Source organism: Rattus norvegicus, chromosome 3, assembly GCF_036323735.1.
Source record: "Rattus norvegicus strain BN/NHsdMcwi chromosome 3, GRCr8, whole genome shotgun sequence".
Taxonomy (NCBI): Eukaryota; Metazoa; Chordata; class Mammalia; order Rodentia; family Muridae; genus Rattus; species Rattus norvegicus.
Window position 1 is genome coordinate 166,496,706 of NC_086021.1, and position 141,143 is coordinate 166,637,848.

Here is a 141,143-nt window from a genome sequence, read left to right on the forward strand (position 1 = left end):
TGTTCTGCTTCCCAAATCAGAGGCTGACTGAGGCCATTAGCAAAGGGCTGAGGAGCTTAGGCACCAGGGCTGTCGAACCACACACCAAAACCCTTTCCTCCCAGACCGCCTTCTAGAACTAGGGGTGTGACTTTCAGTTGTTTCTTGCTTGCTTGTTTGTTTGTTTTAATTTGGAGGTCAGGGGATGGGGGTGGGGATAGGATTTCTCTGTGTAGCCCAGGCTGTTCTGGAACGCACTCTGTAGACCAGGCTGGCCTTGAACTCAGAGATCCACCTGCCTCTGCCTCCCAAGTGCTGGGATTAAAGGTGTGAGCCACCACTGCCCAGCTCTTAACTTTCAGTTTTCAGGGCCAGGAGGTGACAGACAATCACAACAGATTGGGGCAGGGCTGGAGAGATGGCTCAGCATTTCATAATGCTCTTTCCCAGCACCCACACTAAGTAGCTCATGACTGCCTGTGACTGCAGTTCTGCGGGAATCACATGCCTTGGGCACCTGTACTCGTATGCACACACATGTACACACATACCCACACATATACACAGAATGTGGGATCGTTTCTTTGCTGACGATTGATGTGGGAGGCTGCCCCTGGATAGATAGTCTTGGAGTGTATAAGAAAATTAACTGGGGCTGGGGATTTAGCTCAGTGGTAGAGTGCTTACCTAGGAAGCGCAAGGCCCTGGGTTCGGTCCCCAGCTTCGAAAAAAAGAACCAAAAAAAAAAAAAAAAAAAAAAAGAAAAAAGAAAATTAACCAAGGGCTGGAGAGATGGCTCAGTGGTTAAGAGCACTGACTGCTCTTCCAGAGGTCCTGAGTTCAATTCCCAGCAAACACATGGTGGCTCACAACCATCTCAATTGGGATCCCTCTTCTGGTGTGTCTGAAGACAGCTACAGTGTGCTCATATAATAATAAATAAATCTTTTAAAAAAAAAAAAAGAAATTAACTGAGCAAGCCAGGAGGGGGACAAGCCAATAATCCTGAAGTGGAGGTGGCACAGACGTAGGCTGCCCAGCTGGAGGGTTGAAGTTCAGTAGCCAGGAGACTCTGTCATTCTGACATATGTGTCCTTATCTCTGAGTCCTCAGAGGCAACATGGCTCTACCATGGAGACTCTGGGCTCTGACCAGGTCCCTGAGAGCCTAGTACCTAGAAGAATGAAGCCCACTTGTTCCCTCCACCCTTCTGTTCCCATCCCACCAGCATCCGTAGGTCTAGCCTGTCTTCTGGATACTTATTGGACATCTTCCCTGAACTGGTACTTTTTACAGGTTCCTCCCAGAGGCCAGTGAGATAGGAGAGCCCGGTGGGTGCTGTCTGGCTTTCTCACACTACTCACGGTATCGCATTCTGGCCTGTTTCCTCCTCAGGGGAATGGAGCCAAGAGCAGTACCTTTCCCTAAGGGCAAATACCCATAAAGCACGTGGTACAACGTGTTCAGTATTAGCTTTTTTCAGTGTCCAGTAGGTTTGACCTTTAGAGTTTGGTCCAAACCTGACTCTGACTCTTCCCTTACAAGAAGAGGGAGTCCTACTCAGGCCCCCCACCTCAGCAATTGGCAGCTTCCTCCAATCCCCCCGAAGCCTGAGGATCGGTCTCAAGCCTTCCTCTCTGAACACCCACTCTCCTGATCCACCAGCCAGCACGGGGGGGGTGGGGGAGGTGTGCTTCTTCTGAATGCACTCGAATCACTCTCTCTTCCTCCTCCTCTGCCACTGATGAGCCTCTGTCACCCACTACCGGAAGACTTCCCAGCCTTTCTGCTGGCCTCCCTGCCTCCACCCCCTCCATCTGGCTGTCATTGGGATTTTTCAGAAACAGACCCTGGGACATGTGACCACAGACTGCCTCTTCATTTACCATCCCCAGGGACTCAGCACTCTGTCCCTTCCCACAGCCAAGGCCCTCCCTCCGGTCTTGCTAAGGGCTCCAGCTTCATCTCCTACTGTTCTCCCTCCGCCACCATCTAGGAAACCAGTGCAAAAAGGCCTGAAGGCCTCCCTCTTCTCAGATCACCACGTGACCCTGGTTCTCATCCCTCAAGCTTCCCAAAGTTGTGATCCTGAGGCTTCTCCCTGACCTGTCCTCAGAGCCTCTCTCCCACCACCATTTCAAACACCAACCTGTAGCCTCCCCAGGAAAGGAGAAAGTCCAGTGTTTAGCTAGTGTGTGCCCAAACTAAAGTCTACTTTAGACTACTCCCAAGCCTTTGGCCTAAGGGCCAGAGCCAGACTTGCTTCATCCTCTCTGACATGGAATTTGCAGTGCCTGGCAGGTAGAGGGGCCTGGCTGGTGTAGCATCTGGTCTGAGGTGGAGCTGCCCAGGCTTGCCCTCTTCTTTCTCCTGGGGGCGAGAGTCTCCCTGTTGAGACAGAGGGCTCCACAGAATTTGAGGAGTCAAACAGTCCTGCCCTATGGCCTTGTAGGCCTGCATGCTTCAGAAATGGGAAGGCAAGGATGAGCCTTCTCAAGGGCCAGGGAGCTAATTGGACTATCGGATGGTTTCACAAGGCCTAGTTATTGGGGTTGCAATGGAAAGTTGAGCACAGGCCACAACCTGGCTTAAGTTTGGGGTTTGGAGAGGACCCTCCCTGCTGGTTCTGGGGCATCTAAATGCAGCATCCATCGTCAGAGCCGTGGCCCTAGTTTTCTGTAGACAGATCTGGCCTTCCTCCAGCCTCCTCAGGGATTCCCACCCTGCGGCTACTCCCTGAGCTGGCAGAGGCTGTGGAGAAGGTGAGGTGAGATACAGGGCGTGGCCCAGGACGTAGTGGCTGGCTGGGTTCCCACTCTGAGAGCCAGAGCTGATACATAGCCTCAGGTCAGGGCTGAGCTTGCCTGGCACCGTTCCTGCCGTCCAGGGGAATCTAGGGTCAGATTCTTGTTCCAACAAGTCTGGTCTGTGTCTGGATGTGGTGTGAGGAGTGTTGGAGCTCAAAGCTAATCAGGGCCCAACCTCTACCCTGGCATTCCTGACATGCTGGAACAACAAGATGGGTCACCATTCATTCCTTGAGAGATGCAGATGTGGTCCACAGGCTGGGACTCAGCCTTGGGGACCCAGAAAGGGCCCAAGAGCCATCAGGAGCTAAGCAGGGAGCAGATTGGCAGAGGAAAAGCAGGGAACCATACACATGTGAAACAGCCGGTGAAGGTGGAACCAGGCTGACCAGGCCCTGTGGGCATCTTATATAGGCCTGACTTTGGGGAAGCACAGAGACACACTGGAGGAAAAGGGCTTCGGAAGGGGACCTGGGGCATAGCTGCTTGAGGGTTCTGCAAGGGACCAAGAGGCTGAAGTAAAGTACATCTTGGCCATGTCAAGCCTGATCCAGAGAGGATGGAGTAGCTATCCTTGGTGAGGCCAGAGTGAGGAGAAGGGGCTGGAGGCTGCTTCTCCTCCAGAGCTTCAGAGGGACAGTGCCCTGGAGGCAGGGTGAGGTGTAAGAAATGAAAGTTGGGGTCGGCTCTGAAGTTAAGAACACTTGCTGCCCTTAAAGAAAACGCTGTTTGGGGCTGGAGAGATGGCTCAGCGGTTAAGAGCACTGACTGCTCTTCCAGAGGTCCTGAGTTCAATTCCCAGCAACTATATGGTGGCTCACAACCATCTGTAATGGGGTCTGGTGTGTCTGAAGACAGCTACAATGTGCTCATATTCATTAAATAAATAAATATTAAAAAAAAATAAAAGAAAACGCTGTTTGGACTCCCAGTACCCACAAGGTGGCTCACCAGCATCCATACCTCCAATGCGAAGGGACCTGACATGATACACTCTTCTGACTTCCCAGGCGCCTTGCGCAGATGTGACACACAGGCATGCAGGCAGGCCAAACACTCACGCACAACAAATAAATAATTCTAAATTTTTTTCTAAAGTAAATATGATGGATGGTTCATTTTCAAAAATACCTCGGGTCAGCTTAGATCAAGCTATAAATGGAACGAAAACATTGGTTTCTGATAATGCCTGTTTGCCTAGCTAGCTATCCATCTCCACTCAAATTCTGCCAGGAAGCCCTCCCACACCCCCGTCTCAAATGAGAAGCTTATTAGAAAAAAATAACCAAGAGCTGAATTGGCCCGCAAGGTTATGCGTCTGATAATCTTTAAAATAAACTAGGTGCAAAACAGAGGGGACCCCCCCCACACCCTAACACACATACAGTCTGTTGGTAAAATGACAACTGTAAGCTACGGAGGGAGAGGCTGGACCTCCAGGACTCTAGATTGTGCCCTCGTGCGCACTCAATAGAAGAAAGGAGAGGAAGGATCACCTGTCAGGGTCTATGACCTGTTCTCTGCACTCAGTCAGTGTGCCTGCCATTCTAAGCTGACACCTCAGCCTTGCCAAGTCTCTACTTATTATGAAGCGAGGACTGTAGACACTAGCTGGCTGGTTCTTGAAATCTCACCTTCTCTCATGGTCTTTCCTCCCCTTACCTGTTTTTCTTCTCTGCTGGGCCACCTAAACCCCATTAGTCTCTTCTTTAGCTCATGAGAAATTGGACTAAAATCCAGAGAACTCATGGTACAGGGGGGCCTCCCCAGGCCAACAATAACAATGTCTTTGCCCCAACATGGGGCCAGGGCCAAGGATACTACGACTCAGAACTTGTTCCTTCCCAGAAAGTTTGTGGATGATGACAGGGTGTCCAGGGACATGGGGACGGAGTAGAGCCAGATCCTAAGACCTCACAGAAAACCGAGCAGAAGAAAACCGAGCAGCCCCAAGGATTTCCTGTCTTCAGCAGGTGGATTGAGACTTAGAGCAAGAGAACTACATTTCTCTCCTAGGTATAACTGAGGGACCTGACCAAGGGAAGTAGGGGGTGGAGTGGGTGGTTTGGGTGGTGGAGGACACTGGAGGACTATGGCCCCTAGGAAGGTAGGGCTATGGAACTGTGAGCATGCCATGTGTTTGGGCACACTAACCAACTGGGTTCAGGCAGTTTATTTTTATTTTTAGGTTTTTTTAGACAAGAGCCTCACTACGTATACCAGGCTGGCCCAGAATATACAGAGATCCTCCTGCCTCTGTCTAGTAGGTGCTGAGATGGGAGATGTATACAACATCTCCTAATTTACATCTTTATCATTAATTTTTGCAGTGCTGGGATAGCATTTAGGGCCTTGAACATATGAGTTTTCCCGCTGAGCCACGTCCCTGGGCCCCCTGAAGCTTCGCAAACAACATTGTTTTCTATGGTGCAAAAACTTAAGCTCAACATAGAGAGCTTTATTTATTTTTTTTTAAGATTTATTTATTTATTTTATGTATGTGAGTACACTGTAGCCGTCTTCAGACACACCAGAAGACAGTATTGGATTCCATGACAGATGGTTGTGAGCCACCATGTGGTTGCTGGGAATCGAACTCAGTACCTCTGGAAGAGCAGTCAGTGCTCTTAACTGCTGAGCCATCTCTCCAGCCCGAGAGCTTTAAAAACACATAAAGAGCTTTCGTTCTCCATTCACATTCTGTCTTAGTGAGGTGCTGGGGGCACAGCCTGTGACAGGTACAGGCCAGAGGATCAGCAGTTCAAGACCATCCTTGTGTGAGGCCAGCCGGAGAAGCCAAATTCCGGTGGCTAGAGAGATGGCTCGGGGCTTAAGAGCACGGGCTGCTTCTCTAGAGGAGACGGGTTCAATTCCCGTACCCACCCACATGGCAGCTCACAACCATTTGTAACTCCAGTTCCAAGCATCCATGACCCATGGTACACACCTATATGCATGCAGGCAAACATCCACACACGTGAAATAAAACGAATCTTAGAGGGGTTGGGGATTTAGCTCAGTGGTAGAGCGCTTGCCTAGGAAGCGCAAGGCCCTGGGTTCGGTCCCCAGCTCCGGAAAAAAAAAAAAAAAAACGAATCTTAGAAAACAAAACCAAAACAAGGCAAAAAGCTCAACACAAGAGAAGCGAGTTACTAGGCTCACCTCAGGCGCCTGCCCTCCCTCCAGGACAGCAATTAGGAATACTGTGTTTATGCCTTCTATTTTCCCCTTGGCCACATTTTAAAAACACACGAATGGAGTTATATACAAGATTTTAAATTCAGGTCTACTATCCCAGGACTGAGACATGGGGATGGCCATGAGATACCTAGGCTAGCCTGAGATACCTAGGCTAGCCTGAGATACCTAGGCTAGCCTGAGATACCTGAGAGCCCATCTCAGGCAACTGGCACAGAGGCCAGATGGCTCAGTGGGTAAAGGTGCTTGCCACCAGGCCTGCCCACCTGAGTTTGATAGAACAAGATAAGTGATGGGTGTCCTTCGTGTTTGGTTTTTCCTGGAACTCGTTATGTGGGTCAGGCTGGGCTCAAACTCACAGAGATCCCCCTGACTCTGCCTCCCAAGTGCTGGGTGGGATTAAAGGTGTGTTTTTACCATGCTTGATCAAAAAGCCGTCTTCTGAATCCTTCAAGAACAGGAATGCATACACCCATATAATTACAGAAAGTAGATAAAATGTAATAATAATAGTAATAATAATAATATTAAACCATTAATCATCCTCAGTAAGCAAAGGAGAGAAGCCAGGGTCAGGCAGGATTCAAACCTAATTTCCAAAACTGCTCTCTCTCTCTCTCTTTTTTTGGTATAAAATTAAGTTTATTGGGGGATGAGAAAGGGTGTGTGGGAAAGAAAGGGGAAAGAAAGGGACAGAAAGAAGAGAAAGAAGGGAAGAGGCCTTCCAGGAACACGGGGTTGGGGGCAGAGAGCTCCAAAGTTGTTTTTAACCACACCGTTCAACCACCTGTTGGCCCCACTTCGTGGAAACCCGCATGGGAGCCCGTGTGCATTTTTACTGCTTCTTCATGGGAGAACTTTGATGGGGTGGGGTTAAGCCGGTGTGAGTCAGAGCAGGGTGGAATGGTCTTCCTTATCTGGCCCAACAGATACATCTAGGATCCCCGGATGGGGACCTTTTTCCCTGACCTCTGGAGTCAATACTTGCCTGAGAGGGTAAGGGGCCCATTAAGGCCACCCTGTGAACAGGTTACAGAAGTCTGTGGTCCTCAAACACACAGGATGTAGTTTGGTCAACTGCTGCCATCTGTCCCATATGGGGTCCAACGAGCAAGTCGTATGGGTAGACATGGAGGAGCCTCTGTGGAAGACTTTCAGGAGGGGCCCAGGGCAACCTTAGACCAGCAGAGGCAACGTGGGAAGTGGAAGGGACCTACAACACACACTCAGTATTTTGTTTGTTTGTTTTGAGACAGGGTTGCTCTGTGCAGCTCTAGATTGTAGATGTTCTGGAACTTTCTTTGTAGACCAGGTTGGACTCAGAGATCCCCCTGCCTCTGCCTCCCAAGTGCTGGGATTAAAGGCGTGTGCACCACCACTGCACAGCTACGCTTGTTTTTGAGACAGGCTGTCACTATGTAGCCCTGGCTGGCCTTGAACTACTGAGATCCACCTGCTTCTGCCTCCTGAACACTGGGATTAAAGATGGGCTACCACTGACCTTTAAGGGAGGAAGGCTGAGCGTATCGGAGGATAGAAATGAGACCGTGGCAAACTTCGTCAGCAATGGGCCAAGGGTAGCTGGAGAAGGGCGGGAGGCTCTAGGCTCAGCCTCTGGTGCCCCGCCCCCAGCCTACCTGCTAAGCCCTGAGCTAGAGCAGAAGGAGGAAGCTGGACTCCCACTCAGCTGGTGAGTGGGAGTCAGGGCTCAGCTTTCCTTCCTAACAGGCCCCGAGTTTCTTCAGCCCTGGTGCCTGCCCCCAGCTCCATCCAACGTCTTCCATCTTGTCCATTGACTTAGGCAGTGGAGAACCCAAGATCCTGGAGAAAGCTGAGGCCGTGAGGACCAGTCCTGGAGAATCCTAGGGTCAGTGACTTGCTGTGTTTCCTTGTTTTGGGAGCCATATTGTGGCTGGGCTAGGGATGCAACCATCAGGTCTTCATGGGGGCACATTCCTTTCCATTCTCCAAGACCCTGCCCAAAAGTCTCTTATTGGGAGGCTCTCTAGAAATTGCTACCACAGTCACAGGAAAAGCGGTCCTTCACCGTGCTCCGGCAGTCCCCCAAACACACTGGAAGAGCCCCTGACCACTGAGCACCCATTATGAGTGAGGCCTTAGCAGTGTCCCACAGTAGGGCTCCTCACAGCATTGTCCGGAAGTGATGCTACCAAAACCTCCTTCCTGAGTCTTTCGCCCAGCTGCCTGGAGCTCTGAAAGTCACATGATGCACAGATGGCGAAGCCAGGCCTCCGGGACACTGAACCCTCTGTTCAGTGTTTCCTCTTTCATGCTCGGAAATCCCCCAGAAGTCAGGCCTATATCCTTGGAGAGCTCGTTCAGACCCTTCCCACTGTGTTCACTACCATGAGACCCTGGGTTGGTTTTGATAGGAAAAAATCTGAGCTAGCGAGGGGTACCTTTGGCAGGCCTGCACCAAGGTATACACCTAAGGAACTCCACCACGAAACAGATCTGGAGTAAGAGGCTTGTTGGGAAGTGGAGAAGGGTGGGGGCATGGGGGAGAGACAGAGGCAGACAAGCGGACAGACAGGGTGACGGGGAGAACAGAGAGAAGGGAAATGGAGAGAAGTAAATGGGAAAGGCAAACATCTATGTGCGCGCGCGCGCGCACACACACACACACACACACACACACACACACACACACACACACACACACACACACACAAGGTCAGAGAGGGATCTGGGGTGGCTGCAGGCATTTTTATCCCCAGCACACACCTGGCAGAGGCGCCTGACGGCTTAGGTCCCTGAGAGCAGACCAGTGGAATCGCCTGTGTACTAAAAGGTCTCTTGTATACAGTAGGCAGCTAATAAGTTCTTGTGACATCGATCCTAAGTTCTAGTCTAGATTCTATTTTGAACTTGCAATATGATCTCGGGCAAGTCAGTTTTCCAGTCCTCAGTTTCCCCAACTGTAGAAGGAATGTTTAGAGACAGCTTCCGCTGGCTAGTTTGGTGTCAACTTGACACAAGTTAGAGTCATTTTGGGAGAGAGGACCTCAACTGGAAAAATGCTCCCACCAGAGTGGAAAGCATTGGTGCATCTTCTTAATCAGTGATTAATTAGTGCCCTTACCTCAGCACCAGCTCCTGCTTCAAGGTTCCTGCCCTGGCTTCCCTCGCTGACTGAAACCTGTCTCCTCTTTTGCTCAAGAGTCTTAAGTCCAGAAGTGAGGAGATGCCATTCCTTGTGGAACCACGCCAGGAACACAAGTTAATTAGCAAGGTGCATTGGGAACACTGACCTGGGTCACCTGACCTGAGCATGTCCGGTATGTCCACTGCCCAGCTAATGCTCTCCCAGATCTCTTTGGGATGCAGGGCGGGTAGGATCTCTCGCCCTCCCTCATGGGGAAAGTAGAGAGAACCTATGGAGGTGCAGACACAGGCTGGAGGGAGGGCGGTCCTAGGTGGGTTTCTCCTTCAGGTGTGATGGGAGGGAGGCCCAGAGGCTCCCAGCAAGAGGACTCTATGGCTACAGAGTTTTGGGCATGCCTGACTTCTGCACTCCCTCACGGTGTCACCAGCCCTGGCTAGAGCCTCTTTTCTCATCCTTTCCAGGGAAAGACAGTTATCTCCCCTTTCCTAGAGAAGAACAAAGGACTGTTCTGAGACTCCACACACGTAGGCACTATCACTGAGCGCATTGTCTTGGTAATTATCTCCCCGCCCCCACCCGGAATCCCCCCACCCCCTGTGCCCTTTCAGGTTTCTAAACTGCTCTCACTTGGGGGGTGGGGGGGATCTCAGCTCTTGCAGCGGACTTCCGGTCTGCCCTCTGCCCTCCTATCAGGCCTGAGGTGGGGGAGGGGATCAAGGGCCTGACTTCTTTCACGTTTCTTCCCACATTCTAGAGGAAGGAGGCCTGGGCCAGAGATCTCCACCCCTCTGCTCTGGGTGACCTTGGGGAGCTGTCTGACCCTCTCTGGGCTTCTCCTAGGGCTTTAGGGAGTGATAGGATAAACAATTATGTTTCTTGGTACTTGGCCTTCATGAGGGCCTGGTGGGATGGGGCATCTCCCTACTTTCCCACGAGCAAATCTAACCCCCCCTTAATACTGGGGACCCTCATGCACACTAAATAACCAGGCTGCTAATGAGCTACAGTGAAGTCATGTTTTAAAATTTATTTTTACTTATTCGCTTTACGTCACGCTCACTGCCCCCCTCCTGATCACCCCCTCCCACAATCCTTCCCCTCCCCTTCTTTTCTGAGAGTGTGGGGGCTAGATGCATCCTCTCCACTGAGGCCAGACAAGGCAGCCCATACATATCCCCCATACAGTCAACAGCTTTTAGGAGAGCCCCCGTTCAGGATCCACATGAAGACCAAGCTGCATTTCTGCTACGTATGTGCAGTGAAGCCTATGTCCACCCTGTGTATGCTCTGTGGTGGGTGGTTCAGTCTCTGAGAGCCCCAAGAGTCCAGGTTAGTTGAGTCTGGTGGTCTTCTCGTGGAGTTCCTATCCCCTTAGGGGCTGCAATCCTTCCTCCTCTTCTTCCATAAGAATCCTCAAGCTCCATCCACTGTTTGGCTGTGGGTGTATGACTCTGAGTCAGTTGGTGGGTGGAGCTGCTCAGAGGACAGCCATGCTAGACTCCTGTCTGCAAGCATAACAGAGTAGCATTAATAGTGTCAGCGATTGGTGCTTGCCCTTGGGCTGGGTCTTAAGTTGGGCTGGTTATTGGTTGGCCGTTCCCTCAGTTTCTGCTTTATCACCAATCCTTGCACTCCTTGTAGACAGGTTAAGTTTTGGGTTGGAAGTTCTACTTTTCAATTTGAGGCAGGCTCTCACTAGGCTGCTCAGGCCGAGCCTTGTCCTCGTAGCCGAGGCAGGCATTGAAGTGTGAGTCTTCTGCCTTGGCTTCCTGCATAGCTAGGTTTTGATCCCAGTTTGCTCCTTGGTTAGTGAGTAGATGGAGGCGTGACCTGCCGGTGGCCCATGCTTCTCGGTGTCAGCCTCTGAAGAAATGATGGTCAAGACTGGCTGTTTTCTGACTCACAAGAGGTTGGCCTCATTTCCTACATCTCTTCCATGGCTGTGCTCTCGGGTGCGTGTGCTCACAAACATACTCTGCATCTGCCTCACCTGTGTTCCTGCTCTCTGGACAGACCCGCCATCGGAATAAGGGTCCCTCTACCCCTCCCTGCCTTTCTATCTGTCCCATCTACATTTCTCTGCCTCTCTGCTCACCCTCTGAGCTTCCACTTCTATTGGGAGGAACGTCTCTGGAGCGTCTTGGCTTCTCCCTGGGTCACAGGAAGGGCCCAAAGATTCTTGGGACTCACCCCAGGCTCATCTTAACTATTCTCCTAGCAGGTATCTCCTACACTCCGCACTGTTCTGTGCTCCACTGGCACCGTCCTACTAATGTTTGCAGTTGTGAGAGTTTGTGCAGCCCCGATCCTCCACACTCCACACGACCCCTCTGCCTGCATATTCGCCATGTCCTACTTTCACGGGTAACCAACTCTTGAGACTGCACAGGCTGGGTTAGCCCCACCACACAACCTTTAGCCCCCTACGCTTGCCCTGCCCCTTACTTTGGGCTCTTCTAGCTCAGTAGGCCAGGCTCATTCACTGTTCTATCCCAGACCCAGACCCTGGTATCTTCTAGAAGCTCAGTAAGTACAGTGGAAGAGAGGACGGGGGTTGGGGGGTGGGAGTGGGGAGCACTGTAAAGCCTTTGACCAGGTGGAAGGAAGGCCAACCTCATCTAAGAGCCTCAGGGTAGAGCCTGCAGCCTGCCCATCTCTCCACCTTATCCCGTAGTTTCTATCCTGGTGGCTTCATGTAGCTGATTCATAGAGGCCATGAAGGTTATGGTGGGACTGGGTCAGAATTCCTTGGGAAGGCTTTGAGCGGTCTGGTTTCCTAGTCATTACTGGGAGGGTGAGCTAGGCTCAGGCTGGGCTCTGCAGATTAGCAAAACAAAACTCCTAGTAAGGATGAGCATTGTCCCTGATCCCTTGAAAGGGACAGCCTTGATCTGGGTTCACTGGAAGGTAGGGCCTTCAGGATCTACAGTGCCTCCATCTTGTACCCTGCCTTTAGGCTTTTACTTCTGTGGAGGAAGGAAGGGCCTGAAACAGAGCACTGAATACAACCAGTGCTTTAAAAAACAATGTCTGGGGCTGGAGAGATGGCTCAGTGGTTAAGACCACTGACTGCTCTTCCAGAGGTCCTGAGTTCAATTCCCGGCACCCACATGGTGGCTCACAACCATATGTAATGGGATCTGATGCCCTCTTATATGTCTGAGGACAGTGACCAACAATGTACTCATATACATAAAATAAATAAAATCTTAAAAAAAAAACCCAAAAAACCCCAATGTCTACGTCATGTGTGCACGTGTGTGGGTAAGTGCACATGTGTATGCACACAAGGAGGCCACAGCAGGCTGTCCGGTGCCTTCTCTGGTTGTTCCTCTTTATTCCCTTGAGGCAGGGACTGCCACTGAACCGGAATCTCACTTTTTGAGCTAGATCTTCTGGCCAGGGAGCTCTCGGGATTTGCCCGTCTCCACCCTCTACTCTGGGGTTTCAGGTGTGTGGCCGTGCCTGGCTGGAGATCCAGACTCAGATACTCACGTTTGCACAGCAAGTGCTCTGACGCACTGGCACACCCTCCACGTCTAGATGTGTTTACTGTCCTTTTTGACAACATCCACACACGTGGAGTCTGCCAAAGCTAGGCAAGAGGGCTTCTGCCTGTCTGTGTCTTCGCATCTGGCAGCCTGAGATTGTCAACAGTTTGAGTGAGGCCAGTGTGAGCTACAGAGGGAGACTTACCTGGGGCTTGGGGGTGAAATGTTAGTGTTGCTGCTGGGATCTTCCGAGTCTGGCCCCATATGTTTCATAACACCGATGCACAGACACGAAGCAGTAAGTGGCTGTCTTACTAACACAGAGCACAATAAGGTACCCCATTCATTGTCTGCCGGGCCAGACCAGCAACCCTCCCTTAGTAGTCTGCAACGGGATGAACGTTCCCATTTGACTGGTGAGTAAGGAAGGCCCGAAGAAGGAGAGTCATAGTCAGTGGCAGAACATTGGAACTTGTACTCTCAGAGTCCGTGGATGCCACGTCAGTGTGTTTTCCACCGCCAGCTGGCTAGTGACCACTCTATGTTGGGCATAGGCCAGGCCATGGCTCCTGCCTTCAGGGTACAGACACACCCAGAATGGACTTGGGTTGTGTCTCTATCAGGGGTGTGTCTAGAAGCATGTCCTGGAGGACATGGCCCTTACCCAGGATCCTGAAGGCCTGGGAGGATGGGGAGGCTGGTGGCAGGAGTGGGCATGCCTGGTGGGGGTTACAGTCTGAAGCCGGGAGGGATGGTTAAGAACAAAGGGTACTCCAAAAGCTCGACAAAGAAACCATTGTGCTGGGTGTTTCCTCTTAGAGTCTCTGATGTGATGTTACCCTACGCTCAAAGCTAGAGGCAGCCCAGTTGTGAGGCTGTGTCAGCAGCAGAGCCAACACCAATCTTCCATGAAAGGTTGCGAGAACTTATCGGTGCAGAGGTACCTCACCTGTCTGTCTCCCCCTGGGAACCTTAGCCGCTGTGCAGGCTTTTGGTGTACTGAGGCTCAGGGGGAAAAACAGCATACTCTAGGTCATGCATATATTTGCAAAATGGTAGAGCAGAGGCTTCAACCTTAGCCCCTCGGTCCAAAGGGGCTTCGAAGCTTTCTATTTTCTTCGTTCTAGAAACCCCCAGACCTTTCTGTTGAACTTCTGGAGAAAGAACCAGCTCTCTGGAAGAAAAAAAAAACAAAAACAAACTATTGAATTACTTGTCAAATTCCCCCATTTCCAAGGAGAATGTACTTCCTCTGAGGCTGACACCAGGTGACCAGTCTGACATCACCAAGTGTGGCACAGGGAAGGACACCTACCGCTCACTCTCTAGAGTCAGCCCCTGAGCCTCACAGGAAGAGTATCCACCCTCCCCCTCAGACCAGAGTGGCTAGTAAAGGCCATTAGACAAGACTTAGGCATGGAGGAGGGAGGAGAAACCTGCTCCTCCAGCCAGAGCCTGCCCAGGGGAGTCCTGGGAAACTGCCGTTAATCTTTAAGCAATGCTTGTGAACGGGAGTGACTAGTTTGCCTGCTGTTCATGAGGAATCCTGGGCAGTCCCATACCCTTTTCTGGCCATACTCGCTCTCATCTTAGCGGCCCTCAGATCTTCGGTCTTGCCCACTCCTGCTTCATAACAGAGGGGGCCGGAACAGGAAGCTAATGGACGGAACACACCCCGAGGCACCTGGCCTAGATGTGAACTCAGATCAGTCTGACTCAAAGCTTTGCCCTTTCCTGGTCTCCTGGGAGACATAGCTGTACCCTGAGGCTCAAGCCTCTCACATTCTCGGATGACAGGGGATTTGCCCTTCAGGAGGGATCTTTGTCAGAAGCCCAGGCCTATGCCACATGAACCTGGTTGGGTCTCAGTTTCCTGTCTGTGAGATGGAACTACTTTCAAGGAAGGAACATGGAGGTGGTGGATAGCTGGTCAGGCCCATCTTTTCAGAGAGAATGGGAGGAGTCAAAGATGCTCCCAATGGGCAACCCTGGAACCTGGTGGTCTTTGAGACCAGCCTGAAGCCACATCCCATCCCGCTTGCCCCATTTTTCTTCTCCTGCCATCATCAGTGGTTGGCAAGACGCACTGCCCAGCAGATGTACACGGTCTCCTTATGCACTGAAAGTGAATTTAGGCTTGGCCTAATTGAACAGGGCCTGCAAGTTCCTGCCCTGCATAGGCAGAGGCTGGAGGCTCCGCAAGTTCAAGGCCAGTCAGCCACATAGTGAGCCAATGTTTCGCCTTTTGATACATTTTAATAATACCGCCTCTCCCCCTCACTCTTTCCCTGTTCTTTGGTCCCAGTCTCGGGCTAGAAACACTCAGGTCAAGGCTGATGTGGCCAGTGCCTCAGTTTCCGCGTCTGCGGGCAGTGCTAGCCACCGGTGCTTAGCTCAGGTAGCTAGGGTGGAACCCTAACGTGGTCCCGGGAGGCCAAGCCCCACTCGTGGCTTGGGGGGGGGTGCCCCCGCGGGCGGAGCTGCGGGGTGGGGGGGGCTGGGTGCGGGAGGCGCGGGCCCGGCTCGCGCAGCAGGTCCCCCGGGTCGCCGGCGTGGCCCGGGTCCGCGCTTCCTCCTTTCTCCGGCTCGCCGCGGCCGCGGCCCCTCCTCCCGCGCGCTCCCTCCCCCTCGCCGCCGCCGCCACCGCCGCCGCCGCCTCCTCCCTTTCTCTCGGTCTGTCTCTCCCGGCCCGGAATCCAGCCGGCCGCCCCGCCGGAGCGGCCAGGCCGCCGCCCGCCAGCGCCGCGCGCCCCGCTGGGGTCCGCCCGGGCGCGTCCGGAGCTCGCGGTCGCCGCGCAGGTGAGCGCCCCCGCCCCGCCGGCCCCGCGCCCTGCTGCGGGCTCCCGCCCTGCCCACTCTCCGGCGCGGCCCGTGAGCTGCCCGCCGCGGCCTTTTGTTGGGATGCGCGGGGGAGGCCGGGCGGGGTGCGGGGGGCACCGGAGCGCGGGGACCCTCGGTCGCAGAGTCCCAGGCTCAGTTAGGCCACATCTGAAAACCCGGCCGATCGGCGCCGCCCGCGATCGCGGCTGCCGGGCCCGGCGCCCCCGGGCCCGGCGCCCCCAGCCCCGAGTGGGCGGTGGGGGTGGGGTGGGCGTCGGGGACTGGGCGCCTGGCGGGCCACAAGACCTCCTTAGGTCTCATTGGGGCCTCGGGTAGGGCCTGGTGCTGCTGGCCTAGAAGAGACAGGGCCACCCTTTCCCCCCCAACCCCCAGCCCCCAGTCTCGCCCCTGCGCAGGCCCAGCGGCCGATGGGCTCAGAAGTTGGCAAAAGTTTTGAGGTTTCACTACCGCCACCAGGTCCGCTTGCCCACCCAGGCAGGTACTGAAGGTGAGTTTGTGCCCCGTACTAGGACCACCACTTGTCATGCTGTGTGTCTTGGGGACAGCTGCCTAAGCTCTCTGAGCCAGGGCCTTCCTCAGTGGTATGTGGATCTGACGGGGACTGCTGGGCTGGTGTGAACAGAGGGGACTCACTCTGAGTATCCCTTAAATCTTTGGGGCATGCAGATTAGAAAGGTGGACAGAGATGTGTGAGGCTTATAGGGCCCTGAACACGGTTTTCCCAGCCTTACAGACTGTCCAGTAAAAGCAGTGGTGGTGGGATCATCTGGGCAGAGGTCAGATTCAGTTACTAAAGTGGATGTTGGGGTGGGTAGGGTTCTCTTCCCAACCTTATGGAGTCCAGGTATCTAGGTTTCTCGTTTTCCTGAGTGATCTGAGCCAGGTACTAACTATCCTTAGACTCTTCACATCAGCCCTCAGGTGACTGTCCCCCTGCACTTGGGCAGCTCAGGACTAGGCATGTATGGGGGTGGGTTGGGGTCGGTAAATGAGCCCCATCCTGGGGCTTGGAGCTTGCACAAGATGGTTGAGGTACCTGTGGCACAGTTGCCTGCAGAAGTGGGTAACTCCATGCTTCAGAGGCTGCCCTAAAGCCCCTCCAGAAGACTGAATGTAGTCAGGACAAGAGTGAATGACAGTCAGTCCTGTCAGAGAGGATCGATCAGTTGGGTTGTGATAGGTACCTCAGTGGTAGAGCACATGCTTAGCCTGTCCGAGGCCTTGGCTAGCTGAGGAACCACTGAAAGGTAGATAAATCAGTAAAGAAAACGGAACAGTAATGACCAGAGCTGCTGATATCCAGCAAAGTCCTGGGGCTAGCTTTCCTGAAGAGCTGTCTGTCTGCCCTTTAACCTGCAGTGACTTTTAGGTCAGTCCCAAGGCATTGTTGGAAAAGGCTCCCTCCATGTCTTCTGCACCTGCAGAGACATAAGGCCCTACTGGAGACGGGGTGTGTCTTGGTGAGGTAGCCTTTCCACAAGAGAAGTGATTTACAGTGTGTCACCTCTCAGCTGACCTCCTGTCTACATCCTGGGGTACAGGCTGAGAATGAGTGCTAGGAGTGCCGTGCTCCACCCCACCCCCAAACTCATGTTCTTCCTCCTTCGTCCCAGCCTTAGGGCAACCCTATCTCTCCCACCCCATCTTCTCCTGTCTCCCATGTCCTCCCTACTTGCCTACCCCCAGCCTCCAGCACATTGGCTGGCTCCTGTTTGGGGTTCTTCCCTGATGGTCATCTGAGGGTCAGGGTGGGGATGGGGCGTGTCTCGATCCTCTAAGCCCCCAGGATCTAGGAAGGACATCGTTAAATAACTTTTGTTCTTGCTGTCCATCTGGTCCTCTGCTGGCTTTGATCTCGCATTGAGCACATACTATGTATCGGGGCCTGGGAACTTGGTTGAGCAGCTTTGTGGTAGGAGGAGCAGACAGCTTCCTGGAGGAGGTGCTTGAGCTGGGGGAAGCAGTGGTCAACCAGCCGAGAATGCAGCTGGCCCAGTGTTCTTCCTTTCCATTCAGAAGGTCATCAGCCTGGGGACTTGCTGGAAAACTGTGAACAGATCCCTGGCTCTTAGAAACTGGAGTCTGGGGGATAGGCCGTGTATCAAGCAAGTGGCCAGATAAATGAATATGTAATCGTGGTTGTGATAAGGGCATGGCCTGGGGAATGGAGAAATCCTGAAGGAGGAGTGGAGGAGGTGTCTGGGCGTGAAGCTAGGGGAAGGTGTGCCAGGCAAAGAGAGGTGTATATGTGCAAAGGCCCTGAGGTGGGGGGAATGTATAATTGTAGAGAACCAAATGAGATGGGATGATCTAACAGGGCCTGCTATCAATAGGGCTGCTCCCTCTGAGGGCCCCTGGAAGCCTTCAGAAGGATCTTGGCTTCCCTTTTTTACATAGGGAGCTGACAGGTATCCTCTGTGTGAACCAGATTAGCTGGAGGCCAAGGCACAGAGCTAATGGAATAGATGTGTAGTCTGGACTCCCATATTCTGTGGGAGCCCTGATCGGGTCTCAGGAAGGGAAGGTGTATGAGTCTAGGTTTTGAAGGTACAGTAGGAGTTCAACCCAGAAAGCCAGAAGCATGAGAGCCCAGGAAGCACAGTTTGGGGGTGGGGATGGGGGTGGGGAGCAGGGCTGGTCAGCCAGGAAACCAGAGATCATACTCATGCATCTGACAGGCCTGAGTTCAATTCTGGCCGTTGACCATCCTGTTTGCTGTGTGTCTTTGGGTCTTTCATTGTATCTTTCTGAGACTCGGTTTCTTCTTTACAGAAAGACCAAGCAAGCATTCCTCCTTTTCCAGGTAGGGTTAAGAGAAGCCTCTGCGCCCGGCATTAGTTAATGTTCAGAAAATGGGTCCTGTTTGCTGTGTGTGGCATTGGAAGCCTGTTATTATCTCTGGGCTCAGCCTTGCCATCTGTGTGGCCATGGCCTCGAGTGGGAGTTGACATGGGTCTGCAGGTCCCATTTGGGACAGGGCTTGCTAGAAGTGGATGTTCCTAGTAAACCGAAGTACTGTGTTGAGCCACCTTCTGAGGTCCAATGTTCGCTTCATGGGAAACAGTGCTGTGATAGATTGATAATGTCTGCTGTGGACAGAAGCTTAGCAAGCATTGTCTGTGTGCTATGAGTTTGTCATTCCTGATCTCTCCAGACTTTCTCTCTTCACCGTGTGTGTGTGTGTGTGTGTGTGTGTGTGTGTGTGTGTGTGTGTGTGTGTGTGTGCGCGCGCACACGCGCGCGCGTGCGCGCGCTGGGGCTAGGAAGAACATGCTAATGCCTTTTTAATGGAGGACTGTCCCCACCAGTTAGCCTGCCTGTGAGCATAGCATGGCCAGTTAGCTCTACTAGAAGGCTAGGCAATTAGGGAGAATCCCAGAGCAGGAAGCCAGAAGCCCCATGTTTCCATCCCTCGCTATGGGACTTTGGGCAAGTGACTTCCCCCTAGGACTACTCAGATGAGTTCTAGAAAGGAGAAGCTGGGAGCAAGGAGAAATGGAAAGATTGTGACTTGTTTCTTCCTGTTGGTCCTCAGAGTCCTTACCGTGGAACCTGAGACTGGGTCCTGCCTGGGGTTGGGTGGGGCAGGGGATGTCTGGGATGGCAACCAATAGCACCACTGAGTCTGACACTGGGGCCTGCAAACAGGGTTGGAGCAGCACCAGGAAGCATGGGGATCCTGCTGGGGCCTGATAGCTTCTTTCAGGCCATTCTGTCCAACTTGTGGCCTCCACTTGAGTTTATCTGATGCCACTATGTTCTCCAGAGCTGGACCACAGCAGAGTGACCCACTATTTCTGTTTCCTGTCCTGGAGTGAGTAGAACTTTTATTCCTGTTTTTATGGGAGAAGAACAGGAGCAGGAGTCTTCACTGCGACCAGTGTCTTTCTGCGGCAGAGTATGGGTTCCCTGACGTCCTGGTTTGTAATCATGGCTGGTGGGTATTGGATGGTCCAGTTACATGATCTCCTTGGTAGTAGTAGGGCCTAGGAAGACAATTGGCTCTGGGTTTGAATTCTGATGTGGCAGCCCTTTTGCTGCGTCTGATGGTGGGGAAGTCAACTGTTCTAAGCCTCAGTTTCCCCAATCTGAGTAGCCCTAGCATATCTCTGGGAAGGTGGCCTGACTCTCAGGTATGCTAGTGTGTGTCTAGTGCTTGGGCGCAGGGCTCATTCAGGGTGTTTTCATACTGTGAGGGAAGGTGATTCCGTGGTGAGCCAGAAAGGCAAATTGATCTGGGAACCCTCTGGGCTGGGACCAGCCACCTCGCCTGTGGTTGTCTTGTCCTGTGCATCTAGGAGGGATCCCATTGGTTGCAGCCTGCCAGCTCCATCTAGCTACTCCGAGGCCAGCTCCCATCTCTCCACGTCCCCCCTAGAACTTCATCACATGCCCATCCCGTGACTCGAAGTGCCCAAGAACCTCCTTACCGTGTGGGGTCCTCCCTGTGAGATATCTGCTCTCTGGGTAGTGGGTGCTTCTCATGCTGACCTGGGTACAAGCTGCACTTCCCTTGTTTCCGGTGGAGGCAAACGGAGGCTCAGAGAGGGTTGGGGCCTCTGCATGTCTCCTGGAGATGTCCCCAGTTCAGACAGAGTTCCTTCCTGAGACCCAGCCTCTCTCGTCTGTTGTGTCTCTGTTGTGGGTTACCCCGCAGGCGCTCTGAGCCACTGGCTGGTTTCCTGTCTGCTTTTGCCTGTACAGGTCCTGCATTCCTGTGAAGGTCCCCAATTCTTTTATTGGGGGTGTGTCTGACACAGGGCCTGGCTGTATAGCCTAGACTGAGCTGGAACTCATCTCTGGTCCAGCCTGGCAGGAAGGAGTGACTCTCCTACCTCTCTTTTCTGAGAGTTGCGGTTTCAGCATCCGCCATCTCTGCTGGCAGGTACCCCACTGTTGAGCAAGCCCTCCCACAGCAGAAGTATCCCTGGCTCTCCCCTCACCTTCTGTCTTCTCCCTGCGCCTCCTCTACCCTTTCTCTATCACCCTCAAGGCTCCATCTCTGGCAGATAGCACCTCTAGGCTGGTTTTCTCTGCTTCTAAGGGAGAGTGTGGTAATTACCACTCCTGAGGGCACAGCACTTTATAGTTTGCAAAGCACTTCTATGTAGTTACCTGCACACCCCAGCAGGGCTGCGATGGAGACTGAACCCAGTGATCACCTTCATCACAGATGAGGAAGCTGGACTCAGGTTGGGCGCCTGCTGGGTGCTCTCCCTGCTTAGGCAGTTAGGATAACCCTATTCTCCTGAGTCTTGGGTCTGTCTTTTCCTATGAGTGCCTAGATGGATCAGAGAGGTTAAGTGACTTGCTTGGGGTCACATAGCCTTGAAGGGGTGAAACTTGGAGGTTCCTTCTGAGGATTCGGTGAGAGGCAGATCACACCCCCTTCCCACCCTTCTGAAGAAACCCACGCAGCTGGGTTGGTGGATGGTGTGACAGACAACATCTCACTGAGGTGGCTGCTCCTGGGCAGGGTAGGACCCCTGTACTTCCCAGGTGGCCCTGCTGTGCCCTGTGGACTTTGTTCCCGCCTGTATCTGCTGGGCAGGTAAATGGCTTCTCCCTCGTCCACATCAGGAGACAGCAGCTTTTTCCCTTGGGCTGGGTCCCTAAATATCTTATGCCTGTAGGAAGTTTCCCCTCAGTGGCCAAGGTGGTAGGAAGGGGAGAGTGTCCAGGCAGAGGATGGTGTGATCAAAGGCAGCCTGGGGCCCACAGGGGTATTGTGGGTAGAACGGTTCCTCACCGCAGGTTTTGCCTCCTTCGCCCAACCCCCACCCCTCCAGGTGCTCCCAAGGCCCGGAACCAGATGAGCCACTGTTCTATTTGGGGACAATTCTGCTGTTCCCATTTCAATCCTGTGCCCTAGTTTTAGAAGCAACGTGGGTTTGGTTACCAGTTGGCCATTTGCAGGCAGCTCCCCCACCACCCACTCTGCCCACACCTTAGATCCATGGGCATCATGGTCAGAATCAGCCTTGGCTGCTTTTGGTGTTGCCTGGGACTCTGCCCCTGGGCTCCTGGAGCTCTCCATGCTTAGCAACTGATGGTGTCTGGGCCACCTGTGGGTGGGGGCAGGGCACAGGAGGCTGCTCCAGGGCTCTGAGGGGAGATGTACTTTGGAGGAGAGGACAGTGTGATCTGTCTCGGGGGCACTGGAAGCAATGCTCTGGAGCCAATTACAGACCCTGATGTTTGCTCTACTGTGACCTAGGTGACACAGGAATGATGGCGGCCTAGCAATGCCAAGGAGGCTTCGGGGGAGGAAGGTCACCAAGGTCCCTAAGGGTAAACAAGAGATCCTGAGAAAGAGAAGGGTGAGGGCGTCTTAGACAGAGGGAACCCAGGAAGTAAAGTGTGTGTGTGTGTGTGTGTGTGTGTGTGTGTGTGTGTGTGTGCATCGCCTGCGGCTGTGGAACTTGGGGTCGTTTATACCTGCTGAGAAGGAGCCTAGTTCATCCTGCACACTCAGTGTTGTGGGAGCAGGGAAGGCATGGTTGGTAGAGAACAGAGAAGGATGAAGTGGAGCAGGGGCTTAAGACAGGGATCAGAGCTCCTGACTGGGCAGAGGACAGAGGCTGGCCTTCTGAGGAGACTCATCAGGGCCTTGTGATGCAGCCTGTGAGCTTGTTATGAGCGCTGGGAGCTGGGGTTGGACCTGGTGCCTTCTGTGGACCCCAAAGCGTATGATGTTTACATACAGCCTGATGGGGTGGAGGCCCCTGGGAAGATGGCTGTATCCAGTTCTGTGGATCATGCCTGGCTCAGGCAGTGTGGCCTTGCAACAGTGGCCTGGGGCGCCTTGCTGAGTGGCTGTGTCTAGGAATATCAAGAACCTGGGTCGGGGTGGGGAGACAGGGAGGGATGCCTCAGTTTCCTCTTACTGCATCTCTTGGTAACACTGCCCCTCAGGAAATGGGGTGTCCTATGATGGGTACCCCAGGCCACCTAAAGTGGACTCTGGTCCCAGTCCCAGCCTCCTTCCTTTTGGGTGAGCCTCCCAGGGCACAGTCCACCCTCTCTTAAGCTCCTGATAGTCTGAGGGCTATATGGACTGTGGAACCTAAGAGGCCTAGCTTTGAGGCCTTACACTGATTCCAGCTGGGAGAGCTTGGCTAAGTGATTTTTCCCTTCCTGAGCCTCAGTTTCTTCCCTCACAGAAATAGAGGATGTCCTCTGGAGGGTTGTGTCCAGTGTTGTACAGTCCTGGGAGAGCCTGGCTCAGAGCCACAGCCTTGCTGGGCTGCCAAGGGGCAGCTTCCGGGCGCCCTGAGCTCTTAGCTCCAAGGACAAAGCCCCTTTGTGGGGAGACAGATGGAGCCTGGGAGCCCCCTCCCTGGGGAGCAGGGCTGTATGCTCCTCCTCTGCACTCCCTCCCTTGGGAGAAGGAGCTTTCTGAGGTCAAGGGTGGGATTGCACAGCCTGGCTGCTCTGATGGGGAAGCTCAGCATCTCTCTCCCGTCTCAGCCAGTTTTCAGGAGCCCAGGCATCCCTGGCAAATCCAGACCCTACTATGGATTCCCTGCGCACCCAACATTCATCCTTCCATTCCCCATCCATCTTCCCATTCGTCCCTCTTCCTTCTGCCCTTCAACCAGGCACCTTCCCCTTACTGGGCCAGTGCTCTGTGCCCACACCATCTGCTCTGTTCTGAAAAGGTGTTCAAAACTGTCCCAGCCAGGCACTGGTGTTAACGCGACACTGACCGTCAGCGAGTGTCAGCTGTGAGAAAGTGGAAGTGGCCCTGTGCTCATCCAGAGATTGCTGCCGTCAGAGTGAAGGTTCATGCCAGGAAAGAGGACTGGAGGCCCTCTGGCAGGGCTGAGGGGGTCCTTAAGTCCCCTGGAAAAGTTGACTTTTGAGCTGAGACTGGGAGAGAGGGGAGTTGGCTGGGGTGGGACCATTGAAGCGCCTACTGGGACAGGTGACCTTTGTCCTGAAGACCCAAGGAAAGTGAGGGAGTGAGTTGTGGAGAAATGGGGGGGTGGGGAGTAGACTCTGGGCAGAGAATGGCCTGTGCAAGGGCTCTGAGGCAGGAGCATGCTGTTTCCAGGGAAGGGGGAGCTATTGACGTGGGCAGTACAGGGAACTGAGGGGAAGGTTAGGGCTGGTGTGGCCCCCAGTAGGGACTCAGAGCCTTTCATTTAGGGGTAAGACGCATGGGCCAGAGGGTTCAGGTCAGCATCTCTGCTCCAGAATGGGAGAGGGAAGGGACACTTCCTTCAGGGAGCTCAGGGAGTGTTTGGAGCTGGGACTGACAAGGTTCAGAACCTGGCTACTGAGGATAGAAAACCGAGGCTGAGCGTGGCTTCTCCTTGGCCAGGATCACATAGTGGGGCAGGGATCTCAAGGCCTAGGGGACCTATGGCTTTACACAGACCCTGGCCCCCAAATCCCAGACAGCAATATTAAAGTATACCCATTTCTGTCTTGGGAAATGGAGTCTGCTCAGTTGGCCTCCGGGCTTGACAAAGCTTGACTCCAACTTGCTGAGGGAGCCCAGCCTCAGTTTCCTCTGCTCGTCATAGTCTCTCCCTCTCAGCCCTGAGGCAGAGCCTCCTCACTGCAGGTGTGTGAGGGCCTGCCCATCCAGGGCCTGGCTGGAGCCGGGCTGGGCTTTCAGATATCTCAGCATCTTGGGGTCGAAGGTTCCTGAATCAGAGCCAAAGCCTCTCTCCATATGGGGAAACAACTGAGAAGGGCACCACAGTTTGTAGAAGGCCTCCTCACCTGGCACAACAGGTCAGCATTGTGAGCCAGGTCATTTACTGCCTAGCCCCGCCTCCCCTTCCCTACCCCCTGCTCAGGCTCCACTCACTTCCGGGCTTTGGCCTCTCTGCACAGGGGTTTGCAGCTTCTCGACATTGCGATACAACATTGTCATCTATGTCGTTCATGCTCCAGGGAGTCCTTTGAGTTATAAAAACAAAACAAAACAGGTGTGCGTGTGTGTGTGCGCGTGTGTGTGTGTGTGCGTGCGTGTGTGCGTGCGTGTGTGTGTGTGTGTGTGTGTGTGTGTGTGTGTGTGTGTGTGTAGTCTTGTTGAAAGTAAGCTACCACTTTGTGAGGTTGCATCTGGCTGGTCTGGGGCGCTGCAGCCTGAGGCCTGCAGGGTGGACACTTTAGATGTGTAGGTTTAGGAAGGGATCTTGTTCTGCATGGCACAGGTCAGGGGCTGAGGTCCGGCAGTGAGCTACAGCACCAGTCTGTCTGTCCTGGGTGTGTGGTGTGAGCCCCATTTTTCACTTGCTTAGCTTCTGTCTTCCTTCCCCTTTCCAGGGCCAGCTGGAGCCTGCAGGCTCTCCCCAGTGGCACTGGAAGAGCTGGTTTGAGGCTTTTCAGCCTCCAGCGTGCTTGTACTGAGAATGCAGGACCAGGCATGTTCTGACAGCCATGGCCCTTGGATCCGCTCCCCCATTCCTGCCTCACTCCTTACTCACTTGGCAAACGCTCTACCCCCACTCCCCCCACCCAGCTCCCAGCCCAGGCCTGTGCTGGGTGGGGCTTGGGGACTGGAGTTGCTTTATATTTTACATTGCAGGCATAAGTTGGGTGGTCAGAGCCTCTGCTGGGACTTCATGCAGGGAGAGCAGGGCTGGGCCTCAGCCTTTGGGGATGGATAGACATGTGGCTTAGGCTACTTCTTCTTCCTGGGGAGGTTCTAGGTGGGCCCAACCACCTCCCTAACCACCCAATCACCTCTGTCTGTCCACTCATCTATCCTGCTATCCTGCCATCTTCCATCCACCCACCCATCCATCTATCCATCCATCCACCCACCCACCCATCCATCCATCTGTCGGTCCATCCATCTACCTACTTACCTAATCACCTACCTTCCTGTCTGTTCCTCAGTGGGGCCCATCCATGTATCCATCCATGTACACATCTACCCAATTCGCCCATCTGTTTACCTGTTCCTTCTCCTATCCGTGCATCCATTCATCCATGTACACTGGGCACGTCTGTGTGCTGGACAATATTCTGGAGGCTGGAAACACATCAGAGAACCAGCTGGACTCAATCCCTGCCTTTGCAGTGTTTGCTGACTGGCAGGGCGGACAGAAAACCAGCAAACAAGGGATCAGTGGGCACCTCTGTTAGAGGGAGCCAAGTGCCATGGACCCTATCTATATAAAATGGGTAGGGGGTTTGATATGCCCGCTGGGTAATGGACGGGCTGCTGCTGTACCTGCATTGGGGAAGGTGCTCACACTGAAAGGCTGGCTGGCACTGGGAGTGGGGTGGGCTTACAACTCTCAGGGGTGGAACCCAGGGGGAGAACATGCAGACGCCCTGAGACAGGTGGGGATGGAGCATGCTTGGAGTGTTGGGGCCGCAGCAAGAAGCCGGGGTAATGGAGTGGAGAGGGAGATCGTGGAGGGAGAAGTCCTGAGGGGCAGAGCTCGGTGCCCAGGGTGACGAGGAGCAGATGGGTGTCTGTTTGGAATACTTGGGTACTCGGGCATAGCTCACCATGTAGTGTAGCCATCTTCTTTCTGTATGGAGGAGGCATAGCAGACCCTCTGCTCCCCCTCACATCATGCGAAAGTAAATCTCTATAGTGTTCCATGTTCAATATATGTGTTTCTCTGTACCTGAAAATTTATAATCTACCCAAAGTCTGCCATTCTTTCCTGCCAGCTGCCTCTTTCCTCTCTTGGTATAGTTTGCTGGTGAGGACGTTGGCTCATAAGGCCAGCCTGCCAGTGACTATGCTGACTGAGCTCAGGGCCTAGCACTTAGTAGGTGGCCAGAACACAGTAGCCACTGCTCTGATGGACTTTCTGGGCTTTGGGCCCTATTCTTGGGGCTCCACTAGTTGAACTTACTTCATTCTCATGACCATTCTTCAAAGTAGGCTGTTTGTATCCTGATGGTGTAGGGGAGGGGACAGGCACAGAGGTAGAGAAACTGCCAGGGTCACATAGTAAGGAAGGGCCGGAGCTGGGTTTTGAACCTGGGTCGTTCAGCTCTTAATCCTCATGATGAGGGAGGGCTTGGCCCAGGTAAAGAGGACTACCTCTTTTTATGGGTATGGATAGGTGAGGTTGGGAACGACCAGGAGCAGCCCCTGAGAAGGGAACAGCATGTGGAGAGGCTGGAGGATCATCTAGGGGTGAAGCAATGGCAGGGGGTGGAGGGAGGTAGAGCAAGCAGCAGGCCCCCAGACCACTGCCCTCATATTCAATATTTTCCTCAGTTCATGGATAGCGAAGGAGACAGCACCTGTGGGCTAAGGGGTGGGAGGAGGAACTTAGCACTCGGGCTTGGCCACTTGGCGTTCCTGCCCACCCATGTCCCCAAGGGAGATGCCACCTGGGTGTGGGCGGGGAGGAGGGGGCACCATGTTCCCAGAGTCGAGAAGCAACCAGAGCTGTTGGCAGGGAACAGCGGGCACCGTGGGCAGGGGCCGGCTGGCGGCCCCTCTCAGGGCCCATCCGCCTGCCGCTAGGGAGGAGGGGGCTGCCCAGCTGACCTTGGAGAGGCTGGGGTAAGATTAGAACTTGTTACTTCAGTGTCCAACCAAGGTCACTCCGTCATCCTGAACATGTCAGAGACTTTGTGCCCAGATGCTGGCTTCGGCCCAGATGAAATGTGGCCTGTCTAGGGTCACTCAGTGATGGTAACTCCTTGAACTCATGAATGAACCATTTTGGCCTGTCTCTTAGTGACTCCTCAGCTCCAACCTCACCTCCTCTACTCTCCAGTGTAGAAAAGAAGGGTTTCCTGGTCCCCAGGCAGTTTCCCAGATCCTCTCTTCAGATGTAAAACTGTGAAGTTGCAGACTACAAAGAGACTCCTGGGGGTAGTGGCAACCACAGGAGGGTCTGTCCCCACCCTAAGCTCCCATCTCACCCAGCGGTTTGCTGTGGAGCTGTCCATGTGCTGGGTTCCAGGAAAGACCAGCCCAGCCACAGGCTCTTTTCTGAGAGCCTTTGCAGCCTCCAGGGGCAGCTTACTGGCTGGAAAAGCTGGGGGGATTGTCACAGGAGTCACCAGCTGTAGCAGGATCTTAGACTCACCTGCTTCATCTGTAAAATGGACTTAAGAATTTCACATGGGCCTGATATGGTGGCACAGACCTTTAATTCCAGTGCTTGGGAGGGAGGCAAAGGCAGGTGCATTTCTGAGTTCAAGGTCAGCCTGGACTACTTGCTGAATTCTAGGCTAGCCTGTGCTATGTAGTGTGACTCTTATCCCTAGAAAACTCATAAAATGAGCTGGCATGGGTTCTCAGCTAACAGGCTATGTAAGCACCATGTAAATGGGAGGTAAAGGCAAGCACTCAGAACTTCAAGGTTATCCTTAGCTACGTAGTGAGTTTGAGGCTAGCCTGGGCTTCATGAGTCCCTGTGACGGGACTCAGTAGATGCTAGGTAAGTCTCAGTCATCACTACTGTCGTGGGTATTTTCTTAGCCCTTCGTCCTCTCCACATTGCTAAGCCATTTGTGAGGATTACGCAGGTAAGCAGGGCGTTCCCTCAATCACACTAAAGACCATCAGGGCGCAGGTGCCTGTCCTCGGGGAACTTCCCCCAGAATGATGATGGTGTAGAGGGGGCCACCCTCCTGTGAGATGGGTGTGGGGTGATGTCCTCTTAGGTCCTTTTCCCTACCACAGGTGGGCACTGCGGGAGCCTGTCTGAATGTCAGCTGGGGGCCCATCCTTGAGCCCCAAAGGCTTCCAAGCTTTCGCTTGCTGGCTGAGAGGCTAGAAGGAGGCTGTGGTGCCTTGGCTTCTGGGGCCTGAAGTGTGCACCTGTCTTTCTGTCTAGTCTTTGTTCTCCTTTGGAAAAATGAGCTGACCCAGGAGCTTAAGACCCTCCATGAGATCATCTGGGACCAGTGGCCTTGGAAAAGGCTGGAAGATAGCTAGGCCTCAGAGATAGCTCAGGCCCTGACTTAGCTTCTTTGTCAGACATGGCTGGGTGTCCCTATGACCAGGGCCTGGGAGAGCTGGGGAGCTGTCCAAAGGAGTCGGAGGAAGGCCCCTAGCCAAGGCAATCTGTAGGCTAGTACACTGCCCCTGAGGACAACACTAGGACATCCCCAAACCATGAGGCTCTCCCAACCTGGCTGGGCCCTGCACTGCCCAGTCTGCCTGCCATGTCCTCCTACTCAGTCGTTCCTCCGTGGCAGACACCCTGCTTCCCAGTGCTCAGTGGTGCATCTGGTGTTCCTGGTCCTGCTGAGAACAGCCTCAGAGATGACGGCAAGGGCAGACACAGGCCTGGCTGGCGTCTTCATGATGGGTGGGCCCTGGGGCAGGGGCTAAGGATCCCAGACAATCCATGCTTGTTCCTAATGCTGTCTCTTAGTTGCCGCATGACCTCAGGCAAACAGCTAACCCCCTTTTGGACCCCAGTTTTCTCATCTACACAAAGGCACCGGTCACACAGGGATAGGGTGGAGCGTCTTGGGCTCTTGCATGGTGTATTATTTAACATGGTGCCTGTCCCTGGGAATCACTCTCCTCTGAGAGCCTCCAATTTAGACAGCTTCTGGGGCTTGTCCTCTGGGCTAGGGGAGAGTCGGGAGAGTCGAGAGTGCTATGTGGTCACAGCACACTCTCTGGTTTTCCCTTTGTGGCCAGCTGGTGTGTGGTAAGCTTTTCAGCCCAGTGACCTTTCTGGGATGGATGATCCAAAGACTTCATTTTCCAGAGACCCTAGCCCTACTGTGGGGACCTTGTTGCCCTGCGTGGGGCTGCCTCTGTGGGAAGCCTGCCTGGTCTCTGCTGTTGGAGCACTCACTCTGAAGCTCTGGGTGACTGCACAGTCACCTGGTGTCCATAGTAACATTGATCACGGGCAGAGAATGTGGCTTAAGCACAGCCGTGTGGAGAAGTCACTGACAAACATCCTTCCGCAGGACAGAATACAGAGGCCAAGAGTGCTGAGTGACCTGTGTAACCATGACAGGCCGAGCCGGGATCTGAACAAAGGCAGGTAAGCTGGGTGCGATCCAGTCTCATGTTGGCTGGTCTGCATTAAATGTGTCCTCGAGGCTAACTTCAGCTGGCTGGGTAGCTCTCAGCTCACTATGTAGCCCAGGCTGGTCTTGAACTCACCATATAACTGTGCGGTTGTAATTTGCTAAACAGTGTCTTTTAGTGGAGTAGCAGGTATATGTGCTACCCTCTCCAGTTCGCCTCTTTCCTCCCAGACTGGAGATGATACTAGATTTGAGGCAAAATTATAGAACTATCAGTTTGCCAATCTGTCACGTGAACATTGATTTCCAAGATGGCTTTAAAAACTGTCACAGTGATGAGATAAGTTCCCACGGGATTAATCCATTTGAAGTGGTCCATCGCGTGTTCTTGTCAGAGTTGATTGGCTCTGTTCACTTAGCATAATATTTTCAAGACCCACTTAGTTGGGGCATCATTTAGCCAGTTGTGTCAAGACTGCTTGTCAAATAACACTTCATTGTGTGGATATGCCCTATACCTGCCTCTGTCCTCTGGGTCTCTCTGTGGGGGGTGTCGGGGTGCATGCCCCCGTGAGCACATGTAGAGGCTGGAGTCTGACATCTTCCTCAGTCACTTGTCCATCTTATCTTTTGAGGTACTGTCTCTCTCTGAACCCGCACCTCACTCTCTAGTCAGGAAGTCCCCAGGGTCTGCCTGTCATGGCTTCTATTGCTGGAGTCATAGGCATGTGCTGCCATGCCTGACTTATAGAGTGCTGGACGTCTGAACTCAGCTCCTCAGGGTTGCATAATGGATGGCACTTTACCCATACCACCGTCTCCTCAGCCTGCGTGTGTGTGTGTGTGTGTGTGTGTGTGTGTGTGTGTGTGTGTGTGCGCGCGCGTGTGTATTAACACATTAAAATGTTTTTGAGGGCTCGTGAAATGGCTCTGTAGGCAAAGATGCTTGCCATGGAGACTCAACCTGAGTGCGAGGCCTGGAGCCCACATAGGAGAGAAAACTAACTCTTCCAATTTGTCTTCTGACCTCCATGTGCACACAGTGGCGCGTGCGCCCCCCAAACACACACACACACACACACACACACACACACACTCACCTACACACACACTCACACTCACCCACGCACAGATGAACACTGAATGCAAGGGCTGGAGAGATGGCTCAGCAGTTATGAGCACTTGCTGCTCTTCCAGAGGTTCTGAGTTCAATTCCCAGTGTGCATGTCACGGTAACTCAAATTTCAGGAGATCCAATGCCCTCTTCTGCACGCCTTGGGCACAAGGCATGCACACGCTACACAGACATACATGCAAGACAAAGGGCTCACATAAAATAAATCTCAGAAATTGAATTGTAGGGCTGGAGAGATGGCTCAGGTTAAGAGCACTGACTGCTCTTCCAGAGGTCCTGAGTTCAATTCCCAGCAACCACGTGGGGCTGACAACCATCTGAAATGGGAGCTGATGCCCTCTTCTGGTATGTCTGAAGACAGTGATAGTGTACTCATATAAATAGAATAAATAAATCTTTTAAAAAAAAGAAATTGAATTGTAATGAAAACATTTTTAAATTGACATAAAATATGTGTTTATAGATAACACATGATTGATTGATTGATTGATTGATTGATTGATTGATTCTGTGCTGAGATGCAACCTTCCCTCACTCCTGCTAGGCAATTAGTTACTCCACCCTAAACCATAGCTGTAGCCCCTGTGTGTTTTATAATGGTCAAACCCATGTGAGCCCGTCTCCTCAAACACTCTGTTTCTCTGTGTTCTCACATTCAGAATTAGTTCTTGCAGTTTTCTAAAGTGTGCAGTGTATTGTTATTTACTGGCATCCAATGTTCACACACAGGCACACAGGGACCTCTTCAACCCATCCAACTAGAGCATCCTGCACATTGGTCAATCTCTCTTCATCCCCTCTTTTCTCTTTCCTCTTCAACCTCTGGTAAGTACTGTTCTATCTTAGCTTCCATAATAACAACATTTTTTTTTCTTTTTTTCTTTTTTTTCCGGAGCTGGGGACCAAACCCAGGGCCTTGCGCTCGCTAGGCAAGCGCTCTACCGCTGAGCTAAATCCCCAACCCCAATAACAACATTTTTTAAAAAGATGTATGTATTTATTTCTTTATTAATATATGTGGGTTTTTTGTCTGTGTGTACATCAGCACACCAGAAGAAGGCATCGGATCCTATAGAACTATAGTTATAGACTGTTGTGGGCTGCCATATGGGTACTGAGAATTGAACCCAGAACCGTTGAAAGAACAAGCAGTTATATTTACTACTGAATCATTTCTCCAGCCCATGATATCAACTTTAAAAAAAAAAGTTTATTTTATTTTAAATGTGTATGTGTGTGTGTGTGTGTGTGTGTGTGTGTGTGTGTGTGTGTGTGTGTGTGTATGTGCATGTGGGTACAGGTACCTGAGGTGGCCAGAAGAGGGCGCCATTCCTCTGGAACTGGAGCTACAGATGGTTGTGCGATGCCGCATGGATGCTGGGAACTGAACTCTGCAAGAGCAGCAAATACTCTTAACTGCCAAGCTGTCTTTCCTGCTCCCACAATAGCATTTTTTAAGGCTCCGCCCTGGCAGACACTTGGGCTGTTCCTGGCTATTATGAATACTTCTGTGGTGAACTGGATCTTACCGTGTCCCTTTAATGTACTCGTTTTATTTTGAAATTGTGTGTGCATGCATGCATACATGTATGTGTGCAGTGGTTTTGTTTTTTTTTTTTGTTTTGTTTTTTTTTGGAGTTTGAGAGGTGTACAACAGGGCAGGCAATCTGAAGACCTCAGGTGCCAAGAGGAGGGAGAGGGATGAGAGTAAGGGAAAATCGTGTTTCTGGAGTAGGAGGTCTAGGATCCAGGTGGGCTCTGTGATGGACATCCGCCCGCCAGCTGCATGGGGTTAGGGATGATGTGAGGATGCCCAAGACAAACAGACTTCCGGGTGGAACTCAGGCCATGGGTGGGCACAGAGGTGGGCTCTAAGCCTGGTGTTATGCCTGTGGTTGTACCCGGCGTGTGTGCAGTCCACTCACATGATCATCCATTGGTGGACATTGGGTTGTTTCATTGTGGGGCCACGGCGCATGCTGCCCTGTGTGCTGTAGGCTGTGGGTTTCTGTGTGGTTGCATCTTTTCATTTCTGCCGATGTGTACCTGGGAGTGGAGTTCCTGGATGGCGTGCTAAGTCCCCATTGAACCTTTTTTTTTCCAGCTTGGTGAACCTCTGAGTTTATTGGGCTTACAAAAGCATGGCTGAGGGGTTACATATAGGAGTGTGGGTGACAGCAAAACAGATGCATCACTAGAAAATATCACTTCAGCATACATAACAGCTTCTCCATACATGCCTGGGCCGAGTCCAACCCCCTCCTTAAATGAACCTCCCACATTCTGTATGCTCTAGCACTTGTTAAGAATGTGTACAGCTAGGCCAAATTAAGTAGGGAGAGTGGGCCCATCGAGCCTTTTAATGGAAGGCCAGACTGTTTTTTCAAGTGGCTGTGTCACTGGAGGCCCCCCAATAATAGAAGAAGGTGTCCCCATGTTCCTGACAGTGCTTGGTGCTGGCTGCCTTTCTGATGACAGATGCTCTGTGGGCAGGACACAGCATCTCACGTGACTGACTTGCCTTTTCTCGTGGGTCCTGGCGATGAGCTTCTGTCCATGTCAGCTGCAGGTTGTTTCTTCTGGAGGAGAAACGCCTGTTGGCATCCTTTGCCCATTTCGAAGTTGGGTTTTGTTCGTTGTCCAGTTGTACCCATAGGTCCTCGCTCATGCCAGGCAAGTGCCCTGCCACTCAGCCCTGCTCAGGTTTTCTTTTTTCTTTTTAGCTTTCACTTGTGTATTCGTATGTGTGGTGCGCATGAGTACAGGTTCCCCCCCACCCCACCTCCCCGGGCAGCAGAGGTGGTCAGGTTCCTTGGAATGGAGGTACTGGTGGGTGTGTGCTGCCTGTCGTGGGAACTGAACCTGGATCCTCTGCAAGGATAGCAAGCGCTCTTAACCGCTGAGCATCTCTCTAGCCTTAGACACTTTATTAAACACTGGTGTGTGTGTGTGTGTGTGTGTGTGTGTGTGTGTGTGTGTGTGTGTGTGTGTGAGAGAGAGAGAGAGAGAGAGAGAGAGAGGCAGAGAGACAGAGACAGAGAGAGAAAGAGAGAGAGAGTGTGTGTGTGTGTGTGAGAGAGAGAGGCAGAGAGACAGAGAGAGAGAGAGAGAGTGTGTGTGTGTGTGTGAGAGAGAGAGGCAGAGAGACAGAGACAGAGAGAGAGAGAGAGAGAGAGAGAGAGAGTGTGTGTGTGTGTGTGTGTGTGTGTGTGTGTGTGTCTGTGTGGTGTCCAGATGTCAGTCATGGCAGTGTGTGTGTGTGTGTGTGTGTGTGTGTGTGTGTGTGTGTGTGTGTGTGGTGTTCAGACGTCATGGCACAGAGAAAGCTTTTGGGGTTGTTTTGCGCCTTCTAGCATGTGGGTCCTGGAGTGAACTCATATTTTTAGACTTGGCAGCAAACCTTTCCCCATCTGAGCCCATCTTGATGGTCTAGGTTTCCTTATATCATCTAGATAGAAATCCCTTGTTACATGATTTCGAAACATCTTCTTCTGTGTTTTGGGTTGTCTTTTTTTGGACAGGGTTATCTTAGTCTCATTTCCTGTTATGTGACAAAACACTCTGACAAGAACAGCCTAAGGGAGAAAGGATTCTGGTTCGTAGTTCAAGAGCATACTCCATCATAACAGGCACATAACAGGGACACTAAGGTGGCAGGAGCTTGACCCAGTGATAACATTGCATCCACAGTTAGGAAGCAGAGAAGGTGAACAAAGGCCAGCCTCCAGTCTCCACTCACACAGTCCAGGATCCCAGCCAGGGAATGGCGCCACCCACAGTGGACATGTCTCCCACTTCAGATAAAACAGTCAAAATTATCTCTCACAGTCTTCCCCACTATCTCCCTAGTGAGTCTAGATTCTATCTAGTCAACAATTAACACTAACCATAACATGCCTTACTGTGTAGCCCAGGCTAGCCTCCAATTCACGATCCTTCTACCTCAGCTTCTCACATGCTGGGATTCCAATCTTGCTACACCTCACCTGGCTCTTCTCTTTGCTTTCTTAAGGGTGTCCTCTGGAAGAACGTCAGGATTCTAAGTTAGGATAAGTAGGAGCTTATTTTCCTTCTGTTATTGGGTCCTGAGTGCCCTGCATGAGAAATCGTTGGTCTCAAGGTCTTGTGGCTTTTACCTATATTTCCTTTCAGGTCTTTGTTTCTTTGAGACGGGGCCTCTTGTAGCCCAGGCTAGGCTCAAGCTGATATCCCTGCCTCTACTCACAGGGTCCTGGGATTAATGTGTGTTCCACCAGGCTTGACTGCCCTCATGCAGGCTTTTTGTTTTGCCTCAGGGCTCAGGCCTGTGGTCTGTTTCAAGCCATTTTTGTGTTGGAGGAGGCTATCAAGTGTTCTGCTGTCTCTAATGGCCGCTCTCCTGTGTCAGCAGCCTTTGTCAAAAGACTACTGTCACTACTGAGTTGTCTTGGTGCCCCGGTAATGCCATCTGACTCTGAGAGTGTATTTGTTTTCTGAAATTTATTTATTATTATTAATCATGCGTGCATGCATGCACGGTCCACGCAGATGTCATAGTGCACTCGTGGAGTTCCGAGAACAGCTTCGTGGAGTCAGTCTCCTGCTTTTCTATGTGCTCTGGGGATTGAACTTAGCTCATCTGGCTTGTGAAACAGTCACCTTATCCACCGAGCCATCGCGACAGCCCTGAAGCTGCTCCATAGGGTCGCAAGACTGTGCGTGTCACAGTCAACACTGTTGTGATGTCCTCAGGTCTATGGTATGTTTGAAGCAGAGACTCGTGACGTCTCAGTCTGTGTTTTCCACTTCAGGATGGTTTCGACAATTCCTAGTATATTGGCTTTCCACATGTATCTTAAAGTCAGGCTGTCAGCATTCGTAGAGAAGTCAGCTGGGCCTCCCCAGTTGGTCGGGCAGGGTTCTGCCTCCCCAGTTGATCCGGTGGGAGAAGTGCCATCTTTTGTACACAAGTACACAAGCTTGTGTTTGGGGGTGATCCAGAGGTTCCTTAGCTGTCACTCCTGTCATTTTGAGACAGGTTCTCTCACTGACTTGGGGTTCTCTCAGGAGGCTGGACTGCTGTAAGTGAGTCCCAGGGATCTGCTTGTCTCTGCTACAGAGCAGGGCTTACAGGTGGTGGGTGCTGGAGCACAAACTCAGGTCATCATGATTGTGTGGCAAATGTTTTGCTGATGGTGTTTGCCAGCTCAGCCTTGTCATCTGACCAATATTTGCTCTCATAACCTGTGGACACGGGTGGCCTTCCCTTAATTAGCTTTGAATTTCTTACAGCAAGTTTGTAACCTTTGGGAGCTTAAGTCTTGCCTTTCTTTTGTTGATGGTATGGGATGTTCTTACTCTCAGTTTGGTTTATTGGTTGCTAGTGTGTAGAAATGCATTTCTGTATTTTGTGAGACAGGGGATGAACCCCAAGGCCGTCTGCATATCTGATGAGCACTGTACCGTTAACCCACACTCCAAGCTCTATTTAAAAAGGTTTGTGTATTAGTTAGGGTTCTCTAGAGTTATAGAACTTACGGAATGTCTCTATATATTAAGAGAATTTATTGTAATGACGCATAGTCTGTAGTCTAACTAACCGTAAGATGGGCAGCTGTGGATGGGAAGTCCAAGAGTCTAGTAGTTGCTCAGGCCCACGAGGCTAGTTGTTTCAGCTGGGTTTCTGTAGAACTGGGTTCCAACAGATGTGCTGGGACGTGAGTGCAAGCAGGCGAAGAAGAGTGAATCTTCCTTCTTCCAGTGTCCTTATGTAGGCCTCCAGTGGGAGGTGTGGTCCAGTACAATGACAATTGGATCTGGAACGTGCGTTTTCCCAGGCTGACCTTGAACTCAGAGATCTGCTTGCTTCAGTCTCCTGGGATTAAAGGCATGTACTACCTTGCCTGGGCCTAAGCTTTTTATGGCCACCATGCCATAAATCTCTCCAAGTCACGATCCAGGTCGGAAATTTATGTCTTCCAGCCTCAAGATCTAGATCATAGCTGTGCCCACCATTTCTGGATTGTAGTTCATTCCAGACATAGCCAAGTCGACAACCAGGAATAGCCATCACAGTTTGTAAAATCTTTTTTTGTGTGTGTGTGCACATGTGTGCATGTCCATGGCATGTAAGTGGAGGTCAGAGGACAACTTTTGGGAGTTGGTTTTCTCCTCCTCCCATGTGGGTCCTGGGAATTGAACTCAGGATGTCAAGCTTGGCAGTGGACGCCTTTACCCACTGAGCCACGCACCTCACGAGCTCTGTCTTTACAGGTTGACCCTGTTATGTGCGACTTTCCTGAACTCACTAGTTCTGAGACTTTTAGTAGACTCCTTGGAGTTTTCTCTGAGATCATGTTGGCCCAGCATGGTGGTATGTGCTTGTAATCGCAGAACTTAAGATGCAGGAGAATCAGTTTAGAGCCAGTGTTAGAGTTCAAGGACACCTTGGACTACTTGAGACTGTCTCAAAAGTAAACAAGCAAGCGAGCAGACCTATAATGTCATCTGCAAGTAGACATAACTTGACACCTTCCCTTCAGCCTGTAGGCTTTGCCCTGTTACTTCCTTCCTCAGCAGCCCTGACTGAGCCCAGGGTACAGCTTCAAACGGAAGTACTGCTAGGAAGGGACATCTGGGCTTTCCTATCTGTCTGTCACCATTAGCACCACACGAGCTGTGGCTTTTCTAGATGCTCTGTGTCAGGTGAGGGAGTTCCCCATTTGTTCCTCCATCTCCCTCACGCCTTCCCCTCCCTCCTCCTCTCCCACTTCCTTTTCCTGTCCCCCCATTCTTCGATAGAGTCTCCATTAACATTGCCCGTGACTGCCTGGAAGCTTGTGGTTTTCTGCCCCTGTCTTGAGTGCTGGAATCTCAGGTATGGCCCACTCCTTTTTTGTGTGTTTGTGGTGAAATGGTGTGGGGTTACGTCAGACGTCTTTTCTGTGTGTGTTTAGATTACCGCACGTTGAGATCATCGTGTGGTTTTGTTCTGTAGGGGGGTGAGTGTGTTAGTCACTGGTTTTTTAAAGAGGGAGCGTGGCCTGGTGCTGGTTCTTTCATATATGTCTGAGCTGTCTGCTTGCTGTCTGTAGGCAGTTTTTAACCTCTGGAGTCCGAGACGTCGGTTTGTCATTTTTCTTAGGGTGTCTTTTTGCAGTTCCAGGGACACTGGCTTCATGGAGTGAATTGGAGAACTGGCCTTAACTATCCCTAAGTATCTGGCCCGATCCATCACTGAAGCCTCCCCGTCATCTGGCTGAGGTCAAGAGAGTTCACCAGCGAAGCTGTCTGGGCCTGGGCCTTTTTAAGGGAAGTTTTAAAATGACTAACTCAAGGCCTGGAGAGATGAATCAGTGGTTAGTGACGCTTGCTACTCTTGCGGAGGAACTGGATTTGGTTTACGATCCCCTCATTGGGAGTCTGTCACCTCCTGTGACTTTAGCTCCAGGTGATCTGACACTTCCTTTTGGCTTCCATGCCACACGTGCAGACACAGGCATACACAAATAGAACAATTTACTGATTTGGGGCCAACATGATGGCTCAGAGGATAAGGCCACTTGCTGCCAAGCCTGATGGCCGGAGTTCAGTCCCTGGGACCCACATAGGAGAGATTTGAATCCCACAGGTTGTCTTCTGAGGGTGAGCCTTGAGCCTGAGACTCCCCAGCCTTCTCACAGACTTTCATTTCGTAGCTCAGGCTGCCCTCGCATTCCTCCAGCCTCAGCCTCCAGGGTGCAGGGATCACTGGCACCCTCCCTGACACCTGCTCATCTTACTCCTGAGGTCTCTGCCTTCATGCCAGCCTAAGGGGTAACCTGAGCCTCTCTCTGTCTCCTGTTCAGCACCTAGCAGAGCTTTACTGTTGATCTTCCTGCCGTTCTCCGGCTCTGTCAGCCCCGTGCTAAACCCCGCTATTCCTTTTCATTCTGTTCACTTTGTGTTTACTTTGTTTTGACTGTGGCGGGTCAACATATGGAGACCTCCGTTCTTGGCAGAGACGTTTACCCTGCAAGTTCTCTCCAAGTTCCCTGTTTGCCGCAGCCTTTGCTGTGCTGGGTTTTCACTTTCTTTTCTAAGTGTTTTCTAATTATTTTAGTGTTTTCTCCCAAGTTAGTCTCTGCCCATGAGGTCCCCTGATATCTTTTTTTTTTTTTTTTTTTTTTTCGGAGCTGGGGACCGAACCCAGGGCCTTGCGCTTCCTAGGTAAGCGCTCTACCACTGAGCTAAATCCCCAGCCCCCCCTGATATCTTTTTTATTGACTGATTCTGCTCCGTCATGGCTGGAAACCATGATTTGATTTCTTTTAAATGAATTGAGCCCTGTTTTCTGGCATAGCGTATGGTCTGACTCGGACGACGTTCATCCACCCTTGAGGAGAATGTGGATCTGCTGTTGCCGGGTGGCCTCTGTGGTTCCATTCGCCTTTTGTCTGAGGAGTCTTGTGGTGTGTAAGGCTCCCTCAGGAACTGTCTGTGGGTTTTTTGTTTTTAATCTTGAGTGAGCTCTTTATATATTAAAAAACTCTTGTTTATCATAGAGTTGCAGTTTTTTTTGTTTTTTTTTGTTTTTTTAAGTTTAAATTTGTTTATCAAGCCAGGCAGACTCTTTTTCTATAGGTGGGATCTTTTTGTAGCTTGGGATGGCCTTGAACTCACCATCTTCTTCCCTCAGCCTCTTGAATTCTGCGTTGACAAGTGCGTGCCTCCTCCATGCCTGGCTACATTGTGATTTTTTTATATGAACTGATTTATCTTTTTCTTCTAAAGAAACTTAAGTCTTTAAAAATATTACATATGATAGGCATGAGGATGCATGCCTTTTAAACCTAACACTCACGAGAGGAGGCAGGAGGATCTCTGTGAGTTCAAGGCCAGCCTGGTCTAATGGTCTAAATGGTAAGATTTGGGACAGCTGGGGCTGTCTGGACAAGAGAGACCTTGTCTCATAAGTAGAATAAGATCAAATAAAATAAAATATAAAATAAAATAAAATCAGGCCCAGACAGATGGCCCAGAAGGTAAGAACACTGGCAGCTTTTACAGAGGACCTGGTGTTAGTTTCCAGCACCCATGTAGTGACTCACGATTGTCTGTATTCTAGTTCCCAAGGAGCCCAGTGTCCTTCCTGACCTCTTTGGGCACAAGGCACAAGGTGTACATTTGTACATAAAAGCAAATATCTGTATACCTAAAATAAAAACGTATTTTATAAGTCAAAGCCTGTTTTTGAGACAGGCTCTCACTACATTGCTACGGCTGTCCTGGAACTCGCTCTGTAGACCAGGCGGGCCTTGAACTCACAGAGATCTGCCTGTTTCTGCTTCTTGAGTGCTGGGGTTGAAGATGTGCACCGCCACCAGCCTATTAGGACTTTTGCTTGTTTGATTTTTGGAGATAAGGCCTCACTATGTAGTCCTGGTTGGCCTGGAACTCACTCTGTAGACAAGGGGTGGCCTTGAACTCACAGAGACCCTCCGCCTCTGCCTCCTGGGTTCTGGCATTAAAGGCGTGTGCCAGCAATGCCTGGCATCTCGTTAGGGATTTTCCCAGGCTCACACTCAGCTTGAAGGCTGTATAGGAATAATGCTTGTTTCCGGTGCTCTTTTTCATTTCAATTTTTGACACTGTTGGTGTGTGATATTATGCTGGTTTTTAGCTTCCTGTCATGCATAATTCACTTTGCCTGTGATTGTTTTTCCATGTGTTCTTTTTTTTTAAAGGTGTGTTTTGTTTTGTAATTATGTGCTGTGTATGGGTATGTACCCAGTAGTACAGGTGCCGTGGAGACCTCCAGAACTGGGGGTACAGGTGTCTGTGGGCTCTCTAAATCTAGGCGCCAGAAACTGAAGGTGAGGCCTCTGTAAAAGTGCTACACACTCTTAACCTCCGAGTCAACCATCCCTCTGCTCAACAGAGCGTATGACCTTGCCATCTCAGGCCTCCGTCCACACGATCTACAGACGATGACTCTGACTTCTTTTCCAGTCCCTACCTTAGTACTCGATGAGGCATTGGGAGGTCTTTGATGAAGAGAGCAATCGAAGAGAGGTCAGAGGTCGGGGCTGGTCTTCCATAGGCATGATGACGTCAGCAGATACTCTCGATTGCTTCCCACCTGCTAAGCACTTTGCGAGCACCACTACCCCGGGTCTTCCTTACCACAAGCTCATTTGAGTAGGAACTATCATGCCATTTCAACTTTGGAGGGGTAAACTGAGGCTTGCCTAGCCTGTGTGTCTAGAAAAAGCTGAGCTGGCACCTGCCCTGGCATTGTAGCTCCAGGCCTGTGATTTCCTTTCGGTGCTTGTTATGCCTGGGGCGATGGGGGCATCTGCGTGGTGGGCAGGGCCCGGAGGCATAGCTGGCACCCTTCATTTCTGTTGCTGTGGGCCAGACTGCTGCTTCCCCTATGCTGTAGGGACAGTGACAATCCCTGGTGAGCACCTGCTTTGATGTCAAGGCCCCGCCAACCCTTCTTACACTGTTTCTCTGTTCCCTGTAAGGACAGGGTTCATCAGAAACCAATTCCCCTGTCACACAGATTCTTAATTCCAGATGTCAGGCTTAGTGTATAATCACCTCTGCCTTATGTATGAATGTGTGTGTGTGTGTGTGTGTGTGTGTGTGTGTGTGTGTGTCTGTCTGTCTGTCTGTCTGTCTGTCTGTCTGTCTGTCTGTCTGTATTGTAATGTTGGGGATGGAACTGAGGGCCCACGAGTGCAGGGCAGGGGAGCTTCCTCTGCTGAACCATACCTGAGTCCATGCCCATTTGAAAGGTGGGAGTCTCCCAGGGCACCATGGCAAGATTCAGTTAGACGCAAACCTGTGCCCCACTCCGGTGGTGTCTTCATCACAGGCCTGCTCCACCTGGCCACATTCACCCTAAGAAGAAGAAACAGGTCTTCAGGGGAGAAGGACTACTGTGAGCCTCCTAGAGAGGGAATGGAGTCCTGGGTGGTGGGGGGCTGGGCGGTGGGAGCTGTACCCAGAGCAGATCAGTGGACTCTGGGCCATCCACTTAGTCCTCACCACAGGGGGATTGTGGGATATTCTCGAATGTTCTTAAGTACTCAGTGGTCTTTGGCTGCTTGCCTAGGGAGCACCAGACCTCAGGTTTCATCCTGGGCACTGTAGATAATAACCGTTATCATGAGAAAGTAATGTCCAGCTGTCACCTGATGCAGGATACGAAGTAAAAAGGGGACTTTTCCTTTTCCATCCCATCCCCTTGTCAGATGAAACATTGCAAAGACTTGGGGATTCTTCCAGAACTTTCTCTAAGCCTCCAGCATGTGTATATGTGTCTGCACGCACACATGTGCAAAGCTGTCATACTACAGCAGTAGATCCTGCTTGCCCAGTGCCTGGGTCATCTCCACCTCTGACAACCTCGTGGGGCAGTTGGTGAGACTGAACCCACTTTGCAGATGAGAAAAGCAAGGCACTATCATGCTAGTGCAGGCCACGATCTTTCTCTTTACCTTGACAGTGAGGCAGGAGTATCTCTTCAGACTATGTTGAGCTTTGGCACTGCCCAGTGTGCTCGGGGCCAGCAGGCTGTTTTTTGTTTAGACTCCTCTGATGGGCACTCAGTTATTACTGGTTTTCTGGGGACAGCCATTAGGTTTGTGTGTTTGTAAAGATGCCTCTGACTTTAGGGTAGGTAGAAGGGGACACCATGGTTGTGTCTTTGAGGATGGTGGGGCTCCTTTCTTGAGGGATGGCGCTGGGTTGAGACAGGTTGCATCAGAAGAGGGTTCTGGAGTTTCCTCTGGGTTCCGTGCTGCAGCAGCTAGCCCCAGAGCCAGTGCTCTGCAAGTATTTGGTGGGAGGCTGAGCTGTACAGGGGTGGGGCAGAGTTAGGGAGATGCTGGGTTAGGCAGGACCTGGTCTGTTGGTGCTGGGCTGTGGCAAGGCATGTGGGAGCCCTTGCTGTCGTGGAATTAATCAGGAGCCTGTGGTCAGGCTCCCGACCCACAGGAAAGGGCTACCTTCCTTTTGTGACCTCATTTTACATCCTCCACTGCTTCCCTTTGGCCCTCAGTGACCTATCTCTACCTCTTAACTTGTGAGTGTCGGAAGAGATGGGAGCTCCCTCAAATGGGTGACTCATGGTGACTGGGCAGATATCACACCCCTACTCCAGGGAAGCTTGAGATCATGGCTGTTGCCATGACCACCTTCATCTTTTAACTCTCATGCTGTGTGACTTCAGGCAAGTTCTTGAACTTCTCTGTGCCCAGGCTTCCCCACCAGTGAACTAAGGATGCTGTGACCTCTCATGTGTACACAGAAGCACTCATGCCTCTTGAGTGCGTGCACATGCAGACACACACAGACACACAGAGATGTGAACATAGATTTAAACGTGGGACTAAATAGAAAGAGACCCACATTCTAGGTGCTCATGAGAATCCAGTGTTTTCAAAGAGCTTAGAGTGGGGCCCAGCTTCTGGAGGGTTTGGACACAGACACCCAGTGGTGACTGTAACTCGACCCTTTCAATGGCTGAATAGGGTGGAGCTTTGTCTGGTTGTGCCCAGTCTTCTATTTATTTTGCAAACGTTTCCAGACAGCTGGTAACAGCCTGTCTATTATGGGTGCTGGTCAGAGGGAGCCTGGATCTAAGAACCTTGGTCCATAACGCCCTTGAGGACAGCAGTTCCCAAGTCCACGTGGTCTGGTTACCATCCTCAGAGGCCGGGACAGGCCCTCCAAGTGTTCCTCTCATCCATTCCCTGTGGTCCCGTGCTGAGGACCTGTGCACAGAGGTTCCACACTGTCGCCTGCAGCAGCCTGCCAGGTTCTTCTTAGAGATCTCCAGTCACATGAAGCTGCAGAAAGAATTCCAGGATGAGTCGATATAAAGCAGAGTTGAGTTTATTAAGAAAGTATTTTAGAGGAGGTGAAGAGATGGCTCAGCGGTTAAAAGTACTGACTACTCTTCCAGAGGACCTGGGTTCAATTCTCAGTACCCACATGGTGGCTCACAATTGCCTGAAACTCCAGTTCCAGGGGATCTAACACCCTCACACAGACATGTGCAAGTAAAACACCAATGTACACACAAAAATCATTTAAAAGACAAAGAAAAGACTGTTGGGCTCAGTCAGTAGTGTGCTCACCTCGCACACATAGGCCCTGGGTTCCATCTCCAGCACGGATGAACAGGACTCGGTGGCATAAACCTGTGGTCTTGGCTCAGCACTTGGGGGAAGTAGGCAGGAGGGTCAGGTGGTTATCTTCATCTAAAAGCAAGTTCAGGGTCAGCCTGAACTACGTGAAACCCTGTCTGGGAAAAATAAGATGAAGCAACTGGAAGGTCTTTATGCCAGCATCTGGGCTCACCATGTTTGACCTCTCATGTGTACATAGAAGGGTGCACACACATGCAGACACACACATCAATGTGTGCGACTCCTCATGTGTACACAGAAGCATGCATACCTCTGCAGTGTGTGCACACACATGCAGACACACACATCAATGTGTGCGACCCCTCGTGTACACCTCTGGAGTACATGCACATGCACACAGACACACAGATGTGAACATAGATGTAAACTTGGGGCTTAATGGAAAGAGAGGCACATATGAAAAGGGAAGGACCCCAGATGCTGTGACTTCTGAGGCCCCCAAGTCTCTTCCCAGGTTTGGAGGCTTTTGGAATTACACTGTTCAAAGGGCTTCTAAGGGACCCTGCTTCGTGTGTCTCCCTTGTATTTTGCCTGCTCCCTGTCTTGCTTCTTTTTAAGGACTCACCTGGTTGGCCTTGAACTCTCTGTGTAGACCAGACTAGCTTTTAACTCACAGGGATCTGCTTGTCTCTGCCTCCTGACTGCTGGCATTAAAGGCATGTGCCACTGTGCCTGTCCTCCTTGTTCTCTTAAAAAGAAAAGATTTATCACTCATGTGTGCATGTATGTGCACAGGTTTGCACAGATGCATGTATCTGTACTTGGAGGCCGGAAGAAGTCCTTGGATCCCTCTGTCTCAGTTTCAGGCATTTGCCAGAGGTCAGGCTTGTCAGGGTGCTAGGATCTGAGCCTGTCTTAACCACTGAGACACATTTCCCTGCCAGATGAGTTTCTGGGGTGATTCTGGGTACCCTGGGGAGGATTACAGAGTGACCATGAGACCAGGGGACAAGGGGTGGAGCAAGGGCCTCTGACTGCAAACAAGGATGGAGATTCCTAGAAAGTGGCAGGTTCGACTGGAAAAGGAGAATGTTGCACTCTAAGGTCATGTAATCCTGGGCCTTAACCATGATCCGTTGCTAGTTAGGTATTTATTTGTTGTTGTGTGTGCTCGATATGTGTGTGTGTGCACACATGTCACAGCATGTGTATAGAAGACAACTTTGGGGAGTTGGGTCCCTCTTCACTGTGGGTCAGGCTCCACAGGGACCTTTACCGGCTGAGCCATCTAGCTGGCCCAACTTTGGTCCTTATTTGAAATACCCCTGTACAAAAGGAGAGTTATCTGCATTTGCAGAGTCCATCGCTTGGCTGGAACTACTGCCTCTTGGCTGGAGAAAGACTCGGGTAGTGTGGCTGAGGGTTTCTTTACTCTCCCACAGTCCCGTGTCTCTGACTGCCCTCGCACCGAGGGCACAGAGGAGTGTGCTGCAGTCACCCCTGGGCTGCCCCCTATCTAGCTGTCTTTTTAGACACCTAATATCTGAATGGCAAGCATTAACTACAAGCCTCTTCCACAGACAGATCCCACCCCACACACAAGCTAGCATTGCAACCATGGCCCAGGCCCCCCACCCCCGGCTTCGCCTTAAATGTTCCTCTTCACTCTTCTGTGTATTGGGGAGGTGCATGCTTCCTTGGTTAGTGTAAGGTCTCAAGCCCAGGGGCTGTATCCTCAAAAGATGTGCACACGTCTTCCAGGTCTGGCTCTCCCTCTCCAGGCACATTTGCCAGGAGCCCATTCTTGACGCCCTCCAGCGACACCATGGGGACCCACCATGTACACTTGGGTTCATTCTAGAGAAAGCTCTTGCAGATAATTCTTTGTATATTGTAAATAGGTTTTGTTTTAAAATCTGTTTTTATGTTGTGTATTGATTCTCTCGGTCCTTCTGGAGTGGCTAGTCGAGGGCCTGACTGATATCCTGGAACTGTACAGCTGCATGGAGGTTGAGTGGGTGAACTGGGCTGCAGGGAAGCCCATCTGTTGGCAGACCTCTCAGGACACTGAGTTTGTCAGTGCTGATGGGCACTGTGACCTGGAGGGGATGGGTTACCATGGAAACAGGCCTTCCCTGCATGCCCACTGCTGGCCTGACCTCAGGAATATCTAGTGATTCTTTGGGGCATTGGGAAGTCTTCCTGGCCCATGTTCTCTGAGTCTGAGCCTGGGCCACACCCCAGTGTGCACCTCGGCATCTCTGAGAGTGTAGGACTGACTGCTGTACCCGGGTCCCCATGGGTAGGAATCAGAGCTTGGTACCGAGAACAACTGAGGAGATTTGTCCCCATCAGGGTTCTTTGAGGACATCCAGTCTAGTGCCGAGGCCTCCTGCAGCCCAGAAGAGTGATCGGTTCTGACACCCTTCCTGTGGCACGCCCAGAAGACATGCCAGTGACTGCTGCTGTGCAGGGGGACTCCTGCTATGGCCCCGTTTGGTCATGTCATAGCTCTGTCACATAAGGGGAAGACATGGGACAGGGGCAGTGCCCATACCAGTTTAGACTAGATAGTTGACACCAGAACCAGGAAATTGAGTTCCAGAGCCTTCCAAACCACTGTGCTACCCGCCTTCCTCTCACTCCCAAGATCTTTGCAAAGGTCAAAGGGCACTCTGGCAGGCGGGGATCCCGATTCTTTGTGTGAGAATTCTGACGGTTTTCATGTTCACATCCCCACAGAGTCTCTGCAGATGCAGATGCAGATGTTGAGACCCAGAGAAGGGGAGCTGCTCGCCTAGGGATACGTAGCAGGAGAGGAGGAGCAGGGCCTTTAAGCCAAGACCCGGACACTACGGCTGGTGTCTGTGCCAAGCCCCCAGACTGCTCCCCTGATCCACTGGGGTAGCCCTGCTACCTACCAGGTGAGTGGAGATGAGAGAGGGGAGCCCCCAGCCCCGCTTCCTGGGTTGAGCATGGATGTGGAGGCTAGCAGGCATTGGGTGCCATGAAGCCTTCTGCTTGGTCCCTCTGTGTCGAGGTCTCAGGACCTCTCAAACTTTCTCTCCCTTTCATCTTTCATTTGGTTGTTTATTAAGCACCTGCTGTGTACCTCACTCTGTGCGCACCAGGAATTAAAAGGAGAGGGGGTTACATATAGCCAAGGCTGGTACAGTAGTCTGGGGGCTCCTGAAAGGATTTGGAGACCCCCTTCTAAAGGATATGACTTGAAACATTTTTGTTGCTTGCTCTTCCTTCCCTCCCTCCCTCCCTCCTTCCCTCCCTCCCTCCCTCCCTCTCTCCCTTCTTCCTTTCTTCTGTGCGCTTATGGGAAGGCATGTATGTGAACCACGAATGTGTGAAGGTCAGACGTCAGAGGACAGCTTGCAGGACCCTTTCTCCCATCTCTCTCTCCACCATGTGGGTTCTGGGGACTGAACTGAGGTCAGCAGGGTTTATGATAGGTGCCTTTACCTGCTGAGCCATCTCCCCAACCCAGGAAGTGACTTTGAGCTGAGAGTTGAAGTAAACTGATTGGGGAGATGTCTTAGTAAGGGTTATACTGCTGTGAACAGACACCACAACCAAAGCAACTCTCATAAGGACAACATTTAATCATTTAATCGGAGCCGGCTTACATATTCACAGGTTCAGTCCATTATCATCAAGGTGGGAACATGGCAGCATCTAGATAGGCATGGTGCAGGAGAAACTGAGAGTTCTACATCTTCATCTGAAGGCTGCTGGCGGAATACTGGCTTCCAGGCACCTAGGATGAGGGTCTTATAGCCCACACCCACAGTAACACACCTACTCCAACAGGGCCACACTTTCTAATAGTGCTGATCCCTGGGCCAAGCATATACAAACCATCACAGGAGGGGAAGTTGTCAGGGAATTTGCAAAGGTCTTGTGGCTGGAAGGCCTGGCCATCTCCTCTTCAAGCCACTATACTGCTGCTTCAATTAACACTTTTAACACCTTTCCCCCAGTGTTAGACAACTTGTCAGACATGTATTCATTCAGCAAAACTTAAATGAGTCCCTCCTATGTGCTGGGGACACAGATATGACTCGTGTCCCTGCCTATGAAAGACTAAAGCTGACTTTGGGTCCTGCTGGACCCAGGGCTTTGGACTGGTATATATGTCTTCTATCTGTAGCTGTGTCCTAAGGCGCCAACATCTCATTTTACAGGTGAAACTGTGAGACGAACTCTCCCAGGGTGGCAGGGTCCCCTTCTCAGGACCTTAGTCTGCCTATCTGTTTAGTGGGTAGGGTGTCTTGTCTGTTCCCAGATCTCTCCTCTACCTGGGGGATTTCTGTCGCCCCCAGCCAGGACCATGGGCAGCAACAAGAGCAAGCCCAAGGACGCCAGCCAGAGGCGCCGCAGCCTGGAGCCCGCGGAGAACGTGCATGGGGCAGGTGGCGCCTTCCCTGCCTCACAGACACCAAGCAAGCCTGCCTCCGCCGATGGCCACCGCGGGCCCAATGCCGCCTTTGTGCCCCCCGCGGCCGCCGAGCCCAAGCTCTTCGGAGGCTTCAACTCCTCGGACACTGTCACCTCCCCACAAAGGGCGGGGCCTCTGGCAGGTAGGCCCTCCTCCTTGCTGAGTGTCCCAGAGCTGTGGTGCACCCTTTCTGGGTTCTGGGGACTTGGTTTTCCAGAGGCTGCGAATGGAGAAGGGCTCGTAAACTGGAAAGCGGGGCTCCTGCCGCTTTGGGGATGCCAGATTCAGAGTATAACGGGTTCCGAAGGAGAGGGTTGTAGGGGACCCCGAGACCCGGAGGAGAAGGACCACCATGGACTAGCTGCCACCTCCCGCCCAGCCTTTGTTCCTGGCTCTGTTGTGTGGTGGCCCGAGTGCGCCCCTGCGCCCTCTGCTGGCGCTGCGTGGTGCGGCAACCCTGCCGCCCAGGGGCTGAGCAGGGTGACTCATGCTCCTGCATACATGGCTACACCCACACGAGCAAATCCCACGCTCTGACGGAGCCATACTCACGGCTGCACACCCGTGCGTGCAAATCCCGCACTCGGACTCAGCCACACGCACGGCTGCACACCCACTCGTTCAGATCCCACCCAGACTCAGCCATGCTATGTGCCCACATTGGGCATGTCCTCGCACTGAGTGGAGACGACAACAACAACAAAAGGCCCCCAGTGTTCCTAGAGACACACCTAGGCTAGACGCCTGCAGTGCGGAGCACACACAGACACAGGTGTGCATACAACCTCGCCCCCTCAGGTGGGCCTGTGCGCCTGCTTGCACGCAGAAAGCAGACATGGGCTAAGGTTCCCAGCCCCACATCCCACCACAGACCCTTGGACAGGCTGCCCACTCCCTGCCATGCAGCCACACACCCATTCGACCATTTGAGAGGCGTTTGTGGAGCCTTGGGCAACGGAGGGTGGGCTGCAGGAGTCCAAGGAGCAGCCGTGGGTGAGGGGAGAATCAGGAGAAGAGTCCTGAAGCTTTGCACCAAAGCCTTAAGTTGCCAGGCACACATATAGGCGGGGCTTAGGGCACCTATTGTGTGCTGGGTCTGAGTGCAGAGCAAGGGAACCTGTTCTCTGGGGCTTCTGCTTGTGTCAGTAGACATATCAGATAAGGAGCACCTAGTCTGCAGCCCGGCAGGGAGGCACAGGCTACTTAGCTCCCTCTCAGGGACAGGCTGGTGAGTGAGAAAGGCAGCCTCCCACGCCCACCCCCTGCAGGGTTCTGACACCTCCCATCCCACTCTGCAGGTGGGGTGACTACCTTTGTGGCCCTCTATGACTATGAGTCACGGACAGAGACTGACCTGTCCTTCAAGAAAGGGGAGCGGCTGCAGATTGTCAATAACACGTGAGTGGATGGACGGGGACTGCACTGGGAGCGTGGGTCCATCTATACCCAGAGCTGCCGGCAGAGGGCGGTGCAGAGCCTACAGGGCTGCTTCTGCAGTTGGTGGGTGGTGGTCCTCCCTAGACCCCGACTAGTCTCCTCCCTTGTCCTGGGTCCTGTCTTCGCACCTCAGCCTCTCCTTCTCTCTGCTTCTCTCTCGCTGGCCCTTAGGAGGAAGGTGGATGTCAGGTGTGTACCGAGGCCAGGTAGAGGGGGATGCTTCGCTGAGGCTGGGGACTGCTCTCTGCATGTGCTTCCTCCACTACCCCTGTGTGTCTCCAGCTCTCTCCCTGTCCTTTTAGCTTATCCTGCATCCCACCTGTTTGATCCGACCCTCCATTTTCTCCCCACACCTTCCCGTTAGCTCTCTTCCTCCCTCTTCTGGTGTGTGATTCCATGACTGGGTGCCAGCTACTTGCAGGACCCAGTGTATTCTGGAGGCCAGGGAGGGAGGCAGTGTGGTGGGGAATGGGTTACCCCAGACTAGGCCAGGGGTGGGTAGGAGCAGTCTGGGGTCCCTGCAAGATGACCCTGAGAGAGGGGGCTGTCTCTATCGGACTGCCCATCCAAGGAAGGACAGTAAGCTACTGCAGGTAAGGGTGGGCAGTCTCCCTGGGAGGGGGGCAGCTGATGGTCTGTGCTGGGCTGAGGACCTCTCCCTGGAGCAGGTAAGGCTTGGGGACTTTGATCTGAGCTGTTCTGGAGGGTAGAGAGGATCCGTCAGAGAGTGCTCCCAAGTCCTGGCTAAAGAGGTGGGTTTTCCATTTCCCTATGCGTGTCTCGGTGCTCATACCTCCTGATCCTTGTGCATGCTACTCCGTTTGCCTGAAATATTTCTTCTCCTGTATCCACCTGGTGAACTCCTATTCACCCCTCAAGATCCAGGGTAGGGCTGCCCTCCCTGCAAGCAGGTGCCATGTGCTGTTCTGGCCACTCTCATTCATACCCCTCCATCTTGTTATCACTGGTCTTGGGGGCAGCAGTGACGGGGGAGGGGCTGCTCTAGTTTGTGAACGAGGAAACTGAGGCTCAGAGTCATGAAGGCCCTTGTCAGAGGTCACGTGACTGCCAAGTAGTAAGCCCAGAATGGAGCCTGCTCTCCTTTCTCTGGACTGGCACCTGGGGAGGGGCCTCCTCAGTACCTCCTTCAGTGGCCAGCGCTCCTTCCATCCTCATGGGAAGCCCCTGAGTCCCCATGTCCCCAGCTGTTGATAGAATTGGTGGCCAGGAGGAGAAGCGGTGTGACCCTGGTGCTGAGAGGATAGTTGGCTCGCCTGGAGTCACACGGCCGACAGAGACAGAGCTGAGGGAAGGAATACCCACAGACCTTGAAGGGTGTGCCGGGTGCTTGACCTACCCACCCTGTGGGGACACTCTGCACAAGTGACAGGAGGCAGGAAAGGCTTGGGGACATGGACTCTGTGTCTTACTCTGGGGTCACAGCAGCCTCCACTCCTTTGGGGTACAGTTTCTTTCTCCCTCTTTGTTGCCTTTTAGAATGGTGGGGACCTGTGCAGCCAGGCAGTTAGAGTCAGTCACAAAGGAGTCTTATCCACTGGAGGCCCCGGGGTGGTGGATTGGGCCACAGGGCTGCTGCTGGGACTTCCTGACCAACCCCTGCTCTACCCAGGCTCAGAAAAGTTCAGGTGTCAAACAGTTCTGCCTGGCGGTAAATGTCATTACTCTCAGGTCATCTTGGCCTGGCACCTCTTCCTAGCTGAGATGCTGGGGCCCCTATCATGGGAGAGTGCCAGACCCCTGGCCAGCCAGTCCCTGGCTACCCGAGGCATAGGTCCACTGAAGCCTAGGTGGTCATCCCTACCCCAGCCTGAAGCTATGTCCACACTCTACTTGCTAGAGACTAAATATTGCCTCCTTTATAAATGTGAGCACATGCCCAGAGAGGGCATGCTATTTGTTCAAGGTCACACAGTGTTTCTCCAGGAACTACTCAGCTCTGGGGGGCCGGGGCAGTACAGGCAGGCACACTAGGAGCTGTGGTTTTAGTGCTTCCTTCCTGTTTAGCTCTTGTGATAGCAACAGTTTTATGCGTATTAGCACCTGCTCCATGTTGGTCTGTACACTGACCTTTGACCTTCTGGGAGCCAGCGAGGGAGCTCAGGCTTCAGATGGGGGCGGGAGCAGTGGGATACTTCTCTGTTCATTTTCTTGGAGAGGTATCCCCCAAACAGGCCAGTGAACCCCTAGGGACCCGTGGGCTGATGTCAGGCTGTTTTGCTAGCTCTGGCTATAGTTTGGCCACCTCATTCTGTGGTCTCTGATGTCAAACCTGGGTCCCATCCTGGTACAAGCCTGTCTTCTGTCCCAGTCCTCCTGTCTCCCTGTCTCTTGTCCCCTGGCTTCTGGAGATTTGGAGAACTTGCATTTGGCTGTGGACATTAGGGACCCCTGATTTCAGCCTCTCTCTGCCATTGACTATGCGTGTGGCTTTGGGCAAATCATCTCCTCCTCTGTGCCTCAGTTTCCTCTACTCTATAAAGAAAACACTGGTCTCTCTTAGTAGAGTGACTGGGTTTTCCACCTCTCTCAAATATAGTTTCCTCAGCTAGGGTGGGGGCCTTGCCTTCTTTTTTTTTTTTTTTTTTTGGTTCTTTTTTTCGGAGCTGGGGACCGAACCCAGGGCCTTGCGCTTCCTAGGTAAGCGCTCTACCACTGAGCTAAATCCCCAGCCCCGGGGGGGGGGGGGGGGGGCTTGCCTTCTTCCTTGTTGGATGGTGTCTGAGGTCAAGCCGGACGGAAATGTGTGCTAAGCAAGGGTGGACCTTTGGGTGCTGGGTGAGCTTGCACCTTGCCTGTGTCTGTGTCCCTCATGACTCCACTCACACCCTCTTCACTGCGCATGTCCATTTAGAAGGGACCCCTCTGGCCCAGCATTGGCCAAGACAGAGTCTGATGCTCTCCCCGCCCGCCTCCAGCCTTTCCTTCAAGCTCCTCCAGCTCAGCTTGCTCCTGGCCTCAACTTCTCCATCTGTGAAGCTGGGCAAACACGTGCTCAGACCTCCAGTGCCGTCAAGTTGGGACTGTGTGACTCAAGGCCAGGACCTTTCTGTCTCTGGACCAGGGTGGGATGCTGTGTAATCTTCTCAGGATCAAGGCAGGGCCAAGGCCACCAGCTGAATAATTTGACCCTCATCTTGTCTACTCCCCAAGCCTTGCATGAAGAGCTGCAGAGTCATTGAGCCTCATGGTACCCACAGGGAGGCACCTGGCCTGGCTGTGTGACCTTGCACAGAGCCCTTTGCTTCTCCACCCTGTCTTTCCGTCTGTACAGGGGGTGTGGGAAGGGCTGGACCCTAGCTCCCAGGCCTTGCCCTCTGATCTTCCCTCAAACATCCAACCTTCTCCCCGTCCCCTTTGGTTGCTTTGGATGTGAGGTCTCTGGCTGCCCCCTACACCCCATTCCCAGTGTCCCCAGCACTGCCTGGCTCTCTCGCTCTCTCTCCCTTGCCCCCCCCCCCCCATCACGGCCTCTCACCACCCCCATCTCTGCCTCTTCTCTCCTGTCGGGCTCTCGCTTGCTCCTCCCTCCTCTGTCTCTGGACCCCTGCTCCAGCCAGACCTGGTTCACATTCAGATGGCTGCAAAGGTACTTCTGCCCTTCCCCCTCCTGCCCAGGCCCAGAGCCCGAGCCCTGCTGGGATCCCTCCTCCTTCTTGCCCTCCTCCCACCTCCCTCCCCCCTCTTCCTGGGGCAGTTAGTGTAGAGGGTCCTGAGCACTGGGCTCAGCCACCTCTGTTCCCGTGACTTGCTGTGTGACTTTGGGCATGGCCCAGTTCTCTCTGGCTTCACTTTCCCCACAGACAGGGGTAGGCTGCAGGAGGAGGCCTGTAGTTCTGTTAAGGACTTTTAGGAGTGAGCTGTGATTTGGGACAGGGGCAAGCATTGCTTGTTTGAAGGGATGGGACTGAATTATTGCTGGGCCAGACGGGCTAGCCCTTGTCTCCATTGGGCGTTAGGGCTCTCAGGGCTTGGGGAGACTTTGAAGGTCTAATCTGGCATCTGTCTCATGTAAACCTTGCTTCTCCCTTCTCCTCCCCGCAACAGGGAGCTTCCTCTCTCCTAAGGCAGCCCTTGGCACCTGCAGGCCGCTGTGCACTTCTGGACAGTTCAGTCTTGGGTGGGATGGGGCTCAGTTCTGCTGAGGTTTTAGGCGCCATCCCTCTGGGTCAGTGTGTCTGGGAAGTAGAGGTTCCAGGCCAGTTCCTGCTGGCTTGCTGTGTACACAGGCTGCCCCTGCTTCCCTTGCTACAGAACCTGGCCATGCACCTGGGGAAGTCAGGGTCACCGACCCTGCTCCCCCGGTGACATCATTTTTTGCTCCCTCCCTTCTGCTCAGAGAGGGAGACTGGTGGCTGGCACACTCGCTGAGCACCGGACAGACCGGTTACATCCCCAGTAACTATGTGGCGCCCTCCGACTCCATCCAGGCTGAGGAGTGAGTATGTTGTTCGGCTATGGTCTGCTGCCACTGCCACCCCTAGTACAGGGTCCTTTGTGGGCCTGAGTGGGCAGCAGGTTGGCTACCCTGAAACCCCAGTACCCAGGGCCAGCATTGTGGGCAGCGAACCCTGGTCAACAGACACACTTGTCCCTCCCACTCCAGGTGGTACTTTGGCAAGATCACTAGACGGGAATCAGAGCGGCTACTTCTCAACGCCGAGAACCCCAGAGGGACCTTCCTCGTGAGGGAGAGTGAGACCACAAAAGGTATGCTTGAGCACCCCTGTGGCTGGCAGAACTCAGCTTCGAGGGTATTATTTGAGCTGGGTATTGGAGAGTGAATCTGAGTTTGGTGCACGGGATGGGGAGGGGAGAGCCTTTCAGTGGAGGAGATAGCAGGAATTAAAGTTACCGTGGTACTTGAGGAAGACTGAGTGATCCAGAGGTGGCTTCCCTCTGGCCTCGGTTTTCACACAGGGAGTGGGTACAGGTTGCCAGGGATGTGACACAGTTGTAGATGTGTTCTCAGGATGGGAACAGAAGCAGTGTGCCCCTCTGTTTCCCTTTTCCTTTTCCCAGGGGCCTTTTCTGGCCTTGCCCTTCCCCCACAGACTGTCTCCGCTCTGATTCTGTCCTTTCTCCCAGCCCATCACCATGGCAACCAAGCCAGGCTGCTTCTTGTGGGCCTGGGGCTCAGCAGGAGATGGAAAAGTGCTCGTGCTGTGCCCCCTGTGTGCTGTGCACAGTACACGATGATGGGTGTGTGTGTGTGTGTGTTTGTGTGTGTGTGTGTGTGTGTGCGCGCGCGCGAGCATGCTCCTGCACTGCTGGGCTTGGAGGGTGCTGCTGGAGTGAAATGTGGTGTGGCCTGGCTCCTGGGGCTTGGGGATATGTGGCCACAGGGCATAGGTATGGCCACCAGCCTGTGCCTTCTGTGTGCACATGAAGTGGGCAGACTGTAGGAAACATGACTTCCCAGTATTGTTTGAGACAGGTTGAGTGTTACCAGAAGATCATCATATTTACCTGCAGAGGTTCACTGGGGCTCCAGGGACCTCCTCAGCGGGTGGTGGGCAGTCCTTCCGCTCAGCACTCCCTACTACCCAGCAGGTCGCTCGACCCTGTGCCCCACCTCTATCTGAGTCGATCCAAGCTTTATTTAACAAAGGTTTCTGTTCAGAACATTACCAGCTGCAGTTCTTCTAGGCTCCAGAGAGGCCAGGCAGGGGCACAGCCTGCAGGCCACACTCAGAATGTACCTCCTGCCCAGGGCTAATTACTCCCATGTCCACATAACCAACCCAGTGGCTACTCCTGTCTGCTCAGCTGGTGTTCAGTAAGCAGATGAGGACAGAGTGGGCATACAGAGAGCGCAGTAGCCAGCATTTATGGAGTGCTTGCGGAGTATCCTATGAATCTTCACAATAGTGTCATTGTGCAGGGGAGGAAACAGAGAGGACAAGCTACGGCTAGTTAGGGTCACACAGTTGTGAGCACATTTGGGACTCAGACGTCTTACCAGGGCTGCGAGTTTGGGGGAGGGGGTCTCTGCCATTGGGGGTTTTGTGATTTGCCTGGCTGTGCCCGGAGCCCGCTCCTCTAGGCACATTAGGGGCTGAAAGAGAGTGGAACCAACTCACTTCCTCAAGCAAGAAGCACACTAGCAGGGTGCCTCGGGGTCTCCTCCCTGTCTACCCACAGGTGCCTACTGCCTCTCTGTATCCGACTTTGACAATGCCAAGGGCCTAAATGTGAAACACTACAAGATCCGGAAACTGGACAGTGGCGGATTCTACATCACCTCCCGCACGCAATTCAACAGCCTGCAGCAGCTTGTGGCTTACTACTCCAGTGAGTGTTCCCGGCCGCGTGGGGACTCACCCAGGGGAGCAGGGTGCCACAGGGTGTGCCTCCTCACCCCTGGAATGCCTCTACCCTCCCTGCCTCTCCTCCATCTTCTCCTTTCTCCCCTCTCTCTCCGCCCAGCCTCTCCTTCCTCCGCAGCTGGCTGGTGAGGAGGGGGTCTGCCTTGAGCAAGCTAGAGGGGAGGGGCCAGAGGCTGGTGCTGATTGTTTCTGCAGCCCTAAGACTGGTCTGAACCGGTTCCTGGGAGAGAAGGAGGGGGAGGCTTCTTTGACAGAGAGCAGCAGAGCCGGCGTGCGGGTGCGGGCGCGGGCGCGGGCGCGGGCCGTGTGCAAAGATGGGCTTGGTGTGCACCCTTCTGTGCGGGGGCTGCCTCCTCGGTCTGGGCCTCCAGCCTCTCTAGGACTAGCTGCCCTCTGTCCGTCTGCTTCTACTCTGGGGACCATTTGATTCCCAGACCAAATCCTCCAGGAACCTTGTGATACAGTTCCAAGGCTCCAAGCCCCGGGGGCCTTTACCTGCCGGTTCCTCCAACGTCACCTGCTGCTTCCCACCTCCCGGCCTCTCTTCCAACCCCTCAGTTGATCTTGCCTTGTGCCCTGGCATAGGTGATGTGCTGTATGGGGTGCCACCTAGTTACCCCCCCAAATCAAGGCCAGGAACCTGCCTTCCAGGGCTCCCAAAGGATTACTAAAGCCTGCTTGACTCCCCACTCCCAAACTATCCTCCGTGGCATCTGTGTGCTGAGATCTTGCTAGGTGACTGGGGTGTGGGTGTGGCCTCCCTAGAGCAGGCTCTCACACCTGTTCCTCACTGGCTCTATACTCCCAAATATGGTGGGTAACTGAACGAATGAGAGATTTGAGCAGGTGACTTTTGTGCCACAGGCCCTTGGGGAATAGAGGTCTACAGGAGGGTGTCTGCCTGTCCCCAGAGCTAACGTGCACACGATGCCTAGGGCCATACACACAGGACAGGGAGGCCAGCTTGCTGTGGGATCCTGCCTGAGCCCCATTTCCTACTTCCGTCTCCAGAACATGCTGATGGCCTGTGTCACCGTCTCACTACCGTGTGTCCCACATCCAAGCCTCAGACCCAGGGCCTGGCCAAGGATGCGTGGGAGATCCCCCGGGAGTCCCTGCGGCTGGAGGTCAAGCTGGGCCAGGGTTGCTTCGGAGAGGTGTGGATGGGTAAGGAACACAGCCCTATCCTCATCCCAGCTAGACAGCTCAAAGACCTGAGTCCCTGCCTTTAATTGTCTCTGCTGAACAACTGGGCTCTGGTTTTGTTTTGTTTTATTGCCTTACATTAACTATGCAAATTATTACGTTTTCCCTGTGACATTTTCAAACTCACCTGTAATATACTTTGCTCCTCACCCTCACCCCCATACACACTATGACTCAACTAGGGTCAGCACTGAGGGTGGGCACCTGACTCCTTGTAGCCCATGCCGCTGGAGACTAGGGCATCTGGGTACCAAGAGCTGCTGGGGACTGGGCACCATGGTCCTCAAGGGCCTGAGTGAGTGTGGCCAGGTCTCACACCACGCCTCAGCCTCCTGATGTGAACACGGGGTTGATGTTAAGCTTCAGGAGGCATCTGCATGTTAGTTCAGCACAGAGAGAGACAGTGCTGTGCGGAGGGAGTAATGGGAAGTAGGTGTCCGGTCTCCCGTCTAATTGTGCAGCCGTTGGGAGGCCCTTGGGACAGTCACTGAGCTGTCCTAGCCAAACCCGGCTCCCCTGCTGTCAGCTGCTTTCTGCCCACCCAGGAGGAGTAAGGGGACTGTTGGGACTTAGTGGCCGTTTCCACTTCACTGTCTTCTTTTCAGAGGGCATTAGAGGGGTTGGGCCAGGTAGGCAAGGGACGTCCTGGGTTGTGAGGAGAAAGGGCAGATGGAGAGGCCAGCTTTAAAACAGACCAAAAGGAAGGTTTGTACAGAGCCTGGGTGAGCCACAGTCTTGGTCCTTCTCAACCTTAACTGTGATTCTTGGTATGTGGTGGGGATCTGAGGACTTGCCACTTTTTCCTGGAGTTCTGCACAGACCAGCAACCTCCAGGAATGCTGGCCCTACCCTCAGACCCCGCCCCTGTGGCAAGGAGGTCTCCCAGGCTGGCCTGTCTGTTCCCTGTCTAATGCAGCCCAGGTGCTGAGCTGACCTCTTGTCCACTGTGACCTCAGACACAGCCCTCCCTCTCCACTGAGCCATGTTCTGGTTGCTGGTGCCTGGAGCACTGACCGCCCACCCATCAGGCTGCCTTCTTCCTGGCAGCATTCCTAATCAATCAACATCCTAGTAACAGTTACTGTTCATGAGCAGACTCCAGCCCCGGGAGGGGTCGCCATTCCTAAGTGGGAATAGAGTCTCAGTGTAGTGTCTGGCCTTGCCCGGGCCCATGCCATGAGTTCAGAGGCAGGGATTGAGACAGACACCCATATGGGCTAGCCTGGGTGGTCCCAGTGTGACATAATGGTGGCCTGTGCTGATGTTGCTATGCCCCTCCCCCACAGGGACCTGGAACGGCACCACGAGGGTTGCCATCAAAACCCTGAAGCCAGGCACCATGTCTCCAGAGGCCTTCCTGCAGGAGGCCCAAGTCATGAAGAAACTGAGGCATGAGAAGCTGGTGCAGCTGTATGCCGTGGTGTCAGAAGAACCCATTTACATTGTGACAGAGTACATGAACAAGGGTAAGGTCTGAGCCCAGGCTGACCTCTGCTCAGATGCCCGCACGGCAGACTGAGGGTAACTTATTCCTTACCCCAAACCAACCAGATGAGTGGACAGCTGTGTCAGGGACTGCCTCTCTCCTTTCGTAAAGAATAACAAATCAACTATTTTTTCCCCTAAAAGACGTTTCTTTTGTCCCTTACCACTGACAGGATCCCTGTTGTTGCTGGTGTGATGGCACACACCTATAATCTCAGTGCCCATGGCTCTGAGGCAGGAGGATCTTGAGTTTGAGGCCAGGCCGGGTACATAGCAAGACTGTCTCTGTCTTGGCAAACAGCGGTGTGGGGCTGGGGGTGTAGCTCGGTTGGGAGAGTGCTTGCCTGGCATGCACAAGGCCCTGGGTTTGACCTTAGGTGTGATCTCCAGTACCACAAGGCTAGGCATAAGACACAGACCTGTAATCCCAGCCCAGGGGACGTAGAGACAGGAGGATCCAGAGTTCGAGGTCGGCCTCCGTTGCACCTTGAGTTGGTTTATGTGAGACCCTGTCTCAGAACAAAACCATGTATAGCGTCCACATTACCCCAGAGTTCTCTGCTGGACTTAGTGATGTGACTCAGCCCCAGCCCCAGGTAGCCACTGGCTCTCCGGTGCGGCCCTGATAAAGCAGTTTCTCTCGGGCTTTACACATAATCTCTTGCATCTTACAACCCCTGTTGTGTTGTCTGCCTGACCGCCTCCCTACCCGCCTTACCACAAGTCCTTGCTCTAACTCCCTGCAGTGTTGGCCTTTGAGCAGGGGGCCAGGTTCTGGGAGCCACAGTTTCCTGCACAGGGAGACTTAGACAAGGCTAGAGCTGGGTCTCTCTCTCCAGGGAGTCTGCTGGACTTTCTCAAGGGGGAAACGGGCAAATACTTGCGGCTACCCCAGCTGGTGGACATGTCTGCTCAGGTGAGTCTCCTCCTCCACCTTCCTCCACCCTTAGCTCTCGAGACCAGAGCGCCCCCTTCAGGAGATCTGCCTTCATTACACCAGAGTCTCACCTTGCAGGTGCCTGGGGTGGTACCTGGGAGTCAGAGGGGCACAAACACGTAATGAAGAATAAAAATAAAACATTAAAAGTTTAAAATGTACTACTTCCATTTGCTAGATGAGGAAACCGAGGCTCAGAGAGGGGACTTAGGACAACAGGCAGGATCTAGCACGCCCCTGTGTCTGTGGGGCCTCCTTTTTTATATACTCACCTGCCCCCCTGGCTGCGTCTTATTGTGACCTCCCATTGTCCTTTGCTCTCCCCTCCCCCACTGAGCTCCGGTCTACTTTTCAAGCCAGCGCTGTTTATTTTAAGCTGAATGAAGTTCCTTGCTTGAACAGACACAGGCTAGGCAGGGTGTTTGAGTGACCAGCCCGAGGCACCTGCTCACAGCACAGGGATGGGTGTGGTTAGCCCCTGAGCCAGGCTCTCTCCGTCTTTACAGATTGCTTCAGGCATGGCCTATGTGGAGCGGATGAACTATGTGCACCGGGACCTCCGAGCCGCCAATATCCTGGTTGGCGAGAACCTGGTGTGCAAAGTGGCCGACTTTGGGCTGGCCCGGCTCATAGAGGACAACGAATACACAGCTCGGCAAGGTGGGAGTGCCTGGCGGTTATCTGATGGTATCGGTCTGTCAGGTGGGAGTGAGAGCAATGCCCCTGCAGCAGACTGGTATCGATAGCCTGTGCTTTCTTGCTTGTAGGTGCCAAATTCCCCATCAAGTGGACCGCCCCTGAAGCGGCTCTGTATGGCAGGTTCACCATCAAGTCGGACGTGTGGTCCTTTGGAATCCTGCTGACTGAGCTCACCACTAAGGGCAGAGTGCCCTATCCTGGTGAGGAGCCTGTACCTGTGCCCCTGACCTTGGCCCTAGGGCAAGCCTCACCACCACCACCCCAATGCTCCCCCACATCACCCACCCCTGGGCTTCCTCTTTCTAGGCTGGATGTGTCTGTCAAAGAGGCTGATCTCTGATCACAGGCTGCCTCTGGTCAGGACTCTTAGCCTCCAAGGCAGTGTTCTGTACAGCATAGGGTAAAAGTGGTCTAGGCTGTGCCAGTCTCTGGAGCCATCTCCTCATAGCCCTCTCTCTGTTTGTTCATAGGGATGGTGAACCGAGAGGTGCTGGACCAGGTAGAGCGGGGCTACCGGATGCCTTGTCCCCCCGAGTGCCCTGAGTCCCTGCATGACCTCATGTGCCAGTGCTGGCGGAAGGAGCCTGAGGAGCGGCCCACCTTCGAGTACCTGCAGGCCTTCCTGGAGGACTACTTTACGTCCACGGAGCCGCAGTACCAGCCCGGGGAGAACCTATAGGAACTGTGTGCACAGAACTGTCACCTCTAGGCTTTTGGGTGTCGCCTCCCTTCATCCTCTCTCTGGGGCTGAGTTCCTCTGCAATGCCCCTTTTGGAGCATGGAAGGGCTTCAGGGACGGGGCAGCCTGGAAGGACAGGTTGAGGCTGGTACAGCGACTGTCCCACGCCTGCCATGGCCACAGGCTCTCTGTGCATTCTCTCTGGAGTCGGCCTGCTTCATACTGGGTGACGAGCCGAGCTGGGGGCGGTTTTCCAACCTCAACCCACTCTACCCACCTGGCTCCTCCCCACTTTCTAAACCCTGGGTCTGTTTCAAGCTGGCCAAAGAGCCTTTCCAAAGAGGAATAAGGCCCAGCCCTTGGCCTATATGTACTAACTGCCCCTGGTCATCCTTGTTGGAGGCTTCTGGGTGGAACATTGGGTCTAGAACCCTCTCCCATGGCTCTCAGGCTAGACAGCCCAAGACCCAACACCAGTTGGGATAAGTGTCAGAGTGAGCACTCCCTCAGCCCTGTCCTCACCAAGGACCCTTGAGATCACCAACACATTACCCTCATTTCTCTGTTGGAAAAACTGAATCCAGGAGGGGCTGGGACCTGTCCAAGACCACGGGCAGTTTCGGGTTGAGGTGGGCTTGGCACCTGGTGCTCCCTCTGTCTTCCTCAGGAACTAACGAGAGCTGTCCTCCAAGGGAGTGGGCAGGCTGAGGCCCGAGAGTGGCTTCAAGTTGTCAGGGTTCTGCTCTCACTGATGCTCATGGGTCTATCATGGGGGAAGAGGCAAGCAGGAGGCTGAGCCCGGCGTGAGGGGTAGGAAATGACGGTGTGGAAGAGGTGCGTCACAATGCAGCTGGGCTTTGACCTTAAGAGCTGGCCGTGAAGTGGAGTGAGCGCTCAGGCTGCAGAGGCAGTCAGGTAGAAGAGGAAGAACTAAGAAGTGAGGAGCCCCGCTCCTCAATTTGTCCTGATCATTTCAACACCCTGCGCATGCTCTTCTGCCTATGCTGGGATTCCCTAACTCACAGGGAGGGAGGGGAGCTCCCCGGCTGGGGAAAGGAGGGAGACGATCCTTACTGCTATGCACCAACACTGACCCTGCCCTCTCTAAGCTAAACTCTCTGCCCCTGTGACTCTGGCTTCTGCCATTGCTCAGCCCCTTTATAGATAGATCCACAGCTGGGTGACCAAGGGGAGCACGGCCCTGGAACAGCAGACAGCTGACTGCTTGGTCCCTGGCTCTTCTGCCTAGCCTTAGGATATGTGGTAGCTTCTCTCTGCCTCAGTGTCCCTATCTGTAAGGTGGGCAGTTGGTGATTTGTGGCATTTCAACCAAGGACCCCTGTGTGTGTGTGTCTGTGTGTGTCTGTGTGTGTGTGTACACATGTGCCTGTGTCTTCCCTTGTGTCCATATTTAACGTGTAAAAACATCCCTACTCTGTCCCCAGACATGGCCATTTCACAATTACCCCATCACAGCAATAATGTCCCCAGCGCCGGGGATCCGAGCCAGCCAGGCCCTGCTTGCAGGGAAGGATGCCAAGCAGGGCCTGCCCTGACATTTCCACTTCACTCCCATGGTCTCCTGCCCAAGTCTCCCCATGCACCTGGCGAGTCTAAGCTTGCCACCCAATTCTCCCTACCCAACTCCAACTGCCCAAGGACCTTTGTGTAAGGTGGCCTCAGCGGTCCGGTTTTCTCCTTTTCTTTCTTTTTAACAGTGTTTTGTAGATTTCGGATGACTATGCAGAGGCCTTGGGGACCCCCAGCTCTCGGCAGGGCCTGGGGATCCCACATTCCATGGCCCAGGTGTGGGGGAGGGTTACCCAGACTGGTTGTACATACTCTGCATACTGTCTGATTAAACACGAACAGACCTCAGTTTGGCCAGCACTTTATTGAACATGGATTGTGTGTGGGAATAAGAGGAGTCCTGGCTGTGAGGGAAGATGGAGTCCTTGATCCCTGCAGCTAGTGACTTCCAGGCCTGGGACGGATCAGATAGGACAGATGCAGCGTGTCTGCACTTACTTGAGGATCTGGGGGAGGCACCCAGTTCAGGGTAAGGATGTTTGTGAGATTCAGGCAGCTGGCAGGAAGGAGCAGAACTGCCCAGCATGCATGGAATGTGTTTCTGGGTGATCTCAAAGGCAGTGGTTGGAATGTGTGTGTGTGTGTGCTCTGTATGTGGTATGTGTGTGTGTGGGTGGTGTGCTATGTGCGTGGGGTGCTGTGTATGTGGTGTGTGTGTGTGTGGTGTGCTGTGTATGTGGGGTGTGTGTGTGGAGTGCAATGTGCTGTGTGTGTGGTGTCCTGTGCTATGTGTGGTGTGGTGTGAGTGTGTGTAGTGTGATATACAGTGGGTGTAGGGGTGTGGTGTGTGTGTGCTGTGCTCTGTGGTGTATGTGTGTGATGTGTCAGTGTGTGGGGGCATGTGGTGTGTTGAGTGTGGTGTGTGTGTAATGTGGGGTATGTGTGTAATGTGGGGTGTGTGTAGAGGGTGTGTGTGCTGTGTGTTTGTATCTGTGTCATGTGTGGGTGACTGTGTAGGAGTTAACCCATGCAGACCTGTCCTGGGAGAAACCAAGCCACCTTCCTGGCCTTGCCGGCCCATCAGGAGACCTGCAGTGACTGACTTCCTCCTGAGGACACCTGGGCCTGCGAGAGTGTCTTAGCTGCTCAGTTAAAACCAGGACACTCCTCAATTCCTTTCACAAACCAGGGCCACAGTGGACACCTGAGACCTCCCCATTCTTCCCACTCATTCCAGCTGCCCAAGGACCTTTGTAGGAGACGGCCTCGACTGCCCTGTTCTTTCTTTTAAAAATGTTCGTCGGGGAGCAAGGAGGGCGTGGACAGAGACTTATGGCTTGTCTTCTGCTTCCTTGTGGATCTTCTGTTCTCAGAGTTTGTGTGATCCTGCTGTCTGTGCCTCTCCCCCTCCCTCCCTCTCCCCTTCTCTCTCCCTCCCCCCTTCTCTCCCTCTCCCTCCCCCCCCTCTGTGTGTGTGTGTGTGTAGGTGGGGTTGGGTGGCATGGAGAGTTCCTATCTGTCTCTGTGCAGTGTTTTCTCTAACTTTCCCTTTCCAATAACAGTCTCTCCTCCCTGTCGTCCTCACACATTTCCAGCTTCATATTCATGGCCTGGTCTTGTTCTACTCTGAAAATCTCTCATCTCTTAAAATCTAGAAACTCCTACGTTCAAGACCCACCAGAGGCCATAGAACACCCTGCAAGTTTTCTCCATGCCTCGGAATGGTTAGGAACTGTCATGTCATGGCTGTTCCCCGAGCTCCATCCACTGGACTGGGTCCTGGGGGTCTGGGTAAGAAGCCCCCAGACCTAGTTCATGGGGAGAAGTCTGTGCAGGGAAGGGAGACAGTGGTCACTTCTCTCTCCCCACAGTTCCTTCTCTGGTTTCCAGTTCCTCACTCTGGCCCGTAGTAACGTTGTTTTCATGGGGCTCTCCCTGTAAGGGAGACAGGGACAGGTGCAGACAGCAGAGGAGGGAGCTGTGGCTTGGCCTGGGTTTTTAGCTGCTTCACTGGCCTGCTTCCGGGGAGCTTGGAGCCCTTTCTGTTGGGCTTGCTCCTCTGCATACATTTTTCTTCCAGGAAAACACTTCCCTGTGGCAAGAATAACGACGTGTCTTCCTTCTTGCAGAGTAGGACAATTCAGAAAAGCACAGACAAGGAGAAGCCAAAACCAAGTATCACTCGTACCCCAGACTCATCTGCCCCCCCCCCCGGCATCTCCCTAAGGTGTGTGCAGCATTTAGCTGCTCACCCTTTTTCTTGTCTCTTTGGTCTCTTTGTCCCTGTCCCTTGGGTCCTTGTATACTGGCTCACATTTGAACTGCTCATCATCAGTTCCTTTATAGAAAAACTCACGAGTTTCAGCCTGGGCTCAGCACTGCTGCAGCCCCCGCAGGTGTGCTTGTGTGGTGCTGTGGTAACCGCTCATGGCTTGCAGGCCAGCTCTCCGTACCAGGATATCTGTGTGCTCCTGCCTTGCTCTGGGGGATACACTGGCCTCCCTGCTCTCAAATTCATAGCCACTTCTCTCTCTCTCTCTCTCTCTCTCTCTCTCTCTCTCTCTCTCTCTCTCTCTCTCTCTGTGTGTGTGTGTGTGTGTGTGTGTGTGTGTGTGTGTGTTCGTTCCTAAACACGTAAATGCAACCTGCTCAGTCTGTGTACTGTTTGTTACTCGTGTATCTGTTCTCAAGGCTGACCACTTGATCATGGACAACCAGTTGGCGTGCTTTCCCCTGGGGGAAGGCTGTCTCACCCTCTCTCAGTGTTCCCTATTTACCTGAGTTCTTTTCGTAGGATTAAGGTTCCGTGAGATGTCCCCCTTTTGTGTTAGCACATCTGTTGGTGTCATCCTCGCTCAGGTTCTGTTTAGGCAGCCATGTTGATGAGACTTCATTTTTTTTTTTTTTTTTTTTGGAGCTGAGGACCTAACCCAGGGTCTTGAGCTTGCTAGGCAAGCGCTCTACCACTGAACTAAATCCCCAACCCCCAGACTTCATTTCTGACACTGCTAGGAGACACAATCTCATAGCAAACTCTGTCTCTCTGCCTCCTAGTTGTTCTGTTCCCTCTGCCTCCCCAGTGCTGGTACTAAAAGTCCTGTGTCTGCTGGAAGGTGGTGGTGCACCTTCGATCCCAGCACTTAAGAGGCAGAGGTAGACGGATCTCTGAATTGGAGTCCAGCCTAATCTACAGAGTGAGTTCAGGGATAGCCAGGGCTACACAGAGAAACCTTAAAAAAAAAAAAAAAAGTCCTGGTCACCATTGTCTTTCATTGTCTCATACTCGGGGTGGTGTGTGTATGTGACATCTCTCTGGCTCTTATTTCTCTGACCCTCTTTTACCCCAGCAGATCTGTCTCTCATTCATTCATTCATTCATTCATTCATTCACGTCACAGACAAATGCACATGACTTTGATGTCTGCTGATCTGCAAGGGTGGTCCCACTCTCCATCCTGTCTCCTACCCTGCAGGCCTGGGTTTCTGTAAAGCTCTTCAGCCCCCTGCCCCATCATGCCGCCTTCCCTCTCTCCTAGCTCCGGCTCTGGGGGTCACTGCCATCGGCTGGTGGGGTGTGGGGGGTGGGCGGTTGTTTCCTTTTACTCCCATGGTTTCTCCTGAAAAACATTAACAGTGGAGTGGCTGTTCCTACCCAGCTGTGTGTGAAGGAGGGAGAGGGACAGACAGAGGCCCCTGTCCACTCTTCCTTCCTCTCCCTGCCCCCCAGGGAGCTGCCCAGTCTCGGTGGTGTCAGCTTTTACAGACTGTGTGCATGCGTGTGTGTGCGCCTGTGTGTGTGCTCGGTGTGGGTTAGGGGGGCTTCATTCACCGTTTCCTGCCGGTTTCCAGGTCTCCCTCCTCCATCCTGATTATTCCAGATGTGCGGGCCTCCCTCCATGCTGCCCCTCCCCCTTCCCCTCTGTTTTTACAATCTGAAAACCCTGGAAGCTCTCCTCAGCCTCCCTCCTGCATGCTCGGAACATTTTTTCGTCCAGTCCCTCCCTCACGGTTCATTCATTTGTTCCTTTGACAGATTTGTATGGAGTCCCCGATGTGGTCCCAACTGTGACTTAGGGGCTAGGAAATAAGCCAGTCCCACCACCCACCTTCTGTCTAAATGACGAGACAGGGCAGATGCAGAAAAGGCCTATTCTCAGGAGAATAGAGACGTCCCAGGCCCTCCTGAGCTTGTCTGGATGGGAGAGTAGAGCTCCAGGAAAGTAAAAGTCTGATTACGCTTGTGCGTGCGTTTGTGTTTGCATGTGTGCGAGCATGTGTCAGTGTGTGTATGTGTGTGTGTTTGTGTTGGTGTGTGTATTTGTATGTGAGCATGTGTCAGTGTTTGTGTTTGTGTGTGAGCATGTGTCAGTGTGTATGTGTGAGCATGTGTTGGTGTGTGTGTATGTGAGCATGTGTCAGTGTGTGTTTGTGCTTGTGTTGAGCATGTGTCGGTGTGTGTATACTTGTGTGTGAGCATGTGTCTGCATGTGTGTGAGCATGTGTCAGTGTGTGTGCTTGTGTGTGAATATGTGTCAGTGTGTGTGTTTGTGTGTATGAGCATATGTTAGTGCATGTGAGCCTTATATGTCTCTGTGTTAGCATGTATGTAAGTGTGAGCTTGTGTCAGTGTTTCTGAATGTGAGCTTGTGCATGTGTGTGTGTTTCCCTGGGTCTGGACTCCGTTTCCTTTCCTAGCAGCACCTGAGCTCCCACAGTGCAGGTGTGTGGATTCCCTGAGTTGTATGTGGACTGTGGTACGTGTGTGGTGTGGCTGCGTTTGAACAGTGTGACATGTGTAGGGAGACGTCAGCAGTAGGTGAGATGTAGTGCGGTACAGAGCGTGTTTGGTGTGTGTGGTGTGGTTTGTGATACACAGTGCGTGCGGTGGGGTTGTGATATGACTGTGGGTTTGTAGGGTGTATGAGGCATGTATGCAGCCTTGGTGGTGTCATGCTGAGACTGTCCTGTGCCTGGATCCAGCAGGATTGGTGTCAAGATCCCTTTCATGGCATGGACAGAGATGGCTCCATGTTACCTGGTTCATACATTGCCCCTGCGTTCAGCCCTTACTGCTGTGGCGTGGGGAGCTCTCTGTGTTCTGCCTCCTCCCTGTCTGTTTCCCAGTCTTTCTTTGTCTCCCGCGTCTCTGCCCCAGGTTACAGCCCTGTGTGTGGCTTGCTCTGGCACAGATTAGTTTCAATGGAGATGTGATTGCAGAGCCCTCCCTCCTGTGCCAGCATCCTCTGTGCCTCTCGGTGCTCTTCATCCGTCTCTGCCCACTCCCACTCCCAGCCTTGTTCAAGTCCCCTCAGGCATGGCCTCTTGGGTCAGGCTACTGCCCTGCTAGTGTGCAGCCGCCGCCCCCTCTCCCTTCGCTTTGGGGTCACCGCCATTGGCTGGGGAGTTCTTTTTCATTCCCGTGCTCTTCAGAAAGGGTTTATTGTGAAGCAATTGTTGCTGCCGCCATGTGTCTGACTCTGTGAGAGTGTGGGGGGTTGGGTGGGGTGGGGAGACAGGAGAAGGGTCCCTGCAGGCCCTGCCGAGTGGCTTTCATGCCCATCTCTATGGCCCCTGCATACCCATCCGGGTGCTCAACACCTTTTGTCCTCCATGTGGCCAAGAGCAAGTGCGTTGGAAGCTTGAGACGCTGAGCCTCTCTTGTCTCGCCTGTCTCCAGGGCACTTCTGAAATCTGCCTTGTGTGTGTGTGTGTGTGTGTGTGTGTGTGTGTGTGTGTGTGTGTGTGTGTGTCTGCCTGGCAACATGTCATCTCTGCCACTTGCTCTAATGCTCTAATCCTTTGTCCCACTCTGGGGTAATTCCTTTTACCTTTTCTTTTGGTCAACACACACTGAACAGCTCCTGTGAGGGTGTGGGTGAGCCCCAGCTGCTGTTTGCTCTGCTCTCTCCTGCCTGCCTCTGCCTCTGCTTTGCCTATAGGCTCTCCCGAGCCTCTCCCGGGGGCCTTTTGGGGTAGGAGGGGGCTCTTCCAGGATTTGTCCAGGGTTTGCTTATGCTCTACTGATGTGTTCCAAGACCCCCCTGCCCATCCTGCTGTCCTGCTGTCCTCCTGTTCGTCCAAGAGTTATTTTAAACCTTTTTTTACTTATGTATTTAGTGTGTGTATATGTGAATGCAGATTATCAGGTTTGATGGCAAGCGCTTTTATCTTCTAAGCTATCTCTCCAGACACTTATTCGTATTTTAAAATTATGTTGTTTGTGTGTCTGTGTTGGGGATAGGCGAGTATGTGCCAGTGTGTGTATGTGGGGATCAAAGGACAACGTGTGGGAATTACTTCTCTTTTACTTTGTGGGTCCTGGGGACTGAACGCAGGTCTTCAGGTTTTGTGCTAGGTACCTCTTCCTGCTGAGCCATCTCCCTGGCCCTCAGGAATTAACTCCAGGCTCCTATTTGGAGGCACAGTGCAGGGTCCAGGCACGCAGGGCCCTCACACGCTGCCAAGCTCTTCCTTCCAGCCCTGTGTCCCTACCCCACAGGCTACCCACTAGTGGGCCTCTCCTTTCCACACTGCCTGCTAAAGAAAATTGTGGCCTCTTCTTGCAGACGACAGTCTGCTCTTTCTCTGGGTGTGTGTTGCTTTTATCCTGGCCTTGCTTACCTGGATGAGGCGAGCATCCTCACATGTGAACCCGCAGTTGTCACGCTGTCCCATGCATGTGTGTCACCTTGCTTTTCTTGTCTCTTTCACTTTAAAACAAGGTATAGCTTGTCAACCACGGAATAATTGACTCTGAATCTCATGATTGCCCCATCTTTTTTGACATTTGTTTTAAATCTCAAACTGCTAGGGTGTTTTTAAAGAATATTTACTGAGTTACTTAGGAGTGGTGTGTGGTGTGGTGTGGTGTGGTGTGTGTGTGTGTGTGTGTGTGTGTGGTGTGTGTGGTGTGTGTGTGGTGTGTGTGTGTGTGGGGTGTGTGTGTGGTGTGTGTGTGTGTGGTGTGTGTGTGTATGGTGTGTATGGTGTGTATCTGTGGTGTGTATCTGTGGTGTGTGTGTGTGGTGTGTGTGTGTGTGGTGTGTGTGGTGTGTGTGGTGTGTGTGGTGTGTGTGTGTATGGTGTGTATGGTGTGTGTGTGGTGTGTGTGTGTGGTATGTGTGTGTGTTATGTGTGTGTGTATGGTGTGTATGGTGTGTGGTGTGTGTGTGTGGTGTGTGTGTGTGGTATGTGTGTGTGTGGTGTGTGTGTATGGTGTGTATGGTGTGTGTGTGGTGTGTGTGGTGTGTGTGTGGTGTGTGTGTGTGGTATGTGTGTGTATGGTGTGTGTGGTGTGTGTGTGTGTTATGTGTGTGTGTGGTGTGTGTGTGTGGTATGTGTGTGTGGTGTGTGTGTGTGGTATGTGTGTGTGGTGTGTGTGTGTATGGTGTGTATGGTGTGTGTGTGGTGTGTGTGGTGTGTGTGTGGTGTGTGTGTGTGGTATGTGTGTGTATGGTGTGTGTGGTGTGTGTGTGTTATGTGTGTGTGGTGTGTGTGTGTTATGTGTGTGTGTGGTGTGTGTGTGTGTGGTATGTGTGTGTGTGGTGGTGGTGGTGTGTGTGGTGTGTGTGTGGTGTGTGTGTGTGTGTGTGTGTGTGTGTGTGTGTGTGTGTAGAAGCACATATCCCCTGTGGAATGCAGAGGACATTTTAATTTTTTAATTTTGATACAGGGTCTCTTTTATTTTATTTTATTTATTTATTTTTTGATACAGGGTCTCTTAATGTAGCCCTGGCTGTCCTGGAACTCTCTCTGCAGACCAGGCTGACCTTGAACTCATAGAGGCCCACTGCCTCTGCCTCCTGAGTGCTGGGATTAAAGGTGTGTATTCCTCTCCCTAGCAACTCAACTGGTCTGGAACTTATAGTGTAGACCAGGCTTGTCTTGAACTCGAAGTCATCCTCCTGCCTCTGTCTTCTGAGTGCTTGTCTTGGCACCTTTTCTGCTGTGGCTTCTCTTTCAGGAGCCTCTTTGTCTCTCTTCACTCAGCTCACATTTTTTCAAACATGGCTCTGAAAGTATCGACTCCCTCCCGTCTCTTGTCTCTTTCTGCTCTCTCCCCAAATTTCACTGAATTCTGCCTCTATGCTGTGTGTCAAAGAGGGAGGGAGGGAGGGAGGAGAGAATGGATGGGCTCCTCACCATCTCCTTCCCTCTCTGCTTCCCCAACCTCTGCCTCTGTCCCTGTGTCTCCCACCACTCCTGGGCACTCCCCCTAGATACTCTCAGGGAAGCCTGGCCGGGTGTCTCAGCTGTCACCTCTCTCATCACATCACTTCATTTGTGGCCTCTGAGGGGCAGAGCAGGTTTCTGGCCTCCATCCTTCCTGCCTTCCACCTCCTTTGGAAACTCCTGGCTCCCTGGTGTAGCTGGCTTTGAGTTGGGATCTTGGCATCAAGTCTCAGACCCAGGTGCATCCTGACCTGTCTTTCCTGCCCCCAAATGTCCCCTCAAACCCCACATCATCCCCGCTTCTGGAAGATTTCTGGTCTGGATCTCCTCGGCCCCTGACTCACTGGACTTTCCGATGCCCCTGACATGCGGCTCTCATGAGCTTGTGGGCCTTCTCCCTTCTCCTCACCCTGCCATAATTGTCCACAACCTCCAGGAACACCAGCCTAGACTTCCCTACTCCAGGATCCCCTTCTTGTTCCTTCTCCTTGCCCACCAGCCCTGTCCCAACTCCAAGGCTCACCGTAGGAACCACAGCAGTGTCCATCACCCAAGTCCAGGTTTCCCAGCATTCCTAATCGACTTCTTCTAAACCACCCCACTTTTGTGTTGGCCCTGCCTACAGGCCCCTACTATAGCCCCTGCCACCTCACTCAGAACCCCAACTTCACTGACATACCCTCTATGGCCTCTTTATGAGTTCCCCCTAATAGATCCTGCCTCCCCTCTGGGGTGTGGCTTCCCTGTCACATCATACAGGGTGTACCCGAGGTCTCCCTTCACCAGGCTATTCAACAACTGACTAGTATCTGTGGGGCAGCCCTGAGAGGTAGACATTTGGCTTGGGCTGGAGAGGCAACACAAGTGTTCCACACACTCCTCATCTGAATCTCCCAACATCCTCTGCTTCCCTTCCCTTCCTTTCCCTGCATCGTCCTTGGGGTGTGTCTGGTGTCTGAGGAAGAGACTGTGAGACTGGAGTCTATCACCTCTGGGTGTTGGACTTTATCTCTGTGGGTTAGCCATACATACAACTTGCATGTGTCAGTGGGCACATGTCTGGCACTCCATGTGTTGGGGTGTAGACCTGGCTGTCCATATTTGCCCATCTTTATGTGGGCCACTGGTCATTCTGTCGGTGCAAGTGGTGACTTGGGTATCTGTGTCCTCCTGTCTGGGTGATCCTGTGTCCTTCCTTTTCTCTGTGGTGCACTCACCACCCTGCTACCCTGCCTACTCCTTTGCTCTGGCCTTCTTCCTTGTAGCCCCTCTCCTGGGGACTTTGCTAGAGGGTCTGCATGTCAATATCTGTGCCTGGCGGCCTCGCAGGCAGGCGAAGTGCGTCACAGCTCTGGCTGAGATGGCTCAGCGTGGGCTCAGCTTGTGTGCGTCATCCTGAGCCCTGGTGGAGTGGGGGTCTCGCCTTGCCTTGAAGCTCCGGCTCTACTAGCTCCCTCCCTCCCTCCCTCCCCCTCTTCCTCCCTCCCTTTTTGTCTCTCTCCCTCCCTCCCTCCTCCCTCTTTCCTAAGCTTTTTCTTCTTTCCAGCCTTAGTCTGTGCCCTCTTCCTTCTCCCCAGAGCTTCTCACTTTGCCTCCTCTGGTTACCCCTGCTGCAGAGCCAGTGTTGGAAGAGCTTTTGGGGTTCATCTGAATATTCCATCGAGTCCCACAGAGGTGGAACTGCGTGGGGCTTCTCAGGGTCTTTTTTCCCCTTTTCCATCTGTTCTCCCTAAAGTCTCCAGAGAGCCTCATCACAGAACCCAATTCCCAGTACTGGCCACACGTACAGGAAGACTCCAGTTCTTCCTCGTCTCCGGCCTCTTCTGCCACTAGCCCTCATTTTCCCTTGTCCACCTTTCCTTAAACGTGACAAGCTGCTCCTACCTCAGGCCCTTCGTACGTGTGGTTCTCCCTGCCTGGAACCAGTTGCCGGAGGCTTGCCTGCCCTCACTTGCCTCCTTCTGCCCTTCAGAGAGGCCTTCCCTAGAGTCCTTGCTGTCCTCAGCAAGACACTCCCTGTCTGACCTCATTGCTGTCAACGAATGCACCCCTTTTAGGCGTAGTCTCTGTCTCTCACATAAGCCTCTTCCTCCCATGTTGCCTCCCCTAACCCTCTACTAGTTCTCAACCTCCAGTCTGTCCCTCCAGTCTGTCTCCTCAGGGACTTGCTTCCCAGCTCCCTGAGCCTCCACTTGTCCAAGCCCCGGGGCCTCCACACTTCTCATGGTACCGCCCTCTTGCCCCTACTCTTTGAATTCCAATGTATTTTGCTATTTCTTTTTTCAATTAAAAACTTCTAAATCTAGATGAAATCCACGCAACTTGTAATCAGCTTCTGGAAGTGAACAATTCGTAGCTTTAGAACATCCCCAGTATGAGGGGACACTGCCTCTCATCAGTTCTCCTCCCCGCCTGTCCCTCATCAGCACGATGGCTGTTGGACATCTATGCTGGACATACCATGTGACTGGTGGGCTCCGGCTCTCCCCTGTGGGAGACTGGGACTGAATGATCCAGGTCACCCAAGCTGGCTGTGGACTGTGGCCCTCTGAAACTGTGGCTCCTTCCCCATCCACCTCTGTGTACTCCCCTGGTGTCACTGCTGTTCTTTGCTGGTCTCTCCTGCTACCCTTGGCTGGTCACCTGCCCTGATCCCTCTGTCACCCTCTCTAGACACCAGCTCCTCCATGGTACCCTTGTTTGTCCCTCCTACTTCAGCCCATTCGGTCCCTTGAAGCTCTGGGGTGGGTGCAGTTCAGGCCTTAGCCTGGCGGTGGCACACTTTCCACACCTCGCCCTCCTTTGTTACCAGCTGGGATGGGATGGTCACCAGCTTCCGGATGGCCAGCCACACACCTTGCCCTCAGGACCATTGTACCTGCCATCTTCCCTGGCCGTAGGGTCAAGCCTGACCTTCCTTGGGCTACCATCTGGCCGCCAATTCCCTCCTCAAGCCTGTGAGTTTTTTCTGATGCCTTAATTCTCTGACGCCCATGCAGTTAGCATCTTCCCTCTGAGGTGTCCATCCCTAGGGAAGAGCTTCCAGAACAGCTTCCGCCATGCTGTGTGCTGAAGGCATCAGGCAGTCTACCAGGGACCCAAGAACTGATTAGTGTTCAAGTGCCAAGAGGGGCTTTTCCTCAGTTCCCGTAAAGAAGGCCATTGGGTGAGGAGGTTGGAGAAGAGGGAATTGTCTTGGGCCAGCCTTCCTCTGTGACTGTCCCCTTTCCCATGTCTTAGTGTTAGCTGGATAGCTCTGGACACCTTGGGTGAGCATCAGAGATGCATGTGTGGGCAGGACATGCTGCTGCACACTAGGTCTCCCTTCTCTCAGTAGGGCCATCTCTCTGCCTGTCCATGACTGTACTGACAGCTTATCTGCCTTCAGTCTTTAAGGAGAGGGATTGAAGGAGGCTTGTGCGGGAGTCTCTCTAGTCTTCACCAGGGGATCTTGTTTTTGTTCTCTGGGAGCTAGGCTTTTATCTTCCAGTCGTGTGTGTGTGTGTGTGTGTGTGTGTGTGTTCACAAGTGCTTCTTTCCTCCATTTCTTCTGTATATATATAAGGCGTTGTTTGGGAGAGCTGCAGTACCAACCCCCCCCCCCCAATCCCCAGCTCCCAGGCTCCTTCCCTTTGCACCTGCGCGTCCCCCACTCCTCTTTCCTGGCTCTTGGTGTGCGGGCTGAGCTGTCAGCACCTCTCCTCGCTCTGTCTTCAGTCTCTCTCTTTCTCAGCTCCCCGCTCTTCCTTCTCCTCTTGGCCTGTCTCCCTCCAGCTCACTTTTTCCAGATGTGCCACATCTGACTGCTTTGAGTCTCGTGGGTCTTTACTCATTTCCCTGGCTCAGGCTCTGTCTGTTCCTCTTCATCCAGTGAATGCTGGCTCGTGTGTTTGTGTGTGTGTGTGTGTGTGTGTGTGTGTGTGTGTGTGTGTGTGTGTGTGTGTGAGAGAGAGAGAGAGTTATTGTCTCCTTCCACCACCACAAGCACACACACACACACACACACACACACACACACACACACACACACACACAGTTTGCTCCTGAGTGCCAGGCTCCTCCAGGTAGCTGTCTTAGAGTCCTGTCTTCTTGCCTGTGCCCTGTGCCCCGCTGTGGCTCACTCCTAGGTGGTACCAGGTCTTCCATACTTTTTCTCACACACATCGCCTCTTCCTCCTGAGCCCCGGGGCACAGGATCTGGAGCCAGAGATGTGCACCAGTCATTGCCTTGGTAGCCATCTCTCCCTCCTACCCCCAGGAAGCCCCTAAACATCTCTCAATCCACCCTCTTGACGACTCCCTTGAGAGCAAACTGACCTAGCCAAAGAAGACCCAGCCTGGCTTCCTCTGAGTCCTCCTTCCTCTGAGCTCCCTTTGTGGATTGGAAATGCCCCACTCCAACCACATCAGCCTTAGGATGTGTGAAGAACAGAGCTACCTTCCTGGCCTAGGGGTTGGGGTGGGTATGTGGGGGTGGTTAATCACCCCGTGCCCCCTACACACACACACACACACACACACACACACACACACACACACACACACACACACACACACTGTGCACTTCTGCTATTGCAAGTTTGATTCCTAGGCCTGGCAAACAGATCTCAGCACCTTTTTCTTTCTGCTCCTCCTCTATCCCTGCTCCCAGGGCATCCTCTGCATCCTGGGGCTTTGGCTTCCAGAAGACCCTTGCCTGCCTTGACTTTTGGCTCAGACTAGGCTTAATACTGCAGTTGAGCCTGAACTCCAAGGGAGCAGGCTGCACCCTAACCTAGCTCAGAAGCCTGCACAGAGGACAGATAATCAATAAACTCTTTCTTTTGTGGAGTGAGTGCTACATACACGGGATCCAGGGCTCTAGGCCTTGTTGGTATGCTTCCCTGCAAGTCTTCCTCTGTTCAGTCCTCCCACACCCCCATGCTCCTATGCACAAGTGTGTGTACACTGATGTGTGTGTGTGTGTGTGCTCCGTTTATTTTCCAGGAAAACTGGAGCGAAAGGCACAAATCTATTTCTTTTCCTTATGCTGGAACATGTAGGAGATACAAATTGAAAACCAGGAGATTCCTGGTGTCCCTTTCCCAAGTTGATGGTCCCTGCCAGTGGCTGCAGCATCAGCTGTCAGTGCATGGTCAGGGCTGTGTGTTCAGCTCCACCTGCCTGCCTCTCTGCCTGGTCTCAGGCTGTCTTATTTTCCTCCCAGGACTCTGTCCCTCTCTACCTCTGTCACAATTGCTGCTCTGTTGTCAGACTTTCTCCCTGCTTCAGTCTGCATTCATCCTGGGTCCCTCCTCATTCATTTCTTCATTCACTCATTCAAGTCTCGCTGAGTCCAGCCACCACTCTGGAGTCCTAGCAGGACATTGGAGTGCCTGTGTCTGTATGTCTTGATCACCATCTGCTTGTTTTTCTTCTGCCTCCCTGTCTCTGAGGCCCTTCTTCACTTACATTGTGTTTGTCCCTTACTTACGTGTGTCCTCTCTGTAGCTCCCTCCCCGTGAGCTCTCCCTGTCTCTGTGTAGCACTCAAAGGTACTTTTGCTATTCAGAAACTAGAACACAATTTTCTCTGAATTGGCCCTGAGCACAAAAGGCTTTGTTACCTCTGTAATAAGAAAAGCCCACACAAATCACAGCCGTCACCACCACGAGAGAGCCGTTGTATTGTTGTTACTGGTTTGTGCAAGGTTGGAGTGGTATAAGGGCTTGTCTGTCCCTCCCCAGCCTTCCCTCCCTGCTGCCCCCTCTCTATTCCACCCTTTTTCTCCCTTAGAGATTTCTGGAATTTCACTCTCTCTGCTCATGCTGTGAGCCTAAAGGATGGTGTGTGTGTGTGTGTGTGTGTGTGTGTGTGTGTGTGTGTGTGTGTGTGCGCGTGCCTGCCTGCCTGCCTGTCTGTCTTTCTGCCTGTCTATCTGTCTGCCTGTCAGTCTGTGTGCCACCTGCCTCTCCCACTCCTGCTTCTGCAGCCCCCCTGTGGGCTTTGTTCCCGCTCCATGGACAGCTTCGTTCTTTGTGAAATGACATTTATTGTTTTTCCTTCAGCTTCAGACAGAATACGTGTTCACGGTGGGGAAAAAGTAGAAAATAGCAAAATGTGTGTGGAGGAGAATATAAAATAAAATGCCTCGGTGGCCACCTCCCCATGAGGAAGGGCCGGGGGGCTCTGGGGTGCCTCAACGTCGCTTCATGGGGGCCTTTGCTTTTTTTCTGCTCCCCACTTACGCACCCCTGCTGATGCATTTGGGGGCCCTGGCATGGGAGGAGGGCTTTGTCTGAAGAGTTCATCTGTGACTCCTCTCTGCTGCCTGGGGTGTGTGTGTTGGCAGGGGGATGAGAGGGGGAGCTGGGCTAAAGAAGCAGAGGTGACACCCCCGAGTGGCTGTCTTCTCCTTCCCACTGTGCTCACTGCTACAGAGGTTCAATTGTGCCCTCCGTGTCACCCTTTGTTCTTTGCAATGGGGAAGAGCATTGAGGGACTGAGGCTTTAAGGTGTTAATAAAAGATTCCCTGGAGTGTCTGGGTGGGAGAAGCTACTCACTGCTTTGCCCCTGAAGGGGGCTGCAAAGTGCCTTCCTTTAGGTTCCCTGGGAGAACTGCAGGCTCTCCATCTGTCCCTGTCCTTTGCTGGTCCCTCCTCAAAGATCTCAGCTCCACCTTGCTTTGTCTCTGCCAATTGTTTCAAGGTTTCAGAGTCTGACATCCTGGCTTCAAACCTTGCTCAGGTCCTCAGGAAAGTGACACCTCTGGCACAGCGTCTTTGGCCTGCAAAGTGGGGACAGGAAGGGCTTTAAGAGCAGACATGACAGCAGTGGGTCCCAGCCATCTGTCCTGTCCCCTCCTCACCTTTCTTAAACTGTGCTGCCTTTTTGTTGAGGCAAAATGGCTCAGTCTAGTATCCTGCCCTGTCCTATGTCACAGCTCAGTGGCATTGGAGTTCCCACACGCCTAGCACATGTCATTCCAAGCCCTCAGACAGCCTTCTCATAGGCATGCTGCCTGAAGTAACCCTACGCTTTAGCACCCAGGTGTGGGGAGCCCTCAGGAACACTGGCTTCTGCCCCCCAAGCTTGGGCTGCCCTCTTTCCCAGAACATTTCCCTGGAGTCTGGCTTCTGACCAATTCCCTTGTCCTGGCTTGGCCCTGGTTGGTGTGGGCCCCTTCAGTAGCCTGTGGTCTGCTTGGAAGTGTCTGGTATACAGAAAGCGCCAAGGAGGAGGGCAGTAGGAGCTCTGGAAAACAGAGGTCCTCAGCTCACTGACCCTGAGCCAGCTCCGCTCCTTCCTGCCTCCTCAACCCTCCAGGAAGACCCAGACTAGCTAAGGCCACTCTTGATAGGATTTCAGTCAGCAGCTGGGCGATGGGGTGTGGAGTTGGCACCAGGCAGGTCTGCATTTCAGGATCACCACGGCTCCTGGCAGGCTCCTCACTCAGCCTCAGTTTCCCCCAGACTGGATGAAAATTGACAGTGACCTTTGGCATAGTGGAGGAGGGGATCAGGATGATTACACAGGACTTAGATGACCACCTTGCATGTGTCCAGTGCTTCTGGATGTTTGCTCTTGTGCTGTGCACGTTTCTGCCACCGACCCTGCCCTTTCAGACTGGGATCCTACGTCCATTATTCTGTGTGTGTGTGTGTGTGTGTGTGTGTGTGTGTGTGTGTGTGCACGCGCACGCGCACACACGCCCGCCTGCCCGCACACATGTGAATTTCTGCACCATTTATATGCTGAGTCCTTGGAGAAGAAGGGGTCATCAGATTCAAAGGAACGGGAGTTCCAGACAGTTGTGAGGCACTGTGTAGGTGCTTAAAATTGAACTTGGGTCCTCTGCAAGAGCAGCCAGTGCTCTAAGCCTCTGAGTCATCTCTGCACACCAAAGATTAAAGAAAAGTCATATGTTTGTGTCTCTGTGGGTACTGTGTATGTGTGAGTATACCTGCCAAGGACAGAAGTCTCTAGATCTCCTGGAGCTGGAGTTTGTGAGCTTTTAGGAACCAGACTCCAGTCCTCTGCACGAGTCTCAAGCACTCTGAATTGCTAAACCACTGCTTCAGTCCCCACACCAGCCTTTCTAAGACTCTGAGTGCCCTAAAGGGCAGGGAAAAAATCACTGAGAACAAGAGCAACTTGGCCTTGGTGCCAAACACCTTTAATTCCAGCACTTGGGAGCCAGAGGTAGACAGATCTCTGTGAGTTCAAGGCCAACCTGAGGTACATGAGGACTCTGTCTCAAAAAAAACAAAACAAAAAACAAAACAAAACAAAACAAAGAAACGAACCCAGTGAATTTCCCGCATACTCACTCACTTCATGCAAGAAACGCCCCGACTGGGGCTGGGGATTTAGCTCAGTGGTAGAGCGCTTACCTAGGAAGCGCAAGGCCCTGGGTTCGGTCCCCAGCTCCGGAAAAAAAAAAAAAAAAAAAAAAAAAAGAAACGCCCCGACTGCCTTGTTGCATGGTATGACTGTGTAGTCCTCAGCACGGGATTATGGGTAGCATTGGTGTCTCCATTTTATACACGAGGAAACTAAGGCTCAAAAGGGTTAAGTGATGTAGTAGAGGTGAGACTGAATGTAAGCCAGAAGATAATAAGGTGTACAGAGAGATGCGGTATAAGGCCACTCAGAGTGTCAAAGGGTGGAGTGTTTACTTTGCATCTCCTGCCCAGACCCGGGCCCAGGCCCCTGGACCTTCACTGTGTTCCTTCCTGTTGTGCAACTGATGCCCCGGTGCTGGGCTAACCCCTCAGTCCTTCCCAGAAGTCCCCAAAGACAAAAACAAAACACAAAGCCAGCTCGATCTGGTTTCTCCCACATTGCTCTAAACCTACCACTCTGCCTGTTTAACAATCCCCTCCCTCTCCAGCTCTCTCTCATTAGCGCCTGGCCTCACCACCCACAGGGGCTGTAGTCAGAGCCGGAGTCATCCTCGACCCCTCTACCTCCTGCCACCCACCACCCATCTGTCCTACTTGCTGGGATTCTACCCCCCCCCCGGGGGTGCTCAGCGCCCCTGCTCTGGCCCCATCTCCACCCTCACCCCTCCACTTCTTGCTCAAACACCTGCTACTTCCGTAAGCCCCTTCGTCTGTAAACAGCAGTGACAGCATGTTCCTCTTGAGATGTCTCGGGGATTAGTCAGACATGGAGGCGCTCTGTACAGCAGGGTCGGGTGCGCAAATCGTGGCTGTTGCTAGAGATTAAAGTGCCAGTATTATCAATGATTCCTCGGCCAATGAATGGGTGACCCCGAGGGCATGTCATTCTCTCCCCAGAACTCTCACCCACCCATCCACCCCCTTTCTCAGAGAAGGTGTCTTGATCTCCTTTGAACCAGGCCTTCTCTTCTCTGGAGCTGCAGGCTACTCTCTCCCATTTTTGAAAAGCATCCCTCGCCTGACTCCAGTTCTCCCAGGAGATTGCCTTTCTTCCTCAGAAAGGCTTTGAGAGCCGGCACCTTCCTCTACCAGCCTCTTCCAGAATTCCCCACAAGGTTAAGGTCATCCTGGCACCCATGTTGACATTTTAGTCAATTTTTAAAATTTTTATATTTACTTATTGAGTGTGCATGGGTATCAGTGTGCCGCTGTGCATGTGTGCCCAGAGGACAATTTGTAGGTCCATTCTGTCTTACGATATGGGTCCCAGAGTTTGACTTAGGTCATCAAACATGAAATCAGGTGACTTCATCTGCTGGGCTAGCTTTCTGGTCCTTACTCTTTTATTTTGTATTTTTTTTAAACAGTTCAGGCTGGCCTCGAACTCACCACCCACCTATCTCAGCCTTCTGAATCTTGGGATAGCAGGCGTGCACCATCACACTTGGCTCCTAACACATTTTCTCCTTTTGGACTCACAGCAGCATTTTATGGGGCGGGAGTATGTGTCTTTACATGTTTCTCTCTCTCTCTCTCTCTCTCTCTCTCTCTCTCTCTCTCTCTCTGTGTGTGTGTATGTGTGTGTGTGTGTGTGTGTGTGTGTATACGTGGGCATTCATGCACATTAAGGCTAATGTTAAGGGCCTTCCTCTACTGACTGTCACCTTTTTGCATTTTAAAAGATTCATTTATTTTTATGTGTTTGCGTGTTTTGCCTGCATGCATGCATCTGTACCACGTTTATGTCTAGTGTGTGTGGAGGCCAGAAGAGGATGTTGGGTTCCCCAAGAACTGGAGTTACAGATGGTTGTGAGCCACCATGTGGGTGCTGGGAACTGAACCTGCAAAAGCAGCCAGTACCCTCTTGCGGCGCCATCTCTCCAGCTCTCTGCCTTCTTTCTGAGTTAGGGTCTCTCAGGGAACCCTGAGCTTGCCCATTTGATTACACTGCTAAGCAAAGTTCCAGGGACCCTCCTGTCTCTGCCTCCCCAGAACTGAGGTTGCAGTCATGTGCACCGTGCCTGGCTTGGCTTTTGATGTGGGGGCCGGAGATCCCAACTAGGTCTCAACTAAGCCCCTTGCCTGCACCTTCAAAACATTTTAAAGCTGTTCTCAAAATCTAAGACCCCCTTTTCCATCTGCCCCCGTTCCTTCCATGGCTGGCCCCTGGAGGAGAGCAGGGGACCCCCTTTCAGCCCTGTAGAAATGGGAGAAGCTCATCGCTCACTCCTCTCTGTCTTTTCCTCAGAACTCTTGGTTCACCCAGTCTTGTGACTTGAGCCTCCCTCCCAACACTTTTTGTTTTCTAAGACGTGGTCTCACCCCTTCCAAAATGGTCCTGAAGGTCACTCAAGGTCAAGGTCACTCTAGGATGGCCTTGAATTGCTTATCCTCCTGCAAGCTGGAGCTAAAGGCACACACTGACATGCCTGGCTCATGACCATTGCAGGTTGAACCCAGGGTTCTACATTCTGCCGACTGAGTTGCAATTACACCCCCCAAGCCCAGCAAACCTCTTAGGGGCAACTCCCACCCTGAGGTCTGAACCCCAGACTTCCATGTCTTACTGCCCCACAGACATCCATGTGGGACCTATAGCACCTCTAAATGAGCCCCTGGTTTCTATCTTCCTCTCCTGATCCCGCCCCAGCTCCCCTAGGTCTGGGAACCTTCACAGCTAGTGCCCAAGCAGGTTCCATGAGTTCACTTCCAACACAGCATCCCTCACTTCCGGTACCATGCTCCCAGCCTTCCCTATCCTTCTCAGCACCCTCTCCTCTGCTCATGGTTTCAGTGGCCACTCAGATGAGGATGTCTCTAAAGCCTTTCCATCCTTACCCTGATGCTGGGGCTCTTAACTACAGAGTCAGCATTTGCATACTTGGTGTTCCCTTCTGGGGTCCATGTGCCCTACCACAGAGGAGACACCCTGTTGTATTATTTTTGTTGGTGTTGTTCTGGGGATTGAACCCAGGGCCTCACACATGGGCTGCTCCTCAGCCTCCTCTTTCTGTATCTCTCCTTTCCGTTCTGAGACTCGGGCTTGCTAAACCATGCAGGCTGGCCCGGTACTTACTGTAGCCCACGGAAGTGGTTCTCCTACCTCAGCTTTGCCGGTGACCTCTACCATTCTTAATCCTGCCCTCTCTACCGCCATAGTCTTCCTCATTGGGGTGGACATCTGCTTGACTTTCACGGTGCCCCTATGGCTCTTTGTCTTACCTATGCTACTCTTCTGTTACCTGAGGTGACTTTCCTGGACTGTCTCTCGCTCATCCTTACCTGGGATCATGTCTTTGACCTTGTTACAATAACAGCTCGGCTCTGAAATCGCAGCTCCAGCCTCTTGCTCCCAGCCGTCATTGTCATCTGTTGCCATGAGCTGATCTTCACTCTCAGCAAAGCTTCCGTCCACACTCATCTCTGCTTCTTCTTTCCTTAGCTCCAGCCTTTGAACCCCTCCCCACCCCCCTTTGCTGTGACATTACTCTCATCAAGAATGCCTGGGGCCTCCACCTGGGGCCAAGTTCATTCCCTACTTCTCAGCTCTCATCCTCTCTTCTCTCATCTTCTCCTCCTGGAGGTGATATCAGATGTGGCCTGTGACTTCCTCAATCTCAAACACTCGCTTTTTCCAGCGCTTGTGAGCCTATGTCCTCTGAGGGGTCCTCCTTAGGCTTTGTTGCTGGACCTTGATGCAAGCTCAGCCTCTGGGCTCCTGGACACTCTTGCTCTCAGGCCCTCCCTGGGCTGGGTAGGCACCACCACTGAGCTACATCCCCGGCCTTGCTTTATGTTTGACACAGGGTCTTGCTACACGAACCAGGCCAGGCTGAATTTACTATGGCGTCCCCTTGAACTTAGAACAATACTCTTGTCTATCTCCTTCATGAGTTCCCTCTCCCCCTTGTTTACACCCTCCCCTTTGCCCAGTGGTTCCCAACCTTCCTAATGTTGTGATCCTTTAATACAGTTCTTCATGCTGTGGTGACACCGGCCATAAGATTATTTTCGCTGCTACCTCACAACTGTAATTTTGCTACGGTTAAGAACCATAATGTAAATATCTGATATGCAGGATATCTAATATGCAACCCCAAAAGGGTCTCGACCCACTGGTTGAGAACAGGCGCTATCCAGTCACTAACATGGCGCACACGCCTGTTCACTGGAGAACTCCCTCCCTAAACTCCAAACTCTGCTGCCATCAACTTCTCTGAGGTGTCCACTGAGGCCTCGCAGTCACCATGTCCAAAGCTGAGATCACCCTGTCCCTTGTAGTCAGCCCTTTTTTGAGTTGTTCCCATTGACATCTCAGTGAAGTGACAGGATTCCAAAGTCCAGGACATCTTCCTGGAGTTCCCTGTTTTTTCATAATTCATGCCTGTGTTCCTCCTACTTGTACTTCACTCAACTGGGATACCAAAGTCCACCAGCTACATACTACATTACCTCCTCAGCTGAGCCCTTCTCACACAAGCACTGTCATCTCTTAGGAACACCAACCCAACCTCCTCCTTAGCTCCCTAGCTCCCTGCTTTTACTCCAGCTGCCAGTCCAGTCTCCACCCAGAACCAGGGGCTCTTGTCAGTCAGATCATGTCATCTAATGCTCATAAAATTCAGATTTTGTGTTATTTCCTATAAAACCTGATCAGACCTGTCTCGTTCTCATCTCCATCCCAAACTGCCTTAGGACTTAGCCCTTGTGGCTCTTTCAGGTCATAAGACTTCCCAGAAGTCCCTGGGACTGCCCTTCTTCAGTCATTCAACATAGACACTGACTGTATTGTCTGAAGTCACCTGCCTTCTTCCCTGCTGCTCATCTCGGTTGAACCCTCTGGGGTTGAACCCTTCATGAGGAGCATAAGAGTGTGTGAAGGCACATGTGTGCCTGGGGGTACACATCTGTGACTATCCCTCACACCTTGGCTCAAAAACCTTCTTCCTTTTTACTCCTTGTATTTTGGTCTAACTTTGTCATTCATTCATCTGTTGCTTTCCACCATTATTTCACCTTGAAATATTTTGCTATGCTACAGGGTGTGGTGTGTGATGTATTTGAAGGTCATACACAAATCTTTTTTATTCTGGGCTTCTATCTGAATTTTCATTTTGCTTCGGAGTTTTGAGACAAGGACTCATGTAGCTCAGGCTGGCCTCATACTCACAAGAATGGCTTTGGATGCCTGATCTTCCTGCCTCAGCTTCCCAAGTACTAGGATTCCAGGTACTGCCACCACCCTAGTTTCTTGTCAAATTCTGTCCTCATCTCTGGATTATGCCATCTTCTTTCTCATCTATCTAAAAATATGCTATCCACCCACTAAATAATCCATCCATCATGTGTCCTGCCCATTCATGCGTCCATGTCCACACATTGTCACCGTCTGTCCACTCACTTATCCATCCATTCACCCAACATGTAACAAATGCTGAGGTCTGTGTCAATCAGTGAGGAACAGATATGCCCTGTACCTGCTCAGAGCTTCCCACTTCCCTCCCACTGCTGCTGCCTCGGTCTTGTTCCAAAGCTCCAGTCTCTTTCACAGGGGGACTCCAACTCTTGGGCTCTCACTTCCTTTCCAGTGTTACTTGGGCTAGGGCTGGCTCCCTGTCTCTAGATGGGCATTGTTTGTACTTTGTCCAGCTCTTTCCTGATTGAGCCGCACAAGATGGTTAATTACCTGCTTCGTATCAGAACCTGGCCAGTCCCATGTATGTGAGTGCGTGCATGAAAGTGTGTTGTCTACTGTCCCTTCCCCCTCACCTTTCGCCTGCTTTCATGACCTGGGTCCTCACTGCATGTATTTCCTTCTCTGTCCCTGCCTCCCATTCTTGGTGCTGGCAATGCAGCAGGCCGGATCTTCCTGCTCCCAAGTGGGAAATTCAAAGCCCATCTCCAGCTGGCTCTGGTGCCACAAGCCCCCCGGCATATGACAAGTTCACTGCATCACATCATTTCCGTACTGTGATGTGTCTCTTTCCCCATTCTCATTAGTGCTGAGTATCATTGCCTGCCTGGGTCCGCAGCCAGGAGCCCCAAGTCATCTCTGAGTTGTCACTCTCCTGCCGCCTACAGCTCATCTGTTCTCCTTCCTGGATAATCTTCTTCAGAGAGCTGCTCAGTCCCTATCCCACTGTCTCCTGAGCCCCTAGTTTAGAAAGTCAAAGTCCAGACCCCTGCATCTATCCTCCATCCCTCCCTCCATCCCTTCATCCCTCCATCCTCTGTCCCTCCCTCCCTCCCTCCTTCTATCCACCCACCCCCTGGGTAGAAAGGATGACATTTTCCTCTTGGCCAGAGTAACTTTCTCCTTCTTCTCTCTCTTTCTTCCCTCCCTTCTTTTACTTTTTGTGATGTGTGAATATGTGTGTGTGCACACGCACACGTGTGTGCATAAAGTGCACATGCCATACACACCTGTGGAGGCCAGAGAACAATCTCAGGTATCACCTTCTGCCTGTCTCCACCTCCTCTGTGTCATGCTACTACGTGTGTTTGTTTTTAACGTGGGTTCTGGGGATTGACTCTCAGGACCTCATGTGTGCAAATATTTCACCAACGCAGCCACTCCCCAGCCTCCAGGGCCACTTTTTTGTACCTTCTTCTTTCATGTTCTCTTCTGTGCCTGTTGTTCATCCTGGTGATTCAGAGACCCCTGGCCATGCAGGAAGCCCCTTGTGTATGTCTGCAGCCCCTCCTGTTGTACCTCCTACCACCCATATGATGCCTAGTAACATTCTAGATTCACCAAGACAAGACTGGTCAAGAATCCTGGTCCTCCTCTGCCTACTTGTCTGCCCCCCATTGAACTGCAGCATTTCACCAAACCTTCCTCTGGCATTTTTCTCCACATCTTCCTTCGCACCACCCCATCTCCTTGGCCAATATAGTCACTTGGACTACACTGCCCTCTTCCCCGCCTCCTGGATCTTCTTATCTGGTACCATACTTATATCTCTCTTACTGTGGATGAGTTCTCCTTCTTGGCCCATCTCTCTCCTGTCCTCTCTCCTTCTGTGCTGGTGTTGAGGTGGAAAGAACACTTAAGTTCAGCGTTTCCCCTCTCCCCACCCACCACACTGCTCATGTAGGCCCCTCCACCAACTTCCTATCTCATTCCCCAAGAGCAGCCAGGCACACCTTGGTTGTTACTTTCATTGCAGAAAGCCCTTCTTCATCTCCCCAGTGATAGGTGGATACATCAAGCTCCTCAAGCAATTAAAGCTTCACATACGAGGTTGGTCTTTTCTACTTTCCCTGCACTTCCCTCCCCCCAACCTCCAGTCTTCTCTTCTTAAGGAGAAACTATCTTATTTGTTACAGAAAGTTCACCACACACGGTGACCTATGTGTGTGTAAGAACTAGGGTCCAATCCCCAGTGCCACCAACATAGCAACAAGAACAACAACAAAACCCAAACCAAATCAAATCAAACCAACCAACCAGTCATCCAAACCATTAACACATACACACACACACACACACACACAGAGACAAATACACACACTCTTATAAAACAGCTACAATCACACCCAATAGGCATAAGCTGCCTTCCTCCTGAGCTCAGCAATGAGGCATGGCTGTCTTTGACTATCCCTATTCAATACCACACTGGACACCTGAGCCTATGCAACAAGGCAGGAAAAAGGAATGAATGATTGTAAAAACTGAAAAAGATGAACCAAACGGGGAGGGATGTTATTATGCACACAAATAACTTCTAGAGACTCTATGAGGGGATTAAATCTCCTAACACTATTAAATAAATCAACTGGGTCACAAGAAAAGGATCAATATAAGAGTTAACTTTAAATAGAGAAGTAGCATCTCCTTCAGGAATCACAAGGTGCAATACTGAAGTCCTGTCAGAACGTCATATATTTTTAAAAATTTTTAATTTTAAAGATTTATTTTTTCTTTTATGTGCATGAGTGTTTTGCCTGCATGTTCCTGGGCCTGGGGAGTTCAGGAGAGAGCTTCAGATGCTCAGGAAATGGAAGGCTGTGAGAGACTGATGTTGGTGCTTGGAATCAAACCGAGGTTCTCAGAATGAACAGTAAGTGCTCTTAACCTCTATACCATCTTTCGAGTCTCTCTCTCTCTCTCTCTCTCTCTCTCTCTCTCTCTCTAAAGAAACTGCTCCAGGTTGTATAAACTATTCCCTTCTTGGCTTTTGCTCTCAAGGCTCTTTTGGCGCCCTTCTTCCTTGATGGCACCCAAATCTTCTGCTGCCTGGGACTACAGAAAAGAAGGACATGGGCTTCTGCTCTCTTTCTGTGGAGGGACATCTGGGTGTTTCTGCATTCTGGCCATTGGAAACCAGGGCTATGTCCCCCAACCCCTGGTTCTGCTTCGCAGGTTCGGGAGCCCCCAAGTCCATGTGTTTACCCGTCTCTCATGGTCTCTCGGTGTTCCTTTTTCTCTTCTTTCCCAAGACTCTGCTTCTTCCTCAGCTTCCCCCATTCCCTTTGAAGCTGGCCTAGCATCTGTTTGTGTGTGTGTGTGTGTGTGTGTGTGTGTGTGTGTGTGTGTGTGTGTGTGTGTCTGTGTGTCTGTGTGTGTGTGTGTGTGTGTCTGTGTAGGGTGGTGTGTTTGGATCTCCACCTGAAGGCTCCTTCTTCTCTCATTAATGTTCTGGCTTTTTTCTGAGGGGAGCGGGGAGCTGGGGGGGGAGGGAGAGGGAGACGGAGAGGGAGAGGGAGAGAGAGAGAGAGAGAGAGAGAGAGAGAGAGAGAGAGAGAGAGAGAGGGAGAGAGAGAGAGGGAGAGTGAGAATGCTCTGGCTTTTTAATTCACACACCACTGAACCTCTCTGCCTCTGTCTCACTCTCTCACTCAACCCTGTTCTCTTCCACTCTCCCGAGAAGCATGACATAGCTGCTCTCTGAGTCTGGGTCATCCCTACTCCCTGTGTGTAGGGAGAGGATGCGTGCACAGCTGCCATCCTGTGACTTCTTTCTCAGGTTTATGGGGTTTCCCACCATTTCCACACACTTGCACAGCTTGATCCTGACTGGGTTCTAGCTCTCCCCTCAGAGACTCTTCATCTACCTGCCTGTGTGATCTGTGCTGGAGGCTGCTGTTTCTCCTTTCTCTCCTCTCCTAAATACCTTACACAGCCTCACATCTCAGGCACCGGGTGCTTTTCCTGGATCTTTTCCTCTTACCCTTTCCCTGGACTCCTGGTTCTGTCCACAAAGTCCTCTGCATGGGCACTCTGCTGCCTCCTGTACCCCAGGCCCAGCTGCCTCCCTCTCCTCCCTGCCACCTGCGGGCTCGTGGGGGCTGGTGCGGGCTGGTGCCAACATTCCAACCTGCCCTCCTTCCTTCCCCCTGGACTCATTTCTTGTTTCCCACCCAGTTCTCATTATCGAGGAGCGTCACCACCACCTGGGACTTCACAGCCTGGAGCCCGAGTCATCTCTGACTCCATTTACTCTTTCCACCCACCACCCATCTGTCTCTCCTTCTTGTCAAGTCCTCCTCTAAGGGGGGTCTCGGAAGCCCCCTCCCCACTCCAATCAATACTTGCCAGAGCTCAATCATGAACATTTTGATAGATGGACTATTCATCCCTCCACCCACCACCCACCCATCATCCGTTGGCTCATCTGCTCACCCAACAAAGTGTCACTGAGCACCCACTGGAGCAATGTTGAAGACACGGGTCCCAAGGACCACGTTCTGCAGGAGAAAGAAAGTAGACCAGCTGTTGCCATACCTACAGGGTGGCTGGGTTGACTTTGTGTTACTAGTACAAGGCAGTACATGACCCTTGATTTGTGCTTGTACACAGACGGGTGCTGTCTATCCTGGATACCTCTTCAGAGCCTTTCCTACCTCCTGATGCTTCCCCGTGATGCCTATGTGGATGCTCCCAGCAGGGGAGTGCATCTCTCTGTCTCTCCCTCTGTGACTCCTCCATCCCCAGAGGATCAACACCCTCTCCTCAAGCCACTCGGATGCCCATGGTAGCCAGACCCGGTGTGTCCACTGCCCCTCCTGGCTCTGCGTGGCTGTACGGACTCACAGACTCATTGAGGCAGGACAACCTTCCTTCCTCTTCCCTCCCCTGCTTTTGCGCTGTCTCCCTTGCTCTCTTTCACTTGTCCCTCAGAGTCCTCAAAGGGTCTTCATCCCAACACCACGCTATCTTCTGCCTCTTCTTGGGCCCTTCCTAAGGGGGAAAGCGCCCAGTCCCTTCAGTCTTGCTCTCCACCAAGGAGGGATATCTGGCACTAGCCACTTCTCTCCTTTCTCCTCTGACTACGTGTCCCTGCCCCAAGTCTCAGAGCATTCAGACAGCGCTGCTCCTGCCCACGCTGACAAACATTTAGCTTGTTTTCCTCCCAACTCCCTGTCTCATAAACCTATGGACATTGGCTCCTGGATGCTGGCAGCTCCTGTCTTCTTTCCTTAGGGTCCCAACTGGCCTTTTGCCTCTTCTGTCTCCCTATCTCTTCCCTCTCCTTCCAAGGCTTGCCTAAACCACTAGACCACACCAGAATCCTAGAAACTACTAGTAGTACAGGAGGACTCCCTTTGGAGTGGCTGCCGTGTCTCTAGACCCTGTATTCCACACCATGTGTCCTCTCAGAGAAGCCCCTCTGACTCCCTCTAGGAGTCATGGATCTTGGGCATAGAAAACATTCCCCTGGGAGCAGGGAGCAGTGGTATGTGTGGGCACCTTTCTCCTGGTCAAGTCCTATTCCTCTGAATAAGGCTGATGTCTCTTAGTCAGCTGGTGGCAGAGGGACAGACAGAGAGAGGGATGGGGCAGGGGAGTCTGGGACCTCTACTCTCTGCCTTCTTATGCAGTACATTCTCCCTGGTGCTTCATGCTCTTTTTAAAAATACTCTTTTACATGTGCCTGGACATACTGTATTTGTAAGATCCACAGAACTTAGCACATGGGACTGAGGGCCTCTGTGACTAGGCCTGAGCCTCCGTCATGACCCAGAAGCCTACAGTTGTCCCCTCAAAGGGGACATTTGAAGTAGGTATGTTTGGCCAGAGCTGAGGTGGAAACTTAGGAACTGGGAGTGTGGAACCCCGAAGAGCTGTGATCAACTTACCAGCAATGGGAAGTTTCCAGAACTCCAGGATTGCTGAAAGAAGAGGAGGCAGCAGCTTGAGCTCCCACACCTCAGTGTCCTTGGGGCTTCTTTATCTCCCCAGAGTTTTGCTTAGGCTTCTCCCACCACCTGGACTGCCACTTATTGTCACCTCAGATGCATGTAATGCACCACCATGCTGCCTACAGAAGCCATGCGCCTCCTTCACCACATGGCCCCCAAGATCCTTTTCACCTCTCTGACTCATCACTCCTTTGTGTGTTACTGCCTGCTCTGTCTTCGTCTCCCTCACCAGCATCTCCTCCCTCTGTAGAGGGCAGGAACCAATGGCGGATGTAGTTCTCAGGTCCAGGGATCTACTTGTGTCTCCCCCGCCCCCTCAGCTCTTGGATTATGACGCCATGTCACCAGTTCTGGCTTTTGCATGGCTTCTAGAGATCTGAACACAGGTCCTCATGCACTTTACTGAGCCATCTACACAGATCCTACCTTGTTTTTTGAATCAGGGTCGCTCATTGGCCTGGAGTTGGCTCGATTAAGCTGAGGTGATTAGCCAGCAAGCATCAGGGAGCTGCCTTTCTTTCTCTGCCTCCCCAATGTTTGGATTACAAGCTCAAGACCCTCATTAGCCCTGGCATTTTTATGTGATTTTGTGTTTTGTGTGTGTTCATGAATAAGACTAGTTCCCACCTTTTTTGTCTTTCTTCATCTGACTGCTTGTCTATCCATCTACCATTCATTCATCCTTTATTTATCTAGATCTATCTATCTATCTATCTATCTATCTATCTGTCTGTCTGTCTGTCTGTCTTCTATCTATCTATCTATCTATCTATCTATCTATCTATCTGTCTGTCTATTTGTCTATCTGTCATCTATCCACTTACCTGCATATGCACACACGCATGCATATATTCATCTATCCATCTATCCAGCTCAACAAACAGGAGCTGAATAGCTACTGTGTGCTTGCTGAGGGCAGAGAGCTCAAATCCCCAGTATGCTCTGAAGAACCTGAGTCCACTTGCACCCCAAGGTGAATGAGGGTGACAAAGGCTCACCGGAAAGGCTTTTGGGTATCACACTTGAGGTGTGTTTCTGTGTTGCCCACTTCTCCCCCTTACATTGTATCTTTCCAGCTTCAACATGCCAAGGGGAGGCCATCCCCCTCCAGTGCCTCTTCCTTTACACGGACTCTTCTTGATTCCTGCCACCTACTCAGGAGGCTCCTGAGGAAAGATTCCCTTCGCTTACAGTTATGTTGCTTATGCCTACCTGAGGATCATGGTGTGGAGTTATACCCACACATCTCAACACTTTCCATGTCTGCCTGGAAGCTTCCAGAAACATTGCAGCAAGCCCCAAGGATGATCAACTTACATGGGAAAGAGTTGTGTGGGCCTCAGTGTGGGAGATTCTCAGTCCTTGGTTGGTGGCCCCTGTTGCTTTTAGATCTGTGATGACACACCCTGGCAGAAGTGTGCAGCAGAGAAAGTCATTGACCTCATGGTGAGGGGCGGAGGGGGGGAGGGGACAGGCACCGCACATACTTCCCATTTTGTCTACACCTGTAACCCACAATGCTGCAAGCCTTTGGAATCTCTGGGCTCCAGCTTTGCCTCCTGCTTCCTTTCTCCCTTTCCCCTTCCTCTGCACTCCTTAAGTCCAGTCAGCCCTTCCTTTCAACTTCATCCTATGCACCCCCACTTTGAATTTGTGCACCACTTTTCCCCAGACACTGCCCAGCGTCTTTCCCTCTCGTGGGGTTTTGGAGAGGAGTCAGAACTCATGCACCTTCCTCAACTGACTTATAGTTCCCACTTGCTCACCATTCTTTCCTTTGGCCCGCAGATCCCAGGGAAATGGAAGGGACACTGGGATATGACCACCACTCCCTACACTCTGGCTACCTCCTGATGGCTTGAGTCCATCATGCCCCCCTCTCCGAAGCTTCCAGTAATCTGTCTGCCAATCAAATCAGCTCTCTTTTCTCTCGTTTTCCCCTCTCTTGCTAGGACCCTCTAACTCCCACCAGTATTGCGATGGGTCCCTTTAGGTTGCCTTTGACCCCAGGAAGGCTAGCTTCTTAGTTTTCTTTGTTCCTTCCTTCTCAGGGTTCTCTTACCTGCTGTATCCTTCCCAGGGCCTGAGGTCCACTCAAACTTTGGTTTTTCTTCTCACCCAGGAGACCCCTATATCCACTGGTTGATGAGTAGTCACTCTTGCCATAACCCCGGGAACACTGCGGTTTGGCTTTTTCTGTGAGCATCTGAAGGCCATGTCTACATAGAGCATGGGGGTTCAGCACAGGAGGGGGCATGGATGGATGGACAGAGGGCAGTATCTCTTCTGTAAGCTCTCTGGTCCTCTTCCCTCTGCTGCATCTGCTCTTCCCAGAGTTAATATTTAATCTCTTAGTGATACATGGCTTCGACATCTTCGTATAAAAAGTAAAGTCCTCCCTAGGACTCTGAGTCACTCTCTCTCTCTTTCCTTTTTTCTGTCCCGCTCAGTTTCTGGTTTCTCCCTGTCCCTTCTAGATGTGGTCATCAGTCTTTCTGTCCCAGTGTGGTGGTGATGTTGGTGGTGGTGATGGTGGTGTGTATGTGTGTGTGTGTGTGTGTGTGTGTGTGTGTGTGTGTGTGTGTGCGCATTGGGGGTGTCCCAACAGGAAAGTGAGGGAACACTCAAATTTAGGAACATTTGTAATGAGTTTACAAAGCTCGAGGGCAGGAGAGATGGCTCAGTGGTTAGGAGCACTGGCTGCTCTTCCAGAGGACCCAGGTTCAATTCCCAGCCTCCACATGGTAGCTCACAACCATCTGTAACTCCTGTTCTAGGGACTCCAATGACCTCTTCAGGCCTCTGAAGGCACTACATGCATAGACACATGTGTAGACAAAGCACTCATATGTGTAAAATTAAAAAATAAAACAAACAAGCAAGCAAACAAAAAACATTAAAATGTCAAGCATGGCATACAGGCTTATAATCTCAGAATGCTGGAGGCAGAGGCAGGTGGCTATCTGTGAGTTCTGGAACATCCAAGGCTCCATAGTGAGACTCCTGTATCAAAACAAACAAGAAAGAATCTACAAAGGTCTATGCTGCAGGATGTGGGAGCAGAGGGACCCGAGAGGCTCTGCAGGAACATAGAATTGACAGTAAGAAGACTATGGCCACCGCTGCCTGTAGAGGGACGAGGCCAGCAGTGACCAGGATCTGCAGGAGAACAGAGGCTGCTTGGCTGGTCAGCTTAGGAGAACCAGAGAGCCTCACCTCGTTCTTATACCCAGGACACCCATTAGCTAGACTCACATGAAACCCACTGAGGACCAACCATGAGGCCGGTCTCTTGGGGCAGAGAGAAGGATGGAGGGTAGCTCTGGAAGCATCCAGAACTTTCTTTGAGTCCTTCGTTAGGCTCGTTACCTATCCATCCACCCACCACACAGGCAGCAGGAGCTGAGTGAGGAGGCTCACAAACAGTGTAAGGCACCTGTTGGACCCCAGCTGGGACTCCGCTTGCCATCTGTCAGGTGCCTACCTTGCTCCCTCTCTTCTTTTAACTTTCTTGCCGACAGACAGCCCCCCTTCTCTTCCGTTTCTGACTTCATCTTGCTCAGCGCAGCTCTACCTCTCTCCAGAGGAGAGTTATTGAATTTTTCTCAGAGGCTCTGTCATTCTTGCTCGGTGTGTACGTGCTGGCCGCCTCCCTCCCCTCCCCCCCCCCCCCCCCCCCCCGCAGTGTGTACGTGCTGGCTGCCCACCGGCCCCACCCCCCCACCAGGCTCTCCTTTCCCAGAGCTGCTCTTGGGCTCTGAGATTGTTTTTGCCTTCATGAATCCTGGCTCCTACCTCCTTTCCCTCAGAGGAGGTCCTGATGGTCTCCACAGCCTGCAAAGCTGCCACACCAGAATCTTGGCCTAGAATCTTGTAGCCCATGCTGGTTTCAAACTTGTGGTAATCCTCCTGCGTGCACCTCCTGGGTGTTGAGATTAAAAGTGTGTGTAGCCACACCTTGGTTTTTTTCTTTCTGTTTTTGTTTTTAGTACTATTTTATCAGTACTCTCCGACTTGTTTCTTTTATCTTTCCTTCCCATTTCCTTCCCCCACCACCCATGAATTACCTAGCCACAGACACATAAGGCGTCCTTTTTGGGTAGTCTCACCAGGAGCGCCTGTAGGTTTCTTCTTCCTACAGTATGGTGCACATGGCCGCACCCTCTCTGCCCCAACCCTTGCCCATTCGTGTCCAAGATCTTTTTTGTGTCCATAAACTGATTAGTTAACTCAATGCCGGGACTCTCTGTCTCTGTCTCTGTCTCTTCGCCAGCCCCCTCTTCCTCAAGCCTTACAGATCTTGAGCTGGCACTTGGCTCCTTACTCACCTGAGGGTTTCCTGGATAAACTAACCCAGGCTCCTCTGTGCCTAATATGTCTTGCAGACAAGATTTCCCATCCTTTCCCTCAGGCCACAGTTCCCGCAAGGTTCCTCCACCCGTCACATTGTTTCTGTGTCAGTAACTGTCACATTGTTTCTGTGTCAGTAAGATGTGTTTCCATTCTCAACAGCACTAGACATTACTTCCACCCAGGCTCAACCTTCAGAAGCCTGGAGTCACTTCTGACTGTTCTTTCCTCCCAGTTATACACCAGGGCATTCATCTATCCAACTACCCATCAATCCATCCACCAACCTACCTACCCATCCATTTATTCTTCCACTAACCTGTCCATCCATCCATCCATCCATGCATCCATCCATCCATCCATCCATGCATCCTCCATCCACAACCTACCTATTCACCTACTTATCCATTCATCCACCAACCTACCTACCCATCCATTTATTCTTCCACTAACCTGTCCATGCATCCATCCATCCATCCATGCATCCATCCATGCATCCATCCATGCATCCATCCATGCATCCATCCATGCATCCATCCATGCATCCATCCATCCATCCATCCATCCATCCATCCATCCATCCATGCATCCTCCATCCACAACCTACCTATTCACCTACTTATCCATCCATCCATCCATCCATCCATCCATCCATCCACCCACTTACCAACCCACCCTCCCATATACCCATCTACCTGTTCTCCCATTTACCCATCCACCTGTCTACCTATCATCCACTCACCCATTATCCACTCATACATTCATTCATCTACTCATGTACCCATCCATACAGCCATCCATCCATCCATCCACCCACCCATTCATCTGTCCATTAATTGAGCTGTTCATGCATGCATGCATGCAGGCATCCATCTATCTATCCAGCATATACTGAACCCTTATTAACCATTCCTTGAGGATCTAGATCCCATAGGCCATGATACATCCTGTACCCGAGTCCTTGGAGGAGGAGAAGGACCCACTATCTACAGTAAAAGTATCACACGATAAGTGCACCTTACAATTTTAACATTAAACACCACAGTGTGTATTAAAGCCTGTGAGGACCTGCATCTCTGGGTTCGCTGCAGGCATGAATACTGAGGCCTGGGGCCCTTGACCAGCCCTGCAAGTCTGAGATCCCCCACCAGTAGCACAGGTTCACCAAGTCCATGGAGAACTCTGCCTTTCTCTTCTTTCTTCAGGTCCAGGACCGGAAGCAGACAAGCGTTTCCCTTCATCTTCGCACATTTAACATATAGCTCATTCTACTTCCATGGCCCCTCTCCCGACTGTTCCATTGATCCTCTTGTGCTCCCTGACAGGGCTGTTGCTCTGGCAACAGTTGTCTCTCCCTTCCTCCCTCTTCTGGGCTTTCCCAGCGGGGCGGCGGGGGTGGGGGAGCTTGCTCACCTCTCCCACCTGAGGAGACTTTGACCTTTTGTTCTCTGCCTCCTCCCATCCTCTCTGCATTGTAGACCAGCTGGAGATGGGCACCACTGTGACTGTGTTGATTCTCACCCCCCTCCCAAGCCCAGCCCATTATTTCAAAGGCCCAACAGGACCTTTGATGTTAGAGGTCTATCCCTGCCCCGCCTTATTATCTGTCTCTCAGGCCATTCTTCTGTCTGTCCCTCACACCCCTGTGCACTCCGGGGCTCCAGCTCTAACCTCCCTCTCATAGCCCTGTGCTGCCTAGCTGGTCTATTAGAGATGGTGCCTGCCTTTGTACGGACCATACTCAGGAGCCCCTTCTCCCACCAGGCAAGTCAGCTGATGGAGGTCACTGGGTGTTCCCAGGAAACTCCATGCTATTCTCAAACAAATCTTTGCCACACAGACACCCAGAAATGCGTGTTTCGGGGGCACCTTCTCCACTGCTCCTGGGCAGGGTCAACATCCATGGTAAGCTGCTCCTGGGCAGGGTCAACATCCATGGTATGTTGGGGACTGCTGTGGCTTGAGGAGAAACGAGAGTCTAAGGGTCTGGAGAGTCCTCCCCTCCCCTCTCCCAGTGCACAGTCCTTCTTTCTGCTCCGTTTCCCTCCTGAGTGGAAAATAAAAGGATACGTTTGTTTTGAGACAGGATATCCCTAGGTAGCCCAGGCTGGCTTCTAACTTGACACTTCCCTGATGTAGCCTCCTGTGTAAAAAAAAAAAGGTTTTAATTATCTATGGGATGCAAAGAGAAGTCTCATAGCAAAGAATTTAAGAATGGCACAGGGCTGGTGTTTCTGCCCCTCCTCCCCAAAGGACAATACAGTGACCAGTTCCTGTGACCACCTACACTGAGCTATCTTCTCATTAGGTGACACAGAGCTGCTTTCATGTGTGTGTGAGCACGTGTGCGCTTGCGTGTGTATGTATATGAGTGCATGTGAGTGTGCACATGCGCATGTAGGTGTGTGAGTGTGTGTGAGTGTGCACATGCATGTGTATGTATGCGGGCTCTGAGCACAGGTATGCATACCCACGTCTGCAGAGGACAGAGGAGGACAACCTGTCTTGCTGTCACTCCCCATCTTGCTCACTTGAGACAGGGTCTCTCACTGAGCCTGCAGCTAGGCTGGTAGCCAGCAAGCCCATTCTTGTCTCTGCCTCAACAGCACACCAGGTTACAGGCACATGAGGCCTTTTATGTTGGTGGCAGGGACTCAAACCCTGGTCTCCAGGGTTCATGATGGTGCACCAAGCGCTCAAACCTGTCATTTCCCCAGCTCAGCCACTGAGTGTTCGTTTGTTGTTTGTTTCAGATCTGGTGATAGCTTGGGTCTCTGGCATGGCGAGGCCCTGGTAGGTGTCTCAACACCTCTAAACACTGGTGTGTTGCTGGTGGGGGTTGTTTGTTTTTGGTGTTGTTTGTTTGTTGTTGTTTGTTTTGTTTTGTTTTTCTCTGTGTAGCCTTGGCTGTCCTGGAACTCACTCTGTAGCCTAGGCTGGCCTCGAATTCACAGAGATTCTCCCTGCCTCTGCCCCAGCCCCCTAAGTGCCAGTGCATTTACAGCATAGAAAAGGGCAAACCTACAAAATGGAGCTTTTCTCCCCCTCCCGCTTCCACAGAGCAGTCAGCCTGCTACAGACATGGCACCTGTTTAAACATCTGCCAGGGCCCTTGCAGAGGGAAGGTGGCCTGGGTGTGTGCTTGGCTCTCCTGTGGATGGGCACTGAATGTTTTCTTTTCCCTTCAGCGCCCAAGAAGTGCTCCCAACACCTGTGATCAGGGCTCCCTGTCTACCTCGCTCTTCTGGATTCCAGGGTGCCGTCTAGAGTTCATCCACCATGTTTTGGTCTGTGGGTCTGTCTGAGCATGCACACCACCAACCTCCCTTTCGTTCTCTCTTCTCCCTCAGGCATTCTCTCTGCCTTTGGCCCTGGAGGTTGTACCTGGTGTGTGCTTTGGGTGAATGTGTGGGCACACTGACCTCTCTCTAGGCTTTTGCTTAGTCTGTTTTCCTCTGCCCCCCCCTGCCGCCGCCCTTCACATACTCCATGTACGCACGCCTGCCTGCCTCTCCCCTCCAGAGGGTCCCGCTCCCCCTCCTTCAGTTGCTTTTGTAACTTTATTATTGATGTTCCACTCTCCACACCCCTGCGGCTTCTGCCTTCATCTCGCTCAGCTGCGCTCCCTCCTCTCTGTGGAGAACATATTGGATTTGGCTTGGAGTTCGTGCGTCATCCGGCTCTGACTGTGTGTGTGTGTGTGTGTGTGTGTGTGTGCCCGTGTGTGTCCAACACTTTCCCCTTCAGCTCCTTCTCTTTCTGAAGTTTGTATAATTTTGCTGTTTTTCTGTATTTCCCAGCATGCTTGAGTGTGTGTGCGTGCCCCTGCATGTGAGCCACATCTCTTAGAGGCACCAAGCTTGGGGCTGGGTCCTGCCACAGAGGGACTCATGAGCACTGAACCAGGGGTCTGCCTGTCCTCTCACCTCTTGCCATTTCATGCCCCCCCTTTTTTCCCATTGTATTTCTTTCTTACACAAGCTCACCTCCTGCTGTCTGCCCCTCCCCGACCCCCACTCCCAATCTCATCTTGTCTCCTAAAGCCTCTCCTCCACCCTTTTTCTCTGGTGTACACCACAGACTCAGGGCTCGAACCCATCTCATGGTGTCTGTACCCCAACAACTTCTGGGGTGTCGTTAGTGCAGGATATGCCATACCCTGGGATCCTGAAAGGCTTGTGACACTTCTGCCTTGCCACCACCCACCATCTTGCTGTCCTTCTCCCTCTGAAGGCTGCTGGAACACTGTCCCCTGCTGTGGCATTTTGTGGTCAATAAACAGGCAGCTATCAATCAGCCAGCCAGCAATCGATGTCTGCAGGGCCCCTGGGAATCTTGAGGCCTCTGATTATGTCCTGAGGAGTTCAGGAACAAGAAAGACCAATTGTCACCATGAGAAGATGAGTGGCAGGAACTCGTGATGTCTCTAAGACACTCTCAGCTCAATTGCGTGTGCATGTTCTCACATATGTGTACATGTGTGTGCATGTGAGCACATGGGTGTGGGCTTTGCCCATGTCTGCCTGGACCACTCCCTCAGCCCTCAGCTGGGGCCTCACTCCTTTGTCTGTCCCTTTCTCATGAGCTTCTGGTTCTTATTAGCCCTGGTGGACTTCGGGGACTTGTCTTACACAGGTTCCGGGGTCGCAAGCCCCAAGTCCTTCACTCAGCACAAGTTCCAGAGCTGAGGGTCCACTCTCCTCTTGTCAGTCCTATCCAGTCTCCCATATCTGCTTCCACTATCCACCTCAGACATGCCCCTACCTGCCACCTTTAGATTGATGCATGCAGACCCTCCCTCCAAACCTCTTGTACTGTCCTTCTCCATGACCACCAGGGCCTCCTCCTCTGTCTGTGTTCCTCCAGTATGAAGTAGGTCATGCCCCTGTGAGTCAGTGTTCCTCTTCCAGCCCCAAACTCAAGCCAACGCCCGACCTTCCTGGAGCCCACCCGGGGTCTTGAGCTAATCCTCCAAAGCCCCTCTGCTGGCCACATTCCACCGCCCTCCTCCTTTTCATCCCCTCTGGCCTACCAGGCCCCAGTGGATAATGGGAGTCCATCCTCGCCCTGTGCACTGTCTCCTCCTGGCTCCCCTGTCCTCCCAGTGAGACAATGATTACTGCCTCTTGTCCTTTATGGGCACAGAGCTGTCTCTGCACACCCATGTCCTTGAACATGGACTAGAGGACAAAAGCTTGCTGTGTACGCTGAGGATCGCCCTCTCCTCGCCTATTGGCTTCCACTTCTTTATCCTCACCTGCCCAGGCACTCGCTGTAGTGTAACGACCAAGCCACAGGCACCGTGTGGATCTCTCCAGTCCTGCCAGAGCAGCCAAGGCTCTTCTGCAACATCCAGGGACAGTGCCTTGTCCCTAGCAGACCCCACCATGTCATCTGCACTTCTATCTGCAACTTCACCCCTTCCCCCCACACCCACTAGCTTGCACGCTTGCTTTCTAAACATTTTAGTGCTTTATCTGTAAGCGTGTTTTTCTCGCCTATAAGTCTGCGTGCATGCCTGGTGCCCATGGAGGCCAGGGGGGGCTGCTAGGTCTCCTGGAACTGAATTTACAGATGGTTTTGAGCCACCATGTGGTTGCTGGGGATCAAGTCTGGGTCTTCTGCAAAAGTAGCCCCTGCCCTTACCCACTGACCTATCTCTCCAGTACCAACACAGCAGCTTTCTAGCTCCCCTGTCTGGGACCTCACCCTTTGCTGGATTAACCCTTGCTCCTTCAGCTCCCCATTGAACCCCCAGGCAAGTTCAAGCCGACTAATTCTGCTTTACGGCCTTCCAGATCAGCTCAAGTTCTTTCATGCTTTGAGGCGTCTACTCTGTTCCCGGCCACAGGAACATCTTGCAAGAGGTCATGTGTGGAGGGATCCAGGCTATGTACCACCTCCTCCTGGCCTTTATTCATCCTGGACCTTGTACTTGGTCCTAGCTTGCAGCCACACACACACTCGCTGATGAAGAAAGGTTAGAGCACAGGCACATACCCCTGACAGTTAGGCTCGGGGAGATCTTTCTTCCCACCAGACCACAGTCATCTACAGGGCGGTTGCTGTCTGAGTTGTCCCTGGGTCTCGGCACCTGCAGGGGAGGATGGCAGGACAGACATTGTCTGTGGCTTGCTTCCTTCCCCCTATGGTCTCTCATTCCCCTTGGCTTCCTTTTTCATTTTCTTCCTTTGAAGAATTAATTGTTAATTATCTCAGCAATGCTGTGAACATGTTTGACTTAAAAACAGCTTTAAAACGTTATAGGAAAGACTAAAGTCTGCTTTGAACTGCCTCCCAAGTGTGGGCTTGGGACTGATCTTCCTGGATGATTCACAGTTATTAGATTGGTGTGAATTGTTCTGGTAGATGAATAGGTGGATAGACAATGATTGACACATAGCTAGATTAATAGATAAATATGGAGATAGAGTCATAGATATGCAGGTTATAATAGGAAGGAAGATGGAAGGAAGAAACGCAGGCAGGCAGGCAGGCAGGTCTCCTTGTTGGTTTAACTGCTGCCTCTGTAGATTGAACATGAACCTGGCAACAGACCTCTCAGTTCAGCAAAGCCTTCTGGGCTTATCCTGGTCAGAACTTAGACCCATCCCACTCCGTTATCATCTTTGACCAGATGCATCTGGTTAAGCTGGCCACCTCCTGTCGTAGTACTGGGTTCCCTGTACTTTTGACAAGGTGACAGCAGCTTTTGTGCATGGCTTCCGTCTGCACCTTGTTTGTCTTTGGTCCTCAGTGTTTGTCATGAGGCTGGCATGCGGCTGTCAGGTCTGCCTGTCTGCCTCATGTGCACACATACTTATGCTTCTCCGGGTCTCCGCATCTTTCTCAGCCTTCCTCCGTTCCACTGTCCATCCTTCATGCAGATCCAGTCTTTATGGTCTATCACAACTGTGTCTGTGTCTCCCGCCCCTACATGTATTTCTACATGTAGGGTTCTTTTCCCTCTTGTTTTAACTGTCATTTGCTGAGGACTTGAAAGCCCTGTGCCTCCACCCGTCCTGACACTCATCAGTCTGCCCACCCCTAAGCCCCGGACACCTTTAGATGCTGGGATCTGGGACTTCCCACATATGTGGGTCTGTGTATGTCTCTTTGGTTTGGGTGGGAAGCAGCCCCTAAGAGGCTCATGGATTAATACTTACCTCCAGGTGACAGATTCACTCACTGAGAGGTGAGGGGACCATGGGGCTCTGGCTTCATCAGTGGGTTGATCTGCAGACGGATCAAACTTTGGTGGTGTTACTGGGGTATAAGGCACTAGGAGGTGGGGCATGTTGGAAGTACACAGGTCACTAGCGGTGAGTCTTTGAAAGGCTGCTTCCTGTTTTGCCTTTCTGGCCATCGTTGGGTGAGAAGTTTTGTTCTCCGTGTGCTCTGCACCGTCATAGACCCCAGCAGCAGATTAGCGGGCCGTGCATGGAGTCTTCAAAAACCATGAGCCCAATAAAGCTCAAGGTGTTTAAATCATTTCCCATGATGAGAGAGTGAAGACAAACCCTCTCCTGTGTGACACACTTGTGTCTGTCCGTGTGTGTCTGAATATCTTTCCTCACAGGCTTATTCAGCCACGTGCTATACTGCCCTCCTAAGGAGCCTTCTCAACTTCCTGTTGTGTGTTACTCCTGCCCTGTGTGCACAACCGCTATACACACAAGCTGTGTTGTGAGTATGTGCGAAACGCAGGGTATGTGTGAGTGAATACCAGGTATGTTGTGCCCATGTGTGTGTGTGTGCATGCAAGGAGTGCTGTGTACACGCAGACTGTGCCACATTTATGTGTGTGTAATGGGCTGTGTGTGCACAGGTGTTGCACAGTATGTGCGTGTGTATTGAGGGGTGTGTACACCTGTATGTGTAATTAAGATATGTGTATGTACATGTATACATGTAGGGAGTGCTATGTATATGCATATGTGTGTTCAGGGTGTACATGTATGCTTGAGTGTATACTGGTATGTTTATGTGTGTGCGCGCCTGGCATATATGTCGATATGCATGGCATATGTGCAAATATACAAAGTATACATGTATGCATGTGCACATATAGGGTTTTGTGCATGAGTAGATGGTGTATGTATACGGCATGCATGTGTGTTCGTGCATGTGTATTTGCAGGATTTGTGCATGCATGTACACATGCAGCCTCCTCTCTCTCTCTCTCTCTCTCTCTCTCTCTCTCTCTCTCTCTCTCTCTCTCGGTCTGAGATGGCCCCCACTCTGCCATTCTCCTGGACACCTCACCTTTTGGCCTATCCCTCCAACTGCCCAAAGTGAGTCTAATGCATTCCGGGAGGCTCTCTCCTTCCTCTTCTCCCCTCCACACTCCTGGGATGATCTCATCCTGCCCTCCCCTCAGGGCTAAAGCCTCCGTGCCCTGAGCCTGTAGGCAGTGCCTCCACAGCTTCCTCCCAGTGGGTCATCTTCACACACTGAAATGTCTTTCTCATTAGTGCTGCTGCTGCTGCCCAAGGTCGCAGCAGGAGCCCGAGCCATCTCTGCCTCTTCCTGCTCCCTCTCCTGCAGCCCATCTGTCTCCCCCTCCTTCCAGGCCCCATCTGAGATCTTTCAGCCCCAGTTCCTGGCAGGCCCAGCACCCTGTGTTCCTCCTTGGTCCTCAGCACCTGCTCCTGCCTTCTCTTCATCCTCCGCCGCCGACCACTGCTGAGCCAGCTCCCCCAGGACTTCCAGGTGGCTCCAGGCCTTCTGCAGTTACTGCCCCGTTTCCATCCTCAGCCCGGTCCCTTCCTCCTGGCTGGGGCTACTCCACACACAGGCCTCCTGGGTAGACAGACATCAGGGCTGAAACCGGTGTTCAGAATACATCCCTAACAGCATCCAACAGAGGATGTGAGTGGGCCCAAACTACAGCCCTGGCTTGACTTTGCCTCTGCCTGGAGAGATGCTTTGTTTACGTGTAAAGCTAACAACCCTTAAACATTCTTGCCTCTTTGTTTTGCCCCCCTTTTGTTTATTTTAAATCTTTTTCTATTTTTTGACTTTTTTGATGGTTCTGTTTTTTTTTGTTTTTTTTTGTTTTTTTTCTCATTTGCTTTGCTTTGTTTCCTGGCTGGATCTAAGACACTGCTGACACCTGGACTTTTCCTGGTCACTAAATACCGGCAAGAAATTAAGCTTCTTGTTAACTGCTTTGCTCATTTTGAGCTTCGCGAAAAAACCACTTTAGGCTAGGCCCCCACTAGCCTTCATTCATGAGTCAGTTTATTCTTGCAGTGAGGCAGGCATAAGTGCCTTGGGTAGTCACCAGGAGCTAGGCTGAGGGCAGTAAGCCCGAGTCTCTCTGTTTGAGTGCTGAGAGCTGGTCAGGCTAAAATGTCTTAGCCCATGTTGTTAGGACTCCAGAACTTCTAGCTAAGTAAATCCCCTTCAAAAAATAAATAGCAGGGTATCATGGCGTTTACCCTAATTCCCTGCAATCAGGAGGAGGAGGAGGAAGAGGAAGAAGAGGAAGAAGAGGAGAAAGAGGAGGAAGAGGAAGAAGAGGAAGAAGAGGAGAAAGAGGAGGAGGAGGAAGAGGAAGAAGAGGAAGAAGAGGAAGAGGAGGAGGAGGAAGAGGAAGAGGAGGAGGAGGAAGAGGAAGAGGAGGAGGAGGAAGAGGAGGAAGAGGAAGGGTAGGAGGAGGAAGAGGAGGAGAAGATACAAAGATCTCTGAGTTTCAGACCAGGCAGGACTACATAGTGAGACCTTATCTCAGAAGGCAAACAGCAACAACAACAACAACAGTAAAGACCCCACCTCAGGGGTTTTGTTACAGCTACACAGAAAGTACTAAGACTCTCTGAATCTCATTTCACTCAAACGCCTGTTCTTTTAAACCTTTTTGGTGCTGGGCATAAAAATTACTTCTGGACACACCAGTCAAGTGTTCAATCACTGAACTGCTTCCCAGGCAAATTCTGTCTTAATCTTCGCATCGTGTGTCTCCCAGAGAAGCCTAGTGTTTTAGGACCTGCCTTTCCCATGTTTGACAGCTATTCGCTAGTTTATCTCTTTCATGTTCCATTTCACTACAAACACCAGAAATAAACCAGATGGCATCTTCGACATTCTGCCTGGAAACCTCCTAACTAGATCACCCAGCTCATTAGGCTCGTCCATGTTACTGCGAGTGGGTGTGGCAAACTCTGCGGCTGCCTTAAGGATCCCCTCTTCCCCACTTTTAGTGAGCATGTCCTCTTACACCCTCACCAACGGCTCTTTGACATTTTTCCTTAGGACGCTCAGTTCTTTTTCTTTCTCCTCAGTCTTTCTTCCTTTGGCTTCTGTGTGGAGAGCCAGCAGCCATGTCCCGAGGCCATTCTCAGACTTTAGGTTTTCATTACTGTAGCTGTCCACTTCTAAATACCAAAATATCATTTATCTACCGCTGTTGCTTGCCCTGCTATTTTCTTCACAGGGTTTCCTGAGTGTCCCCAGGGCATGGCTGCTGGCTCCCTCCACACAGAAGTAATGATCCCCAAATTCCACACCATCAATCCTGCTTTGTCCTGTTGTTAGAAGTGAGTCTCCAAGTCCTGGCCCCATTGGGCTCTGCTTCTGGAAGGAGGAATGCCAAAGAACCTGCGGATATAGTTTAAAACCACCACAGTTCTAAGAGACCTAGATCACTCACTCACATGTCACCTCTCGACCTCAGGTTCCCCCAGAGGCTGCCCTGAGAGATCTCGGGTCCAACTGAACTAAAACCAGTTCCGGGTTTCCAGGCAATGGGTTCTGTATTTTGGGCTGGAGATCTAGGGAAGAGCGTCATAAATTTCATGGTGTGTGGCTGCACAAGGTCCCAGGGTCACAGGACTGCCCCTGTGTGTTGCAGCTCAGGCTCATGGCTTCCTTTCCCAGGGCCTCAGTTTCTGTATCTGGGAATCCCAGGGGAGCTGGGTTGCCGGGCAGACAAAGCAAGATGGTGGCAGAGCTGGAGGAGAGGAACATCTGTTTTTGGCTGGAGGATGCCAATCATCCCGCACGCTGATTGATTGGCGCCAGCACAGATTAATTTCCTCCTGCCTCAGCTGGGTCTTAAGTGCCACTCAATCACCCCTTTGCTGGTCTCCGAGCTTTTTCCTTCCCACCACCACAGCTGTTCTCAAGCCTCTGCAGGCCTTTGCAGTCAGAGGTCCGCACTTCCCTGTGTCCAAGGCCAGCTGTCTCTTGTCTATCTCCTTCTGGGCCTCACGCCCCCTTGACTTTCTCCAATTTCTCTTCTCCTTCCCCCACATAGCAACACTTAGCTGCTTCCATTCATGGCCTCTGTCTGTCCAGGGCAAGCTTCTCTAATGAGCTATCCCTGCCTCACTCTGATGTCCCCGAGACTTCCTAAGTTTCCACCAGGCTCTCGGCTCTCCCAACTGCCTTCTTCTTGAGGCCTTTCAACATGAGCCACAGTGAAGTGGAACAACTGTTGGGGATCCCAGACAGGATTTAGCTGGCCTTCCTGGGACCCCCCACAAGGTTCTTCCAGGATACAGAGATAAAGTTACCGGTGAGGCATAATTACTTCACTCCTAGCAGCAAAGCCCAACACTGGGGTATTGTTTCCCTCTAATCCCTCCACTCAGCCTGGGTCTTGCCACTGTCAGTGTGGGGTCTCCAGCGGGCTTCAGTGCACCACCCCCAGCCCAGATTTGGCTAAGGCCTGGCTTTACACACTTTACAGCAGCTTCTGAGTCCGGGGGTGGGGGGCATTTGAAACCTCCTTGGCTAGTGTCGGTCAGCAAGAGATCCTGTGTCCGCATTTTGTGACTGTTGCATTTTTCCACTGTCATTCATAATCTTTCTGATTTCTTCTCTGTCTCTGGCTACCCACTTCATCCTCCCTGGGTCCTCTTTACTCATACTGCAAACCCTTATGGCTTGGAGAAATCAATGGCACTCAAATTCTTGTCACAGAGACTGCTGCTGAGACCCCGGCCTGAGTCAGTGGCAACTCAACTGATGACCGCTCAGCTCCCGTGAACCACTCTCCAAATCCTGTTTAGATTCTGTTATTCCTTGTGTCCTTGAGCCATGACCCTGGAGGGTGCACCAGGCTCTTCCCAGACCCAAAGGTCTAGGCCTGCCTGCTGGGGGTCTGACTTCCTTTGCTGGCTAGACAAACCCTAGAGTCATCTGAGAGGAAGAAACATCAACTGAGAATAGACTTCCATAATTGGGCTGTATACTAGCCTGGAGGGCATTTTTAACTTAGTGGTTAATGTGGCAGGGCCCAGTCCATTGTGGGTGAGGACACCCCGGGCAGGTGATGTTGGGGTGTTTCAGAAAGCAGGCCGAGCAAGCCGCGAGGATCAAGCCAATAAACGGTTGATGCTTTATGGACTCAACCTCACCGTTTGCGTCTGGGTTCCTTCTCTGCTTGAGTTCCTACCTTGACTTTCTTTGATGACAAACTGTGATGTGAAATTGTAAGCCAAACAAAGCCTTTCCTCCCCAGGTTGCTTTAGTCATGGGGTCTCATCACAGCAAGAGCAAACTCTAAGACACACCCTCCGGCGCACCCTTCATCTCCTCATCCCACACCCTCCCCGTTGAACGGGCAGTCATATGAACTTTCGGACTCGCTCCAGCACTGCGAAGATTCGCAAAACTCCCATGCCCAAGCCTGATGCTAGGCAGTCCTAGCAAGGCAAGGAGGAGCCAGGGGGACCGGTGCTCATGGTTTGATGCAAGGTAGTCCAGCGTTCAAGAGTTGCTTGACCCTCGAGGTGTGCTGACCCAAACCTGTAATCTCACCTGCTCCCGAGGCTGATGAAGGATTACAGAGTCAAGGCTCACACAGGAAATTTAGTGAGATCTTGTCTCAAAATAAAAATGGAAAAAAAAAGTAGGGTTTGGGTTGTAGATCACTGCCTAATGCAGGCGAAGTTTGCCTGGTTCCATCCCCAATACTGCAGGTCAGACCACATTGTCTCTGGTGAGTGTGTGCCTTCTCTTTTACCCTTTGTTGCCTTAAACAAATTTATTATTTTTATCATTATTAATTATTATTGTTGTTGTTTTGTTTTGTTTTTTTTAAGACAATGTGTCTCTGTGTAGCTCTGGATGTCCTGTAACTTGCCCTGTAGACCAGGCTGGCCTCGATCTCAGTGATCTGCCTGCCTCTGCCTCCCAGATGTCTTAGAGTTGCTCCTAAGGCGTGTGCCACCACTGCTTGGCCAGGATGCACTCTCTCCAGCCTCCCTGCTTCTGGCTTTTTGAGTCAGGGACTTGCTAGATGGCCTGATTCTGATCTTCCTGCCTCTAACTCTGGGATGCGGGATTGCAGACTCACCGCCATACCTTGTCTTTAAAAAAATGTATTTAGCTAGCCAGACCTTGCCAGCCACATTGACGTTCTATAAAAGCTTATTTATTCATTTATTTTGTTTGTTTGTTTTTGTTTTTATTTGTTGCAGTGCTGGGGGAGCCCGGGGCCAGGGATGTTCTACTATTGCGCTAACCTTTAGCCACACATTTATATCCATGTCTGGCAGAGCTGCAGGGTTGCGTGTGTTTCTTCGAAACTGCACGGCAAAAGAACGAAGGTCCCAGATTGTAAATTGCATCCCAACAAAATCGAAACCCTCTCTGCAGAGTGCGAATTGGTGCAGGAGCTTTGCTAATACCCACAGAAGCAGGACATTCTCCTTCCTCCTGGAATAGCAACTCCATCCTTGGGACACGCCAAACAGAACCAGATGCACAGGGTCGCTGGTGACGGTCGTGTTCGGAATATCCACGGCATCTTCGTCTGTCACAGCAAAGCTCTGGGAACCACCTAGACATTTACAGACAGTTGATGGGTAGATAAATAGGTTCATTGGTGTATTCGTACGAAGGAGTCCTATGCAGAATGAGAAAGAATAGGGCCTGGGGCCATGGCTCAGCCAACAAAGTGTTTCTTGCACAATCGTGAGGACCTGGGTTCGATCCTCAGCACCCCATACAACGTGTGCTGTGGTACCATGCACTTGCAATCTCAGCCCTGAGGGATTGAAAGATGGCTCCTGAGGAACAACATCCAGGGCTGACCTCAGGGCTCCATGTGTATCCACCCCCAGGAAAACACCCCCCCCCACACACACACAGCCACATGGAAGGAATCTCACAGACATACATCCATTTCACAAAAGAAACCACTGACTCAAATCTATTCATTCACATGAAGCTCAAGAACAAGTAAACCCTCAGGTAAGAGAAGTCTCCTGGGAGGAAGGCATTGAGCAGGAAGGGGTGCAATGGAACCTTCTAGAGGGCGGAAACTGTTCTATATTTTAATGTAATGGCCACGTGCAAGCATCATTAAAGATTCAATGAGCCACACCGGCCAGATGTGCGTGGGGCACGATGTGTTCCTCGTGTGTTTACCCAATCAAGTACATCCAACACATGTCATTGTGCTGACCACCACAGGGGGCTGGGGTAGGAGTGGGAAAAGAGAAAGCATGACACTCAGCAAAGGGTGCCCATGAGGCCACTCTCATCCACCCATGGAGAGCACTAAGCCCCTGGAAGGACACCGAGATCAGGTTCCTCATGAAACAGAGCTGGTTTAATTAAGTGTGGCTCAACCTAACCCCCGTGATTATCCGATGATAATCTCGGTATCTGTCCCCTCAGCTCCATCTGCTCTCTGACTGTCGCATCCTTAATTGCTCTATGTCCTAGCCTGCCACTCCTCAGAGCACAGCACATACTCACCTCTCCTGTTCCATGAAGTGTCCGTTGGCCCTTGATTCTTTTCTTGAGTATTTCCCCACCCAGTTGCCCCCACCCTGCCCCCACCTGCTGCTCTCCCATGACCCCCAAGGCCCTCAAACCCTCAAGAGCATCATTTCTTCCTGACTCCCACCCAATTTGGCAGCTCACAGCCCTCACTGACCATGGCCACCTTCTAGAAACACACTCCATTGGGTGCCATGATGACCCAGGACCCAGCTCCTTACCCATCAGCCTCCTGGACCTGGTCTTCAGAGACATGTGTCCTGTAGTCTCACATGTCTGTGTGGTTGCATGGTGAGTGTGTTCAGAACAGTGGGACTGTAGGTGGGAACCAAGGCACCTCCGATAGATAGAAACCACGGCCCTGCCTGTCTAGGCCCGTTTAGTGAAGAGACTGAAGCCATCTGCCCAGAGTCACAGACAGAGGCAAGAGAAAGCGTAGGGAACTGACAAGGCCCCCTAAGTCCCTCACCCCTCACAGCCTCCCCCAGTGTAACTCCTACTTCCACTGACTGGGTCGCTACTGAGATTAAAGGGCAGATGCATGTCGCAAAGGGGAGCTCTGGGAGGTCTTGAGGAAAGTGCTGTCCTGCGTGCAGCCTAGGACGTTTCCCTAGCACAGACGTCCCTCCCCTAGCCCCCTCCACTCTTCCCGCTGCGTCGGACAGTCCAGTAATGCACCTTTTGCTCTTCAGTTGGTTTCAGTAATTAAGAAAGATTGAACCGCATCCACTCCATGCCACAGGGTTTATCGGCAGCTGCCAGCGTTCGTGCGCTTTGCCAGGTGCCGAGACCCTTCAAGAGGGTAGCAGGCTCCGGCTGAGGAGTGGGGTACGCCGTGGACGCCAGTCACTGTGGGGTCCCAGAAGACGTCCAGCTCATGTTCCTGGGAGGAGGGAAGACGGTTTAATTAATTAATTAATTAATTAATTTTTTGCCACTCAATGAAACACATGTTCTTGTCCAAAACTCATTTCCCGCTGCCACACTTAATTCCCCCTCCCCTCCCCCAACCCACTGGTGTTCCTGCTGCCTTCCTCTCTCGATGCCATCATTCCCTGAAGTGTCAGTATGGCGAGTTTATTTTCTGGTCCCAGCTTCCAGATTTTTACAGCACGAGACTTCTTTTCTGTGCTGGCTGCCTCTGTGAAGGCGCCCAGGGGCAAGAGAGACAGGAGGCAGGCTTTTCACCAGGCACTTCTTTTGAATTCTTGAACCGTACAAATCTTTTTGTTTCAAAATATTAATTTTTAAGAGCTTCTATTTAAACATACCTATTTAGCTGGATGTGGTGGTACACATCTATAATCCTAGCACTTGGGCTGAGGAAGACTAGTCTCTGAGTTTGAAGCTGGCTAGCCTAGTCTACATGATGAGTTCTGGGCTAGTCAGAACTACGGAATGAGACCCCATCTCAAAAAAACCAAACCTCTCCAGCAGCAGCAGCAGCAGCAACAAAAACCTTCTGTGGAGACCAGTGTCTTGGTCCTTGTGATCTTGGCACTCCAGTGGCAGAACCAAGATGGTGGAGAATTGAAAGCCAGCCTTGGCTACCCAGCAAGACTCTGCTCCTTGTTTAGTTCCCCTAAGCCCTCTTGCCTGCTCAGCCAGAGTCTAGTTTGTGTCCTTTGGCCAGAATTCTTTAGTGTCCCCTAAGACTGCTCTGGAAAGGATTCCTAAAGCCTCCCCATGGGTGAGCCAGCTCCTTGGCCTCCTTGGGCATGGGCCTCTGTTACTCTGCATCCTGGGCTCTCTGTTTCCTGAGCCAGCAGGACCTCCTGCCCACATCTGCCTTCTGGCCTTGCCTTGTCCCTCTCTCCCAACCTCTGGAATCTTGCCCTGTGTGTCAGCATCTCTAGAGCTGCAGCTCCCTAGTGGACCCCGTGACCTCCAGTGTTCAGGCTACACCAGGGTGCATCCTGCCTGGTGTCTGTGCTTATGACTGACTGATCTTCAGCGTCCCGATCCACCCAGTCTCCAGGACACCCTGCTTGTTTATCCCAGGGGTGGTACACGGTGTGTCTGGGTTGCCTGATTCAAGTTTGTCCTCTGTCAACCTCTTGATATGGGAAAGTTTCTTCCGTCCCTGTTTTTTGTCCAAAGAGGTGCTCTCATGAATAGTTGCATGTAAATAAATTGCAGTCTGGGGTATGGTTCATGCATCGTTCTCGGGGCCCTGTTCCTGGCACTGCGAAACTTGGGCATGGTGGCCCGTGCTTGTAATCCCAACATTCCAGGAAGGCAGGAGGATCGGGAGTTTAAGGTCATCCTTGGCTACACGAGTTCAACAGCAGCTGTGAGACTGAGACTTTCTTCTTTTTTTCTTTCCTTTTTGATTTTAAATCAAGCTTTCAGGACAGAGGCTAGCTAGCACATTGTATATTTATATAAAGAATATATTTGTGAGATGCGAATGCTCCGAGCCAGGTCTCCGTCCTCCTCTTGCAAGCCCTGTCCTATTGGAGCATGCCCTCACTGCCATCCAGTCCAGTCAGAGGGTAGGAGCCCAAGGGTCTTGCCTGATACTGCCCCATCACTGATTCTGGCCCACCCTGCCTCTAAACTCTCTCCCCATCTCTGCATCCTGCCTGGTCTCTGGCCTGTGAACTTGCTCTCGTTAAACTCAACAGTGTTCTACTAATTGCCAGATCAGGAGAAAAAAAAAATCCAGCCTTCATTGGTTTGGTTTTTATGCTACATTTCGTCCGGCTGATCCTATTCTCCTAGAAATGTCTCACTAGCTCGGTTTCCATGGCAACTTGGTCTGCCCGGTCTGCTCACGTGCCGCATGGTGCTGACATTTCTCTCTCTCTCTCTCTCTCTCTCTCTCTCTCTCTCTCTCTCTCTCTCTCTCCCTGATGCTGTTGTAGGTGCCTTGGGCTCCTCCAGTCTCTGAAAATGGCGGCGTGAAGGTTCTGGAATGTTGAGCCTGGGAACTTTCATTCCAGTGAGCACGGGCAGATTTACAACAAGCACCCCAACTCTGTCTCCAGGCAAGATATCCTGAGAGACAAACTATTAGACTTAAGTCTCTGCTGGTCAGTTCTCCCAGGCATCCATAGGCATCTCCATGTCAACTTTAGTCTGTCTCTTTCCCCAAGTCCCAGGGAGAGCTCCATAAGTCAGAGTCTGTGGATGAACTCAGCGGCTGATGTGATTGCATAGCAAGCAGGCACAAGGTCCTAGCTTCAAGCCCCAGCACTGTATAACTTGGACATGATAATGCTTGATTGTAAGGCCACACACTTGGGAGGTTGACCAGAAGGCCATAAGCTCAAGGTCATTCTCAGCTACATAGTAAATTTGAAGCCAGTCCGAGCCACACGAGACCAAGAATAAAACAATGCAAACCAACTCATAATTCGGTCCGTGGCCTTTGCCTACTTCGAAGTCTCTTCCCTGACTTGGTACTGGCTACAAGGTTAGGTTCACGTTCTTCAAATGTCAGGGGATGCTCACTGCTGATGCTTTCAGTTGCCCTTCCACCGTGCCCCATCTTATCCAAAACTCCAGGGAAACCTAACAGCTTGTGAACACCAGCTACTCAGTTCCTGCTCTCGGAACCTTTGTCCCCTCTGACAGAGGGCCCTTCTGGTCTTTCTCCCCAGTCCCCAGTTTTTGAGATATCAACTCAACTAGCAGTTTCTCCAGGAAACCTCCTTCAGAGAGTCCATCCCTAGTTCTGAGTCCCCAGGCAGAGGTGACACTCCCCCCACAGTGTTCTTGGCACACTCTAAGTGGTAGATCCTAATTTCCCCCAGAGCAGTTCTGACTTCAGGCAACAAGCACCAAGTCAGAAAGAGCTCTGAGACAAAGAGGAATTCATTGGCTCTCAAGGAGGGCAGGGTTCTTTTGGGCTTCTGAGAAACTGAATGGAGGAGTGAGAGCCCCCCCCCCCATACTCAGCCACCGTAATAGAAAAACCCATCTTACCATTATGTGCATGTGTCGAGGTATAATTTACATACCAATAAGCCAACATATAAAATGTACTATTGGATGAATCTTGACACCTGTATACACTTAGCATGAGTCAAGAAAATGCCCATACTCCCCAACCCCTGGGACCTCTTAAGTCCTTCATGATTCCTTATACCTTCCATTCCCCTCCCTTTTCCCTCTATTCCCAGGCAACTGCAGATTCGCCACTACTGCACGCCAACTGCAGTTTCTAGATGGTATGCAAATGGACCAATTGTCCTCTGCTATTGTCTGGCTTCTTTCCTAAGTGTAATTGTTTGAGCTCGTCTGTACTGTGTGAATAGCTGGCCTGATGGATGGCAGTCTATTGTGAGTGTAACAGGATCGCTTATCCATTCTTGCAGGGACGGAGGGATGGTGAATTTCTAGTCTGGGGTGCTCTGAATGGTCATGTGCTCATCTTTGTAAGGGCACATGCTTTCGAGTCTCTGGGCCAATTCACACTCCTATCCTGCAAACCATGAGCCTTCCAGTGCCCCACATTGCCACCCACACTTGGCATGGTCAACGTTTTTAATTTTAGATATTTCTGATAGGTACATCTTGGGGGTTGTCTCTTCCTCCTCCCCGGCCCCTGTGTGTGTGTATGTGTGTGTGTGTGTGTGTGTGTGTGTGTGTGTGTGCGCGCGTATGTGCGCACGCAGATGAGTGTATGTTAGTATGTATGTGCAGATGTGTGTGTTAGTATGTGTGTGCAGATGAGTGTGTGTTAGTATGTGTATGCAAATGAGTGTGTGTTAGTATGTGTGTGCATGCATGTGTGTGCGCCTGTGTGTGTGTGCTTGGTGTGGGTTAGGGGGGCTTCATTCACCCGTTTCCTGCCGGTTTCCAGGTCTCCCTCCTCCATTCTGATTATCCAGATGTGCGGGCCTCCCTCCATGCTGCCCCTCCCCCTTCCCCTCTGTTTTAGTGTTAGTATGTGTGTGCAGATGAGTGTGTGTGTGTTAGTATGCATGTGCAGATGAGTGTGTCTGTGTTAGTATGTGTGTGCAGAAGAGTGTGTGTGTTAGTATGTGTGTGCAGATGAGTGTGTGTGTTAGTATGTGTGTGCAGATGAGTGTGTGTGTTAGTATGTGTGTGCAGAGGGGTATGTGTGTTAGTATGTATATGCAGATGAGTGTGTTAGTATCTATATGCAGATGAGTGTGTTAGTATGTATATGCAGATGAGTGTGTGTGTTAGTATGTGTGTGCAGATGAGTGTGTGTTAGCATGTATATGAAGATGAGTGTGTGTGTTAATATGTATGTGCAGATGTGTGTGTGTGTGCTAGTATGTATGTGCAGATGAATGTGTGTGTAGATGAGTGTGTGTGTATGTGTGTGTGTTAGTGTGTATATACAGATGTGTGTGTTATATGTGTGTGCAGATGTGTGTGTGTGCTAGTATGTATGTGCAGGTGAGTGTGTGTGTGTGTGCAGATGAGTGTGTGTATGTGTGTGTGATATTATGTGTGTGCAGATGAGTGTGTGGGGGCAGAGAAGGCTGTCAGGTGCCTGACTTTCCACCTTATTACCTTGAGAAAGGATCTCTCACTGAACCTAGAGTTAGGCTGGTGGCCAGAGAGCCCCAGCAAGCCTTCTGCTTCTGCCCCTGCAGGGGCTGGATCTGTAAGAGCACAGGGCCATACCTGCTTTACCATAGGTGTTGGGGATCCTTACACTGGAGCCATCTTTCTAGCTCACCTTCTGGGATTTTAACTTGGATCTTTCCACTGACAAGTGACATCGAGGGTCTCTTGTGTCTGTTTCCCATCTGTTTATCTTCAGGAAGTGTCTGTTCCAATCTTTTGCTTATTTTTTTATTGGCTATTTTTTTTTAATTTTGAGTTTTAAGACTTCATACACATCTCTCATTAGATATATTATTTGCAAATATTTCCTCCCAGTTTGTGGTTGGTCTTTTTACACTGTTGATGAGTCTTTCAAAGAACTTAAATTTTTATATTTTCTGCACTACTGAGGATCAAACCTAGGGCCTTGGGCATGCTGGAAAAGTGCTAACTTTCCCACCAAGCTAACTCAGAGCATACATTTCTTGATTCTTATGATCCGGTTTATCAAATGGTTCTTTTAAGTTTTTATTTCATTCATTCATTTATTATCCATCTATCCATCCATCATCTGTCCATCCATCCATCCATCCATCCATCCATCCATCCACCTGTCTGCTTGTCATCTATTCAGTGTGTTCACACATGCACTTGTGGAGCTCAGAGCCATCTTGCAGGAGTCAGTTCTCTCCTTCCACCGTGTGGGTCCTGGGGATGGAATTCAGGTGGTCAGGCTTGACCTCCAGGGTCCTTACCCACTGAACTACCTCAGTCCAGTCAGTTTGTTCATTTGTGGCTCCTGCTTTTTCCACCGTGTCCTCTTACAATGAATTTAAGAGCTCTGTCCAACTCTGGCTAAAACATTTTCCTTGTATGCTCTGTTCTCCACAGTGTCGGGTTTTCTCCATTTTATGTTTTGCTGTTATTTTAGTGGCTGAGTCAGTGAGGGTTTGGTATTGCCAAGAAGAGAGACCCTGTTAATACGGTAATCTGTCTGAAAAGCAAAGCTCAAAGTCTTCCCTGGCTCCTCCTTGACTTTGGGATAGAATCCCAGGCTCCTGACAAAAGGCTTGCGAGAGCATCCTGGCCCCGCTGTCCACCCCTTTCCTCTCTGGCGTCTTCTCAAGCACTGTACTCTGGACACACTGACCAAAGAGCTTCTTTTCTTTAAGCTTAGTGGCAAAGCAACCCTCCCTCTGGGCTTTGGGGAAGGCTGGACCAGGCAACCAGGCTGAAGCAAGACTTGGCTGGCCTCTGGTCCAGAGATAAAGGCTTTGACTTGGAGCCTGCAGCCAGGACCTTCCATTCCCAGCCTTGCTCTCCCGCCACCATGGTCCCAGAACCTCCTCACTCTTGGCTCCAAGGTCCCAGCACACTTCCAATTTGTCTAGGTGTGACTTTGTGTTTCCACGATGGGAGGTGACATCTTATACACGATTTCATCTCTGTGGCTTCTCTGTGGCTGTTCACTGTTTTAATTTTAATGTATTGTAGGAATTTTCTAGAGCTTTTTGTAAAAACAAAACAAAAACAAAACAATTACTCCGTGAAGAATGGCCCATATGAGCGGATATAAAACAATATGCTTAGCGTTTTCCTGGCGGTTTATTTTGGTTGTTTCCATTTTTTATTATAAACAAGGCCACACTTCTCTTTGTACATAAATCTTTTGTCAATCTGAGATTATTTCCCTCAGATGGAGAGAGCGCCACGAGTGTAATTACTGGGTCAAAGGCGGAGGTATTTTACATTCCCATCAGCAGAATCCGTGTTTCCTCACACCCCAGTCAGCATGGGGTATTCTCATTAAAATGTCCCTCTCCGCTCAGCGATGGGCAGTGTTATCTTGCTGTTGTTTTAATTTACTTTTTAAAAAATAATTAGATATTGGAAAATAGGTTCAACCTATGAGCCATAAGAAATTAATCTTGTGTTAATTGAGTGTTCCTACCCTTTCACATTTATCCTGCAGTGACTTGAATTTTTAAAACTCAATTTGTGTGGGCTCTTAAACACCAAGGATATTAACCTCGGCATGGAGCCGCAATGCTATTTTCAATTTTCCTACAATTAAATTTAGAAAATTCAAATCAATCTCTCTCTCTCTCTCTCTCTCTCTCTCTCTCTCTCTCTCTCTCTTCTCTCCTCTCCCCTCATGTACTCAGAAGTCTCATCTGGAGTTCTGGGTGAACCTTTCAGCTTTATTCAAGCAGGTTTTTTTTCTTCTTTTAATTGAAACTTTAATTCAGCTGAATGGTGCTTAATGTATAGCTTGAAGTAAAAAAGAAAGCGAGTTTGCCTTCTCAAACGTCTGGATCCTTCCAGCATTTCTTTCTAATTTGCTCTCTCCTCGCTGCTTCGGGGTGGAATAGGACCCCTTCTCAGCTGTGGAGTGTGGGGCTATTTTCCTCTCTCTAGGCTCAGATGCTCATGTCCTTCTCCTCGGTCCTCACCCTCTGTGTGAGCTTCTGGGCACAACGCTCTGTCGAGTTGGCACCTCAGTCTTCTGCCCCTGTCTAGGCTGGAGGCACTTGGGAGGCCACAGGCACAAAAGGCAGTTGTTGGAGGTTTTGTCTGCAGGATGGGCCAAAGAAATGAAAGCCACAGCTTTTCAGGGCTGGCACTGGGGCTTGAGAAAGCAAAGGTTCTGGAGTCCCCAAAGCTTGGAGGCTGGAGTCAAAGCTAAACAAAGCGTCAGAACTTTCTAGTTTGGGCTGGAAAGATTTCACTGTGCCAGACCCTGGGCCCCATGAAGGGGTAAGACCTGGGTAGAAGATGGGACATCCGAAGAATCTTCTAGAACTCTGATATTGCCTGAGCTTCAACCCTCAGAAAAGGCCTGTCCCTGTCTTCTAAGTGCCAAGGAGAAATAGGACGGGGTCCTAGTCACACCTTCAAATCTGACCTGGTGTTTACAAGAAAGGTGGAGCCCCAGAAAGCCTATGAAGACCATGGGCATCTGAGGGTTGAAGTGAGCAGATCAGAGTCTTCCTCTGCCACTCACACACAGGCACTGCACAGCAGTCTCTACCTACTAATCTGCTCAATGGGCCAGGACCCATTTGCCTGGGGAAATTAGTGATACCCCCCGCACGGGTCAATGGCAAAGAACCTTGGGTACACACTGGAGCCTTGCATCTCATTGGGACCCTTGCCCTTTGTGACAAAGCCACCAGATGCACTCTCTCTACTAGCCCCTTTCCCCCGTAGCCATCTGTCAGCTTGCATACATGGTGCTTGTGTGTTCAGCTTGCATACATGGTGCTTGTGTGTTCAGCTTGCATACATGATGTTGGTGTAGTCTCCTGATTGCAAACTTTTAGGTTAAAAAAAATTTGACCTTACATTTCAGGCATATGATTTCAAGTCAGAAAATATTTCTTTGGCAGCCATCCCTCAGCTGTCCCAGGCTGTCTCATTCCTACCCAAACGAGACAGAGATTCCTGCCAAAGAGAGACACAGTTAAGTCACAAAGGGCACCCCTGGAAGAAAGTGGGACGTGGGTTGTTCTGTAAAAAGCTACACGTGGAGCTCTAGCTGGAAGATGGCTCCTTTCCCAGCAGCCCTTCTCTTCGAAGGTCTAATGGCCCCTGTTCTATAGTGCCTTGGCTTCCACTGGGACCTTTCTCTGGGAAAACTGGTATACAGATATTGCCCTCTTACTAAATCCCAAAGCAAAGGAAACCATCCTGTCCCCTCTGCCTTCCTCCCACACAAGGTGGTCCCTCTGCCACCCTCACCCCTGCCTCTTCCTTCAGGACCTCTGAGACACTGGTCCCAAAGGCTAGGTCCAAGGTCAGTGGTCAGTCCCAGCATTCCCTGGCCTTCTGCCATGGCCTCTTTGTTCTTCTGGAAGCACTCGCCTTGTTGGGGTCCTAAGGCCTTCCTGACACAGACCTCTGTTTTCTCCTTGTCTCTCTCCTCCCCAAATTCAGCCCTTGTGATGATCTTTCTGGACAGACCTGGGCTAAGCCTCTCTGTCCTCCATGAATTCCATTCTTCTCTCTCTCTCTCTCTCTCTCTCTCTCTCTCTCTCTCTCTCTCTCTCTCTCTCTGTGTGTGTATGTGTATGTACATTCATGTGTGCATGTACATTCATGTGTGCATGTACATTCATGTGTGCATGGAGGTCAGAGTTTGCTGTCAAGAGTCTCCCTTAACTGCTCCTTATCACGTTTCAGACACAGGGTCTTCCCTAAGCTCGGAGCTCAGCCAGGATGCTCCAGTTTTTCTTTTCCCACATTTGGGTTTGCCTGGCTTTTTGTGTGGGTGCCAGGCACCTAAAATTTGGGTTCTCATCTTTGCATGGCAAGCGCGTTACCAACTGAGCCCACTCCCCAACTCTCTATCTTCTCTCCCTTCCCTTCCCTCCCTGTGTCCCCCTCTTCTCCTACTTTTTTTTTTTTAGGCAGGATATATCCATGCACTTCTAGAATGCACGGGGATCCGCCCACCTTTTGCATGTTGCATTTCTTAATGCCACCCTGCCTGTCTCACCACCTTCTCTGAAGCCTTCTGTCTCTACCTGCGCCTTCCCTCCTGACCCCCAAGCCACAAGTCCCAAAGGCCTCTCATACTGACTCTTACTCAACTAACAACTCTCTGTCCCCAGTCAAGGTCTCTCTTCATGTGGAAGCCAGCAGTGGCCAGTGGATGCCAGGGGACTTCCTCTAGCAACTGGCCCTTCCTACCCCATCCATTCCAAAGCCTTGAGCTCCCACAGGTGCCCCGGTCTTTCTTTCTGTTCCTTCTCTCATGTTCAGGCCAGCTGCTTTGTTCTAGGTCTGGACGATAGACAGGAGGTTGTCCTCCGGAAGACTTCCCTGCTGACCTTTGTTCCCACTCTGATCCCATCACCAAAAACCAGAGAGAGAGAATTCCAACTCATGAGTCAGGACATGTCATCATCGTGCTTTGGGACAAAGCTGCAAACCTTCTAAACTAGATGACCTGGGCTGCCCTGACCCCTCCTAGCCTGATCGCCGCCTTCATCTCCTAGCTCTCAGCAGACTCTGTTCCCCTCTTCACAATTGCCACTTATTCTGGTGATTTACCTAGGGTCTGTTTCTCCATCTGGACTAGAAGCCCCGTGAGGACAGAGCTCTGTTTTTACCCCATGATTTTCCCATTGGCCGCCCCGGAAAGGCTCAAAGATCATGTATAGTGTTGAGTTGAAAACTTTCCTTTGGCTTCACAAGTCGCTCTCCAGCTCCTAGACAATCATGCCCTAAAGTTTTCTAATTATCTGAACTTAATTATCTAAACTTCTGCACACGGCCGTCTTTGCTGCAGCCTATCTGTCATCCCCAGGCAGCGCAGTCAGGTTTCTGCTCCATCACACCCCGAAAACCACTCTTGCTGCGGGCGCCGATAACCCCCTAATTACCACCTCCAGTGGGTGTTTTTCCATCCCTGTCTTATTGGAATTCTCTGCAGGCTTTGATATTGTTGCTTACTCCCCTTCTCAAGGAAACGCTTGCTCTCTTGGTTTCCATGACAACCCCCCTCTCCTTGTTTTTAAACCATCTCTATGACGACTTTCCCTCCCCACTCTCATTAATCAGAGTTTCTGACTCAACCACCCCTGAAATGTTAGGGTCCTGAAGATTCGATATTGTGAAGTTGTCAACGGGCCCCAAATTAATGAACAAACCTGATGCTTTCCTAATCAAAATCTCACTAGGGCTTTTTTTTTTTTTAAAGGTATTTAGTGCATTGATTCTAAAAGCCATATGGTAAAGGAAAATGGGCAAAAACAGCCAAAATGATGCTGAGAAAGAAAAACAAGGTTGGGAACACAGTAGGAGGAAAAGGTCTGGATTCGCCCTACTAGGCGAAAGATGACAGCACAACTGTGATTACAGATTGGAAATGGTGCAGAGAGGGAATACTGAAGACGTTGGTGTTCATCAGGCCTGGGAACATTTGCCAGAGATGAGGAAGGGAACTTTCATACAGAGGGCACTGGATGCTGGGAGCTCAAAAATACCCATTCCTTAGGTTCTGGCCACCTCCCCCATGTTGGGCTGTTTCCTTCCTACTCATCCAATCCACCATCCACATAAAACTTGCCTATGTGGGAACAAACCCCTTAAGATAACCCCTCATTTTCTTTTGAGTTGTTCTTTTTTGGGGGGTCTAAAGCAAGTCAGTCTGGCCTCGACCAAGACTAGCCTTGAAGTTCTGCCCCCCCCTCTCGCCCCTGCCCCCTCCCGTCTCTACCTTTTCAGTGTTAGGATCACAGGCATGTGGCACCGCATTCAACTTGAGTTTTCCTGTTTGAGAGGAGAAATACTTGCTCTTGGATGTAGGTGTGTTCTCAGGCGTTCAGTCTATTATTCTTGCATTGTTTGGTGTTTTTAGAATGAGCTGCCACGATAACACTGACACTCGAACACAACACCAAGTTTGAAGACGACTCGGAGCTTGGAGAATTTTTAATAATCTTGGTAACAGTCCTGAGGAGCTACGGCCGGGCTCTGTGGAACACATCTCTCTCCATGCTTATGCCAAATGCTTTCATCCTGCATCTACAAATTCCCACACCATAGTTTTTACACTGATTATATGCTAAACATTTCCCTGTGTTAGCCAACAGTCATTGTAATTACTGAGCTTAATGACTGTTTAATAATCCATCTAATGAATGGAACATAATTTGGTTAACTACTCCCCCTAAGCTGGAAATTTTGACAGCTTCGTTTTTCTCCTCCTTATCTTCCTCCTCTCTCTTTCTGTCCATTCCTTCCTCTCTTCCCTCCCTTAATTCTCCTTCCTTGCCTCCTTCCCTTTCTTTCCTTCTCCCCCACCCCCACCCCCTGCCCAGCACAAGGCACATCTTTTTATTTTCCTGCACACATCTTTGAGCTTGGCTTTTGATCGTTTTCTTGGGATGAATTACAAGCAAATGGAGTTCAGAGTCCAACGGTCTGAATCGTCACACATTTGCCACAAATCACCTCCTGAAATTGCTTCCTACGAAGGTTTTGCCACTTCACAGTGTGGCCAGCTGTGGGAGAGAGGTCCAAAGTCACAGCCGCCAGAGCTCGTGTTTGTAAAGGGGCCCGGATTGCCGTTGCTGCGTCTTCATTTGCACTGATTTTGTTGTGTGTAAACATTGGCAACTGAACTTGCCCTTTGAGCTTCCTGTTTCATAAATGGACTCAACGCTCCTCATTGTGCCAACATTTCGTTATGAAAATCCTCTCTGCCTCTGTGAATGTTTTATTTATGAGAATTTTTGACACACATTCCCTCTAGTCAATTATGTTAGTGTTTCCCTGTGCTGTTCTCTCTGTGGCTCTGACAGTTACCATGGCCTCTCCCTGTGCACAAACGCACAAACACACACACACACACACACACACACACACACACACACACACACACAATAGGAGCAGGAACCGTTTCTGCCTTCGGTATCGACTAATGTGCTTTTTGTTTTGCATTTAAACCACCTGACGTTGACTTGGGTCCTAGGCATAAAGGGAGATAAAGATTGTAGGGGTTTTGTTTCCCGAGTAGAGAAAATAGTTGCACAGCCTCACTTAGTGATGGATGTCTCCATTGCTCATTAATTTGGGGAATGTCTGTGGACACACAGTGTCAGAGAATCCAGGATTGGCTTGGGGCTTTCCAGTCCCTTCCATGGAGACGGCTTTCTCATTCCTTCTCTTTGTTATTTTTTGGGGGGAAATAATTTTTACGTTACGCCACAGTGTCTGTTTGCATTCGGAACTCTGAATCCTCCATATTTTATCAGACCAGGTGCTCATGAGTCCGCCCCGCATCTATTTTCCTGCTTGACGTCTCACCTTATACTTCCCTCACGGTCCTTTTCACACGTGGACACATTTTCTAGCTTCCTCCTCTCCCTGGATGGTAGATCATGTTATGGTGTTCCACAGAGATAGACCAGTGCTGGAAGTCAGAGGCAGGGCCAGGAGAGAAAATCAGACCCGAGTCCCGTCCCTGCCAACTGGGCACAGTGTTGGGCCATCCCACATCACTTCCTGGTTTGGAAATCAAGGTTGTGAGGTCCGTGGGAGGCAGCAGATGTAGCACAGCTTCTTATGCACTGCTGCAGGAGGATGACAGCAGGCAGGGCAAGGTCTCTGCAGACAGAGTTCAGAGGCAGTGAGGAGGAACCCTTTTCTTCAGAGGGAAATGGGGCTGCGAAAACTGAGGTTTCAAGGAACCACAGGACTGGGAGCCACACTGGGGAAGGAAGATGTGAGGTGTGGGGTGTTCCCCAAGGGGACACTAAGGCTGACCCCACCCTCCTGGGTCCTGGGTGTCTGGGAATGCATTTGAGGAGTCCACAGAGACATAGCCAAGCTGGGAGGAACTGTAGGATTTCTCGGGGCAGGAAGAGCAGGTGCCAGGGTTCCCAGCAGAGATGGATGCCCATATTGGAAGACCTGGATTGGGGAGGCGTAGGGCTATGTCCACGGGGCATGTGAGAGGTCACTGGTGGATGGATAGATCCCAGGTGAAACCTCAGGGATGTGCTTCTCCCGTGTGGAAGAGGAAAGGATGGGGCCATTGCATCGAGGTTGTGGGAAGGGACACCTCGGAATTGTTCTAGAGACACCACTGCTGGGATTGGCAGAGACTGAACAAGATACAGCCCTGTCCCTTCAGCCCAGCCACCATACAACCTCTATGCCTGCCACCTCACTTTCTCAGAGCTGTCACCAAATCTTTTTGACAAAAAAGAATATATCTGAATTTCCATTTCAGACATTGAAAAGTCGAGACAGACAATGATTATTCTGCCCCTACATCGATGCTGCCTGTTGCTAGGTGCCCAGAGCTACAAAGAAGCTAAGACATGACCCCAGCCACCAGGCAAGACGAAGCCACAGCTAATTAGAGCTGCAGCTAGGACCAGCAGGGCAGACGGAGGCTCCCTGAGAACATGGAGATCAGGTTCCCTGCAGAAGGAACAAGATTGAATTGTGTTCCTTCCATCGACACAACTAATCCCCTCACCTCAACACTTAATCCCACTGCACTGGGGTCCCTCGCTGTCTGTCCCCACTCTGTGAGCCTGGCTGGCCGAGCCTCCCCTGTCCTGATGCTGAGCACGGTGCCTTCTGGGCTCTGTGTCCCCTCCAGCCCCCTCCTCCCTCCCCTCAGCCAGATCAGAGGTCAATGGTCTCCCCCCCGCCCCCCGGGGGACTTCTGCCCTGACCTCAGAGCTGTGCAGGAAGCCATATCCCGGCTTCCCCTGAGTGCTAGGCATATAGCCACTGTCCTTTTAAATTTCCTCCCTGGCTCCTGGGAGCCTGCCTTTCCCTTTGGCTCAGCCTCCCCTTCCACATCCTGCATCTCTGCCAGACCGTGCACTGTAGCCTCGGGGGCTGCCTGTGTGCCGTTTCCTCCAACTCTGTCGGGCACCGAGGCTTTGCTCACTTCTAATGCTAAGTGTCTGAACATCGTCCTTTGTCATCCCACCTGCCCATTTCCATGTCCAAATTTGCTCCTGAGCACTAGAATTTGATAATGGTTCCCTTAGACATCTTAATATAACCATGTACGCATCCCGACAGCACCCAGGCCTCTCAGCACTATCATCCAGTTTCCCAGCACCACCACCTCGGTACCCCATCTCCACAGAGGCATCCCAGCACCTCCCAGGCACCACATTCACCACCACCCAGATACCCCAATGTCCCCCGCGACATTCAATACCACTGTCTGGGCACACACCACCACCAACATCCAGACACCCAACATTTACCAGAAGTTTCAATGCCACACAGACATCTCTATTTCTCTCAGACATCACAATATCACTACCTGGCTGTCCCTACCTCTACTACCCAGACATCTGGACACTGCCACCCAGACATCCCAACACTCCCCAAGACAAACTAGCACCATACAGACACCCCAACATTACCTACATATCCCAACATCCTCCAGACACCCTCACACTACCTACATCCCAACATCCCTTAAGGTAAACATCATTCATTCATTCGATGTATTTGTGTGTGTACAACCCATGAGATTTTATGTGTGCCACATAGGCACCTGGTGCCCGCAGGGGTCAGAAGGCCTCAGATCTCCTAGAGCTGGAATTACAGTTAGTGAGCTGCCCAACATGGGTGCTGGGAACCCAACCTGGGTCCTCCACAAGAGGAGCAAGTGCTCTTAGCTACTGAGCTATCTCTTTAGCCTCTGTCCTTTTTCCAGCTGATGGTCTTTCTTCATTCAAATTTCTAACCTGCCTTTGCCCAGTCTGGCCTTGTCTGGTATTCTGCCTTGCGGGGTGGTTTCAGTGGTACGGTATCTGTCTCTTCTTGCTTTATGCGCTGCATGACCGTGTGAGGACAGCCAGCCACACTTGCTAGCTACATATGACTTTTCATCACCAAGAGTTCAATCCAAGCTCTCCCCAGTCTCCGAGCCCTTGTGACTGCCTGCTCATCGGTCTGCTTAGATGGTCTCCGTCTGTCTCCCCTCTGACTACCTACCCTCTGCAGAGAAGCCAACGTTCTTTCTGAAATAGGCACATTCCAGTGCCAACCCCTCACCTCAGCCCTCCTCAGAGGAAGAGTGAACTGACTTCTCTAGCCTTTGAGCACCATGTCCATACCAGCATGGCTCCGGTTGGGCTATTCTTCCTTGGTTCTGGGAAGCAGCAGCCAAGTCCACGTCCTTCATGGCAGAGCAGTGAGACTGTGCTTCCTCCAGGATGATGAATCATGATTGACGATATCACTCAGGATGGGCCCACTTCTCTTGAGGGCGGTTGGTTTATGAGTAACACTTGATGAAAATCTGGTTAGTGAAAATCCTATGTGGGGGTGGAGAAGGCTCAATGGTTAGGGGCATTGCTGCTCACCTAGAGGATCTGGGTTCAGTTCCCAGAGCCTACATCAGATAGCTCACAACTGCTTTTGACCACACACACACACACACACACACACACACACACACACACACACGCACAGTTTAGTGAAATAAAAGGACAGTATGAATAGTACATAGGTCCTTGATGACACTAGAGTCCCCAGGGATCATCGTTGTGTGACAATAAGTCTATTATTGTTTCAATGTTTCTGAGTTAGGCTTTCTGTCTTACATCCTCCTGGTAAGGGACTCAGGTAAGTTAGCTTTCTTCTAGTTTTTGGAAGAAGCACATTCTTTTTTTTTCTTTTTTTCGGAGCTGGGGACCAAATCCAGGGCCTTGTGCTTGCTAGGCAAGCGCTCTACCACTGAGCTAAATCCCCAACCCCCCCCAACCCCCTTTTTAAAGATTTTTATTTATTTTACGTATGTGAGTACACTGTAGAGTGAGTACACTGTAGCTGTCTTCAGACACACCAGAAGAAGGTTTCGGATTCCATTACAGATGGTTGTGAGCCACCATGTGGTTGCTGGGAATTGAACTCAGGACCTCTGGAACAGCAGTCAGAGCTCTTAACCACTGAGCCATCTCTCCAGCCCGAAGAAGCACATTCTTAAAAAAGATTTCCTCTCACTATTGCTTTGTGCGCTCTCCCCATGCCCAGTTAGTGTCCATTCCTGAGGCGCTGCCGTTCTCCGCTGTAGGAGGCTTTCTGGATGGATACCTTTACTGCCCCATGGACACCTGCATCTCTGTTTGTCCCCGCAGCTCTGCACAGGCAGTGAACAGGTGACACCTGTTGTACGCACTGCTGTTGTGCTGGTCATGAAGCTTAGGCCACAGGCCCATGGCTCAGTGAGGGACAGTCACCATATAGGTGACTCCAATGACTTTACCTGAAAGTGACTAAGAAGAGTCATCTCGGAGTAGGATGAAGCCAAGGGTTCCGAAGATGTTACTCATGCCCGGCATGAGTAACAGGTGAAAGACATTATGCTTTTAAGCCTGAAAAGGCTAGAGGAGGGTGTGGGCTTTTAGAAACTGGAGAGAAGGGTGGGGACTTTCTGAAAGCCACCTTGTCATGGATATAAGCCAGGCCGTGCTGCTCTCTCACAGCTATAGGAAGGAAACCAGGATCCTGTTCTGTCGTTCCCTGACACCCACTGAAACACAACCGAAAGCCAGAGGGCAAGAGGTCTGGTGGCCTTCAGGTCAACTCTCTGGGGCACAGCAAGGATGCGGAAGGACACATGCAGCTTTGGGGTTAGGGTTATCCCAAACAGGCCCAATGGCTGTGTCACCACTCACTTCAGCACACCTGTTTCCTTTAAAAAAAATTAATTTCAACCGTAGGGCAGACTGTGAATGTAGTGAGCCTCAATAGCCCTAATCAGAGGCAGAAAGGGCAGCACGAGAACCCCACTGTGCTTCCTTCCTCCCGAGAGCCATTGCCCATCTGCAATCAGACCCTCTTACTTCCTTTCAGTCTGGCTCAGATGCCAGATGACTTCCAGATCTTTCTTTTTGTCAGTCTCTCCCTCTCCGCTGGTGCCTCTCTCAATTCTAGGGGCACTCCTGTTTTTAGAAAGCCTCGATCACCCGTATTTTTCTCACTACCACCTGACTCTTCCACTCATTTGCTCCATTGCCTCTGATAAGCCAGCTTTTAGCCCTTCACCCCTCCAAACAGTTCTTGCCACAATAGCCCCTTGATTGCGAAATTCAGAGGACTTCACTCACTTCTTATTTTTCTGAGATTCGGGCATATAGCTGTGTTGATTACTTTCTCCTTGAAACCCTTCACTACCTTGGTTGCCATGACAACTCCCTCTCCTAGTTGTTCCTCACATCACTCAGGCCCTTCCTCTCTTTCTTCTTTGTCGCCTGTCCACACTTTCATAAACCCCTTGAGTGTCTCTAACTCTGATTTCGCCCACTAGGTGCCTTCCCACCCTTCCCCTGCAAGCCCACTCATTCTTCAGATTCTCTCCCTTCAACCTCCATCCCTGGGCTGGTTCTTTCTAGAACCTGGGTGGGACACCATGCTTGCTGGTTACCTAGCTGTGCCTCTGTCCTCAGCTCTGCCTGATACTGAACCCACTGGGGCCTTCCTCTGACTCATGTCCTGTGCTCCCACTCTACCACCCTTCAACTGTTTGCCAATGCCCTTCCCCGGCCACCCCGCCTTCCCACAACATCCAACTATTGGGGTATACTGCTGACTTTATTCTCTGAACTAGAGACTGTCATCTCCAAGTGTGGCATTCCCATCTGCCACCACAGTGATCGTTCCAAATCCCAGACCTGTCACTGTGGTGGGAAACTCGTCATGGTCCCACTGACTGTAGGACAGTGACCAGATGTTTTCACACGATATCATGAGGTACCCCCCCCCAGGGTCTGGGCTCTGCCTGCTTAGTCCCATGAACCTCACTTTCTCTTTCTCCCACTTTCCAGGGCCACTGTAGTCTTGAAATTCTTTTGTTCTTACGGCTCTGAATATGCTGCTCCCTCTGCCTACAGTGTCTTTCCAGTGGTTCCCTTTACCTTACGTCTCTCTGCTCATTTTAAAGAAGTCACACTAACGATCTAACCCGGGATGCTCTGTGCCATACAATTGTCCTACTATTGCACTTCCCAGATGGTATTGTAATGGTCCACTCAGGGGCTGTGTGCTGTAGTATTCTTTCATATATTACTTGATGGGCAGCCTGCTTCTTGACAATTTTTGCTTTGGTATGTAATAAACTGTCCCAAACTTCCATGGCATGAAAACTTACAAGGCTCTGAGGCTTACAGGGCTGAGCGGAGTGCCAGCTGCATGAGATGGCAGCAGGGCTGCGGTCCTCTGGAGACTCGATGGGACTTAGTGTCCAAGAGGCTTGGCAGGACCAGGCACATCCTTGAGCTGCCTTTGAGTGGTTCACCACGTGGGCTACCAAATCAAGCTGCTTTTATGACCCTGTGCCACCAATTCCAGAACATCCTTTCTGCCACATTGTGTTGGCCAAAGAGGCCACGAAAGCCAGCCTACTTCATCAGGAAGAACCTTCTCCACAGTGGAGGCGTACACATGGCAAGGTGGATAGGGACAGAGGCCAGCCACCTCTGCAGACTGGACAATGGGCTCTGGCATCCTCTCCTAGGTTCTGAGGAGAACATGGATGCCATGGGAGCTTCAAAGTCCTTTTAAACCCCTCAGCAGGGAAGGCATCTGATTAATGGCTGGTGTTAGGAGGGAACTAGGATAGGCACGGGGGCCACAGACTGCCCAGCTAGCAAAGTGCTTGCTGTAGACTTGAGGACCTGAGCAGGATCTCCAGCTCCCTCAAAGGCTGGGCAAAGTAGTACTGGTTTGTGACCCCAGCGTGGGGGAGGTGGCGATGGATACATCCTGGTGGCTCACTGGCCAGTCAGCCTAGACTAATTGGTGAGCTCAGTGAGAAACCCAAGGTAGGTGGCTTCTAAAAAGCAATGCTTTGGGTTAACCATTTGGCTTGGTGTGTGTGCTAACACATTAATAGGTAAATTGATTTAAAAAGGGATGCACATGGGCAGCCTCTTTCTGTCTCAATGGAGATGTCTGAATGACCAGTGGGAGAGGAACCCTCTGGAGACGGGAGGGGCTTACCTAGATCTTCTCAGGGAAGGACTGGCTCCTAGCATGGTCTGGAAGACCAAGGGTCCCAATGGATGGTGAGGGCCTGTTGCTTGCCCAGCAAGCAAGTAATAAGGACGACATAGGGCAGTGATGAGGGCTGCCTGCAGTCGGGGGTACAAGAGTGGCTGGTGGAAATAGCCTAGCCAGGTGCACAACTCTAGGGCCAGAGCAAACAGAATCTCAGATGAGCCATGGGGAGAAGGGAGGGGTGGTGAGGAGAAAGTGGAAGTCATGGCGGATAGTTGGGGGACATCTGGATGCTTTCTGGAAGTAGCAGAGCGTGCCCCTGAGCAGAATGGGGTGAGGGCGAGTGGTGAGCTTGACATAGCAACTGTCTGGAGAGGCTCCTCTTTGTGGCCACTCCTTGGTCATCTTCCACCTAACATGCTTCCTCTGCACCGCAGGCTCTGGGCCTCCAACTCCTCTCCATCCTCACTGGAATCCACCTTCTACTACGTAACCTGCCTTCACTGACCATCACTGCCCGGCCAGGTTGGAGCGGCTTCATGGGAGCACTGGGTCGGAATCCCGGGACTCACACCTGACAGGGTTGCCTCTGCCTGGTACTGGCCCTGGGCTAAGTATTTTTGCTGAGGTGCACCCTGCTGCCTGGTTCATGGAGGAGGCTGAAGGGTGTGGCCAGAAGACAGTAGTGCCACCTGCACTGACAGCCTTGCCTTATGGCACCCACTTTGGTCTCCAACTCACAATTCTCCTGCCTTGGTCTTCTGAGTGTGGTGCCTTTGTTATGATCTTGAGAGATGTGAAACCCTGGCATTCACCAAACCCACCAATGCCATGAAGGGAGAAGCAGGAGGCTCAAGACAGAGGGCTGGCCAACAGGGACACAGAATGTAAGGCAGGAGAGGGGAAACCCAGTGAGGTACTCCACTTTTTAAGGCTATTCCCCAGGTCTAAAACTTCTTGTGTTAGGAAAGGTGCTTTCGACAGAGCATGACATCACCTCTAAGAGTAGCTAAGAGCAAGAACGTTTATTCAAATGTGAACACTCTAGATGTCAGTGGTTGCAGGGATGCTGGCCCAGAGTCAGCCGTCTCTCTCCCCTCCTGATCACAAGATGGCTGTCAGGGTTCCAAGCTTCATGTTCTCATCTAGCAGCAGCACCTAGACAGAACGGGAAGGGGAGGGGAGGCCCCAAGAAAGCCGCCAGCATATCTCTGGTGAGGGAGCAAAGTGGGGCCCTGAAGCTACTCACGCAAGTCCCAGGACACTGATGTGAATTCACAGGTCTTCCTTTTCTTATGTGTAAGGCTTGCTATGTCCCACATGATGAACTAAGCTTTGGGGTCTTTGGAAACGTCTCCTAAGAGCCCCAAGCCTGCACGCTGTTTAAAGTTCGCTTCTGGTTACCACTGACTTGAAAGGAATCTATTTGTCCCTTTCTTCCTCGTCCCACCATGTGTCCTCAGCTGTTCAGTTTTCCCTGCTCCCACCCCTCCCCACTGCCACATTAGAATGCATGGGAATACTGGCATCCTGCAGGCCGAATAGCCTTTCAATGCAAAAACTATCAGTGGCAAAATTCTGTATTTCCTGTGGGTGCCTAGACACATATTTACAAGTTTTTAGAAAGGTCTGGAAAAGTTCACACCAAGCTCATCCCAGCGGCCGCCACAGGGGACGGACAGGAGGGAATGGGATGGAGGCGAGTGGCCAGAAGGGACTCCAGCTCCAGCAGTGGCGCTCTGGTTCTTAAAAAGGAGGATGTATTCATGTTTCGCTTGTGTCATTAAACTTTAATTTGAAAAAATTCCCATTCATTTTCAGCCAATTACGCTGGCTCTGTGCTTGGCTGTGCTTGCGTGTTTGTGCCCAGGGAAGGAGAACATTTACTTTGTGTGTGTCTGTGAATGAAGTGCGGCGATTAGAAAGTAGATTAAAAAGAAATGTAGCAAACAAAAGCCAAACAAAACGGGAGCGCAGGAGAGAAAAACTCATTCACAACTATAATGGAAACCAAAGAAATCAACCCAAGAGGAAAGCCACAAGTTTCTGAGGAGAAAGTTTTGTGTGTGTGTGTGTGTGTGTGTGTGTGTGTGTGTGTAAGACATGTGGCGACTGGACAAACACAGTTTATCCTCGTTCCTGCAATGAATAGCATATTATTGTACTGATGTCAGTTTCCCCCAAATTAATCTTTGAATTCACAGTATCTGACAAGCATCTTTGAGAGTCTGTGAGGAGGGAGGAACCGGCTGAGACAGCTGAGAGGAAGCACAGTGAAATGTGTGGCATTTTACTTCACAGATATCACAAGGTGGTAAAAAGCAATGGCGGATTAAAGTCTGCTACTGACAGGAATAAACAGATTAGTTAAAAAAAAAAACCCTAAACTAAACAAAACAAAACCAAAAACCCAAACCCATGGGCCTCCAAAGCCACCTAGCTGTGGGCCTTCGGTCTAGAGAAAGCGGAGACAGGATGAGTGAACTAATCACTCTATTGTGCTCCGATAATTGGCTGTCCGTTCTGAGGAAGGTTAGACACTGTCTCAATGCAATCATAGAAATATATTCCAGATGCAAGAGAGAGCCAAGAACAAAAACTGTGAAATCATTAGAGAAGAATAAAGGCTCCATTTAAACCAAACATGATATAAATTCAAAAAGGGATAAAGGAGACAGAGGAAATGCATTTGATCAAAATTGGTTAACTTCTGTTTAATGCACAACTCTACAATGAGCCGAGAGCAAAAGCCATGCTCGGAAAAATATTTGTCCAAAAGCACAAAAGCTTACTATCTGGACTACATCAGGACACTCTACAGGTCAACGAACTGAAGAGCTTCAGAAAAACTGACAGTTGGGAGCGGGATTAACACAGACGCCCAATGTACACATGAAAACCTCACTGGCAAACAGGAAAATACAAATTTAAAAAGGGATTTAACTTTTTCACCCATCCAGTAGGCAAACATGGAGAACTGCTCATAGTTTAGGGATTAAAGTCTTGCAGCCTTTGGCTAGACACTTGCTGGGTACAGAAACCATGGTGGGCACTGGTGACGTCTGCTAAACCAGAAAACCTGCAGCCCCGGCATCCCACGTCTCCATCACTGCCGAGAGAAGGCTGCTCAAAACAGAGTAGAGACAAAATGGCAGAGTCTGGAGGTGGAGGCCGAGAGCTGAGGGAAATGGTGTTTCTCTGTTAGAGAACAAGAGCTTCCGAGATCAGCATGGCTGTGCTGTGAACATACAAGAGGGGTCAAGATGCAGGCTCGGGCAAAGTCTCAGGGTGGTGAACTCCAAAGCCCTCCATGCCCAAGAAGCAGATCCACAAAGATGTGGAGAGATGGGATGCAGGGCTGCAGTACAGGAGACAGCAGCTGGTCTCATGTCACTCCACCTCTAACAGGGAGAATGTATTCACGCTTCGCTTCCTTAATTAAAGTGTAATTTGGAAAGATTCTAATTTGTTTTCAGCTAATTATGCCAGCTCTGTGCTTAGCGGTGCTTGTGTGTTTGTGCCCAGGGAGGAAGAATGTTTACTTTGTGTGTGTGCAGAGCAAGCTCCCAGATTAGTGAAAGGTTGGGGTGGAGTGTGGCAAACACGGGTCAAGCAAACAGGAGCAGAGGGGAGCCGTCCCGAGCTGCTGGTAACCCTGTAGGGGGACTGAGGGACAAAGCCACCAAGAAACAGAAGGCAGCCGACCCAGAGGAAGCAGGCCTCTTCTCTGGAGAGACAAGATGCTCTCTGGGCTGCGAGGGCTCTGTGAGCACACAGAAAAAAGAGGCCAACTTCCTTCAGATTTATCTGTGAATTCAGCGTAACTCCAACAAAATTTCCTATAGAAAGTTCTCTCGAAAGTTGATAAATTTCAAAATTCATGCAGTAGGACTAATGCGTAAGGATGAGCAGAGTAGTTCTGTAGAACAGCAGAGGCTAAGTCGGCCGGCCCGGCCCTGAGCAAAGCGTAGCGCCAAGGCTGGGAGCACACACAAAGACACAGGACCAGGGGTCCTGACAGTGAGCGCATGAGGCCAGCAGGCTTGGTGACAAGTAAAGGAAGCAGGTTTAGATCAAACTGTCTACACACCACAAAACAGTGTTGGGGGCATGGTGTGTGACATTAGATGGTAATATTTATACATATGGAATTTATTCTTTATACATGATATAATTATTTATTTACAAACTGCATATAACATAAATATATATATATATGTAAGTTATAGATGCCAGAGAAGAAAATACAAGAAATTAATATAAGGAGGCTTAAGATTGTCAAAAGAAGGTGTAAGAAGTAAAACCAACAGACAACTGTTATCAAAACCTTAAAATTTTCCAAAAGCAATTCAATTGTCAAACCCCACAATGCAGAAAAATATTTGCCACCACCAACAAAGCATTAGTATGTCAAATTCATAAAATACATAAGGAACTAAAAATCAATAAAAGATAAAATATTTTTAAAAGAAAAAAAAAGGGAAAGAAATGGGTAGGATGTGGCATCATGGCCATTGTCCCCGGATCCGGAAGCCCGAGGAGACAGGAGGGCTACATACTAACTCCCTGTCTCAGAAAATGGAAGAAAAGAGATGGACAGGAGGGAGGGAGGCAGGTGGGCAGGCAGGCAGAGGGGGAGAGGCAGGGAGGACCTGGACAGAGTCCAGAGAGGAAACTAGGAACGGGGATAAATGAAAGTGTCGGCTGGGGTGGGATACAGACAGTGTACACTAACCCAAGACAGTATTTTCATCCATCCAGTTGGCGAAAACATTAAACTTGGAGACATCCTGGCAGGAGATTGAACTGGGCACTTTGCAGAATACTGTGGTCGTTTTTATCTGAATTCAGGACGTTTCTTCCCTGTGTCCCAACAGTTCCAAGTACTTGTCCTACAGAAATCCTTGTCTGTGAGCAAATGGGGACCAGCACAAGGAAGCCACTAAAGGCACCAGTCGGCAGGAAACAGCTAAGACAGGAGGCAGGAAGGCTATGTGCGGCCAGCCGAGTGGAGCACCGGAGTGAACGGAGATGCAGACAGCCACTTGAGGCGAGTCCTGTTGGCCACAGGGCTCAGTGGCACCTCCAGTCTGGAACCTGTCTGTGCAGACAGACAAAACAAAAGGACAGAGACATGTTAGGAAGGGCACAGGCAAACAGTAGACAGACAGGGGCACTTAGGTCAGCTCCTAGCCACTGAAGGTACAAGGAGGCCAAGGGCCAAGTAGGGATGCCCCATCTGTACTGTGGACTGCAATTAAGAGAAAATGTATTCGTGTTTTACTTGTATAATTGAAATTTAATTCAAACATTCAAATTCACTCCTTGCCAATTAGCTCAGATTTGCACGTGTGCTGTGTTCTCATTTGTCTGTCCAGGGACAAAGCACGTTTGCTCAGTGTGTGTCTGTGAATGCAGCCCGGTGATAAGCAAGTTGATTAAAATTTGGAAAGTGAAATGAAAAAACCGGGAAAGTTTTTCCATTCAGGAAAGCAACAAAACTAAGAAGGTGCTCAGGGGTCAAGCCATTAAGAAATGTGGAGAACGCCTGCGGCCTGCAGGGCTGGCTTTCATTAGAAGGCATTAAAAAGAGAAGCAAAACAAAACCAAACAAGGGAGACTGACCACGGGAGACGGCACTGTGGTCGTTGATGGGAGATGCTGATGGCATCCTAATGATGTTATTTTTCCCTCCAATGCAGTCTCGCTTAATAAGATTTTTTTTCCCATGGAACTTTGACAAGCTAATTATAAGATATACAAAAGTAAACCAGCAATATAACAAGGTAATTTTTTTTTAAAGAAAAGAAGAGAGGGCAGGGTAAGGGGACTTACCGTATCAGGTATTAAGACGCTATTCAAAACTTTGCTCATTAAAAAACAGCCTTGGCTCACAAAACAGACAGAGGTCAGCAGTGTGAAGGTACCAGACGCCGGATCTGAGAGGAGAGACGGGGCAGGGCTGTGAGGCTCTGTGCCTTAGATGGAGTAAGCGCAGAGCCACAGCAAATACCAGAGTTTGGGTGCAAATACAGACTGTCTGCCACAGGGCGAGGAGCCTGTCTGCAGGCCACAGCCTTGAAGTAGGAGGACACTGATGGGGTCATTTTCAGCGTGGGCAAGCTCTCCAGGAAGACCATCTTGGCTGTGCTGGCCTGACCTCCTAGCCTGCTGGTTTCTCTCCTCTCTTCTATCCATCTCTCTTAGACGGGTCTTGCCATGTTGGCTGGAGAGTCTAATCTTGTCACTTGTGTGCTGTGGGCATGATCATCTTTCTTCTCTGGCTTCTAGTCCCTCTTGGAGGGACACAAAGCACTGTTATCTTGTAAGAGAGGTGATGCTCACGTGAGCTTAAAAGTCAGGGATGCCTGAGACAGTCTCCCCAGACTTAACTGCCCCAATTCCTGCTCCTAGCACTGCAATGGTCATACTTTTTGGTGGAAACAAGAATACCTGTTGACTTTTGGAATTCCAGTCTAAAGCAGAAGATGCTGACTTGGTACTCAAAGAGCTCACTGATTACTGCACTCAGAATATTAAGTCATGATCCCAGCCACAGAACAGGATCAAACTGGTGCTAATTAGGCATGCAGGCAGGATGTAGGGCAGATAAAAAAGCTCCCAAAAGAACATGGGATCACGTTGCTGTCTAAGAGGTAAATAATTGAGTTTCGCCCACATTTGGTCCTATGCACATTACTGCCCCAAACTAATTCATCTTCCTCTGCACTTGATCCCAGCCCCACTGGGAGCTTATTTCAAATAATTGCCTCCGTCGCTAATTGCTCAATTACACTTACTCCACAGCCCAGGATATCCATGGACCTGCATCGCTTTTTCCCTCAAGATTGAGATGAAAAAGGCCAGGCCCTGTGTCTCCTTAGCTCCTTCCTGTCTGTCTGCCCCTCTGGAGTTCGCTTCTGTCCATCCTGGAGTGAGTTTCTGACATGGGGTTACTCTCAGCCTGAATGCTTTCCACTGGATTTCCCATACGGGTCTGGAGCGTGCTTCTGTCAGAGGACCCCTCAGTGTGGGACATACACTGAAGTGCATGTCTGCTTCTTTCTCCTCTGTTATCACAAAGCCCTACTAACTGCCTGGCTCCCCCCAAAGACCCCAGTCTGTGAACACTGAAGGAGTGACGTAACTGTTAGTGAGCAACATGCTCATCACGGTGGGAGCTCAGGTTCAGGAACGTGCTTGGCCTTCCTAGCCTTACCCTCTACACATCCATCTTTCGCATCTCTAAGTTCTCCTTGATTCTTTAAAGGGCTCTCGGTGACAGTCTGGTGTCCCCCTTGCATGTTGACAGATTCCCTTTATGTTCCTGTAACTTCCCACAAATGCTCTTTTAAAGACATTACAAGTAAGCTAATCCTGAAATGCACAGGGAAAATTCCTGTCTTGATCTTCCTGGCATTCACTGCCAATCTGGCAATGTTGATTATTTTTTCCTCGAAATCCTTCCCTACCTTGGTTGCTATGGCAACAGCCTCTCCAAGTTGTTTGTTGCCACCTCGATCAGCTTCTTGGACATCTCTAACTCCTGGTCTTGACTTGGGTCCTCTGACATCTCCGAATGGTCTCTAGGAAGTCACTTTCTTTGGGTCCCCACTATTGAGTGGCAATGGCTCCAGGACAGGATGCTTTCTTCAGCCTCTGCTTGGGATTTAGGTGTCTTCCAGGTCTACTTATCTCTCCAACACCTTAGTTACATCTGAGCCACTTTCCAATGTCTCTGACTGACTCAGCACTGTGTTCCTCAACTCAGCAGCCTGCTACCCATCAGGGCTACACTCAAGACATCTGGGCACTCCTGGCCTGCTCTTTTAAGTGTGTGTGCACGAGCATGCCTGTGTGTGTGTGTGTGTGTGTGTGTGTGTGTGTGTGTGTGTGTGTGTGTGTGTGTGTGTGTGTATCTACTGGTCCAGCTGAGAGCTATCTCATACAATCTCCAGCCTCTGGACAAACCACCTCTTAAAGGAGGTCAGGGCTTTCTAGCATTCCTTACTTCTCATACCGCTCTATAAACCTGTGAGACTTCCTAGTATGGAATCTCACGTAGCTGAGGTGGAGCCTGACTGCTCTACCATGCAGAAGACACACTAGTCCCACAGGGCACAGTATGGGTCCCAGCTCAGGCAGCTAAGCCATGGCTCACTTGACCTTGACTTCTGGTGCAAGTGTGAAAGAAAGAGCTGGAATTCAGTGTATACTGCCTAAAAGAGGACAAAGAACCAAGACAATGGCCTCGCCCACATCCTCTCTACTTCTTACCACTGTCTTTTTGCTTTGCTTCTCTGGGTTTCAGTTTCCTTCTCTGTGATACAGGTCAGTGCTGTCTCACTGCATGCAGGGGGAGGGGCTGCCACGATCAGACAAGACAGTGGCCATGACCTCATGGCATACACTGTGAGGAGCTGAGCCCACACTGAGTCCAGGGAGCATCCTGAGATCCAGATAGTGCAACCGCTACTTCTATGTCATTTGTGAGTCCCTATAGAACACAACAGAAATCTTGTTGACAAAATTAAGCTCAATCTCCATTTTAGATACTGAAGTCGAGACAGACAATGATTATTCTGCCCCTACATCGACGCTGCCTGTTGCTAGGTGCCCAGAGCTACAAAGAATGCTAAGACATGACCCCAGCCACCAGGCAAGACGAAGCCACAGCTAATTAGAGCTGCAGCTAGGACCAGCAGGGCAGACGGAGGCTCCCTGAGAACATGGAGATCAGGTTCCCTGCAGAAGGAACAAGATTGAATTGTGTTCCTTCCATCGACACAACAACTAATCCCCTCACCTCAACACTTAATCCCACTGCTCTGGGGTCCCTCGCTGTCTGTCCCCACTCTGCGAGCCTGGCTGGCCAAGTCTCCCCTGTCCTGATGCTGAGCACAGGGCTCTGTGTCCCCTCCAGCCTCCCCCCCAAGGCCAGATCAGAGGTCAACGGTCTCCCACCCGGGGGACTTCTGCCCTGACCTCAGAGCTGTGCAGCAAACACTTTGCAGGTCCTGGAACGTATGTGTCTTTGTTGTCTCTTCCAAGGGCACCTTCTTCTCAGGTGCCCTGCTGTATCTCCCCTTAGATGCCAGTCACAGAGCAGTTTTGGGTCTGGTTCCTGTTAGTCTGACTGCACCTTTGTGCTGGTTCATGTATGTATGTAGCAGATGCTTATGTGTTTGTGTGTGTACATGTGCATGTGTATGTCAAGCCACAGTTAGAGTCAGCTGCCTTCATCAATCTCTACTTTATTTTCTGAAGTGGGCTCTTTCCTTGGAGCTAAAATCTGTTATCCAGTGTGTGGTGTCTATATCCATCCTCATCTTTTATACAGGGCTGGGAATTGAACACGGGTCCTAATGCTTGCATAGCAAGCTTATTGACTAAGCTGCCTTAGTTTAGAATGGAGCTTTTCTTCTAGTGAACAGTGGATCAACAGTCTGCACCTTGGCTTTGGACAAGGCTTCTCCTGCTCCAGGTCCGAGTTTCTGGTTGATGATGACACCTGGAGTTGTCCTCAAGGAACGTGCCGCCTGCACAGGACGTCTGACTGGCAACAGTGGCAGCATTTGAAGGTGAGAGTGTGGAGAGATGGCTCACCCACTTAGCCAATGCAAATGGATCCGTCGATTGGCATCCACCAGTCTGTAGGCATCCGATCCTGCAAGGAAACATTTCTCAGGGGCCACAAGAGTCCATCCTCTCCCTCTCCCTCACCTGTACGACCTACCTGAATTGTCTGTGTGCTGAGACATTTCACCACAAGCAGCAAAATCATCTCAGCCTGCCTTTCCTGGCAAGTTCACCTTTTGGGGCTTGCAGTCACGTTGATCTTTCCACGCTCCGGGATGTGGAGCTGACGAACGCAGCCTGATCCGCACCCTGGTCAGTGTTGTCAGAGCTGTGGGCTGTCTGAAGATGTGAGGCTAGCACTGAAAAGGAACTCAGGGATAATCTCGATAACTGCTTCTTCCTCCCACAGATTGGGAGGCAGACCTGATGAGTGGAGAGAATTCCCAGCAAGTCAGTAGAGAAGCATCCTCACTGGGAAATCAGGATGCAGACTCTGCCTGTCTAATTGATTCAAAACGGTGCAGGGGCTGGAACAATGCTTCAGCAGTGGCTGATTTTGCAGAGGACCTGGGTTTTTAGTTCCTGACACCCACATAGGAGCTCCAGGGGGATCCAATGCTGTCTTCTGGCCTCTAAGGGCACCAGGTACCCACATGGTACACTTTCATACATGTAGGCAAAACAATTTTAAAATAAAGTTTCAAAACAAAACAAAGAAAAAAAATGTGTGGAGCTATGGGTTGTAAGACTCGGGTAGTAAATCTTATCTATCCAGGGAAGGAAGCTGTGTGCTGTGTGAAAGGGACGCTACAATGAGAATGGACGACTGTCTGTGTCAGTTCTTGCTGGAGGTCTTCTATGTGAACTCTGGATGATTGAGACATTCTAGGGCATCTGCGGATCTCCAGACCCATAAGTGCATACAACCCTCAAACACCTGGCAGAACTGTGATCAAAGAGGGGTTGCTTTTCTAGTCTTGACCACTGTAGGTCACCCAGGCAGCCCCATGCAGCTGGCCGATGGATGAGACCCTGGTTCCTGTCCGTCATCATCACCTTAACACTGACAGTTTCAATTGGTGGCTGTTCTATTTATTTTTTTGAGACAGGGTTTCGTGTAGCTTAGAGTGGCCTCTAAGTCCTTATGTAGTCAAGGACGACCTTGAACTCCTTCGATCTGTACCTACCACGTGCTAGGATAACAGGCATGAGCCTCCATGCCTGGCTGCTTTGTTTGATGTAATTTCTCATTTCAGATGTTTATTTCCTATCAGCAAACATTTACTTAGTGCCTCCCAGCAGACAGATGAGGTCACTGGCGGTGCTAAGCTTCTTTGGTTTGGGTGGTGGGTTCTACGTGCTTTCTGCCCCAGGTTAACCTTGACTAAATAGTGCAGTCCACCCCAGGCAGCAGAGACATGGACCATTACTTGTCCTTGCTCACTGCTGGCCTTCACCTTCCTGATGCCATTTCTTTGTTTTTTAGACACTTTAAAGTATCTAATTCTTCCCTCACTCCAAATTTCTAGTAGGTTCTTGTTTCCAACTTGACTGTTTAAAAAGGTATCTGCTTTTGCCCTTTCCCTGTGAACAGGCGTCCCAACCCTCTGCCCCTCAATCTTCTCAGGGCTTCTCTCGGCAGCTCTACACTCCTCTTCTACTCAGGACTGGTAGTTGGAGGAGGGCAGTCAAGGTAAGGCTCTGGAGGACAACAGGGCAAGTCCCAGGTCTGCTCTGTCTCCTGGGCAATTGACATCTGCAAGCCCTTTAGTACAGTAGGCACAACTGTGCTGTTCTTAGGGTGCTGGAGAGTTTCAGGAAGCCCTCCTGACAACTGCTCAGGTTTTCTGACTAGAAAAGCACTTGCCAAGTAAGAGCCATATAAAAGAACAGTCCAAAAGGAGTTCCTCCCAGCTCCCTTCCTTCGAAGCTGGGAGAGCAAGCTCGCCTTTACTTGTTCCCCTCAGACTCTCCTTTCTGCCTCTAACACTATGCTAATCCCAAAGGGGACAATTAAATCCCTTAAGTGATACAGTGATTCCTTCTTGGTGCTCATGATGGTGAGAGTTGTCACCCCAATCCCAGATACGTTTTTGTACCATTTCTTTTGAGGACAAGTGTCTCTGGTTGGCACCTGACGAAGGAGCATGGCAGTGCCAGTCAGATGGTGAGTACCAGTTACTCCACGAGAGAGAGCATGCCATCCTTGTGAAAGGACAAAAGTTGAACCAAGTGCCACAGAAAATGCCCTAAGTTAGTAAGGAAGCCAAATAGCAGCCATGTAGACCACAGGTTATAAGGAGTTGTGCTGGATGCTCAGAGACATGGGTGCAACTGAGTAGCC

At 51.3% G+C, this 141,143-nt stretch overlaps 1 protein-coding gene and 3 long non-coding RNA genes across 29 annotated transcripts; 1 reads left to right on the plus strand and 3 right to left on the minus strand.

The window, feature by feature from the left end:
- Positions 1-10,113: 10,113 nt before the first annotated feature.
- Positions 10,114-14,769, minus strand: LOC108350508 (uncharacterized). The gene is made up of 2 exons (XR_001837334.3): positions 12,808-14,769; positions 10,114-10,616 (listed from the first exon to the last, which is right to left on the minus strand). It is a non-coding gene; the product is annotated as an uncharacterized LOC108350508 (long non-coding RNA).
- A 141-nt stretch (positions 14,770-14,910) lies between these two features.
- On the plus strand, positions 14,911-62,758 carry Src (SRC proto-oncogene, non-receptor tyrosine kinase). Of its 26 annotated transcripts, none has more exons than XM_063284664.1 (17): positions 15,251-15,401; positions 29,322-29,398; positions 31,249-31,344; positions 37,658-37,948; positions 46,383-46,564; positions 47,938-48,232; positions 49,389-49,488; positions 49,699-49,716; positions 53,885-53,983; positions 54,152-54,255; positions 55,690-55,839; positions 56,886-57,041; positions 58,367-58,546; positions 59,405-59,481; positions 60,009-60,162; positions 60,270-60,401; positions 60,672-62,758. In XM_063284664.1, the coding sequence occupies exons 6-17, from the start codon at positions 47,983-47,985 to the stop codon at positions 60,878-60,880; spliced, it is 1,629 nt and encodes a 542-aa protein (XP_063140734.1). In that variant the 5' UTR covers positions 15,251-15,401; positions 29,322-29,398; positions 31,249-31,344; positions 37,658-37,948; positions 46,383-46,564; positions 47,938-47,982; the 3' UTR covers positions 60,881-62,758. The 26 variants fall into 26 exon arrangements, with proteins under 26 accessions (XP_063140741.1, XP_038961894.1, XP_063140740.1 ...); XM_063284666.1 differs by lacking the exon at positions 37,658-37,948 and adding an exon at positions 15,816-15,930 and having other exon boundaries at positions 15,252-15,401; positions 47,975-48,232; XM_063284665.1 differs by lacking the exons at positions 31,249-31,344; positions 37,658-37,948 and adding an exon at positions 15,816-15,930 and having other exon boundaries at positions 15,252-15,401; positions 47,975-48,232.
- On the minus strand, positions 19,254-20,075 carry LOC134486197 (uncharacterized). The gene is made up of 2 exons (XR_010065012.1): positions 19,874-20,075; positions 19,254-19,429 (listed from the first exon to the last, which is right to left on the minus strand). It is a non-coding gene; the product is annotated as an uncharacterized LOC134486197 (long non-coding RNA).
- Positions 62,759-77,217: 14,459 nt separating the features above from the next.
- LOC134486196 (uncharacterized) lies at positions 77,218-90,189 on the minus strand. The gene is made up of 4 exons (XR_010065011.1): positions 90,050-90,189; positions 88,593-88,657; positions 79,653-79,782; positions 77,218-77,349 (listed from the first exon to the last, which is right to left on the minus strand). It is a non-coding gene; the product is annotated as an uncharacterized LOC134486196 (long non-coding RNA).
- Positions 90,190-141,143: the final 50,954 nt, after the last annotated feature.

Coding starts and splice junctions, on each gene's coding strand:
- Src (XM_063284664.1), top strand. CDS start 47,983: ATGGGCAGCAACAAGAGCAAGCCCAAGGACGCCAGCCAGAGGCGCCGC. Junction 54,256..55,689: donor GGAGAGTGAGACCACAAAAG/GTATGCTTGAGC, acceptor GTCTACCCACAG/GTGCCTACTGCCTCTCTGTA. Junction 58,547..59,404: donor GACAGAGTACATGAACAAGG/GTAAGGTCTGAG, acceptor CTCTCTCTCCAG/GGAGTCTGCTGGACTTTCTC.